The 144,179-nt window shown below is 35.5% G+C and overlaps 1 pseudogene; it reads right to left on the bottom strand.

The window, feature by feature from the left end:
- Nucleotides 1-137,309: 137,309 nt before the first annotated feature.
- On the bottom strand, nt 137,310-143,342 carry LOC131037905 (uncharacterized; annotated as a pseudogene).
- Between the last annotated feature and the right edge of the window lie 837 nt (nt 143,343-144,179).

Raw genomic sequence — 144,179 nt, 5'->3', positions numbered from 1 at the left:
TCAAAGCTCAAACCGCAAAATTAGGAACATAACATGACAACATGATCTAACCATCTCCTCCAAAGAGATAGCATGCTTTATATGAACATATCAAATAACGATAACATGTCATAACTCTAAACTAGTATCAAGAGTGTACCATGGCACAATATTATGAAAGGACAACATGTTAATTGAAAGCATAAACCACACCACAACCAATAACTTCATGAGTCCTCCAAGATTTCAACATCCTTAAATATCATGAAGATCACCATCTCCTACCAGTGTACCTGCAATTGTGAAATACCCTTATGCAACAATAGGATTTAAGGCATCCTCCAACATTTGCACACTAAGAAGATCATCCACCATCTAATAATGAATACACATCACTGCTACAAGCTCCCATTGAATTGTGATACCGATCTCTCCATAGAGTTGTGATAACCATCTCCTGAATGAATATCATCTAGGTCTACGTACATTCAACTAATAATAACATCAAGTAAACCAAGATCTCCAAGCCAAGAAGATACAAAAATGCCAACAAATAATCAATAACCAATCATAGACTGCCATATCATCACTATAAAAAGGTCCCATTGAAAGTGTAAACAATTTATACATGACATCATGATAAAACCATCCTATAACATGAGAATCAACCAAGCTATCTAACAATCAAAGAACTCAAAGTGCACATCATGATCTCCCAAAAGCAAAACTAACTATGATCCTCAAACAAGAAGATTATTGGAGTTGTTGGATATGATCATTCATTGTTGCTGCTAGGATATGTTCTTGTCATTGATGTCAACATATTCATATGGTTTATTACAGTGAGTTTGGGAAGATCTTCTGATCCGGTTTTGTAGTTTAGTTATGTTGATCATTGTTTTGCAGAATCTGGTATTTCCTCCGGTATATTTCGATGTGATCAGATCTTGTGCTGAGGTTTTGGGATATTGTTTGGGATGATCTGGTGTATCTTCTTTTCAGATGGTTCATGATTTGGTACCCTGCAAGTTATCTTTCTTTGTGGCAGTTGTTGATTGGCAGTGTTCTTGAGCTTTTTGATGTTGATCGATAAAGATTTGATAAGTGGTGTTGGTGCAGCTATTGGTGATGATTCTAATGTTCTTTTTGGTGTTTCCTAGTCATGTCCTATTTTTTTTTGTGATCCATATTGATCGTCGTGTGATTTTTTGGTGGTTTTTGTCAACCAGTATTGATTTTCATGTTATGCGGTATTTTTAGTGGTGTAGTGTGTTGTGGTTGATCTTGGTGTGATTTCCGATGGATGAGATCATTTGGAAATTTGAATTAGGTCCATTCTATGTAATATAAATCATTATATTGGTCTGGTGATTGATCTTCATAACGTGTAATGTATTTTTTGTAATTGTGAGTTGAGGGTTGAGGGTTTAGTTGGCCTTGTTATCAAGGTTGATAAATTGTATATATAGGTGAGTTATTCACTTAGTTTTGGTGTTGGTATTGTGTTTGCATTATCAAAGAGAGGTGAATGTGAAAACACAATATTTATCATTCAATGAAGTATTGAGGTGAGAATGGTATTGTAGAGCAGACAACTATGCTAACCGGAACTATCATCAGGCATTTGTAGAAGCTATCATTGCAGTTCATTTCTTTCGAAGTGTAGTCTAAATCATATTGTAAGTCAATGAGACTTCCTTGAGGATTGTAGCCTTTCGAATAAATATATTTTGAGCAGTGAGCCCTAGGCAGTGTGCCTAAATGCATATGCATTCCCCATTATAATATTTTCACATATTACTGCAGAGTATCATCTTACTGTGGGTAGGTTCCCACCGTGGTTTTTCCCTTAACCGGGTTTTCCACATCAAAAATCTTGGTGGTGTGTGTTGATTTGTTATTTTTATTATCTGTGTATTGTTGTAGTCTATCAATTTATGTTTCGGAGTTTAATTTTATGAGATTCGGTGAAGACTGATTCACCCCTCCCCCCTCTCAGTCTTCCTTTTTGATTGCTACTAACAAAGATACACTTCCATAACCAATTAGGAATCCAATAAAATCATCACCAATCAATGCACCTAAAAATACAATCATACCATACTAAAACCCTTAAATAGAAGGAACACCTATGACATCAAATCACTTCCATGAAAACAAGCATCGAACTCCTAGTGTGTCCAACCTATAAGCATCACATAGTCAACACCATAGGTCCTCCACCATGATTGTACCAAGTAGAAACATCATTGTACCAAGTAGAAACATCTCTTCTCCTTAATGTGACAACAAAATCAACAAACTATGTGACTAAACCAAGCCATCAATCTGAATATGCATCAACAATGAAAGGTCTATGGGTATAGACAACCCATATCCAAGTTATAAATACAATCCTGTTGTTAGGAAATAATTACTTAAACCCATATCCAAATAATCCATTTCCTACATAACCCATGAGATAAAAGCATGCATACAAGCTTACGGAATCACCATAATGCAAAGATCAAAATAGGCAAGCCACAAGATAACACAAGATATATCCTTGGAAAACCCTCATGAGGAAAAAAACTCAGCCTCTATAAGCATCTATACTCCATTGTATTAATTGTCCTAAAGAAACATAGAGATAATGAATATCTTCAAATCATCAAGCCCTCCTATGCATTCCCATGTGTCCAAGCATGAATCCACACATCTCATACCATGCTTGGCAAATGCAATCCTCTAAAGGACTCAATATGATGATAGCCCAAAACCACTAGCCAACCTTAACCACTAAACATGTGCTTGCTTATATAGATAAAATCTCACATAAAAATAACTAGTTGTAAAGTAAAACCATGTGCTCACAACTACCCTTGACCCCACATTTAATATTGGCTACTAAGTTTTCTCTTGTTAAATATCTTTCCAAAATATTAAATAAATACAATATAAAAATCCCAATGTTACAATACAACTCATCAAGTGGCCCTGATAATATTCCCAAGGAATCCCTACATGTTACACACCCATGTGCAATGTCAAATGAATAAATATTATATTACATGTCCATGGGAAACATAATAAATAAATATTAAAATTATAACATTATTATGCAAAGTGTACAACACCTATTTTTTCGACACCTATAAGTATAGACCACCTACAACACTACACAACTTGTTGACCTGACAATGAAACAAACATACTCAAACCAAAACTGATAAGCATGACAACATAAGAGAAATTTGAGATACATACTAAGTATACAATCAAATAAAATTCAAATCTCCAATATGTAACATGTCATAAACTCATAATGTCACCATAGCCAAAAGAACCCATAAATAGCTCAGATCATATATCAATAAATAAAACATCTCAAACCTTCTTCAAACCTAAACCAAAGTGTACTGCTCTCCAAGAACTTTTTGTTGACTATTTGAAGTCCAAAATCCGACTAAGTCGTATGCCCAAGTTATGACCTCTCAAAACCACAAAGGTAACTTTGATTTCCAACTAACATTTCACTGTCAAAACAGAAAAATCTATAAAAACTAATCATATAAACATGAATTATATTGAACCACCTTTCTAATGATTATAAAATGTCAAAAATCGGACATCATATGCCCAAGTTATGCTCCATAGAAGAAAACAACTAATTAGACTATGTTTGCAAGCATGGACTCCAAAAATTCACCAATATGCCATCAAAATATTTTTTCCATTTTTCTCCAATATGCCATCATAAATATATTTTAAAAGATATATAGTGATTGGCCCAAAGTCTTGGACCCCATCGAAATATAAAACATGACATATAAATTCAATGGCGACATTTTAATTTTTTAAATAGATCTATGGAAAATATAATTTATATTTTTTGTTTTTTTTTTATTGGTTTGTATGGGGGGGGGTAGATCCCATACCCAATGGTACAATAGGTGGTCCTCATGGGGTTACCCCACCCAGGGATCTTCCCATGGGATAGGGGGCATGCGGGGCCTATTGGCCACTATTGATTGGGCTTGGTAGTGTGGGCTAAAAGTTTTGCTTCTCAATCTTCTATTGCCAAAATAGGGAAAATTATATATCAAAATTTGTCTCTCATCCTCCCTGATCATAGCCATGGGGTCCATTTTTTCCCACTGGGTCAAATCTAAAACTTCACCCCTAAAACCCCTAAAATGCAAATCCATGGAAATCCATTTTGAAATAAATTTTTATAACACCATATTTGCGACAAATGTCCACAAAGTTGTAACCCCACAACCTACAACAAACCCTTATATCTTATCTTATGCTACATTCTTACATGCATTCATGGATTCAACACCTAGGGTTATAACACCATAAAACCATAGCTTTGATACCACTTGTAAGGAAACTTGTAGCCATACATATATGACAATTTCCACATAACCTATTTGAGATTTCAAAAAAATAATCACATAGAATCCACATGCAAAGAACAAAAAACATACCCATCAAATATGACACAAGATATACCCCAGAAAAACCATCATGAGGGAAAAACCTGGCCTCCAAAAGCATCCATCATCCATGTATTATTCAGCAATGCAACATTACAATACATCTATGAAAGCCTTTGAAACCCCAGCCATCAACAAGCACTCCATGTGAACAAGCATGCAACCACACATCTCATGCCATGCTTCCAACCTTCACAAATGTTAAACTTGGCTAACTATCTAACCTAAACAACTAGCCTTGTGGTTTCTTTTATAGATATAAGTTCTCACAAAACACCAAGTGGTATTACATCAAAACCATGCACTACAAAACCATGTGCAAATACCATGGGCTAGCTACCCCATTGACTCGACATCTAATATTGGGTACTTTATCAAATTACTTCCCTCAATATTAAATAAATATAATATAATATATCTCAATCTTACAATACAACTCATCAAGTGGTCCCGAGGATATTCCCATGAAATATCTACATGTTACACATCCATGTTTACATTACATGTCCATGGGAAACACACATAATAAAAAAATATTACAATTATAAACATTATTATGCAAGGTGTACAACACCTATTTTTCCAACACATACCCATGTATGATGGCTTGCAAATTGGTTTGCAAGCTAAGTGAGTTTAATCTTGGAGGAAACTTCTTGTTTAAGCACAGTTGAATTGGAGTAGTGCTAAGATGGGTGATCTCCCGGGAAGGCGCAATGCTTCACCTCTGAGAGCATCACCTAGATGCAATTAGTGCTAAGTGGACCATTCATTCTCATGAGGCATGGGTTTTTGTGAACCACTACTCATGAAACATGGGTCAATGAGTTTGACTCGAGAACCACATAGTTGAATCTTGATAGCAGTATCATAATTTGATTTGTTGTGGAAAATATCTCCTACGTATCAATCTTTGTTTGAATTTTAGATATCTCTCTATATGTAGGGCCATTTAGATTGTTTTAAGATTTTCTCTTCTTATAAAGAGTAGGAGGCATTTGGGATGTTGACGAATTGTTGCCTTCCTCTCAATTATACTTCTCTCGGGATGATTTGATTCTTCTTTATCAAAAAATATGTTGCTATTTACAAATGACACTACTCACAACTGATTGTGTTGATATATCAAGAGTCATCTCCTCTAAAACTCTATTTTTGTGTAGAAAAAATGAATCTGTCAATCAAAATTATTGTATGAGGTTGTAGGAAAGAATGCTTAGTTAGTGCTCTTTATCCCATTCTAGTTTGAAATTGTTTGCCATTCTCTATTTATCTCATTTCAAAAGTTTAGAAATTTCTTTGCCCTTCATGGTTGTATTTAAATTTAGCTAATATAATTTCAACATAATGCACATTTATATAGGATCATGACTTCATGCTTAATCATTGAAATGGATTGATGATGAAGTTTAAAATCTTACAGATTTCAACTTAACATCGCTTGCATATTCCTTTAATATTATTCTACCTTCAAAATATTTCATCAAAATATCCAAGTTTCAATAATTTTTGGGCTTTTCTAATTATGTTTTACATTCAATAGTGTTATTGTATTTAAAATGTTCCAAGACCTTACACGTTATATTTTGATTAAGCGATTTTGGCATATAGTTTATATTTTTTCTTCTTTCACTTTGATAATAAATAATGATATCCAATATAAGTATTTTTGTGAAGTTCAAACACAAAACAAAGTTGTGAATGGATTTTGATTGATTATTTTGATGTTTGTTATTTTTATTCAACACCCAAATGGTTGTATAAACATTACCACTAGTTGGTTATTACATTTAATTGAGTTTTTGTTACTTTTGTTTACAAAACTAAGGAAATGTTATTTTAATTTGAGAGTTGTAAACTTAATTTGTAACTATAAACCTGAACTTTGTGCACCAAAATGGACATTATGATGATGATGGCTTTTAACATCCTTTGGATCATTCTGGTCTATAGGACCTATCAAAGTGTAATCAATTTATCGATCCTAGAGCCAAGATATTACCAACCCATATAAAGGAATGAAAGGGAACAAGCAAATAAAAGGGGTGATGATAGACGGAATTGCAACATTTAAAGGGGCTTTCAACCAGCAAAAGATAACAAGGAAAAGGACAAGAGTAGAGGCAAAATCAAGGAAACCATTGGATAAGGAAATGACATGCGGGGAACCAGAGAATAAGAAACCCTAATCACAGAGGTAGCACGATGAACCACTAGTATGGATGGTTTTGGCAAAAAAGGAGGACTAACATTGACTCCTCATAGAACTAGAAGACCAAGGATCCACATGTCGCAGAAGGGAGAAGGAAAAGTAGGCTATGGAAAGGCAAAGAGGTGCTACATTTGGAGAAGGCTCTGTAACCAAACATGGTGCACCAAAAAGGTGAGTCTCATGCCCCAAACAAAACCCCCTGGGAAATGTATTACAGCCTTTTGGAGCGAAAAAGGGTAGAGAACTTTGTATCCAGACTAAAGGAAGTAGGGTTATTCATAAAATGGGAGGAGGATTGATAACATTTAGAAAAATGAGAGGATGGTGCAACAAACACAGAGGCACTAATGTCCAATTAAGAGCTCTACCAAATGGTTTCTTCCTTCTCCATATTAAACCATGGGTCATATATAATGGATGGAACAAGAATATATGTGAAAGAATGGAAACTCAACTTTTATCCATGGAAGCATGAGGTGAAAGCTAACGCAGTATGGATTTGGCTCTACAATTTACCAACAGAGTATTGGGAAGAAGAGATCTTGAAGGAGATCAGATAAAGCACTGGTCCTCTCATTCAAGTAGACAAAAAATTGAAAGATGGATGGTTCAACACCTATGAAAGAATATATCTCAATATAATTCCATTCCCACCAATCCCTAAGGAGATTGGAATTCACACGAGCTGAGGTATATGAAGAAAAAAGGTAGAAAGAGAGGATAATTTGATTTTATGCCCCAAGTATAAATACAAAGGCCATGGCTGTAGTGTCCCACCCTAACTCAAACTCCTCCTTGTACATTTATAGACTCTTTTTGACATATCTTAGTTTACTTCATGATAATATTTGATGGTAATATACTATGTGTTTACTCTAGTTATATTTCAGATGCTTAAGGTGATACTTGTTATTGATGATCATGACATGATGGATTTATATTAACGATCTCTAAATGCACTTGTTAGGTTAGATGGTTTATATGGATTATGAATTTGATAGCATTATGATTATGCTAACCCCACTTCCTGATTATATGTGAATGAATTGGTGTTATGATGTGTTTGAGTGTTTTATGACTATCTTCGTGATAGGGACGATGTCACTCACTCATTGCGAGCGAGATGTGTCATTGCTATTTTCTATCACTTGTCTATTATTATATATTTGTATTTTTATATGTTGTATCGTGGCCTTGTGGTTGCAAGGTTTGCAGGTACCAGACATCGACTCCACCTGGCTCCACAAGTTTAAGTGCATCTTTAATCCCAATGGTAAATCCGGTTCGAAGTGACATGAGTTCCCCTCACATACTCTAGGTCTAAGTTGTTCACTATGAGTCGTCGATGTCTTAGCATAATTCTCTATGTCAGTTAGTAAGCTTGTTCTTCTCAGTGTTGTGAGTATGTTAATAATTGGTGATTTATTTAAATTATGTTTAGATTAATTATTTGATCTTTGATGTGTGGTTCTATAGTTAATAATGTTTAATTTAATATTTTAAAATTATTGACTTTGAGCATTTAATTATTTGCTAATTAATGTTTATTTAGTTTATGATGTTTAATCATTTATTTAATATTTATTGTTTAATCTTTATTGGGGTTTGATCATTTATTTGATATTTAATTATTTATTTGGCATTTAATGTTTATTTATATATTATTAATTTATTGTTTAGTTGGTATTTATTTATTTATTATTTACTGTTTAATAGTGTGTTTACATTTTAATGTTGATTAATATTTATTGGTTGCTTTTAATTCATTTATTGAGCCTTGGTTATTTTATATTTATTTATTTAGTTGGTTTTTATTTTATTAGCCTTGGCAACTTGTATTTAATTATTTAATTGGTTTTATTTTTAAATGATCCTTAGATATTTAATAGGGCATGGTCATTATTGTTTGGGCTTTAGTAATCAATACTTTATAATATTTTACTACATTTCTCTTGTTACTTGGTAAGTAATATTTTATATAATTTTAGCTATTTATCTTGTTACTAGAGTAAATGAGTTTATTATATTTCCTACCAACCATTAATTACTATTGGCTCGATTATTTATGTGATTATATTTAATTAATAACCTATAGTTTATTTTGTATGGGCTTGATTCTATTTATACATTGGTAAATAATAATTACAATATTCTATTTATACATGTGAATAAGTTTTATATTATTCCCTACCTACCATTTATTCTTATTGGTTGTGAATGTATTGGGGAAATAAAATATAATATATGGTGAGTTGTTAAAATATATTCTAAAATGAAATATTTTGATTGGTTCATGTGGAGGCTAGGGTTTTGGCATTTTGAATGGCTTTTTATTTTGATTATCGAGTTGTTTTCGGGTTGCTTCTTCTGTGAAAGATTTTTGTTTTGGAGTTGCTGGAGCTTTGTGGTTTTGCTTCTTGGATTTGGATTGGAAGCTCTTCTCAACTTCATTCCATAACATGGGTTGCAAGTTGGAGTTCTATTTTCTTTACATTTTTGTTTTACTGGTTTTTTGTATGCATCATGTCTACATATTGTCTTCTGGGATGGGTTTAATAATTTATATTCCATAGTTTGTATATCTTGGAAATAGATGTTTGGGAATACTATGTTGTATATAGATTTTAATATATAGTTCTGGTAGAAAATATTGTTATGATTTCCCTATGTGATGTCATTCAGGACACTGCTTGTGTGTTGGAAATGTTTCTCTGGGATTGTTTTGTGGCAGAGGTTTGGTATTATTGTGCTTGTGTTTCATAATTGTGTAAATAAGATCATTGCATTGCTACTGGGGGTGTTTGTGTTGTCTGACGAGTTTCTGAGCATTTTCTTTGTTGTAAAGTCGTAAGCCATATTTGGCCATATCATTGTCTACATATTGTTATTAATTATTTTGTTTATACCTACTTATTCCTTTGTTCTAGGCGACTTCATAAATCTTTGTTTCGAGCCTTTTTATTAAGTGTTTTATTTAATATTAGTGTTGTAAGTTTTCTGGTTTTTTCCGTCCGATTTGTGCAAATGCACTAAATAAGTGTATGCGCTATTTCATGTTGTGAATGTGTTGTTTATTATAGCATATGTGCTATTTTATGTTGTGAATGCGCTGCCTATTGAGGTGTATGCACTATTTCCCTATAAATGTATTGTTAAAATTGTTGAAAGCACTATTTATAATGTTAAATGTGTTGTTTGATTTAATATATGCACTTCAGAGTTTTGTAAAAGCATTGTACTGCTAAACAAAAGCATTATTCTTCCCAAATTTGGTGTTGTATTTTTTAGTCAATCTGTCATATTTTTCTGATTTGATTTTATCCTAGAGGCTTGAGTTGGGTTTGTTGATGATTTCTAGATTTATACTTGATTTTTTTTTATGTATTTCATTGGTTTTATGCATATTTACCTTCCTATGACATTGTGGATGAAAAAGTTGAGAAAGTACAACTTCTGAGATCCCAAGAGCACCTGCAAGCAAAATACCTGTCATGAGATAAGATTGGAGATAGAAACACAATATAGGCTTTGAAGAAAAAGATTATCGTTTAGTGAGGGAATGAAAAAGAAAATTACAATACAATCCTTAAGAAAGGAGAATATGAAACCCTAAAGATGTGCAACCCTAAAGGGATAAAGAGTATTTAATAATTATTAAATACCTATAATATTATTAAATGCCTAAGTTTAGCTTAAGCGTAGAGTATAATAGACTAATAATTAAATAAATAATTATTAGCTAATACAAGATAACTCTTACACCCCCCTTAAGATGAACTTAGGGAGTAGCTAAAAAACTAAATGCAGGAAAGCAAAATGCAACTACATGAAGAAGGTAAAAATTTGGGTTCCGGCAAGAAAGCCTGATGAGGTACCCAATCACAGCCAAATCTCTATGAAATGGAGAAATAGAGAAAACCACATGGGAAAAAACTCTACTCCAAAAAGAGATGGGAAAAGCATGCAAAAAAAACATGAAGGAAGGAAGGCCTCAATGAGACCCCCCAAGGACAACTTCCTTCACCCCAAGCATAGAGCACAACTGGAGGTAGCACAAAGATGCAAAAGGTTTAGTGAAGATGTCAGCAACCTGCTCCTCTGTAGGAATGTAATCCAAGATGAGAAAGCCATCATGAATCAACTGTCTGATGAAGTGCATTTGAAGCTCAATGTGTTTAGACCTCTAGCGCTCCATTGGGTTTAGGGAAAGGTGAATGGCACTCTGATTGTCACACCCAAAAATAGTGGGACTATCGGGAGGGAACCCAAACTCAGTCATCAACTGTCGAAGCCATAAAACCTCCTGACTAGCTAACACCATGGCTCGGTACTCAGCCTTTGTAGATGATAATGCAATAGCAGACTGCTTCTTGCAAGACCATGTGATAGGACCAGAACCAAGGCAAAAAAATAAAGCCAGAAGTAGACTTCTGATCATGAGAATCACCAGCCCAATCTAAGTCAGTGAAGCCAACAATGTGAGGGGATCCTGAAGTATAGTGAATGCCAAACTGTGTAGTTCCCCGAATGTACCTCAAAATACATTTGGTTGCTTGCCAATGGCTCTCATGAGGATCATGGGAGAACTGAGAGACAAGACCAACCACAAAAGAAATATGTAGTGTTTGTGTCACGTACAACAAACTGCCAACCAACTGCCTATATAAGGTAGGATCCATGGAAGGTGTAGAACAAGTGGTAGACAAAACAACACCTGACTGAAATGGTGTGGATGCAGGCTTGCAAGTAAGCATGTCAAATTTGTGAAGCATATCAAGAGCATACTTTTGCTGAAGTATGGAAATCCCATCAGAAGACTGAATAACCTGTAGGCCCAAAAAATAGTGTAGAAGGAATAGCTCATGCTAAAAGAGCGTGTCCTTTCCCAATAGAAGAGGAAGATGAAGGCTGAGGAGTAGAAATATGATGTTGTTGCATGGCTTCCTCCAAAGCCTCTAATTGTTTCCAACAGTGAGAAACTGGATGACCTTCTTTGCCATAGAAACTACAAAGTTCATCTGATTTCTTCTTAGTCTTGGAGGAAGACTCGCCAAACGTAGAAGCGTGTTCATGTTTGGGATAGGACTTCGGTTTATAATCAGACTTAGGTGGTGGCCTGGAGGGACGCTCACTGCCAGCTGAATCCTTCTTAGGGTTTGGTTTCTGCTTCTTGTTCTCTTTATATGTCTGAGCAACCAATGATTTCAGCTTTGATCCTATGAGAGTGTCCAACTAAGATAAGTGAGCCTTCTCACGAGTCAAGCAATCACAGAACACATCAAAACTAGGCATGGTGAAGCGTGTACCCAAGGCATCCATAGTAGAGTAAAATATGGAAGCAAATATCTGATAGGGACCTTTAATCTTAGAGAGAATCGAGTAGATACACTCTATGTCTATCTTATTTTTACCACAATTGTGTAAGATAGATAAGGTGGTTTTAAACTTGTTCAGAAAGTCCTCAACATGAGAAAAGGACTCAGGTAAAAAGGAAGAGAGCTCTGCCTCTATCTGTAATGCTCTGAACTCATTTATGGTACCAAAGAGAGTTTCAAATTTGGACCACATAGCTCGAGGAGTGAGAAAACCATCAAGGTGAAAAAGCAAGTTGTTTGAAACATGTAAGGAGATGACACCCATAGCCTCATCCATCTTATTCCAGTGCTAAAGAATCTCAAAAGGATGATGCAACGGTGATTGATCCGCATCCAAACATGACCACAACCCTCTCGATCTGAGAAGCCTCATCGTACAAGCTTTCCAGAGGTGATAGTTCTAGGATGTAAGAAGCTCAACTAAAGAATCTGCCATGTGTACCTGAACCTGCTCTTGATTTTTTTAATTAAGTGATCTTTTAGACTACACAGAAGATGTAGAAGGGGTTTTTTTTTTTTTTTTAGTTTAGGTATGCTGATTTTCTAAAGTGAATTATAGAAAATAGTAAAAAATAACACCACCCACAAGATGTAAAACCAAACCCCAATACAATCTAAGAGCCAGAAAAAAAGACAAGAGCTGAAAATTGCGTCAGATAATATCTTGTGTACCTAGTAATTTTTTTGGAAAAAAAGAACCCCAAATATGAATAGGGCTCTCCAATACCTTTCCAACGTCTATTCGTCTTCCAAAAACAAAGTCCGTTTGCCCAAGTAATGGCTCCCTGAAGTGCAAAAAAAGAGATCTAACTTTGATGAAACAAAAATAGGTAAAAAATGAAAAAATCAACAAATATAACCTCCATATTTGAGTAGAGCTCGAAAAGACATTTCTAGTGCCTATTCATTTTTTAAAATCCAACTCTGTTTGCCCAAGTTATGACAAAAAAACCAGTTGCTTGTCAAAAACCCCTCCAAAGAACAAAATCCCTCCCTGCTGGTGGCAGGGAGGTGGTGCCTAGGCGGAGCGACAATGGAGGTGTGGAGCAGGCTGGGTGGTGGAGGTGTGGAGCAGGTCGGGCGGTGGAGGCATTGAGCAATTCGGGCGGTGTAGGTGTTGAGTAAGCCAGGCGGTTTAAGAAACTGCCTACGGTAACCGTCGACCGTAGAGCTGGCCGCAGCGTTTAATAAACTGCCAGCAATTGGAGATATTTTGAGTGGCCTGGGAACGTCATTAAAAGCCCCGAAAAAAAAAATTATTGTTTTTTTTTTTTATTTTTTTTATTTGTCTCAAAAAATGTGCCCTATAAGGGCCAAAAAAAAAAATCCAAAGCCAAAGTTGTCCAAATTGGATAATTTTTATATGAAAATGGGGGTTTTGGGGTGTTTTGAGTTCAATGGTGAGGTCCGTTTGAGCTCAAAGTGCCCAAAAACAAAGAGGTGCCCCAGATCCAAACTAAAAAACTTTGAAAAAAATTGAAACCCTTGCCTCTAAAGAAAATCTTCCAAAAAAAAATCAGAAACAAGCTCTAATACCATGAAGAAGTTGAGAAAGTACAACTTCTGAGATCCCAAGAGCACCTGCAAGCAAAATACCTGTCACAAGAGAAGATTGGAGACAAAAACACAATAAAGGCTCTGAAGAAAAAGATTATCATTCAGAGAGGGAATGAAAAAGAAAATTACAATGCAATCCTTATGAATGGAGAATATGAAACCCTAAAGATGTGCAACCCTAAAGGGATAAAGAGTATTTAATAATTAGAATAATTATTAAATACCTACAATATTATTAAATGCCTAAGTTTAGCTTAAGCGTAGAATATAATAGACTAATAATTAAAAAAATAATTATTAGCTAATATAAGATAACTCTAACAGTGGATGTACTAGTACTCTCTCCCATGTTGATGAGCCATGGTTGAAGAGGTGATGTCTTGTTGTTTTGGACCAGCAAGTGACTTGGCCTTGCTGTGGTTTTATTTTCATGCTGACAACAGATTTGATGGCTTTTTTATGGCCTTTGTATTTGTTGGCCAAGAGGCTCATTTTGTTATACTTGTTGTTGTTGTAGCCATTTGTACGTTGTAAGAAGTATGAATGGATATTGTTTGCTGCAAATAAATTTTTTGTTTTAGATTTTCGTTATGATTAGAGCCTCTTGTGATTTATTGTTTGGGCCATGTTAGGGGGAGTGGGCTTCCTTTTGATGATTAGGATCACAAGAGATAGACTTGCATGAGGTTCCTTGTAAGGATGCATGATGTCTAGACCGTCAGGGCACATTGGGAGTTTACAATGATGTTAAATAATTGATAACCTAATAATTAATGGGTTTGGGCAGTTAGATTCGTTAATAAATATAATAATTGATGTGAGCCCCATGACTTGATCCTAGGGAGGATTTTTTAGGATAAGTGTGGGAAGGCCATTGCTATGGCAAGTCAATCTCCCTTGATCTCTTGTAGGTTGAGATGGCTCCACATGTCCGTCAAGCTAGTTCCTATGTTATTATATGTGTTATGTTGAGGATGGCATGTGATGACACTCCACCCCTACATGTGTTCCCTTGATGATTCTTGTTTATGCCTTATTGATTTGTTCACCTCTGGGAGTTTATTCTTGTTGTGTTGGATTGGTTCTTGCATGAAAGTCCTCTTGTGGTTCAGTCTCTTTGGTTATAGGTGTCAGCTTAGGTTTAGAGTGTGTGTTGGGACGTTGTGTCATCTCCTAACACAAGGGGTGGATCCTTTCATTCCACATGGTCGGGTGGTTGGTGCTTTTTAGCCATTGGGATGTTCTCTTGGATTCTTCATGCATGGATGTGGATTCTTATTTGTGATGGATTATGGATGTACCTTGTAGTAGATGGATGTAATTTATATCATGGTTCATGTAATGTAGTTATCTTGTAGTAGTTGTAGATGAACTTATGTGTTAAAGAATTATGCTCTTCATATACTTGATTGGGATTTACGAAAGAAAACATTGAGATGTATTGTAATGTATCTTGTAGTTTATGGATTAGTAGTAGATTGAAGTCATTGTAATAATTTTATTGTAAATAAATATTTAATATGTAGGTAATGTTGATGATGGCATTAAATGAATGTTCTTAATAGATGGTTGTTATTCCTGATCTCAAATGTGAATGGGTAGTTTATAGGATGGATGGTTAACCTTAAGGAAATAATCTAGCTTGCATTAGTTGATGTGAGTTAAGTCAATGACTCTATTAAGAGAAAAATTATGGATGTATCTTATTGTGTCGTGTAATTGGATTTGAAAAGGAAACTATTGTTATTGGAATTATGGATTTGCTTTTGGTTCAGTGTGTATGCTATGATGTTAAGAAGGAATTATAAATGTGAATGGATCGTATTGTCAATAGGCAAACCATAATAGAGGATAACATATATTTTCATGTGGGAATTTGAATGTAAAAGAAATTAGGAATATTAGGTATTGGTGCTCTAGAATGAAGCCAATAGAAAATGATTAGATTTGTAAAGTAATGGAATGCATATCATGTTAGATAGATAGTAAATTATTTGTATATGATGTATGCCATGAACTTGTATTGAAAAGAAATGGATTTATATTGTTAGGTGTTTGTAAATAAAATCAAATAATTTATGATCGAAGGACTATTGGGATGTTGTGCATGCTCATGCTTAAGTAAAGAAATAAGGAAATTAGTTTATCATGTTGGTTAAAGAATGAATTACAGTTTATACATCATGAGTAGATAATCATGATAAATGGAATGAGATCATGTTAGTATAGGGAATGGTTAAGGAGTTTAGGAACATTTGGATTTGGTTGATAAATGAACTAAAGTAATGGATTGGGTTGCATTGGAAGAATATCATATCATGATTGGTATAGAAGAAAGTGAGATGCATATCATGGAAGTTAGGAAATAGTTTCTTTTACGTTGGTAATGTAAATCTTAAGAGTTGCAACAATTATGAGTAGCGGTGTCACTTAAGTTGGTAGTAATTAATGACATTGAGATACCCTAGGGAAATATTAGAGATGTTATGTTTAATTACGCTTGTGTAATTGATTATGAGTGTATGTAATATGTTTTCATGTTCATAGAGATTAAATTTTAATGGATGTACTTCTCAAATAATGTTATGTGTTGCATTAGATGTTATTTAAACAAAATTATATCCATTAGTATGTTAGATGCTTAATTTCTCTAGGGTATTTTGGCAAGCATTACAATAGCCAAATGGAATGTTGGATCTCATTCATAGCCAATAAAGAAAACAAATGTGGAGGTAGAAAAGCAGTTGCAAGAGAGAAAGAGACATACGATATCTATCAGGTACTCTTCATAAAAAAAGAGTCATGCAAATATAAAATATGAAGAGAAGGGGTAAACTTTGGTATTGGGAAAATAAACTAGTTTAGGGACTAGTGACAATATCCCATCCAACCCAAGAGCTGAAGAGAAAGAGGAAGAAGTAGCAGGGAACCACTAGAACTCTGAGGCAGAAATGAATCTAGTGACCATCACGCATAAATCTAACCAAAAAAAATCAACAAAGGAGACCATGGAGACAACAAAATATAATCAAAGGATTGCAAATAACATAAGAGATGTATTGGAGGAGAAGGTCGACCCACTAGATAGTAAGGAATTTGGAAATATGGAACAAGAGAAACAACCAAAAGACCCTATAAGCGATGAAACCCCAATAGAGATTGTAGTCGTAAATGTAGAGGATGAAGGTGAGGTTGAGTCAAATTCAGAGGAGGAATAAGGTTGTGAAGAAGAGGAGGGGGATATTATGGAGAAAAGGATACTTGAACAAACCAAATCAAAATTGAAAAAACCAAACATCAAGCAGAATGGAAAGAGAGGACTAAAATCCAATAAGGTAAAACTAAAGATTGTTTCCAATGCCTTTGGACAAAGAAAATTGATATGAAGGAAGGATATTACCCTTCCCAAGGGGAAATGAGAGCCCTGACATGGAATGTTAGGCGCATTAATGCCCCTAACAAATGGCACAGGGTCAAGTGCCAAATTGACCAAACAAAAGCAAATGCAGTTCTAATTATAAAAACCAAATGGAGAAATGAGGAAGGTTGGAAGAGGCTAAGAATGTAGAGACAATGAAAAGGACACTTTGTGGGCTTAATGGGGGCATCAGGTAGCCTAGGAGTTATATGGAACCCCCTCACAATTGAGGGCATGGTTGAAGGAGATAATCAAAATTGGATCTTGGTAAAATGTAAATACTACAAAAGAATGAGATTTTCTTCATTATAAATGTGTATGGACCAATTTCAATGATGGGAAAAAGAGAGGTATGTCAACAACCAATGAACATACTAAAAAAAATGCAAAGAGGAGAAAGGAATTCATTAGGGAAGATTTTAATGCCACACTGAACAATTTGGAAAAAAGAGGTGGGTTGATAAATATTGTACATATGTAGTAAGATTTATAAACATTTATAAACTAAATTCAAGTTAGAGACATACATGCCAAGAATTTGATTTCCACATGGACAAATAGAAGGAAGGGATTCACAAACATAGTTGAGAGACTGGATAGATTTTTGTTGGTGGGAGATTATAACAAACAAACATGTATGCAAGAAGCTATGAAATTGTCATACATGAGATTGGATCATTACCTTGTACAAATCATTGTAAGGCCAAAGGAATCCTCGACTGGTAACCCATTCAAATTTGAAAACATGTGGCTCAAGGAACCAAATCTAAAAAATTTAATCGCAAGTAGGTGGATAGAAGTTAATATAGGGAACCTTTCCAAATTATATCAGATGAGCAAGAAATTAAATTTTGTTAAAAAAAAGATAAAAGAGTAGAATAAGGAGAAATTCAAAGACATATTTATAGAAAAGGGGAGAGTTGAAAAAGAATTGGTGACTCTTAATGAAATCACAATAGAAAGAGTAATGACAATAGATGAGTATGAATCAAAGAAAGCATTGAAGGAGGAAATAGTTGAATTGTAGGCTACGGAAGAATGTTACTAAAAGAAAAAGTCGAGGGATATTTGGTTGGAGGGAGATATAAACACTAATTTCTTCCATAAGATGACACATAGGAAAATAATTGTGGAGATAAAGACAGAAAATGGAACAATGACACAATCCATGGAGGAAGTCAATAGAGAAGTTGTTAAATTATCTAAGGCAATACTAAATAGAGGAGTATAGGAGCATAGGGAAGAAAATTAAACCATCCTCAATGTCATCCCACCACTAGTGAATGAGGAATAGAATAGTGTGTTGTACAAAGAAATCACAAAGGATGAGGTAAAGATAACTACTTTTCAATTAAATCCAAATTAGGCCCCAGGACCAAATGGTTTCCTAACCAACTTCTTCCAAAAATTTTAGGAGATCATGGGAGATGACCTAACATGTGTTGTCGAGGATTCAAGAAGGAAAATGACTATGTTGGGGGCTTTGAACCACACATTCTTGGCCTTAATCCCCAAGAAGAAAGAGGTACAAATGATGAGTGATTTCAAGCCCATCACTCTCTACAACATGGTATACAAAATCTTCACCAAAATTATAGGAAACAAATTGGATTCTCACTGGGTAGATCAATAGAGGAAGGCATAATTGTTGCACACAAAGCTTTACACTTAGCAAGGAAAACTAGAATTGTGAGTTTGATTCTCAAACTAGACATGTTGAAGGCTTACGAATTGATAGATAGACAATTCTTGGTGGAGGTTCTTGAGAGGTTTGGATTTGATAGGGATCAAATGGCTCAAGAGCTACATATCCACACTAAAATCCCCAGTCTTATTGAATGAAGCTTCACATGGATTTTTTCCATGACGAGGGCCCTAAGATAGGGAGACCCGCTCTCTCTTTTCTTATTCATAATTATAGCAGAGGCATTAATCAACTCAAGAAGACTGGAAGATGGAAAGAAATGGCAGTTGTCAATGGGTAGGATCTAATCACCATAAAAAAATTGTTGATGACACAATTCTATTTGGCATAGCATGTCAAACTGAGGTGAAAGTCATCAAGTCCTTTCTAGACAAGTATTGCAAGGCTTTGGACCAAAATGTCAACTGGAGAAAGTTTAAGGTATTCTTCCTGAATGTATAACCTAGATTACAAATAGGCATAGTGAAAATTCTAGATCTAAGGGTTGCCAACTTCCTAGGGATATTTCTCAAAATGGCATTGTTTGTAGGCACAAAAAAGAAGTGTTATTGGGAGAATTCGATAAATAGTTGCAAAAGAAAATGGAGACTTAGAAGGGAAAATGCCTCACATTGATGGGAAGATTATTAATGCTTAAGGCGGTCCTTTCCATCATTCATGTGTACTCTATATCATGCCTTAGGATTCCTAAAACTGTGAAAGATATTATAAATAATATTTTGAACAGATTCTTCAAGAGTTGTATGGGACATGAACACAAATTCCAACTCATTGTATGGGATAATGTTTGTACCCCCTAGGGAAGTTAGGGGTAGGTATTAGGCAATTATTTGTTATGAACCTTGCTATGGGAGAAAAGTTGGTATGAAATATCAATGAAAAGGGAAATCAGAAGTGGATTGGGATTCTTGGAAGGAAATATTGGACTCAGATGAACCAACTTGAAAATTACTACAAGGGACCCTCCCAAAGGTTCAACTACTAGAACTACATAATGGAATGCAAAGATAGAATATCAAAACTTGTCACATGGGAAATCGAGAATGACCAAAGTGCATCATTTTAGACATTCATGGGAGGGAGACAAACAAATTGCTAGCCACACAAGTTTGGAAGCCATTACAGATGAGATTTTTAGGGTTTGAAGGAGAAAGGTGAGTACTTATAGGACCATAATTGAGGAGAATGGAGCGACCTAGTGGTGATGGCATTCTATATAGGATATTGATGCCCCCAATAAGGAAAAGAAAGCTTTGTATGTATTTCTAAAAGAAATAAATTTCTCTCCATCAAATGAGGCAAATACAATTAGATGGTGGGCTATTGTAATTTAGTTGTCTACAAAATCAAGATTAGATACAAGATGAAGGAGGTTGTAATAAATAAACAAGACTGGTCAAAAAATCTAATATGAAATAAGAGTTGCCTACCAAAAGTAGGGGTCTTTTTTAGGATGAAAATTCAAATGAATTTATTAATAGAAGACCATCTAGACAAAATGGAATACATGGACCAAGAAAATGTGTCCTATGCAAATTAGAAAATGAAATGGTTGATCACTTCCTTCTAAGCTACCCTTATGTAAAATCATGCTAGAAGTTCTTTATACATTGGAGATTGGTTTAAAATGTGGCTAAAAACTATAAGGAAGACACTCTTCAACAACTTGTGGATCATTCTCCCCTCAATAATAATTTGGGAATTATGGAAAGAAAAAAATTGAAGAATGCCATGGGAAAGACTATGTAGGAAATTGGAAGACCACATTAATAAATTAGTTAATAATGTAGCTAGAATATTATATACACTTGTTGGGATTGTGAAATGATCAAGGTGTTCCCTAGGTTTACAGTCACCCCCATTAATGGGGTCGGGAAGGTTGATCTTCATAGGGACAAAAGAGGGGGAATTAAATGGATCACCTCAGATAGAGGATAGGTTAAGGTCAACTTTGATGGTGCCTTAAAAGGAAATATAGGACCAAGCGGAGCTAGGCGTGTTGCACATGATCAATATGGGACAATACTCATAGAAAGATCAAAGCATTTAGGAAACTTGACAAATATTATGTAAAAATTTAGGATGGCATTGCTTGGTCTGCAAATGGGAATGGAGTTAGGAGGTAGACAAATTCATCTAGAAGGTGACTCACTAATAATGGTTAATTTTATTCAATAGAATCACACCCCCAATTTGAAGCTTTCCCACTAGCTAAGTGTGGCTAACAGATTGGTCAAGTTGGTAGCAGATAGAGGGAACTAGTATCAAATGATAGGTTGAGGTGGCATGATGATGTAATCATCTGGAAAGGGGATAATTGTGTGCTCTTTGATACCACCTTGTATCATATGAATATGATTAAGAATGGCACAAATATGATGTCTTCACACAAGCATCAACTATTCGACAAAAAAATTGGGGATTACATTCAAATGAATGAATGCACATTGAGGATATGTATGCAAGAGTGTGGTGGCAGAATGACACATGTCAACCTGAAATTGCATAGTCTAAATGAAAAGATAATGAGAGTTATTTTGATGTGTTTCATACAATTAATACCTAGACTACTTGCAAATATGGCAGATCAAAAATGACACAAGGTGACTGTGATAGCATCATAACATGACAAGCTGAAAAATGCCTAAATTGAGGAAGAGATACATTAAGGATTTCTATTTAAACCCTATGGAAGCTAGGAGTGACTCATTGTTTGGGCTCTGAGGTGTTGATGTGTCAAGAATAGATATGGAAACCCCAATTTGGTTGGTTTTGAGAAAACATCAAATGTTGTTTCTTGGAGAAGTCTCTGAGAAATAGTTCAAATCCATCCTCAATTCCTCTCATTACCTAGTATTACATGTGGTAGAAGTCATATTAGGAAATGAATTCATGAGGTATAATCATAGGTATAGAGTTAACATTGATGTTTTAACTATGTTTCTTGTAGTTTTGTTGGATAGGGGGAGCCAATGGTGGTGGCCAAGGTCTAGTGTGAGAAGTTGTTTGAGGCCCATTTCCTAGAAGATATTGATGATGTCTTGGCAAATGTCATGCAAAGAAAAGAGTTCCCCTTCATTGAGACTACTATATTGGGCAAAAGCATAATAGAATGTTGCCAAGGTTGCTTGTTGTCATGATTCTGGAGCTAGACGTGTATGAGATTAAAAAATTGGTTGTGTCATGAAACATAGTGTTTCTACAAAAGTTGATGGGGATGAAGTTGACTGAAGGAGGAGAGTGGATAAAGGACTACTTGAAGAAGATAGGGCTTAGTTGTGACCTGTAGGAGAACAACCATGGACATGTCTTCATGGAGGAGGTAACAACTAATGCTGAGGAGGATGTCATCGAGCATGAATTGGAAGTGATGGCACACAATGAATGTGCCTTGAGTGCCTGGTGAGGAAGAAATCTCAAATGACAAAAGTTTTCTTTCTATACAGTATATGTTATATGGTGTGATAAAGTGATTATGCTAGTAGGAATGAATAGAATAGAAGCTAAGAGTATATAATCTTGGACATCATTTTGTGGCAACGGTGGCATTTTGTATGTAGTGATATATTAGGTGTTGCTCTAGTAGTAAATAGGTGATAGGGTTTAAGATGTTTTCATGGCAAACACTGAGACAGAATGTAGAATGTAAACTTTTTTAATATCAATATAATGGGTATCGCTTCTTAGTAGCTATTAACTTACCAAAAAAAAAATCTACAAATATAATTACATATTACAAATGATATTAATATAAATTCAATATTAACAAATAAAAGATTATTATAAAATTGAGTTTAAATATAGTTAAATTCTTAAATAAATTAAATTTTAAAAATTAAAACTCACTTGTAATAAATTTTTACTTTTATATTGAAAGTTACAAGTAAGATAACACTTAAAAAGTTAAAAATACTATGAAGCCTATTAAAAGGTTAAAAGTGAGTATAAATGAATGATAATAATCATTAATATTGTTATTTGCTAAAAAATGTATTATATTTATTTTAAAAATAAAATAAAAAAATTGATAAGTCACAGCCGAAGCATTATTTTTTAGCTTTTCCTTGGAGCTAAGAACCAATTGAGTAGACTTGAACCCAAGACCTCCCATGTAGGAGGCTCGTAGCTAACCGCAGTGTTGTGGGGTCATCCCCTTATTAAAAAATATTATTATTTATCTATATGTATTTTTTTATCGAAAAATGGATTTATTTGTATTACTTTTCTAAAGGAATTCCAATATCAGTTTCAGCTCATATCATCTTCACAAACCCACTACTCAAAATAAATTCTATCAACAGTTTCATCAAAAAATCAATCTACTCAATTTCTACTACTAATAAAAACCAAAATTCTATCATCCTCCCAAAATTACATCATATACATCCTTCCTGTGTGTAATGCCCAGAAAGTACATGATTAATGGACACAGCACAACCTATTTATCCTACTCCAAACTTAACTAATCTATAATATTTTTTCTTTTAAACAATGACATACTAGATTACTTAAAGAAGCAAATTATGATCCTACTTGTTGTATCATTTAATTAGAATACAAGATGGAAATGAATCTACTTAAAACAATAGTTTATTATGATATTCAAACAATAAGCATAACATGTCATTGCATACTTGAGTTTCTCTTTCTTGTTTTTGTATTGTATTCTCCTAGTCCCCCAATAATTGTACCTGTATACATGCCCATGATATAAGATTTATTGAAAGTCGGGTGCATGTTCATATAGATAGGTCACATCAATACCTTAGCTAGATAAATCAACAAAAGTTAGTTTCATTCAAGAATTTGTAAAGAGGGACAAAGTACAAATAAAATAGGGTATTAAACTAATTTTATTTTAATTATTATAAAGACAAGTCCTAAGGGTCATATCTATGCCTTGAGGGCTCATCACTAATGGCCTTACTTGTGTTAAGAACTAAGACATCATAGTTTGATTATTCAATTTACAACCATTTCTTGTGAAAATTCAATAGTATGTATGCAACTCTTTCTATGGTCAAGTTCCCCAAATAGTTTTCTTCTTGGCTACCACCAACTTAGGTGAATGAGAGATGAAAACTTGGTTAAGGATATAATATGCCAACATAGTCCAAGGAAGTTTACTTAAGTATTAAGTTTGCATGTGAATAATTTCATACTCATTTATAAACTAAGTTTACTTCTAGCAAGTCTCCACATGGTGAAAGGATTACAAGTTATCATTGACCATGATCATGAAAAAAATTCTACAAGAATGGGACTAGAGAATAGTAAATTGTTCTCTAAGTTTGGGTATATAAACTCATAAGATGACAATAACTTGACCTAAGTTATTTTATTACGAGTTTCTAATTGTAGATTCTTAAAATGACCACCATACAGATTAATGGATATTGAGACAATAACCTAGTTAGTTTTAATGTATACCAATCAATAATTAATTGAAAACTAAGGAATTTTTACTTCCTATCTTTTTTAATTTATGTAGGACTAATCATCGCAACAACGATATGCTACAATTAAGATTGTATTGATCTAAAATATAATAAATATCATATAGATTATAATAAATTTAAATTTTTTTATAATGATCTCAAATTATAAAGCAATGTATCTCTAGTATTCGTATCAACATTTCATAAAACCAAATAGCAACACAATATCTATGATATCAACTAACATCTTTCAATTCATAGAAATCAATCATTAAATATTCCAAGAACTTATAATCCAACACAGTAAATGCTAGAAGGGTGTCTATCCTATTCAGATTGAGCACCAAATCAATCTCTCTAGTGTTAGTACATCATGATGTTGACACAATTACATAGATATAAGTAGTTATGGGGTGTGAAAAAACCTACACCTTTATCAATGTAATATATTAATAAAATAATGATATTTAAAATTAGAGTAAATCAATCTAATATTTGTAATTGTAAATATAACCTATTATAAGAATATTATACACTTTAGGACCTATGTTAAGACTATATTGTAGTGAGAACAAAAGTTTCACTACCGAGATAGGAATTCAATGGAGATAACATATATATACTGATAAAGGAATCTACAACATGAACCTTGAATCATAATTAAAGGTGAATGTAGAATAAGTTCCCTTAACACAAGGTGGAAACCTCCCTTCCTTAAGTAGATATTCCTTTGATAAGATTCTTCTCTTTTAGGTAAGTGGAATTTGTACAAGGTGTCAATTAGTAATAAGGTTAGTGTTTAATTAAATAGACAATACTTAAGTATTTATGAAATGTTACGTACAAGACAATAGTGCAAGTGATAAAGTAATCATATTCACCATACAATAACTCTATTTGAATTGAGAATAGGTGTTAATGTTGATACAACATATCTTAAAGCATAAGCCATAATGTTTATTTAATCAAAATCCCTAAGCGAGTCTACTAAAACAAAATATTATTATTATTACACTTATATCTTGCATTAAACCTTCCATACACACCAAAAAATCATTTAAAACAAAATAAAAAATAACATTCACTGTTATACTTACTAACAATTTGGATATATACACATGAAAATACACTTTTATACTTTTCTTAAAAGTTCAACATTAATTAGTGAGTTTGATGGGGAGGGGCTCTCAAAGAAAGTCACACTTTGCTCAAAATCTAGTTGAACGATGTTTTAGTCAGATCCTATCACTCTTCACTTGTCCATTAACAAGTCAACACTCAAGCTCTCTTGGAGTGCTCCCTATCAATTTGTGCTCTTTAGTTGCTCAAGCATGATTGAGATTCACAAGGGTAAATCCAACCACTAAACTATCCAACTCTCCAACATGTACTTGCAGGGGTTTTAGGGGGTGTATTATAGGCAATTGCAATCAAATGATTCTTCAACTAGTTTTTCACCATTTTCACATCGCTCCCTCTTTCTCCTATTTTCTAGGCCTAGTAGCCCTAGAGTCCCAATTAGCCCTACCTTATTGATTTTTGGGCAATTACTCAAAAATATCTCAAAGAACCTGCCAACACCTTTGGTGGTGCAAGTACCCTTTTGGACAAACTTTTGAATCCACTAGGGTAGACAATCTAATCAGTCCATACTGATACGGATCCCAAAAAATGGCACTTTTGAGGGGTTTTGAGTTAATAGACTTCTTCAAAAGGTTTTAATGCTTTCAGCACCCTATCACACCTCCACCTCTTTAATAAGACTCTTTCCTACATCACACTTCCATGCCAAACACTTGGAACATTCTCAACTATTCATCCCTGCAAGAAAATACAACGTTTTCAGTCATTTTCCTAACCTGGCTATGACTGAGCTCGCCTAGGAAATGATGGCAAGTTGCTTCCAAACAACTTCCAGGATATTACAAAAAATATTTACACTATACAAGGGTTCCATGACTTGAATCCCAAGGGTCATTGTGATGAATACTAAGAGGGGGGTGAATTAGTATACACAAAAACTTAAACAATCTCTTAAGCAGTTTAACTGTAGACCAGTGTAGTAGATTAAACAATAATCTGGTTAAAACATAAACAAGCCAAATAGAAAAAAAAGCATTCACCCACAGAAGCACAATCACCATAACACAAGATATTTTGATGTGGAAACCCAAATGGTAAAAAAAATAGTGAATAAAACTCACAAGTTAACTATTTGCATAATAGTAACTAGATTGATTAAGGTCAGACCGGTTAAGGCCTTACAATGTTCTTCACCAGAATAGATCCTATTAGGAATCTAGATCTCTATTAGGAGATAAGTCATGTTAAAGACTACACTGTTAGAGGATTTCAGATCCACAACTGTGAACCACCTTGTTAGAGAATTTACAATAGGCTTGGCTAGGCGTACCAGGTTAAGGGTTTCAGACTTATCAAAGATATTAGTAATCAACAAGTGAATGATCTAGATAGTAGCATAGAATGCTTGATTAGATCCTTGACAGCTCCTTGTTAATGCATTCCAGCATTACTTCAGTCTTCTATTATTTTGCACTCTCTATCTTTGTTGTGAGAGACCTTTTCTCGCACAGACCTATTCTTATTTCCAACGTTTGCACACAACAACTTGTTTAAAACCCTAGACATGATGTCCTCATATAGGAACCTGATTTCATGTTGACCCAATAATATTAGACCACAATTTCCTAGGTATAGTGCATCTAAACACATTTGGTAACATGCCACAAAAATACCGCCAAAGTGTCGGTGGATGATAACTCATCACACATTATAATTATACCGGTTTAATATAATATTCTGATTATCGGTTGACACATGAAGACAAGAAAATTGGAGTGTAGTGTTCTGATCAAAAGAGTAACTGTCGCTCAAGGTCTTCGTTCTTCTTGAGATCTCCATACCGCTTGGGGTCTTCGATCATGCTATGACCAGTAAGCATCTTCTGCAAAACACCAATAGTCTTCAACAATCAAAGACTATACATTTAATGACATACAATGCCAGTTGAGAATAACTCATACATCAAATAAGTGTGTGTCCATCAATGACAATCACAACTAATCATTATCAAAATACCAATGCATTGAGCAAAACAAGGGATTTCAAGTTGGAACCATGACTGGGCTCTTGAACCCTTGCTCAGGCCGAGAGCAATACAAATTCGTAAACACACTTCAAACATTCACTAAAAGAAATTACAAACACCTCCTGAGCAATAAGATAACATACACTAATTCACCATGAAAGAATAGTAGCAAGGTCAATCTATTTGGTACAGACTGTTGCTACAAAATGACAAAATTACAAGGTAAAATCTTAAAATTGTCTTCAAAATCTATTCCAAATTGCTCAAAGATTTTACAACCCCTGTACAATCATTCTCAAAGAATTTTATATGCTATCTTGGTCATAACCAACTCTTCATCGGTTGCCTAACCACCAATTTGCTCAAAAATGCAAAGTTGCACCAAAAATTTGCAAAAAGTTGTCAAGCAACATTAACAACTTTCACTCAAATGTGCATTTTTGTCTTTTATGCCTTTCTAATCAAACTAAACCTCCTAGGATGACTCCATAACACCAAAATGACATGAAAAAATGCCTGATGAGGCTTTACAAGATGTTTTACATCATAATGCAAATTTGTGCCATTTTAGGCTTACAAGGGCTCATAGGCCAAATTTGAGAAAACAAACAACCTAGATGACAATCACCCTTCAAATGACTATCAAAAACACATGTGGACCTCTAAGTAGTCCATTATTCAAACATTAATCCAAAATATAGACTATCACACCCAAATTTTGAAAAAGCACTAAACAATAGGTGCTCCTGCACCAGAGTTTAACTAAGCATTTGCAAAATGAATTAATAAATTACTAAAATGAAATGAATTTATTGTTGTTTATGATATGGTGTGAATAAAATTAGAGTCATTGGATTTTCTTATACTATTCCATGTTGATATCCCTATTTCACCTTGGCTCTCATTGTGCCTCCATACACCTTTTCCTCTCTAGGTAAAACAAGTGCAAACCTTACTACGTTTACTCTTTAAGCTCTTCATATTTATTTTGGAGTGGACAAAATTTAAGGTTTTTATTTTATAAATAACTAGATAGATGCTACTATTTTGAACTGGTGAAAAGGGAGCCAAGTTAACAACTAGTGGCCTCACGATGAGATCATTTGGAACATAACATATTAACCAAATTTCATAGCAAGGGAGAGGACTTCGTAGAAAAGGGGTTACCAGTAGAACCTGAAAAAAGATACATGAAAATTTATAAATATGATTCAAATCCCCTGCATCAAATATAAGGTTCCATACTCGTGAACATATTAATTATTGCACATACTAAATTTGCAAACAAGAGCTTGCATTCTTAATGAAGGTTCCCTTAAATGCTTACTCTTATTCAAAGAAAATAAACGAATATTAAAGTATATTTTATTATATTTAAAATCAATGAATTTATTCTTAGGAGACCACGGTTATGTTCATCATTAATGAGCTACTATACCTATGAATGCCCTTAAATTTTTTAAATTTTTTTGTCAAAAAGAATGTATATATAAACTACAAAAATATAATTGGGGTTTGAACCTGATCAAAGTTGAATATCTTAGAAATAAATGAATATTGAATTGTTTATGCTCTCGTACTTTTATAGACATGTCTTCTTATGATATTTTAACTTATAGATGAGGATATCTCTTATTGTTCAATTGTTCTATAATGCCCCTCTCGTCTAGTTTTCTACATTGCATGATTATTTATGTGGACTTAGCTTTGTGACATGGATTGCGTCTCTTGAATTTTGGATGTGGAACATTTTGTGGTGTTCAATATTTCTTTGGGTTCTTCATTGTTGTAGTGTATGCGATTTTGAGTGTATATTTTATCATTGATTTTGGTATATGCTTGTGATTGTTCTAGACCAATGATGTGGTGGATTGCTTCATGATGATTTGATTATGTTGTTGCATTAAGATGCATGTTTTCTTCTTGTACTTGGCTATGATAACCATTGCACGAATGATTTGGATACTTGACTCATTGGGTGGTTTCTATGGCATGAACTGGACCTATTGTGCTTGATGATTGAGATAGACCAATGTTGTGATTCAGAATTTTCATATGAGAGATGTGGATATAAATGTTGATTTCAGTAATGATAAGAATGAGATAAATGATGTTAACTGGATTAGTTGATTAAAAGATAAATCATATTTTATGTTATTTTGATTTGATGAGATATAATGTAACAAATGATGTTACGATGTTGACACTTGATTCGAGGAATATCTAGATGCTTGTAGATGTATAGGACTAATATTGATGATTTTATTTAATGTAGTTAATTAGATTAAATTATTATTATGAAGTTCAATTAATAATTAGATGTGAAAAAAGATGATATCGTATCATTTGATAAATGAGAATGCATACGATGTTAAAATCCCCTTTAACAAATTGAGTTAATTTTAGTACTTATATGTATATGCATGAGCGGGAACACTTGACATGTGAATATTTTAGTGACTACAGGTATAGGGCATTGACTCTGCCTAGCTCCATAGGTTTTAGTGTGCCCACATCCCTAACGGTGGTTAACAAGAGATAGAACACTAGCCAAATACCTTGAGCCAAACCTGTTCCCCTTGATTAGGGCAATTCCCTTGATTTTACTATTTTACTATTTTAATTATTTTATTATTTTGATCCTTGACTATCACAATTGGTAGGTTTAGGAAACCTAGTCATCATGTTGAGTTGGCCCTAATGATTGTTTGTGCATATTCAATCAGTTGATATATATTGTCATTTATGACATTCATCAATGGCAATTTAATATTGTTGAAGTAATTCAACATTTAAATATGGAATATGTCTTATTTGTGTTTGATTTAATGTGAATTAAATGATTAATCATGGGGATCTTTTAAGAGTTCAATTGGCATTTTAAGTTTAATTTGATTTTGATTATTATCAAACCCTCACTCAAAAAGAGTTTATATTTTGGAGTTGAGCTCATTTTCTCAACACCTAGTCAATTTTCTTCATCTTGCTCTCTCCAAAAATCCTACATGTTAAAAACTGGATTGCTAATTTGAGGAGATTCAATGGATAGATTTTTGTGCGAATTGGCTTGAAATATTGGTGTTGATAAGTTCTTTGGATTGCTCAAAGGATCTGACTTCTTCTAGTATATGTAGTTTGCATTTTATTCTCCTTTGAGTCTCAAGTTAAATGAGTTGAGTAAGTTGCATATGGTTTGTGATGAGATTTAAGCATTGTTTCTATTTTAATCTCTTTGTTTAATTGATTATATGGTTTGTATATTTTTTATTAAGTAAGAAAGGAGGTGCCCTAATCCCATACAATTAATAGCACACCAAATCCATAAAAAAAACAGTCACTAGCACAAAATAATTATAAGTACACAAAGACCAACCATCAACCACACATAATAAAAAACATAAATGAAAATTCCAACCGGTAAACAACATCCAAACTAAACAACTAGAGATAATATCTAGGTCCAACTAATCATATAATAGGTACATAGACCATTAAAGTTCATAATAAAGAGTCTGATTAAAACCATAACAAAGATATATAAACCTAAAATAAAACCCTCCGAAAAAACTAAGGTAACCCAAATCCATAGACTACTTTTTTTGGCTTTTAATGAGAGCCCAATTCTTTTCCACGATTTGTAGGTTAGTCCTCCAATCTACATCATTAGGACTACAACCATTGGGATCCTCCCCTTTTTGAGGGCTTGGTCCTGCATTCTTCTTATGTTACTTCCTCAATTTTCTCTAGCCATAGACCACCTACATAACCACCTTCCTCATGATCTCATATGTGATTAGAGTAAGGGAATTAACTACATGCATTACAAACTTTTTGTTTTCTCTAAGGTCCTTCGCTTCAGATTCAATGTCCTTCATTCTAACCTGCAAGTCAATAACTTGAGCTCTTAGGTTAGCTAACATTTCATTTTTAGCATTATAGGTATTTTTCATGGATTGAGTGTTCTCATTTGTCCCTTGCTCATCCATTATTCCATATCTTGCATCCTAAAATCAATATCCTTTTCATCTTCATCCTTCTGGACAACAATGTATTTTTAAATTCCTCCATTTCAATTTCATAGTCACTACCCTCTGACTCCTCACTATTATCATCATTCTCTAGGAGAGATTATTCTTCAGATGGGGAATCTAAAATCTCTCCCATATTTGGTTTTTCTTTAATCTTGATGTGCTTCCCTTTAATTCTAGTAGACCTTTTGCCTCCCTGACTAATTTCTTGTTTACTAATATCATGTTTGTAAACCTCTTTTGCAATAGGTTCGGTATCCATTTAATCCAAGTCAATTGTGAAATTTTTGGACTTAGAAGCTTTGTCTATCTTTCTAATTTTAGAACCCCTAGGTTTAGGGCCAGCAAAGTTCCTTTTCTTAGGGGTTGGTTGAAGAAGTTCATCATCCTCCTCAACCATACTAGGGTTATACACTTTTTTTACCTTTTTTCTTCTTTGATGAACTAGGATTCTCAAGGGAATGCACCTTACTTTTAATCAACTCAATAGTGACAAAGCTAAGAGGCTTATTAGGGCTTTCACCTTGAGTAAGGAGCTTACTACTCTTGGGGGTAAGACTAGACACATACCTATACAAGGTGAAAATGATTCCTTGGTGTACTGGAGAATTAATGCCTTTAACTTCAATATTAGCACACAGGGAAGTGTAAAGGAAGAACAAGATATTAATAAACTCCTTGTGTTTGATATGGTTCAGAATAGGAAAATGGTACCCATCTATGGTAGTGAAATGACCATCTAAGGTAAAACAACACATAACATGATAGCTTACAATGGATAAGGGGGAGGAAGAACCAACTTATAAAACCCATTCTATAGAACAACCACATTCTCTCCTTCAAAAAAATTATTCATGAAGAGCTTTTAATTACTACAACTTGACAAAATGTAATCCTTCACACTTCAAATACATCGATTTAACAATTAGCTTTGGCGAGACTTTAAATTTGATGCTACCAATTGAAACTTCCACATTCTTCTAGAAGTTGTAGAATTTGGTAGTAAGGCTTTTATTATACCTCCTCATGGATTCCATAAAAGGATTCAAGCTAGCCTCCAAAAAAATCCCATGACTGCTCATTCTGCTTTAATTCATTGTAATGTCTAGACTTTGAGCACTTCAATAGAATGAGGAAATTAGATTATTTGTAGACTTTAGGGACCTAAATAGAGCCTCCCTTAAGGACCATTATCCCCTTCCTTATATGGAACACATCTTAGCTAAAGTAAGTGGCTTAGAGAAATTTTCATTCCTGGATGGATATTCAAGATACAATCAGATCCTATTCGAAGAATCAGACCAATTTAAGACTACATTTACTACTAAATGGAGCACCTATGCTTATTGTAAAATGCCTTTTGGACTAACCAAAGCAGGTGCCACTTTCTAAAGAGCTATGGATATGGCCTTCAAAGGAGTATTAATAGAGTTTGTACTGGTATATAACACAATCATCCACAGGGGTGTTTAACACAATCACATAGACTAAGAACCAGAAAAAGGATGCATTCAAATAAGAGGTAAAACATATTACATAAATTATTTAAACTAAAAAGAAGCAAGACAGACAATATTATTGATGTAAAGGCAAGGCAAAGTTTATAGTTGTAGAAAATAGATTTCTATATGAGAAACATGGAGAGGATCAAAACAAGAACCAGTCCCAACTAGAGAATCAATATGGATATCAAATCATGCAACTCAGTTCAAACAAGCTACCCAAAGGATTAATCACCTTGTAAGGGATCTTCAACTTATATGATAAAATGAAAGGGAGGGTTATGAATTTAGTTGTAAGAAGAGGAGATTACAAGCCAATCTCATTGGTTGATGGGAAAGCTCTCACTTTGGGAAAGGTATGTTTCCAAATAGACTAGGAGGTCTTTCTCAATCTTTGTAAAGAATATAATGATGTATTTGCTTTTACTTACGAGGATTTGAAAGGGTTTGACCTTAGTTTAGCCCAAAATACCATAGGGTTAGATCCAAATGCAAAGTTTGTCAAGCAAAAGAAAAGACCCATAAACCCCAAGGTTGAGCCCTTAATGAGGAAGGATTTATCTAAGCTCATAGAATCCAATAAAAATTTTCCGATTAAACATTATTCTTGGGAAGCTAATCTTTCTCTGGTTAGGAAGAAGAATGGGGAAATCAGATTATGTGTAGACTTTAGGGACCTAAATAGAGCCTCCCTTAAGGACCATTATCCCCTTCCTTCTATGGAACATATCTTAGCTAAAGTAAGTGGCTCCGAGATATTTTTATTCCTAGATGGATATTCAGGATACAATAAGATCCGGATCCAAGAATCAAACCAATTTAAGACTACGTTTACTACTAAATGGGGCACATATGCTTATTATAAAATGCCTTTTGAACTAATCATTGCAATGTTTATGTCATGGCTTGAAGTGGTTGTAGCAACACAAATGGTCTTAAGTGGATGCAAATTCAAAATTAACATAGAATAAAAAAGGTTAGCTCTCATAATAATTTTTTGGGGGATATACAATCATATAAAATCCCAACTATCACACAAATGAAATGTCTTCTAATCACCCTTTCTTTTCTCCAAGATGTACCTTGACATATCTTGTCATCAATATACCTATTAATATTTAAATAATTAAGAGGAAGTCCATCATGGGAATGAAATCCTTACATCTCTATAATCAACGTGGCAAGGTTAATCATGTCGAAAAGACATCTGAGTAGGGCAGATGACCACAACAAATTAAAATCATGTAATAATTATCAATTATGGTTTGTTTGTTACATTTGTTGAAAACTTGAGTTAGATGGGAAATATTTTCCAAATATTTTAGGATGGGTGTAGTGGTATTTTGATATCATTTTTTGTGTTTTTGGGGTTTTACAAGATATTTCTCAAATAAGTTGGTCCCCAATTTAGCCTCACATGCTTTGTTTTTGTCAAAATTGATGCCCTAGATAGTTTTTCAGAGAAAAATCACTCAACTACACCTAGAATATAAAATTATTGATAGAATCACACAATTCCTAATGGAATCATGCAATTATTGAAAGAATCACATAGTTTCACTCAAAATCACAAAATTGCCTAGCAGTGAGCTGTTTTTGGGTCTTAGTCTTCTCCACTATGCTATTTGAGTTGTTTTTCCAATTTGCTTTGATTCTTGGGTTTGATTGGTCTTGAGTGAGATGAATTGTGATTTCATTGTATTCTTTTATAAGATTCCATAGAGAATTTCACTTGTACTTGTGGATTGAGATCAATCCGAGATTAAATTCATGATTTGGAGACCCTTAGATTGCTACTTGAGTAAATATATTGTTATGCATTATGTATATGATCACTTGAGATGTTTTTATGATGACTTGTATATGTATCTATATGTATTATTATCATTCATTTATGACCCTTGGATGTGGGCATTATAGTATGTTTGATTTGTATTGAAGTTCATATTGATACTTAACCTATGTCTTCTTAGGTGGAATTAATTAATAGCTCTTGATATCATAAATTGCTATGAATACTTGAGTGCTTATGGAAATCTTCAAATGGATGCCTTTTATCTTCATATGTGATTTAATTTCTTTGTGGGGTCAAGTGGATTTGTTCTCTTAGTAGTATGACCAATTGAGTATGTCATGTATATGGTTGATATGGCATTGTGTAACAAAGATATTTGATATTATTGAGATTATGGCAAGTGAATCATGGTATTTCATTTTATTTTGATTCCTCATTTGATTGAATGTGACGAGCCTAGGACTATGTACTAAAGTAGGTTTAGGGAGTAGCTCCCAATCATGTTCCTGATCTATAAGTGGTACACTCGACAATTTGATTGGGAGTTTTGTAATCTAATGATAACATAATAATAAACTGGGGATGTGATAAATTACTATTCAAGATAATTGGTCCCCCAAGAATTCCTTGGGTGCTAGTATGAGGCTAAGGATGACTTGGGAAGGCATGCTCGTATGTGGAGCGATTGGGACTTCTCTAGAGAAACATGCTCACACATGTAGACATTGAACTTGCATGATTGTCACTCTTATCCATATGAGAGAATGCTCATTTTTGTGTGGTGCATCATCATGAGCATGCATGATGACACTCCCTACATTAGCACTCTAGTATTTGGGTCCTAATAGTTGAGTAGCACCCTATGGATTTTTTGTTGATTGATCTTTGGTTATCTCATTGTGATATATGTTGTATGAAAAATTTGGTATTGCTCTTGTGGGTGCCTCCTTTTCTTTATTGTTGGTGACTAAGGGTTCTTCCTCACTCTTTTGGTATTTTACTAATTGATGCTTAGGTACCCTCTCTCTTACTTGATTGTTTCTCTTTGATGTGAATGATGCATTGTTAGCATTTCCATCTTGTTGTGGTTTTTTATTGTTTCTCTTTGATGTGAGTGATGAATTGTTGGCATTTCCATCTTGTTGTGGTTTTATGACTCTTGTTGGGTTGGTGTGTTTATGTTGAGTATTTGCTCCATGTTTGGATCTTGTGTAAGCCCATTACTCTCCCTTCTATACTTGTATGATTATTTGGGGCTTGTGACTATCTCCAAAAGTATGGTGGGGCAAACCTGAGGGTACAGTATGGTTAGATGGTATTTCCAAACACCATTGGGGATCAAAGGAATTAGTTTGTGACTAGCTTGATGGATTTTACTTCCTTCCTCAACATTGGATTCTTTCTCATTTTATCTCCTTGTAAGACATAATCATTTGTATATTGTAACATGTGATGTATCAATGATCATGTATTTATTAAATATGCTAATTGGGGATGGATGTAATAATTGTTATTAGACACATGGTATTTCTTTATGTGCACCAACATTGGGATCGAGTACAAAGTATGATCTCTTACGCTTCTATATTCTTGATGTATGATGATGTTATCACAAAAACATTTTTAATGGTGTTTTAAAATGAACTTAGTTGTGATTGGTTTATTGTCAGAGGTTGATTTAGTCATCTCCTAGTGGGTCATGACTTATTTACCTAATAATGGATGTGTTGCTAAGGTGGAAACATTAGGGAACCCTTAGAGGTGAGTTGAATTATCTCAGAAGGAGTTCCAAGAGTTTAGACTTTCACATGTGTATAGTTGGTTAACACATATTTGATCTTACCTTGAGGTTGAGTGTTATACTTGTATATGTAATGCATGTTGACACTTAATTAATTTAAAATATATATATTTCCATGCATTTATTGTATGCTTATCTCTTTTTCTTTAGGGTTCCTTGGTGGCATGTTACATGTTCATATTTAAAATGATACATAAGAAAAAATATGAATTGAAGATTTTGATGACCCAAATAGTTCCAGTAAAATACAATTTATTATTATCAAGCCATTTTGTGATAGGTTTATTATGGGAAAATATTTAGTCATTTTATTAAGAAATCAAAACCCTAATACTTTCCTAATGAAACCCTATTACTTTCTTAGTCTATGTAATGCTCAAGGGAAGGTGGTTTCATGATGTTTTCAAAATACAGCAATGGATTTGTAGAAAAGGATTTAGAAAATTACCAAAAAATATTGTTTTAGATCGCCCCTCTTATCTTCCTTTCCTTCATTTTAACACCAGTAGCATGAACAATGTCCATATTAGCTCTCTTGGTTTGGGCAATGATGATCTATGTGCTCTTTTTTTGTGCACTCAATCACACTCCTCCCCTCTACTAATCAACATGGGTTTGAGTGAAATATTACTCCCCCTTCTTACACCCTTAGTGGCCTACATGTCATCTAGAACTCTTTTTTAGTTCCTATCCTCCATTTTGACCTTCTCTTCCTTGTTAAGAAATCACACCATGTTGGAAGGCATGTGAAGTATTTGAAAAGATTTATCAAAGAGATGTGTCTCATGGAATAATGATGACTATAAGATATACACAAAATAGGTTTGTTACAAAAAAATCTTTTGAAACTTTCAAGAGAATGCAATCAGCAAATGTTGACAATCATTGTAGGAAGACCCCAAAAATGGATTTGTTGAAAAGGCTTAAGAAAATTTCACACAAATGAAATGGAATGGTCTGACATGAGATGATTCTAGGATGCACTATAATTATATATGTTGAGAGTAATTTTGAGACTTTTCAACCAAAAAAATCCAACTGGTTGTGTAAATCCCACTTCTACATTTCAAGACAATAGCCTACAATCAAATTCATTCTTTTCCTCAACAACACAATCTCAGGACAGAGACACCACCACTCATTAATTATATCAATCCCCATCTTATCTCCCATAACCATTTGATATTTCTCTAGTGTAAGGAATGATAGAGTATGGGCTTTGAAATTGCACTTTGTTGAATTAAGTGGCTTTTGTGCCTATGCAAGAGTTGGACTTCAATGGGTAGTTGAGAGATGGGATGACTGAAAATAATGCTAGGGCATATGGATTGTGTGGATAGTATGGTCTATGTTGAGAAACTTGGCACACATCAATAACTTACTTTGTCAACTTTAATTTCCATCAATTAAATCTACCCCTTGCATTTACCTTAAGTTCCTATAGTCTTATTGTCTCCAATAATATTTATTTGATTTCAACTACTAATCTACACCCTCTTATTAATGCCCTCTCATTTTATTTTATTTTAATTTTTCTTTTATTAATATTTCTAGTTTCATTTTGTTACCAAAGAGACACATTATAGTTTAACAATATCTTTCTAAGTATGTAGTGGGGAGGACCCAATGTTTGTGCACCCTAACTTCGTGCTTCTCAAAATTCTATGTGTAAATTTCAAATCACTCATATTTTTTTACAGCAGCTTACTTGGCAAGTCCCCTTCTTATAACTAAGGTTTTAGGGTCACATCATCAAATATGATGCCACATTAACATGCCTTTTGCCAAGGTGTCCAAAACAACCCCCGAAAAAAGGTGAGACCAATAGGTGTGCAAAATGTACCCCAATAGTTGTGCAACTAATGTGGCATCAAATGATTAGTTGCTTTTTACAACAAAGGGTATATTTCATTCAATTATTGGTACTCATCAGCAGCAATAACAACTTTAAAGTCACAACTATTGGTGCAATGTTGTACACAAATTAGACATTAAATCAGCAAGTATGGGGGTATTATATCAACAACTTCTATCACAACAATTGGAACACACTCAATTATTGGGTCCTCTCCCCTATAACATAATTACATTTTAGCGACATCTTTTGTTTTACTCATCTAATGGAGGTAAGAATGTAAATTCAATATTACCTTTGATTTTAGCTCTGCTAACGTACATTGAAGATAGTCATAATACTTTTGTTTTCAACTCTATTATTGTACATCAATAGAAAGTGTCCCTAAAAGAATGATTGCAAGGGAATGTGATAGAATAAAATGTATTTTAATTTCTCATCCACAAATCATTACTTCATGATTTACGAATTGATTATTATTTATATCATACTTTAAGAAATTAATATCTTAAATAAATACATTAAGATAATTACAATTTATAGTTAGTCATGCACGTATGTATTAGAGTAAAATTTAATAGAATGAGTTAAATATATTGATTACTTTCATTAGTGTAGAATTTTTTAATATTATTCTATTTATATTTTAAATATAAAAATACAAACTTAGAACAAATTATTATGGTTCTACCTCCCTTCACAAAGGCTCATTAATCATCATAACTCACCTAGAAATATTGGAGGTTTAGCTATCGTAATACTATAATTGAATTGCATACTTTACTTGATTAGTGAGATTTATTCCCAATAAATGAGAAGGGATTTCAGATCTTCCTACAATGAATGATCCTATCAACATATGTATACTTTATCTTTGTCCCATTGGATAAACGAGTCTTGTGCTTTCTTATTGGTGTATCATTGTTCCCAATTACTATTACTATATCACTAACATATCAACGAATTTGAAATAATTTCTTTGTTAGGACTCGGAGGCAACTAATAGGGGGGGGTGAATCATTTGTGTATTAATTTTAACCCAAATATAACTTAATCAAACTTGATACATAATACCGGTAAACCAAACTTGATGTTGGTTAACAGATTAACAATAAATATCAATACTGGTGAAACTTAATGTATGAAACACAAAGAGAAACAACATCCACAACACATAACACAGAGATTTGTATGTGGAAACCCTATAAGGGGGAAAACCATGGTAGGAAACCTTACCCACAATCAGATGATACTGTATGCAGGAAAAGCGGGTTGATAGAACTCAATATGTGGAAAATGGAGCTCAAAGAGGCTTTGCTCACACACCCACAGGACTTCTTGGTGCAAGCTATGGAGTCATGAAGTATGGCTCAGCTTCCCAAGGTTGGTTCCATGGTTCTCTATCTCACAAGGTCCCTCAAACCAATGTCTTTGCTCTCATATCACTGAGCAAAGTGGTTTAGGGATGACAAATGCAAGAATGAGGGATGCTTTGGTTGATTTTAAGATGAAATGCATCCTAAGTTATACATGATCCTATAAATGCAATAAACTAGTTTATAAGATGACAATATTAGTAACAAGACTATCCTAGCATGATATACTAGTCTATGATTAAGCTGAATGATAAAGAAAATACTCTAAACATGCATATTTAGATTAATTCCTATTTAAAAGAGAGGCTAAATGATGAGCATAAATGAGATATTAAAACTTGCATGGATTTGAGTATAAGTGTGATGCTAAAGACTTGGATGATCAAAATGGAGGAATGAGAGCTCTATTTATAACAAAAATAGGGCAATGGATGGCTAGGATTGAAAGATTTAATCAAGGGTTGAGTTTGAAAGTTGGGAATCCATGTTTGCAATTGTCACCAATGAAATGGTGACAAATGTCAACATAAGACTGGGTTGAGAAGAGAGATAGGAAGCATTAAATGCTTGAGAAGACTTCATGGTTATCTTAGGGGGTAAGGGTTATGGTTAAGCTAGGATTACCCATTGGATAAAGGTTTTACCCAAAGGATAAACTCTTGTGCAAAAGATTAAGGATAACCATGGTCAAAGCAATAAATGCTTGATGAGACCGTTGGGTTACATGTAGGTTGAGTTTAGGGAAATTCTTTAATCATGCTAGAGGGTTGAGTTAACCATTAATGGTTTGGGAGAGTTTCAAAGTTAAGTAGTTGAAGCCTTTAAGGGTTTTCAAAGACTTTGAGGGTTTGAGAAGTGACTTCCCTTTGTTTAGGGATGTGACAAAGTTTAGGAAATGGGTTAGGTTAATTTAGAAGTGATTAGAAGAGTCTAGAAGGGGTTAGGAATAGGGTTTAGGAAGCAAGTGGGAGATGTAGGATTTTGCAAGTGGATGAAGGGATAATAGGATTTAATTGAATAAAATGAATTTAATTCAATTTGGTTGCAATTTGGGGAAATCAAATAAATTAGATTTATTCAATTTAGGGTAAACTATTTAATTAAATTTGAATTTAATTAAAAGTGGATAGAAGGGATTTAATTGAATAAAATGATTTATTCATTAAATGTCAAAAGAGGCCTAGTGAATTTAATTTAAATAAATTGAGTAATTTACTTAATTTAAATAGAGGAATGTGGGTGATTTAATTAAATTGGATTTAATTAAATAGAGAAATGAACACAAAATATTCATTTAGGAATATGGTCATTTTTATATGTCTACATTTTGCCCCTCTTTGAAGTGACATGCATGCACATATTAATTCAAAGAAAATGATGTGTTATCGTGATTTATGATCAAATAAAAATTTTATGTCGTTTTGAGATATGTCATGCCCCAGTTTTGATAATTGATGTTGATAATACCCCGTCGGGAGATGAATCAAAAATTTGGAAAAATTTGATGTGATTTGATAATTATGTTTGCTTTGCAAAATTTTGGCTATGTAGAATACTTGAATTGATTCATCTCCCGATAATTGATGTGGGCGAGGGTATGAGGAAGACTACGAGTGAATTACATGCTCAATCCCCTAACCCTAATTTTATTTCACCCTATAAAAGGGGAAAAGTGCATTGTTTTGTCTCATTTGTGCTTGTTGACTTTAGAGAAAGAGACTTTTGGAGAGAAGACAAAATGTCTATTCCATATTCTACGCATCGATTCGAGCACGTTTGAAGGTATCGGAGGCCTACCGCGTATGGACCATCGGTAAGTCAACCTTTTTGACCCCTTTTTTATTTTTTATTTCGTCGTTTTGGGTACTTTTTTGGAATTTTGCACGCAGGTTTAACGTTTTAGCACATCTAGGTCCTCGGTCAACGCATACGAAAAATTTTGTAGCGCATAAGGTTGTTGATTTAGGTTGTGTCCGTAAAACGTAGGGTAGCACATAGGTTTTCTAGGTTAGCGCATAGGTTTTCTAGGTTAGCGCATAAATGCACATTAGCGCATTAGGGACACAAGGTAGCGTAGAAAGTGAAATAGGTAGCACATCAGGTAAACCTAGTGCATTGGGTAGATAGGTAGTTGCATGGGTAGGGGTAAGTAGTGTGTAGGTTAGACCTAGCGCATAGGGTTAGATAGGGAGTGCAGCCATAGGATAGGTTAGCGCATAAGTCAAGTTTTAGTGCTTAGGGTAGCTTAGATAGCGCATTGGAAGAAATAGGTAGTGCATAGAGTTAATCTAGCGCATGGGGAAGATAGGATAGCGCATGGAGAAAATAGGTTAGCGCATCGAGTCAATCTAGCGCGTAGCCAAATTTAGTTAGCGCATGTTGTTGGTTTTGCGAGATAGGATGATTTGTGAGTGAGGAAAATTGATAGGATAAGGTCAGTTTTGTTGGGATAGGTGTAAATGTTTCATTTTTGTGTTTACTATCATGGTTTTGATTGTTTTTCCAATATAAGTGCCGATATAACTTGGTTTTATTTGCAATTTTTCAAGTTATTCATAGATATCGATGTGGATTTGGTATAAACTTGATTTGATGTGCATTGTTTCAAGTTAATATATGTGGAGCCTGATTTGTGTTACAAGTTGATATGATTGTGGAACTTGAGTTGTTTTACAAGTTGATATGGGTTGGAAACTTGAGTTGTGTTACAAGTTGATGTGAAATGGGGACTTGAGTTGTGTTACAAGTTTGATATGGTTTTTGAAAACTTGAGTTGTGTTACAAGTTGATATGGATAGATATGACGTGATTTTGATTTTGATATCTATGTTTTGATGAGGAACTGATATTGAACTTTTTTTGTTGTTTGACAGGAGCGATTGGGAGTGGTTCAGTCACACGAGCGATTCCCGAGACCATGGGCATTGATACCACGGTTGGCACAGGCTGATCTGGACATTATTGAGAGATGCGGCCTGTCTTCCCTATTGGATATGCCTTGGTCTACTATGAACCGGGGTTTACTTACAATGCTTGCAGAGAGATGGCACAGTGATACGAACACCTTCCATTTTTCCATAGGGGAGATGACAGTGACCCCTAAGGATTGCTACCGGATCCTACGCATACCTATAGTAGGGGAACTACTACCTTATGAGCAGTCAAAGGAGGGCAAGACAGAGGCACTTCGTCGGATTTTTCACGATGATACAATGTGTGGATATGAGATTCCATGGTAGGAGTTTCTGGATTTGGATTATGCGCCTCTTCCATCAGTACTGGCAGGTTTTGTAGGTGGTTTTCTATGTCCCAACCACAGGTCGAAGGGATTGTTAGTGGGATGGGGACTGGTAATGGAGGAGATGGTTACACAGGGCCGCAGGTTCACATGGGGATCGACTATGCTAGCCCATTTGTACAGGGACTTGCACGAGGTAGTATACATGGGTTACGGTAGTTTGTTAGCTAGCGTTACACTCCTACAGGTATGGTGCTGGGAGCACATTCCTACAGCTAGGCCACTGGTGGACAGAGATAGGCCGGTTGGACGTGCCTATTCATATGGATACGGGGGGTTAGGTTTCCAGTGGAAGCTAGGCAAACTGGAGCATTGGAGGAGGGTATTGGATGATATCGATACGGTCATATGGCGACCATATATAGGTTGCGAGGTTTGGGCTGAGGATGGGCTGGAGATGCCATATGTCTTTATGACCTGATTTTTTATAGGGAGGACCCCTTTTGTGATTCAGAGATTTTTGGTTACGAGAGTTTTGCGGTAGTTTGGTCGGTAGCAGGGGATACCACAGGGGACCTGTTTGTATGCGCGTCGGAGGTAGGACATACCAAATTGGGGTCCAACTATTGATAGTGGGGTGGCCATGGAGGAGTTTGTGCAGCTAGCGGGCCAGATATGGGATTATGCCCCAGAGATTTTGGATGATGGGATGATAAATGAGTTTGCTAGACTGTTTGCAGCTCGTACCGTGGCGAGGATATCGGATCCAGCGGAGATGCGGCCCACTTTTGATGATGATGAGGATGAGGGAGGGGGAGATGGGGATGAGAGAGGAGGTGGAGGAGGTCGGGGTAGGAGAGGCGACAGAGGTAGAGATAGGGGTGATAGAGGAGTGGAGAGAGCAGTTTGACAAGCTGTGATGGATAGAGGTAGAGGAGGTTTGGCGATTGGAGTAGGGGGTGAGGGGATGGTGGGAGAGGTGATAGCAACAGTGGGAGAGACCGATGAGGTGAGACGGCCAGCACAAAGGAGGAGGACTGATGTGCTACCTCCACCAGCACCAAGGACAGGTAGAGGGACTGGGGGTACCCCTTCATAGGTGCCCCTCCGGGTCTGAATTCTGACTCATGTGGAGGATGCCCAGATTAGGACCTTACAGGTGACAGTGCAGCAGTTGCAGGCACAGCTATTAGTGCATCAGCATCAAATTACACAACTAACCATCGAACACGACACTGAGATAGAGCAACGGGGTCGAGTGGAGGAGCTCATAGCGAGCATGCAGAGAGCAGCAGCAGGTGGGCCAATGAGGGACACCTTGAGAGAGCTGGCTTTGAGAGCCCAGGAGGTGGAGTACTACCATCGACATTATGAGGCTGCGATGCCCAGGGAGCGTCGAGTGCAGAGTTTTACGCAGTCGAGATCAAGTCGATCTTGAGAGACAGGATCGCGGTCAGAGAGTAGAGGTGTGACAGGGCCACTGAGACATGATCCTCCTAGAGATCAGGGGCTGGGACTTCTGCAGCGAGACCGTCTCCTTTAGGAGATAGTCATATTTGAGAGACGTTGTCTCCATTGTATTTTTTATCATTATATTTGGCCGAGACATGACATATATTGTACATTTTGATCATTTTATATATATATATATATGACATCATTTTCTTTGATCATGTGATGTGTTATGGATGCATTTTATATATGCTTTTACTTTATTCTATGATGATGCAATGCTTAGATAGATGATATGATGAAGTGAAATGCATGATGTTATGAGATGTATCTTGAAAATGAGATGAATGATATGATATGTTGTGAGATGTATCTTAAAAATGAGATGAATGATATGATATGTAACTAATTTTAAAATGATATGCAACTAATTGTTTTTGGAGCACCCTCATTCTGCATTTGTCATCTAATATAACCACATGTTTATTTGCTTTCGATATATGTATCATCATTGAGCATGGATTGATTTTTGGATATGTTGTAAATTTATACAATCATAAAGGTATAATTGAACCATGATGACCTGAGGAAAATTTACATGATGTTTGATTTTGCAAGATAGCATAAGCATCAAGGTATAATTGAACCAGGATGACCAAAGTGCAAATTGCGTATAAACAGACAAGATTAAACCATTTGTATGCATAAAGTGGAATCATATCTTTAGTGACATTCATTGTATCACGTCTCGAGACAAGTATCTACATCGTACAAATGATCGCCTCATAGACAGAAGACTAAGAAAAATATTGGAGTTTCTCGATGTTCTCTAGCTTGGAAGCATTGTTGAGAAAATTTAGAGAATCCAATAATTCAAAAAGTTAAATGCAAAAATAGTCAAGACTTTATGCAAAATGCAACAGTTGGTTCTTCAGAAAATCATCCATCGTATTTCTCTTGTGAATCTGTTATCGATTAATGTTTTTATTTGGGTTTGCGTAAGTTTTTGCTTTGTTAGACATGATGCTCTAAGTTTTGCAATTAGTCTTGATGGTTTGAACATGCTTGTAAGTTCTGATGTTTATTGCCCCTAGCTAAGTGTGCCTCTTGATGTGGATATGTACAGTGATTACCAAGCCATGGTAACGTGTGGTGAAAGGATAGATGGATAAATTAGGATAGTGACTACGCTAAGTATGTCCTGAATGGATGTTTGCTAAGTGTCAGGCAATGGCCGATAGTGTTTTACTATGGAGATAAGGATATGGATATAGATAAAGGAGCTGTCATTTCACAATAGCGTCTATTACCAGGGTTTCACCAGTTGCTTTTATTGTACCTCTTTATTTGCTTTTTCTTGAGTTTTTGATTTTTTTTATTGTTTTTGACTTTTTCCGTGCATTAGACTACTCAAGTGTAGTATTTCTTCAGATGAATGTTGTTAGTTGGTTCGTCGAGCACATCTTCTTCTAAAGTTGTTAGCTGATAAGCACCGGATCCATAGACTGATATGATGACATAGGGACCTAACCAGTTAGGTTCAAATTTCCCTTTCTTTTCTCAATCTTGTTGATTTCTAGGATTTTCCTTAAGTACTAAGTCACCAACTTTGAAATTTCAAGGAATGACCTTGTGATTGTAGCTCTTGCACATGCGTTGCTGATATGCTTTGAGATGAGTGTAGGCATGTTGACATCTTTCATCTAGAAGCTTGAGCTCTTGTAGTCAGTTAACTCGATACTCTTCATCTGGGATTAAGTCTTTTAGAGAGACTCTGAGAGATGAAATTTCTACCTCCAAGGGTAAAATTGCTTCTGATCCATAGACCAATGAGAAAGGTGTTGCTCCTATAGGTGTGCGAATGCTAGTTCTGTATGCCCAAAGTGCTGGATTGAGTTGTACATGCCAATCTTTGCCTGCATCATTCACTGTTTTCTTTAGGATTTTTAGTATTGTCTTGTTGGATGCTTCTTCTTAACCATTCCCTTGGGGGTAGTATGGTGTAGAGAACCGATGTTGTATTTTGAATTGTTCACATAGTTCTCAGACATCTTAGTTTTTAAACGGTCCTCCATTATCGGTGATGAGAGCTTGGAATACCATATCTACAAATTAGATAGTTTAGGATAAAAGAGGCAATTTGTTTTCCAGTCACTGCGGTCATGGGGACTACTTCCATCCACTTGCTAAAGTATTTTGTTGCAGTTATAATGAACTTGTGTCCTTGTGAAGATGAAGGATGAATTTTGCCGACCAAGTCTAGTCCCCACTGACAAAAAGGGCCAGGATGTTGTGAATGGTTGCAGTTCCTGTGCTGGTGCATGTATAAGATTGCCATGGATCTGGCATTTAGGACACTTCTTGGCAAAGTGGTAAGAATCTTTTTCTATTGTAGGCCAGTAGTATCCCATCCTTAGAATCTTTTTAGCAAGAGTAGTCCCACTTGAATGTGTGCCACAAATACCTTCGTGAAGCTCGTGTAAAGCGGAATCAGATTCATTACAATCAAGGCAACAAAGAAGAGTACCATCTAGACCTCAACGGTACAAAGTATCAACAGTAAGGGTATAACGGGTGGCTTGTTGGATAAAGTTACGCTTTTGGTTTCGCGATTGGTCAATGGGTAGAGTATTGTTCTTTAGATAATCATATATTGGTCCATACAAAGGGGAATCCGAACCAGTCAATGCATAGACAACATGGGATTCAGAGTGGTCATAGGCTGGGGAGAATAGTTGCTCTACCAAAAACTCGTAATGACTCTGTTGCTCTGGAATCTATAGTAATGAAGCGATACTAGCCATTGCATCGGCTGCTTTGTTGTTCAACCTTCGTATTTGCTCGAAGGTGATGTGTACAAAATATTGTTTGAAGTCATCCACCATTCATTTGTAGGGTATTAGCTGTCATCTTTTGTCTGATAGTTGTTTTTGATTTGATTGACGACTAGTTGTGAGTCTCTGTGGACTTTTAACTCCATGATTTTCCATTCTATGGCCATTTTGATGCCTATAACCAATGCCTCATATTCAGCCACATTATTTGTGCATGGGAACATAAGCCGATATGATTTTGGTATAGTGTGTCCTTCAAGAGTGATGAAGAGAATTCCAGCACCTGAACCATGTTGTGTGTAGGATCCGTCAAAGTATAGGGTCCATTGCTTGGTAGAAATAGCAAGAACGTCTCTATTTAGAAATTCAATCTCCATAGTTTGTTTTCCTGGTAGTGGTGCTTCAGCTTGTTGATCTACAATTGCTTGTCCTTTGATAGCTCTTTGTTCTATGTATTGGATATCAAATTCACTGAGAATCATGACCCATTTAGCCAATCGGCCTGTAAGAGCTACCTTGCTGAGTAGATATTTGAGAGGATCAATTTTTGCCACTAGCTTAATTGTGTGTACTAGCATATAATGTCAGAACTTTTGAGAAGCGAAGACTATTGTTAGACAAGCCTTCTCAATGAATGTATAGTTGAGTTCATAGCCATTTAATGTCCTATTGATGTAGTATATGGCTCGTTCCTTTCCTTGTTGATCTTCTTGAGCTAGCAGTGCCCCCAGTGATATATCTATTGTTGAAATGTATAAAATGATTGGCTTTCCTGCTATTGGTGGTACTAGAACTGGTGAGTTTATTAGATATTGTTTGATTTGATAAAAAGATTCAGCACATTTGGCTTCCCATCTAAAACGTAAATTCTTATGTAGCAAGTGATTGAACGGAAAACTTTTATCAGCTAGTTGAGCGATGAATCACCTGATTGATTGAAGTCGTCCTTGTAGAGAGTGGAGCTGACTGATATTCTTTGGTGGTGGCATCTCCATAATGGCTTGTACCTTTGCTAGATCTACTTCAATACCTTTAGCTGAGACTATGTAGCCTAGTAACTTGCCTAATGTAACCCCGAAGACACACTTCTTAGGGTTGAGCCTGACTTGGAATTTTTCTAATCAATCAAAAATCTTTGTTAAGATGCTGAGGTGTTTTGCTCTAGTGAAGGATTTAGCTAGTAAATCATCCACATAGTCTTCCATGAAGGTATGCATCATGTCATGAAAGATTGTTGTCATTGCTCGTTGATAAGTAGCTCCTGCATTCTTTAAGCCAAAAGGCATAACATTCCAACAATACGTTCCCCAAGGACAGGTAAATGTTGTTTTATTTTGATCCTCTGGGGCTATTTTTATTTGATTATAGCCTGAAAAACCGTCCATTAGTGAGAGCATTGCATGGCCCGCTGTGAGGTCTACAATTATGTCGATACTGGGCAAAGGAAAGTTGTCCTTTGGACAGGTTTTGTTAACATCTCTGAAATCAGTGCAGATTCTGATACTACCGTCTGGTTTTGATACTGGTACTATGTTGGAAATCCATTCTGCATAGTCGATGGGTTGAATGAATCCAACATCTAATAGTTTCTTTAGTTCAGCCTTGACCATGAGTGCTACCTGTGGATTCATCTTTCGTAGTTTTTGCTTGACTGGCTTAACTCCTGGAGAGATGGACAAGTGATGCACGATTAAGTGTGGATCAATTATGGGCATATCTGTGTATGACCAAGCAAAGTTAATTTGCTTTTCTTTTAAAAAGATGATAAATGTTGATCTTTCCTCCTCTGTCAGAGATTCTGTAAGGTGTATGTTTCTGTAGTACCAATATTGATTGATTGAGTGGGCTCAGTCAATATGGGTGATCGCTCATGAAAATTTTTAGGAAGAGTGTCAAGTCTCCCATCTTTAGGTGCCTTAAAAAGGTTCTCACCCTTAGATGTGTCCTTTATTTTTACTTTTTTGTGATCTAGAGCTGTCATTGACTGGTTTTCAGCATCAAATCTTTTATTTGGTTCAATTTTGCAACTGAGAGACTTGGCACTCCCTTGATTGCAGACATCATTATCATGCTCACTAGTAGAGCCTGTTTCCGAGTTAACGGTGCATAGGTAGTGGATAATGGATTCATCGTCTGGGAAAATTGGTATATCATGTATTTCGGGTTCATCCCAGTCAATGAGGTTGGGAAAGACAAGTGGTAAGAAATCGTTTGTTGGATCAAGTTCTGCTACTGTAAGTGTCAAGATAGAGGTTTCATCATGATTGGTTCAGGTGCTAAAGAAGTTCAGGATTTCATCGAGGTCTTCGATGGTATCATCCTCCGTATAGACTTGTTCATAATGTTTTTACTCACTTTCCTTAGCGTCATAGATATTCTATGGTCTAAATTCAGGTAGTCTAATTTATGCGTTATGCTCTTCTTGAGAAAGGGATATGGAACTAGCATTTTCAGTGGTATCTTAAGTAGCATTTGAACAGCTACCCCATTCATATTCATTGGAATTAGTCTCAGAGGTATTATCCCAGATCTTTTCAGTGTTGTAAACAGGTATGTTGTATGGTGAAAAGAGATCTTTGAGAATTGATACCAGTTTGATAGTTTTCATTTATTCTATGTCGGATCTTGCTTCTACCTTTTGTATTTGCTCATATATTGTTCCTCCTTGGGGAGGAATAATGATATCAGGAGGTAGTTCTGCTTTTTTAGATATTGGTGCTTGAATATGAGCTACTGCTGCAGATATGGCCTTCTTGTGATTGAGGAGTTTCTCCTGATGTTGCTTATGTTCTTTACGTTCACGGTCCTTACTGATTGTTTCGGCTGACTCAAATAGTGTTTCCTGCTAGGATTCTTCTTTATACTTCTTTGCTTTCCATTGAGGTTTTGGAGTTATGCAGAGTATCTTTCTTAGTAGGAAAGTGAGTTTACAGCCCAATCCTGTTTTGTCTCTACTGAGCTGTGAAGGAAGGTCTATTGGTTCAGTGACTCCTTTGCATTTTCCAATAGGTCCTTTACCATCATATCCCATTTGTTGCATGATTAAGTAACCCTTTCCATATAGGTGTGTTGGTAGAACTATGTCCAAAGCAGCTGCTCAGTTATCTTCTTCCTCATCTTTGTATAACTAGCTAAGGATGTCCTTTTCCTCTGATTCATGTGCTAGAGTGCCGAGTTGGATGAAGGTACCATCAAATTTGGTGATGGGCTGAGTTACCTGATGTGTTGATGTTGTAGGTAATCGATGAGATCTGGGTGGTGCTGGTAAGTTGGCCAAACACATGGGTTCCAAAGAGTATTCCCCCATGCCTTGTTCTTTGATTTCTATTTTCTTCTTGAAATCTCCAGGCAATGATTCAGACTTTGCCTTCTATAGATCTAATGTTGAGGATTTATGTTTTTCCCTATTATGGGGAACCAAACTATCCTGGGCTACCCCCATTGCATTGCAATGTTGAAATGGATTGTGATCAGCAGATATAGAAATTTCTTGTCCATTGTAAGGGAATTTTACACACTAGTGATACGTAGAAGGCATTGCTTGCATTTCATGTATCCAGGGTCGACCTAATAAAATATTGTACGTGAGGTCTATGTCTAAGACCTGACACAGTATCTTTTTGTATGGGGCCAACTTGAATTGGTAACAATATTGTCCCTTTAGAGGATCTTTCCTCATCATCATATGCTTTTATGGTAATCTTTTTACATGGATCAATAGATTCCTCAGAGAAGCCTAATGCATGGATAAGTTTTAAGGTACATATATTAAGTCCAGCTCCTCCATCTATCAATACTCTTTTTACTTGGTGTTTATAGATGATGACTTCAATATGGAGAGGAGTGTTATGTGGATGACTTAAGGAAGTATTATCATGCTCTGAGAAGGTGAGATTATGAGGCCCTGTCATATGAGTGACCATGGCTTCGAATTTGTCAGCATCTAGATCTTGAGGTACATTGGTTTCCAATAGCGGTTGTTCCAATATGTCTTTGTGTTTTGGTGACAGTTTCAGCAATTCTAGTATAGATATTTGAGCAGGAGTTTTGCGTAGTTGGCTGACTAAATCATATTGGATTTTTGGTGTAGTGTTCATTGTTGTTGTGTGGCCCTTCAAGACATATTTCTAAGCTTTGGTTGTTATATTGATAGATTCATGATTATGCTGGTCTCAGATTGTGATGACGTTCACATGATTGTCTTCAGCTGATATGTGATTGATGGTGTTATTGTAGATGTGATTGATACGAGCTCCACGTGTATCATTCAAGGTTGAAGCTCCCTCTTTGTTGTAGTTTGGAAGAGGATTTTTAAAGGCTCCATGGTCACCATTTGTTTTGAGACCATCCACCGTTAAATCACCTCAATCAATCATGTCTTGAATAATGTTTTTCAATCTCATGCAATCGTTCGTTCGATGACCTTTGTTGCGATGAAAATCACAAAAGTGTGAGTCATTCCACCAAGGTAGTTTGATTTGGGGTTCATAGTTGCTGATTGCGGGCAAAGAGATAATCTTGTTAGCCAGGAGTTCTCTGAATGCTGACTCTAGGGATTGTCCTAGTGGTGTGAAGACACGTTTTTGGAAATTGTTGGTGTTGTCTCGTGAATTGTTATTAGGTCCTTGATTTGTGGTTTTGTTTTGAGTATCGTTGGTGTTGTTTGTGTTGGGTTGACTCTGATCAGTATTTGGTGTGTATGTGTTAGCATCTAGGTTAGCACCTTTAGGATTCTTTGTAGCTTGAGGATTTCCTGATAATGCGAGCACTGGCTGTTTAGATTTTGGATCATGTGATTCATTACCTCCTTCGTTTCCATTGTTTTTGTTTCGAGTCCAGAATCTAGATTTGTCTAAGTTGTTGTTATTTTGATTATTGTAGTTTGATGAACTTGTTCCTTCTTTGAAGAATTTGAGCTTTCCTTTCTTGACACATACTTCTTCTACTTGAATGTCATTTTCAATCAGTTTAGCGAAAGACGGTATGCATTGGAGTTTGAGCCTATAACTCGTCTCACTATTCAAGTTGTTGATGAAATTTTCCATTTTCTCCTTTTTAGGAATATCTCGAGGATATCATGAAACCATACGTCACCAACATTGAAGGAATACCATGAACGTTTCATTATTTTTCTATTTGGTGTTACAAACGTCTAGCATGGTTATAGCATGTTGAATGTTATAGGAATATTGTGTTATGAATTTGTTGACCAATTCATCAAATGATCTGACAGTAGGTGTGATCTTGGATAACCATTCCATTGTTTGTCCTCCCAAACTTCTTGGGAATAACCTCATCAGATAGGTGTCATCATCAGCAAATTCAAGACTCATGGTACAGAATTCTCTGACATGATCACGGGGATCGCTTTTCCCATCGTACTTGTCAAATTTAGGAACATCAAAGTTTGGAGGAAAAGGGATCATGTGCAATCTTCTATCAAAGGGTTAAGGACAAATTTCATTTAATAAGTACCGTATTGTCATCCCTTGTTGCATATCTTGCATTTGTCTTTGTAACATTTGCATTTGTTGAGTAAGGGCAACCAAAGGCGCATTGTTTTGCTGAGGGAAGATTTCTTCCCTTGCATTAATCCTGGGTTGAAATGGTGTATGGAACAGTATGTTTTGCTCAAGGATGTTGCTCAGGGATGTTTTGCCCTGGTGTATATTGTTCCGGTATGTTTTGTTCAGGAATATCTTGTTCAGGGTCACGTGCTTCCCCTTCTCATTGTTGTTCTTGATATTCGTAATGTTGAGATCTCATTCTAAACATGTATGTGTCAAAGTCTTCAGGGAGTTTAACCCCTTTGCTTGTGAGCATGAGCAAGTATTTTTCCTTGTCATTTTCCATGAGTATTTCCACAAGTTTTTGAAATGAAGCACTTTCTTGGCATTCCTGAAGAAGTTCTTCAGAAATTTCAGTATCCTCTAGATGTGGACCTTCAAAAGGATTTCATAACCTCTGATTCATACTAGATTTTGCTTGTGCCTTGCTTTGTTTGTTTTGTTGAGAGCGAGTAACAAGCATTTTAGTAGAAGATTTTTGTGACAAAGGGGACAAAATACTCTTCGATATGTTGCTCCGAAGTTGGTGGTTCAAATTAGGGTGTGTTGTAAGTGATGCACTCGTCGGGAAAGAATGTCGGATTGATCTTTCCTCCACGATTTATGATTTGACTGAATGCGGATTTTTGACAATATGCCCTAGTCTTCAAAGGCTCTTTGTCAAATTCTTTGGATTTGTTCTGGATATAAAGTTTGACGTGATGAAGGAATGTTTCATGAGATTTGAAGAGTTGACAATTGATGTATAAAAATTTATTTCTTTTGACAAATTTGGAAAAACTTGGTTGTTGTTTCTTCAATGTGGTGTTACGATAAATATTCTTTCTTCTCAGAATATGGGGATTAGTCATGCATAGGTGATTCAATGGTTTCCTTTGATTTGTTTTGGATTTATTTGATCTTGTTTCAAAAACTCAAGTTTTACTTTATCAAAGTGAAGGTTTAGATGCCCCCTCACGACAAAGCGTGTCAAATGATATGGATAAAGTCTCCCGATATGGAAACTTGATTTGACAACCTGAGATTTTGAACAAGTGTTTTTGAGATATAATTCGTGAGATAATAAAGAACCTATTCATCACTTGTGATGATGTTTCCCGATTTTGATAGGATAGATATGTTTATCATGCGATCAGTTTTTGATTCTGGACAACTTTTGTTTTGACACAAATTTTGCTCAAGAAATAGTTTTTAACGCTTTGTTTTTTATACTCTGGTTTGATGAAGATGAAGCTGATGAAAGGATGCTCTCAAAAATGCTTTCTAAATTTTTAAAATTTTCTACTATTTTGCCCCCTGTTTTTCTAGGTTTGAACATGCGCTAAAACAGAGACCAAATGCACTACGAAAATTTCTTGATGCGCTAGGGAAAAGACCCCACACGCTAGGCTGCCCCCGGTTACACATTAACTGGTTGAGACTATTAAAATTTGTTTTCTATTTTTCTTAAAATATCATGCGCTAGTATGGGCCTTCCACGCGCTAACTGATAAACCTGATGCGCTGATTTTTGACTCCTACGTGCTAAGTTGATGCTTCAATGCGCTAGGCTATTTTTCGGACATGCTAACTATCTCTGACTGTTTCTAAATTTTGATGAAGTGCTACTATGAATACTTTACATGCTAAAGGTAGGCTTTGATGCACTAAAGGATGGTTTCGAAGCGCTAAGAAGTTGCTCTTACGCGCTAAACTACCCTGTTTTGACTATTTTCTGTGATTTTGGTGTTTTGCCTTAGGTTTTCAATGTTGATGGATGATTTTCTAAAGTAACAAATGCAAACACAGCACATAATACATAACCATTTTTGCCTAATCTAAATAGTAAGTGTATATTCTATGAGGATGTGTTCAAATCCCCAATGTTTTAACAGGTTTGGTTACAATGAATACACTGCCAAAAAGACTCTTTATTCAAAGGTCATAAGTAATACCATAGCCCACTAGTCTCAATACTCCATCAGCTCAAACAGTCGTGTCACCCCCTAGAGGGCGCCTGTTTTTTTGTCTTTTGCTAGAAATTAACTCAAAGTGAATTGCTTCACAATTGAGTAGTTATCTTGGGAGATATATGGTGAGCGATCTTGGGAGCGGATTCTTCCCCACCCTTGCACTATGATATTACAAATGTCTGGTTACTAACTCGGCTCAAGGTTTCTAGTTCTAAGGTTCATAATCAGGCTTCCTGTTCAGCCGTCAGTGATAAACTCCCTCAGGAGGCTTCCCAACCTCTAGAACAAAGGCTTTACTTATCTCGAGGATACTGGGGGAAGGCTAATCGCTACGCGCAACCATTGAAAAGCACTTTCGTCACTTTCCACTTTTGATTATAGTGGGTTGGAACACTTGGCGTCAAAGTCATTTCCCACTTAGGTCATTCCCTTCACACCAGCCATAAATGGCTTTAAGAGTTGATTTCAACCCCTCGGGAAGGCAGGCCTGCTAAAGGGTTTTATTTACTTGAAATACTGAAAGCATAAGAGTAGTCTGGTTTTTTTATCACCCAGTTAAGGGGAGAGCATATACCTTCTACTTTCGAGACAAAGCAATCAAGTTGTTCTTTTTATCCTATCAATTCAGTGATTTTCTAAGATCTATATGGAGATGCGGCTCCACAAGAACATGGTGTTTATTTTATTTCCTCAAATCAGTGATTATCTTAATCTAGGAAAAGAACCTAGTCAAGAAAGCAAAACTTCAATTTGGTCAACAAAAGAAAATCGGCAAGAAAAAGGGGAATAACTTCCCTCTTTGATTGTAACCGATTTTTATTACTTGGTGTGATTCTTTACTTTGCCCAAATTTAAAGATGGATCCTTTTATGCACCAAAGGATGGTGAAATTCTTTTTAGGCCCTTTGCAAAAATGAAAATTTGTATTGTTCTTTTTAGAGCCCAACTTGAGAAATTTTCTCCTAGAAAAGCAAGAAAAATTTTGATTGGTGATTTGTTTTAGGTACCCAAATGAAATATGAGTTCAATTTTAATAAAAAGAAGTTCAAATTTTAAACTAACTTAACGAAGTTAGTAAAAACTCTAATTATCTTAATAGTCTTAAAACTAAGCTCCTATCTGCAATAAAATCGTTAGAATCCTGCAAAATAACAAGCCAAAAAAATGTTAGATGACTGGTGGACTTCAACAAGTCTAATCTTATCCTCGGTTACAGATTTTATTTTTCTTGTCTCTGTCTATCTATGATGCGCTACAGAACAAACTGTATGTGCTACAATATAATAGTGATGCGCTAAAACATGGCAGAAATGCACTATACTGTTTTCAGGATGCGCTAGGATCATTTCTGGATGTGTTGCTTTGTTTTTCTCTCACGCCGAGACCTACAAGAAAATGTTAGTGAGGACGATGCGCTAAGCTAAGGATGTCACGCGCTAGATGATGAACCCTGAACAAAAAATGGGATGCGCTATACTGTTAACCGGATGCGCTAGGAAATATTTCCCACGTGTTGATTCTTGTTTCCCGCGGACCTGCAAAAGTGGTTAAATTCAAAAACCGATTTGATATATGGGGTCAGGCCCCACGGTGGGCACCAGAAATGTATGCGGGAAAAGCGGGTCAATAGAACTCAATATATGGAAAACAGAGTTCAAAGAGGCTTTGCTCGCACACCCACAAGACTTCTTGGTGCAAGCTATGGAGTCATGAAGTATGGCTCAGCTTTCCAAGGTTGGTTCCATGGTTTTCTATCTCACAAGATCCCTCAAACTAATGTCTTTGCTCTCAAATCACTGAGCAAAGTGGTTTAGGGATGACAAATGCAAGAATGAGGGATGCTTTGGTTGATTTTAAGATGAAATAAATCCTAAGTTATGCATGATCCTATAAATGCAATAAACTAGTTTATAAGATGACAAGATTAGTAACAAGACTATCCTAGCATGATATACTAGTCTATGATTAAGCTGAATGATAAAGAAAATACTCTAAACATGCATATTTAGATTAATTTCTATTTAAAAGAGAGGCTAAATGATGAGCATAAATGAGATATTAAAACTTGCATGGATTTGAGTATAAGTGTGATGCTAAAGACTTGGATGATCAAAATGGAGGAATGAGAGCTCTATTTATAGCAAAAATAGGGCAATGGATGGCCAGGATTGAAAGATTTAATCAAGGGTTGAGTTTGAAAGTTGGGGATCCATGTTTACAATTATCACCAATGAAATGGTGACAAATGTCAACATAAGACTAGGTTGAGAAGAGAGGTAGGAAGCATTAAATGCTTGAGAAGACCTCATGGTTATCTTAGGGGGTAAGGGTTATGGTTAAGTTAGGATTATCTATTGGATAAAGGTTTTACCCAAAGGATAAACTCTTGTGCAAAAGATTAAGGATAACCATGGTCAAAGAAATAAATGCTTGATGAGACCATTGGGTTACATGGAGGTTGAGTTTAGGGAAATTCTTTAATTATACTAGAGGGTTGAGTTAACCATTAATGGTTTGGGAGAGTTTCAAAGTTAAGTGGTTGAAGCCTTTAAGGGTTTTCAAAGACTTTGAGGGTTTGAGAAGTGACTTCCCTTTGTTTAGGGATGTGACAAAGTTTAGGAAATGGGTTAGGTTAATTTAGAAGTGATTAGAAGAGTCTAGAAGGGGTTAGGAATAGGGTTTAGGAAGCAAGTGGGAGATGTAGGATTTTGCAAGTGGATGAAGGGATAAGAGGATTTAATTGAATAAAATGAATTTAATTCAATTTGGTTGCAATTTGGGGAAATCAAATAAATTAGATTTATTTGATTTAGGGTAAACTATTTAATTAAATTTGAATTTAATTAAAAGTGGATAGAAGGGATTTAATTGAATAAAATGATTTATTCATTAAATGTCAAAAGAGGCCTAGTGAATTTAATTTAAATAAATTGAGTAATTTACTTAATTTAAATAGAGGAATGTGGGTGATTTAATTAAATTGGATTTAAGTAAATAGAGAAATGAACATAAAATATTCATTTAGGAATATGGTCATTTTTATACGTTTACAGATACTACTGCAGATAGCATGTGTGTAAAAATGGGGTCTGTACATGCTGAAAGGCCAACCGCTTAGAGCTCATTGCTCAATCACAAAATAAGAGTCACACTGACTACAATTCGATGAATAAGTCCAATGATAATGTATTGCTCAAAGTAGCATCTCCAATGTTGGATTCAGAACCGATTATACTCTAATAATCACTTTCTCTATGGTCTTCTCATAAGATCTTCTATATTCGTACATACCATGTTACAATACCATAACCTTACTGATAGGGAGGTAGGGCAAGGGGGTTGCCCAAATTCGGCTTGTATTTTTACTAAGTGATAGGTCCTTTGCTAGTTTCAAGGTGTAGTCACCAAAATCAGAGTGTACAAAGCTTATAGGCAACCTAGCAACTCTCCTTGATCCACCTCCCTAAGTCAAACACTCCCTGGTTGCTCAAGGGCTTCAACTCCATTGTTTTAGGCTTTGTAGTCTAACACCTTACTCTCTCAATTGGAACTCATTTCCTCTATCCCTGACTTATTCTCTGACTGCACAAGGTCTCCTCTTGATGAATTATAAGTTTGTGACAAGCTCTACCCCCATGGGTGTCTTTGGTCTTCTATGGTTTGGAGCGTAGTAACCCTTCACAAGTGCTACAAACCGACTTTTGGAGTCTAACTCACCAAATGTGTTAAAAACATGCAATATCAACTTGTTTCAACTAGATTTGATGGGTTTTATGCTTTACAACCTTCCTTTGTGTACCCGATTTGACAAAAAAACCAAATTTTAGGCCTAAAACGGGCTACAAGGAATTAGCCCTCTTTTTGGGATTTTGTGCTCATCCAGCTCCAACGATGGACTTCCAGACAAAAATATATAGGATTTGAGAAATACAACCCCATAGTAGCCTGAAGATCTTCTGCAAGCCGAATAACCTGTTACAAGGAGAAGCAATGAAGCAAAATCTGAAGAACAAGAAAAACACAGGAAAAATATTCTCCAAAAAAGAGAGCTCCAATTCACCAGAAAATGTATATTGAAAAGATAATACAATGAAAATAAAAAGTAACCTCTAATAGGTCAAGAATCCCTAAAAAGGGAAAACCCTAGGCTTGCACATAATAATTAATTAAAATAATTAATTATATGCACCTAATGTTAGCTTAAGTGTAAAAAGATAATTGGAAACTTAAAGAATTAAACAAATAATGTTTAATTAATCAAGTAAAGACCCAATTACTCTAACACCCCCCCTTAAGCTAGACTTAGGGAGAAGCTAAAACCTAGAACAACTACTAAAAGCATGAAAGATGGGTCTCGACAACAAGGCCTAATCAGGTACCCAAATACAATGAAATCTCTATGAAACAGAGACAAAGGAGAAAACCCAGTGGAAAAAAACTCCTCTCCAAAAAGAGATAAAAGAACATGCTAAAAGAAGAAGAAGGAAGGAAGGCCTCATAAAGACCCCCCAAGGACAACTTCCTTCACCCCAAGCATAGAGCGCAACTGAAGATAGCGTGGTGATGCAAAAGGTTTCGTGAAGATGTCTGCAACCTGCTCAGAAGTGGGAATGTACTCTAGAATGAGAACACCATCCTGAATCAACTAACGGATGAAATGCATGTGAAGCTCAATGTGCTTCATCTGCTGATGCTCTATCAGGTTGTGGGAAATATGAATAGCACTCTGATTGTCACACCAAAGAACAGTGGGACTATCAGGAGGAAAACCAAACTCAGTCATCAACTGTCGAAGCCATAAGATCTCCTGACTAGTGAGCACAGCAGAGCGGTACTCAGCCTCTATAGATGATAATGCATGAGCAGTCTGCTTCTTGCAAGACCATGTGATAGGACCAGAGCCAAGACAGAAAACAAAGCCGGAAGTAGACTTCCGATCAGTGACATCACCAGCCCAATCTAAGTCAGTGTAGCCAACAATGTGAGGTTCGCCTGATGTATAATGAATGCCATGAGAACTAGTGCCCTAAAAGTACCTCAAAATACATTTGGCAGCTTGCCAATGACTCTCATGAGGATCATGGGAGAATCAAGAGACAAGACCAACCGCAAAGGAAATATCAAGACGGGTGTGAGTTAGGTACAACAAACTGCCAACCAACTGCCTATAAAGTGTAAAATCGACTGAAGGAATGGGACAAGTTGTGGTCAAAACAACCCCTGACTGAAATGGTGTGGGAGAAGGCTTGCAATCAAGCATGCCAAAGCATTGAAACATGTCAAGAGTATACTTCTACTGGTAGAGAGAGATCCAATCAGAATACTGAATCACCTGAAGACCAAGGAAATAGTGCAAGAGACCGAGATCTGTCATCTCAAACTGATCCATCAAGGCACACTGAATATGCTGAATCATAGAGGATGAGCTACCCGTGATAAGAAGATCATCAACATATAGCAAAAGAATCAAAATGTCACCCTCAAGAAGCTGAATGTAGATGGTGTGATCAGAATGACTGCGGGAGAACCCAATGGAGAGCAAGAAAGAGTCCATCTTCTCATACCAAGCCCGAGGGGCCTGTTTGAGACCATACAAGGAACGTCGAAGTCTACAAACCAAAGAACTATCCTGCACAAATCCCTGAGGTTGTTCCATGTAGATTTCCTCCTGTAGATCCCCGTGCAAGAAGGCACTCTTCACATCCATCTGAAAAACAGGCCAATGCCGAGAAGCTGCAAGAGAGAGTACAAAGTGAATGGAATTCATCTTGGTGACAGGGGCAAATGTCTCAGAGTAATCAATACCCTCAACCTATGAAAAACCCTTCGCAACAAGACGTGCCTTGTACTTATCAATGGAACCATCAGCAACATATTTAGTGTGATACAACCAGCGATACCTAACCATCTTTCTGCCCTTAGGAAGAGGATAGAGATCCCATGTATGATTCCTCATCAAAGAAGAATACTCCTCCTCCATAGCACAATCCCAGTCAGGGTGACCTGTCACCTCTAAAAACTTCTGAGGATCATCTGAAATAGCATGACTCAAAAGACTAGAACCCACTGTGTGAGAATGAGTGCAACGAGAATGTGAAGGGTCACCAGCCAGAGGATCTGCCGCTGCAACAGTAAGGCGAGCCCACTTGGGCATCTGAGGTGGAGCAAGTGGAGGTGGGGATGGTGGGGGTGGGGATGGTGGATCATCAGCACCATCATCAGAATCATCCTCAAAAAGATCTTGAAGTGGTGCAGTGGCCGGAGTAGGCAGAGGAGTAGACACTGGAGTCGGGGTATCCACTATGGGAAGACGCTCATCAAACTGAACATCCTGTCAAAACAGGACCTCTCTGGAATCAGGATCAAATAACCTATATGCCTTAACATCCTCATAGTAGCCAACAAAAATGAGTGGTTGGCTCTTCCGCTCCATGGCTTTCCTCTGAGCATCAGGAATAAAGGCCCATGCCTCACTACCAAATACCCGAAAAAAGGAAACATCAGGCTTGTCATGAAACCAAGCCTCCTCAGGAGTCATATGTTGAATAGCCTTGTGAGGCATCTGATTCTGAATATAGTTGGCACAATTGATTGCCTCAGCCCAAAAGGACAAATCCATGGACCTGGACTAAATCATACAATTCGCCATCTCCCGTAAAGTTCTATTCTTGCGTTCAGCGACACCATTCTGCTGAGGGGTGTAGGGAACAGTAAACTAATGCTGCAAACCATGCTCAGTGCAAAAATCTTCGAAAGCCTGATTCACATACTCCCCCCCATTATCTGTACGTATCCGTCGAATAGAACAGCCAAACTACTTCTCGACAAATGTCTTGAAGATTCAAAATGAATCAAAGACATCAGACATGTACTTAAGAAAGTACACCCATGTGCGTCTGGAAAAGTCATCAATAAACGTGAGTACATACTTGGCCCCTGAAAAAGGAGGAGTAGGAAATGACATGAGATCACTGTGAATCAACTCCAAGGGTGCCAAAGAATGAGAGGCTCTCCCCTTCAGAAAGGGATCTCTGTGATGCTTGCCAAGAACACAACCATGACAAACACCATCAGTGCAGGAAATCTGTGGGAGCCCAAGAACAAGTGCCTGTGTACTCATCTGTTGAAGATATCTGTAATTGACATGGCCCAATCGCTCATGCCAAAGCTTACTCACTGAATCTGCATGTGCTATGAGAGATGAACCTGTACCCGAAGAGGGCTCAAATTCGTCAAATCTGTAGAGACGAGATGCAGAATCCACACTACCAGAAGCCACAACCAAATCAGGGTCATGGAGGTCCCGAATAACCACATCATGTGGTGAGAGAATCAAATTTCAACCACATATCCCGAGGAGTAAGCAACTCATCAAGGTGAAACAGAAGACTGTCGGAGACATGCAAAGCAATCAAACCCATGGCCTCATCTAGCTTGTTCTAGTACATAAGAACCTCATAAGGACGGTGAAGGTCTGGCTGAACCTCATCCAAAGTAGTCCACAACCCTCATGACCTGAGAAGCCTTGTGATGCAGGGCTTCCAGGTGTGATAGTTGTGTGAAGTCAACAACTCAACTGAAGGATCTGCCATGAGAACAAAGAAAAAACTCTACACCTGCACTTGCTTGTTGGTTGTTTTTATTATGTGATCTTTCAGAATAGACAGAAGATGCAGAAGGGTTTGTTTGTTTTGAGAGTTTAGGTGTTCTTGATTTCTGATATAAATGACAGAAAGTGAGAAAAAAACACCCCCCCACAATGGAGAAACCCAAACCCTAGTACATAGTAAGGAGAAGGAAGTAGTGCATAAGCAAAAAAACTTCAAACTGATATCTCATGTACCTAGTAAAAATTCTAAGAAAAAAGATCACAAATCTGAATAAAGCATGCTGATATCTTTCCAACACGTATTCATTTTCAAAAAATGGAGTCCGTTTGCCCATTCTATGGCCCTGGAAGTGCAAAAAAGAAGCCTGACTTTGACTGGTAAAAAACATAGTCAAACAGCAGATCTAGAAAAAAAATCCACCACCACGAGGTCCGACTCGGAATCACCTTTCCAACACCTATTCGCTCGCCAAAAGCTGACTCTGGATGCATGATCTAGGCCCAAAAAACCAACACCCTCTCAAAAAGACTAGAGAGGAGGGGCTGGTGGTGCTCTCGGCGGAGGTGGGGCTCCGACCGGGCGGAGGTGGCGCTCAGGCCGGGCGGAGGTGGTGTTCGGGCTGGGTGCAGGAGGTTCTGGGGTGGAGCAAAGCTCAGCCCAATGGAGCGGAGCTCAGACGGTGGTGGTGGCTAGCCGGCGAGGCGGGAGCGACGGTCGGAGCGGCGGGAAAGGCACCGACGGGAGACGGAGCAGACGGCTGACGGCGAGGACTTCACGGGCGGCGAGGACTTCATGGACAGTGGCGAGCATTATCGACGACAAGCAAAAGCCGGCGGGAGCCTGAGCTGAAGCCTGAGCCGGAGGCCTGCGGCGCCAGTGGGGCCGGCCTGACAGGTCTGTACGGCGCCGGACTGTCAGGTCTGGTACCCTAAAAATTGGCTTTGTTAAAAAAAAAAAAATTTGAATGCCTTTTTTGATTTGTTTGATTTTTTTTTTGTAAATTTTTTTTGAAAATCAAAACAATTCAGCCAGCATGCCATAAAAAGGCAATTTTATTTTTTTTTCCAAAATTTTTTTCTCGATTTGCATGTCAAGGTCGTATGCCTTGGCTTGGAAAAAAATCACCCAGATGCTCAGGGGTCAAAAAAGGTCACATTTTATATGACCATAGGGGTTTTCAAGCCTTCTGAGCATGATGGTGAGGTCTGTTTAGGCCCAAAGTGCTCAGAAAAAAAAGGTCAAACCCTAGGTACACAAAAAAATTCCTAAAACCCCAGATCTGCTTCCAAAGCCAAAATCTCAAAACAAGAACAGGTAGCTATAGATCTGAAGCTCTGATACCATATAGGAGTTGAGAAATACAACCCCACAGTAGCCTGAAGATAGTCTGCAAGCTGAATAACCTGTTACAAGGAGAAGCAATGAAGTAAACTCTGAAGAACAAGAAAAACACAGGAAAAATATTCTCCAAAAAAGAGAGCTCCAATTCACCAGAAAATGTATATTGAAAATATAATACAATGAAAAGAAAGAGTAACCTCTAATAGGTCAAGAAACCCTAAAAAGGGAAAACCCTAGGCTTGCACATAATAATTAATTAAAATAATTAATTATATGCACCTAATGTTAGCTTAAGTGTAAAAAGATAATTGGAAACTTAAAGAATTAAACAAATAATGTTTAACTAATCAAGTAAAGACCCAATTACTCTAACAAAATAACCTTATATTCGAATACCCTTTTGGAAGATCTTGAGGATTTTCTAAGTCTTAGGGTCTATTAGGCCTCTTCCATGACTATCCCAAAAATGGGTGCAAAAAGAAGGGTTTGCTAGGGTTTTAATGGCAAGAATCAACATGCAAGCTAGAAACCTTCAATGTGAATCATGCAACCTTAGTTCTACCATGCCACATACTAATTAGGCCAAAATGAAGTAGTTTTACATCTTCAAAGGTTAGAGAACAAGGTTTTACAAAAGATGCTCATAAGGAGTGTGCAACAATTACAACTTTTCCTTTCTTGCTTTCCACAAACACATCATAGCATGAGTACCAATTACATTCAAAACATGAAAACATGAAAACATGTCCAATAATAGTAACAAAGGAGAACCAGATTAGCCCTGCACAAAAAGGCATTAGGCAATTTACAAACAAATAATTCATTCACTGTCAAAACTTATTGTCACTGCACTTTGCCTCCTTCACTGCATTTTCACTTCAACTTGCATTTACAACTGTCAAAAACTCCTTTTCAAAGGTCTATCTGATGTTTTTAATCAATGCTCTACCTTTTAATATTTGTTGACTTTCATACCTACTATTTGGAAGATGAAGATTACAAAAATAACTCAACTAAAATGCAAAAATCAATAATAATTTATTGTTGCTGCCAGCTGGGCATTACAACTTTGCCTAAGGGATCATTAACTGATCTTGGCAAACTCAAAACCCATGGGTAGGGTCAAAGACCACTCCTTTTTCTTGTTTTCAAGCAAATAAAATAAGATACAAGGTTTTACAAACACCAATATATGGTGGAGAGTAAGCAAATGAGTGGAAACCAACACCAAAACAATGACTCGCTATTTTTTTACACAATTTTCACAAACTGAAATATGCAACCCTCTTTATCATGGCTTAGGAAGCCTCTTTTCTTTCACATTTAACTTGAACAACAAGACAGGTCTTTCCACCTGATGAATACATTTTCTATAGAAGAACAAAGCATCAAACTTCTTCAAAGACCCTAGCCAAAAGGCACACTTGCCTAGGGCTCCATGGCCACAAAACTTCTTGCACCTGCATTTTTGAAATAGAAACTTGTATTTACATATCTTACAAGTTAACCAACTAGTTCTTGGGAAACCATGAACATTTAGGACTTCAAGAAGCCAAGTTGGTCAAGCATCCTTGCCAAATTCCTAGACAAGGTAGTGAAACTGACAAAACCAAATAATTTTGCTTAAAACTCAAAACTTAATGAAATTTGATGCCACCAAAGGGAAAAGCTTCAGGAAGCATAACAGAACTTGAAAATGTAAAAATAGTACGGCCACATACAGCAGGTGTACGGACTGCTGCTCACATGGAGCTAAAACATAGAGAAAAACAAGGTAAAATTAGTGCAAACTTTCAAAATGCTTCATATCTCCACGAAATCAACCCTTACAATGGTTAGAGAAGGAAAATAAATACCTCTACAAGTCACTTATCCTCCTATAGAGATAGGTACATGTCCAAGAGCACTCAAATTTGATATTTTCATGTCTAAAATGACAACTTTTAATGCCTAGATGATGCAAGGTTGACCTCAAAGACTACCAATCACCTAAGAACACTACTCACACCTAAAAACCAAACAAAAAGCATGTCCAAAAACTTTTCAAAACAAAAACACATTGAAAACTCACTTTTCCCAACATTTTGCCAGGCAACTCCAAACTGGCAACTTTGAGCAAAAAGATGAAAACAGGAAACATGACCACACAATGAGTTCAAAACTCATCCAAACAACTTAGAACAACTCAAAAACATCTTAGACAAACTCTCCAACTCAAGACTAACAAAAATCAAACCTGCTATCAAACCTGTGATGAAATGAAGCTAGGTGCTCCTGCACCATACTCCCCCGGTGACAAAGAAGTCATGTGACTCCTTTGGGCAGAAAGAGAGAGGAATACCAGCCTTGTGGAAGTCACTTTCAGGTATCCAAGTGGCTTTAGAGGCTGGTTGATCCTTCCACTTGATCAAATGTTCAAAGTAGTCATGCTTTCTAGTCCTCTTGATGATTCTGGAATCAAGTACCTGTTCAGGAATGGGAAAAGAAGAAGAGGGGAGAGATAGATCAAAAAGGGAATGTAAAATGTCTGAAGCTCTCTGAGTCTCTTCTGGAGGTTGCCCCTTGAAAGGTACCAAATCTGCAACATTAAAGATAGGAGACTAGGAAACATCAGCAGGTAAATCAATCTTATAAGCATTAGGACCATACTTAGCCAAAATCCTGCAAGGCCCTATTCTCCTCATCTGTAACTTGGTAGGAACTCCCTTTTGCAATCTGGACTTGTTGAGATGCACAATCACAAAATCTCCAACTAAGAATTGGACATCCCTCTTTGAAGCATCCACCCTTGCCTTGACTCTTGTTGTTATGTCCTGCAAAGACTGCTTAACCTGTTCATGGATCTCTTTTAGAGACTGTGCCATATCCTCTATTGTCTCACTAACATGTTGCAAGTTAGTCACATCATGTAACTCAAAAACACCTTTTGGATCCATACTATAAACAATCTGAAATGGACTCTTACCAGTGGATCTGTTTACACTATCATTATAGGCAAATTCTGCCTATGGAATGAGCTGATCCCAGCTTTGTCCGTACTCCTTGGTGAGACATCTGAGTAGATTAACCAATGTTCTATTCAGCACTTATGTTTGGCCATCTGTCTGTGGATGATAAGTTGAGCCAAAAGACAAGTTAGTACCCAATTTCTTCCACAAAGTCTTCCAAAAATGACCCAAAAACTTAACATCTCTATCTAACACAATGCTAGATGGCAAACCATGTATCCTGACAACTTCTTTAAAGAAAAGGAAAGCAATATGACTAGCATCATTAGTAGTTTTGCAAGGTATAAAGTGAGCCATTTTGCTAAATCTGTCAACAACCACAAAAATACTGTCATATCCTGCTTTTGTCTTTGGTAAACCTACAACAAAATCCATGTTGATGCACTCCCATGGCCTAGAAGGAATGGGAAGTGGCTGATATAAACCAGCATTAGTGTTATGACCTTTGGCCTTCTGACATACCATACACTGCTCAACATACCTTCTGACATCTCTCTGCATCTTTGGCCAGTAATAGAAGTGTTGAACCAACTCTAAGGTCTTATTGAGACCAAAATGGCCACTCAAACACCCATTGTGTTTCTCTTGGATAAGGTTTTCTCTCATGGAACCTTTAGGAACACACAGTTGTCCTCCCCTGAATAACAAACCATTCTGCAATGTATAGTCAGCATACTCACTATGGAAATTATTCTCAAAAGCATGACAAACTTTATAAGCAGCAGCAAAATCATCATCATTAGGATACAAATCTTGAAAGCAATCAATACCAATACTCTTAACTTGAATCTCCTAAATAGTCAACAATCTCCTACTCAAAGCATCAGCTACTTTGTTACATTGGCCTTTCTTGTGCTTAAGAGTAAAGGTATATGCTTGTAGGTATTCTACCCATTTCACATGTCTATGGTTGAGTTTATCCTGAGAATTTAAAAAACTGACTGCCTGGTTGTCTGTATACACAACAAACTCTTTAGGAAGCAAGTAATGCCTCCATTTCCTGAGTGCTTGCACTAATGCATATAACTCTAAATTATAAGATGAGTAATTTTTCTTTGCATCATTCAATTTTTCACTAAAGAAAGCAACTGGTTTGTTATCCTGACTCAAGACTGCACCTACTGCAAGATGACTGGCATCACATTCTATAGTAAAGAGCTTATCAAAACTAGGAAGGATTAACACTATTTGTGTAGCAACTCTAGTTTTGAGTAACTCAAACCCCTTATTGGCTGCTTCTGTCCATTGAAACTTAACCTTATGACCACCCTTTATTGTATCTAACATGGGTGCACAAATTTCACTGAACCCTCTGATAAACTTTCTGTAAAACTGGGCTAGACCATGAAAACTCCTAACTGCACTGGTTGATTATGGGGTTGGCCAACTTGTTATGGCTGCAACTTTAGATTGATCCATCTTAAGGTCTCCACTGGACACAACAAAACCAAGATAGACTAGCTCTTGCTTCATAAATTCACATTTCTCAAGATTTATGGTTAACTGCTCATCAAATAATCTTTGCAAAAAAATGGCTAAGTGTTTCAAATGCTCCTCTTTAGTCTTACTAAAAATGAGAATATCATCTAAGTAGACTACCACAAACTTACCAAGAAAATCTTGCAATACTTCATTCATTAACCTCATAAAGGTACTGGGAGCATTAAAGAGTCCAAAAGGCATAACCAACCATTCATAAAGACCCTAATTTGTTTTGAAAGCAGTTTTCCACTCATCACCCTCTTTTATTCTTATTTGATGTTAACCACTTTTTAAGTCTATTTTTGTGAAATACCTTGCACCCCCTAAACAATCCATCAAATCTTCTATCCTGGGAATAGGGAATTTGTACCTTATTGTGATTTTGTTGATGGCTCTAGAGTCTGTGCATAGTCTCCATGTTCCCCCTTTCTTAGGTGCTAACACTGTGGGTACGGCACACGGACTTATACTCTTTCTTATTAATCCTTGATCCAACAACTCTTGAATCTGCCTAGCTACCTCTTTGTTCTGTTCAGGAGTCATCTTATAGGCTGCTTTGTTTGGCAAAGAAGCTCCTGGTATAAAGTCAATCTGATGACTAATGGCTCTAGGAGGAGGTAATGTTGTTGGTTGTCCATCACTGATGATGTCCTTAAAGTTATCAAGAATTTGTTGCACTTCTTGTGGGATCTCAACTTGTTTTTCTTTCTTCTCCTCCTTAGGTTTCACTACTAGTGCATAACCAATCCCATCTCCCTCTTTCATGGTTTGGATGAACTCTCTTTCATTGACTAATAACACTTTAGGTGCCTGTGGTTTGTTTTTCTCTGTCTCTTCACTAAGGGACTGTATTTTGTAGACAATGCCATTCTTTTGAAAGGAATATGTGTTTTTTTCACCATCATGGTGTACCTTTCTGTCAAATTGCCAAGGTCTACCCAATAGTAGATGGCAAGCATCCATAGGAAGGATGTTACATAGTATCCTATCCTTATATTCACCAATGTTGAAGTCTATCCATGCTTGTTCATTAACTAGGACATATTGCCCCTTGTTTAACTAAGTTACCTTGTAGGGTTCGTTGTGCCTCATTCTAGGTAGGTTCAATTTGCTAACTGCCTCCTCTGAGATAATGTTATTTGTGGAGCCTGAATCTATAACCACCTTACATACCTTGCCCAAGATTTTGCACTTGATCCTGAACAATGCTCTTCTCTGAGACACTTCACACTTGTGAGGTTCTTGCATCAATACTCTCCTTATCATTAGACTCTCACCATCTTCGGGTGCTAGGTTCATTGTTGGAGTTCTTGTACTACTTCCTTCCTCCTGAACATAGTTCACTCTCTTTTCACCTCCATGGGAAGAACTAGGTTTTTCTAGACACCTATAAGTAGGATGACCCAATTTCTGACAGTTATAGCATTTCATGGTGGAGAAGTAAGACCCTCTACCTGGTCCACTAGATCTACCCCTTCCTGGGTTGCTTGATCCCCTACCCCTATAGTTGGGCTTGCTCCGAGAATCCCCACTTTGCTCTATAAGTTTAGATTCTCCCTGGGACCTTTGATCTATGTGTCTTCCCCCAAAACTGCCTCTATGGCCTCTACCATCTCTGCCTCTTCCTCTACCTCTGTTATGTTGCTCTTGCTTCTTCCTACTCCTTTCCTCTACCTTGAGTGCAAGTTGATAGCACTTCTGGATTGTTATAGGACACAACAAACTCAACTCTTCCTGAATGTTCCATCTCAAGCCATTGAGATACCTAGCAACCTTGACATTTTCATCCTCTTGGATCTTTGACCTAAGGCATAGCTTCTGAAACTCCTCAGTGTAACTACTAACATCTAACTCTTTTTGCCTAAGGTTTTGCCTTTTCCTATGAAGTTGTATTTCATAGTCCTCAGGAATGTAAGTCTCTCTGATCTTGGATAACATTCCCTTCCAAGTTGCTATGGGCTTTTTGTCCTCTTTCTCACGTTCATCCTGAATGAACTTCCACCATGTTAAGGTAGCTCCTCTCAACCTAGACTTAGCCTCCTTCACTTTCTGGGCCTCTGTCACACCATCACATTCAAAATGGTTCCCAAGACCCTCAATCCACTCCATGACCACATTTGGGTCCATTTTACCACTAAATAGCGGGACTCCTTCTAATGTTCTCCCACTCATAGCCTTCAAGACTTTCAAAAAGGGTTCATTCTCTATCACAGGGTCTGGTAGAAGGATTTCATCCTCTATAGCTAATAGCTTACCCCTATCTTCTGTTCCATCTATCTTATTGCTGGCCTCATCTGCCTTCACTTCTACTTCTCCCAATTTTTGCTCTAGGAGGTCTAGCTTCACTCTGAGTAACCTATTTTCTTCATCCTGATCTTCCATTTTCCTAGCTAACTTTGCATTTGTCACCATGGTTGCCAAATTGCTACTTCTTCCCAAGTGTAACTGTGCTCTGATACCACTATGATAGGGAGGTAGGGCAAGGGGGTTGCCCAAATTCGGCTTGTATTTTTACTAAGTGATAGGTCCTTTGCTAGTTTCAAGGTGTAGTCACCAAAATCAGAGTGCACAAAGCTTATAGGCAACCTAGCAACTCTCCTTGATCCACCTCCCTAAGTCAAACACTCCCTGGTTGCTCAAGGGCTTCAACTCCATTATTTTAGGCTTTGTAGTCTAACACCTTACTCTCTCAATTGGAACTCATTTCCTCTGTCCTTGACCTATTCTCTGACTACACAAGGTCTCCTCTTGATGAATTATAAGTTTGTGACAAGCTCTACCCCCATGGGTGTCTTTGGTCTTCTATGGTTTGGAGCGTAGTAATCCTTCACAAGTGCTACAAACCGACTTTTGGAGTCTAACTCACCAAATGTGTTAAAAACATGCAAGATCAACTTGTTTCAATTGGATTTGATGGGTTTTATGCTTTACAACCTTCCTTTGTGTACCCGATTTGACAAAAAAACCAAATTTTAGGCCTAAAACGGGCTACAAGGAATTAACCCTCTTTTTGGGGTTTTGTGCTCATCCTGCTCCAACGATGGACTTCTAGACAAAAAGAACCTTATATTTGGATACCCTTTTGGAAGATCTTGAGGATTTTCTAAGTCTTAGAGTCCATTAGGCCTCCTCCATGACTGTCCCAAAAATGGGTGCAAAAAGAAGGGTTTGCTAGGGTTTTAATGGCAAGAATCAACTTGCAAGCTAGAAACCTTCAATGTGAATCATGCAACCTTAGTTCTACCATGCCACATACTAATTAGGCCAAAATGAAGTAGTTTTACATCTTCAAAGGTTAGAGAACAAGGTTTTACAAAAGATGCTCATAAGGAGTGTGCAACAATTACAACTTTTCCTTTCTTGCTTTCCACAAACACATCATAGCATGAGTACCAATTACATTCAAAACATGAAAAAATGTCCAATAATAGTAACAAAGGAGAACCACATTAGCCCTACACAAAAAGGCATTAGGCAATCTACAAACAAATAATTCATTCACTGTCAAAACTTATTGTCACTGCACTTTGCCTCCTTCACTGCATTTTCACTTCAACCTGCATTTACCACTGTCAAAAACTCCTTTTCAAAGGTCTTTCTGATGCTTTTAATCAATGCTTTTCCTTTTAATATTTTTTGACCTTCATACCTGCTATTTGGAAGATGAAGATTACAAAAATCAGTCATAATTGATTGTTGCTGCCAACTGGGTGTTACAACTTTGCCTAAGGGATCATTAACTGATCTTGGCAAACTCAAAACCCATGGGCAGGGTCAAAGACCACTCCTTGTTCTTGTTTGCAAGAAAATAAAATAAGATACAAGGTTTTACAAACACCAATATATGGTGGAGAGTAAACAAATGAGTGGAAACCAACACCAAAACAGTGACTCACTATTTTTTTACACAATTTTCACAAACTGAAATATGCAACCCCCTTTATCATGGCTTAGAAATCCTCTTTGCTTTCACATTTAACTTGAACAACAAGACAGATCTGTCCACCTGATGATTGCATTTTCTATAGAAGAGCAAAGCATCAAACTTCTTCAAAGACCCTAGCCAAATGGCACACTTGCCTAGGGCTCAATGGCCAAAAAACTTCTTGCATCTGCATTTTTGAAATAAAAACTTGTATTTACATATCTTACAAGTTGACCAACTAGTTCTTGGGAAGCCATGAACATTTAGGACTTCAAGAAGCCAAGTTGGTCAAGCATCCTTGCCAAATTCCTAGACAAGGCAGTGAAACTGACAAAATCAAATGATTTTGCTTAAAACTCAAAACTTAATGAAATTTGATGCCACCAAAGGGAAAAGCTTCAGGAAGCATAACAGAACTTGAAAATGTAAAAATAGTACGGCCACGTACAGCAGGTGTACGGACTGCTGCTCACATGGAGCTAAAACATAGAGAAAAACAAGGTAAAATTAGTGCAAACTTTCAAAATGCTTCATATCTCCATGAAATCAACCATTACAATAGTTAGAGCAGGAGAATAAATACCTCTACAAGTCAGTTATCCTCCTGTACGGATAGGTACATGTCCAAGAGAACTCAAATTTGACATTTTCATGTCTAAAATGACAACTTTTAATGCCTAGATGATGCAAGGTTGACCTCAAAGACTACCAATTGCCTAAGAACACTACTCACACCTAAAAACCAAACACAAAGCATGTCCAAAAACTTTTTGAAACAAAAACACATTGAAAACTCACTTTTTCCAACATTTTGCCAGGCAACTCCAAACTGGCAACTTTGAGCAAAAAGATGAAAACAGGAAACATGACCACACAATGAGTTCAAAACTCATCCAAACAACTTAGAACAACTCAAAAACTTCTTAGACAAACTCTCCAACTCAAGACTAACAAAAATCAAACCTGCTATCAAACCTATGATGAAATGAAGCTAGGTGCTCCTGCACCACTTACATACCGTATCCTTACATCTCACAATTGAGATCTTACATATATACCAAACCCTAAGACCAAATGTGTAGGTCGGCTAATTAAGACTATTATAATAAAATCAATTACAAGTAATTCAAGATGTGATGCATCATGTCGGCTCAATTTAATTACAACAATACCAATTGATTAAATCATCTCCATCACGTGTTGTGCTGATCTGGAATAGATAATGCATGTCAGTCCATAACCTAGACTAAATTGTCAGTAACAACAAATATGTCAACCCGATTAGACCAATAATCAAAATACCAAAACCAAGTATCCAAACCATGTCTTTGACATAACCAAGTGATCTCCAGATGATAACAAGTCATCCTTAGTGCCGGTGAGCAATATAACCTGTCGATGAACCAAATACCGGTGATTGTGCATAAGTCACTGAACTTGTGAGTGAACATAACCAAGGATCTCTAGAAGGATAAGTGTTGATAAGTGTTGACATCAATGATAAAACCAATGCAACACATCCATAATACCAACAATCTCCCCCTTTGGCATTGATGGCAACACAAAGATCGAAAAACATCCAAGTGCCAAAATAGAATGCCAAAAAACAAAAACCAACAATCTCCCGAGTAGATCAATACTAGAAATCAAAATACTAATGTAGAGAGTATACATTTCTCTGCTAATGAATAATCTCTCCTTAGAGGATAATGTTGCTTTTCCATAAATATCTCTCCCCCTTTGACATCAAGTGCCAAAGCAATACAAATACCAGATACAACCAGTTCATAGAACCAATTACACATGCCAATTGTTATAACCAACTACTCCCCCTGAGAAGTATCTCTCCTCCATCAAAGCCGGAAAAAGGGTTTCTCTATAAATTCAGTCGGTTTGATGCCAAGCATCAACTATCTAGGTCTCTACTAGTGAGGGTATAACCCCAAGCTGCTCTCTGAGATATTCAAAAGTTCCCTTAGGCAAAGGCTTAGTAAAGATATCTACAATCTGCTCTTTAGTATTCACATAAACCAGTCTCACTTATTTTGCTTCAACATTCTCTTTCAGAAACTTGTATTTGATAGAAACATGTTTATTTTTAGAGTGAAATACCGAATTATTAGATATATCAATTGTTGTTGAATTATCACAATAGATTATTATAGGTTCTTTGCAATTTACCTTTATGTCCTTCAACATTTGCTTAATCCATAATAGCTAAGTACAATTAGTTGTTGTTGCAACATATTCTGATTTTGTTGTTGATAATGATGTACAACTCTATTTCTTGCTCAACCATGAAATCAATCTGCTACCAAGAAAGAATGCCCCACTGGTGGTTCTCTTTTTGTCATCTACATCTCCTACACAATTAGTATCGGTGTATGCACATAAATCAAAATTTTCATCTTTAGGATACCATAAATAAGGATTTGTTGTGACTTGTAAATACCAGAAAATCCTTTTCACTATTGATTCATGATTTTCTCTAGGATTACTCTGAAATCTTGAACAATACACACTGCATTCATTATATCAGGTCTTGTTTGTGTTAAATACAGTAAACCTCCAATCATAGATTTGTATCTTGTCGGATTAACAAGAGTTGAATCATCCTTCAATGATAGTTTATCAGTTGTAGTCATAGGAGTACTTATTGATTTAGAGTTTTCCATACCAAATTTCTTCAGTAGTTCCTTCAGGTACTTTGTTTGACATATGAATATACCTTTATTAGTTTGTGAAATCTACAATCCTAAAAATAATTTTATCTCTCCAATCATAGACATTTCAAATTATTCCTACATCTTATTAGAAAAGTCTTTACACAATCCATCTTCTCCTCCAAAAATGATGTCATCAACAAAAACTTCAATAACCAAGATGTCTTCACTAGTCACTTTGATCCTGCATCTTATTATAAAAGTCTTTACACAATCCATCTTCTCCACCAAAAATGATGTCATCAACAAAAACTTCAACAACCAAGATGTCTTGATTAGTCACTTTGAAATATAAGTTGTTGTCAACATTACCTTTAGTGTAACCAAGCTTCAAAAGATATTTGTCCAATCTAGCATACCAAGCTCTAGGAGCTTGCTTGAATCCATATAAAGCTTTCCTTAATCTGCAAAACATATCTTTATCATTTGTCAATGAAAATCCATTAAGTTGTTTAATGTAGACTTCCTCTTCAAGATCACCATTCAGAAATGCACATTTTATAACCATTTTATATACTTTATAGTTCTTGTGTGTTGCAAATGCAAGAAATAATCTGACTGCCTCAATTCTGGCTACCGGTGCAAAGGTTTCATTGTAATCAATTCCCTCTTTCTATGAATATCCTTTATACACTAATATTGCTTTGTTTCTTATTACCTTACCATCTTCATTAATTTTATTTCTGAATACCCACTTAGTTCCAATTACATTTTTATCTTTAGGTCGGGGAACCAATGTCCATGTATTGTTCTTTTTAATTTGTTCTAATTCATCTTCCATAGCTTTAATCCAATGTTTATCTTCACATGCCTCAATAACAGATGTTGGTTCAACTTGAGAAATTAAGCATACCTCTTCATTTCCCAGTCTTCCTCTTGTCATAACTCCTTGATACTTATTCCCAATTATCTGACTTTCAGAGTGATTCAATCTTACATACCTGGGTGTGTTCACTTGTTGTTCTTCAGTCACTGTGGAATTCTCTGATGAAGCCAGTGTGACTAGATCAACATTCTATACCGGTGCACTTTATATAGGTTCATTTGTGATCATCTCAACTATCAATTCAGAATCCATAGACCTTGAATTTCCTCTAAAGTGTTCATCTATCTTCACATTTGCACTCTCAATGATTTTCTGCAATCTTTTATTAAAACATCTATATGCTTTTCTCTTAGATGAATAACCAAGAAATATACCTTCATCACTTCTAGGATCAAATTTACCAATATACTCATCTCTCCTAATGTAACATTTGCTTCCAAATATTCTGAAGTACTTAAAAGTAGGAATATTACCGAACCATAATTCATAGGGTGTCTTATCTATTTCACCTTTGATGTGAACTCTATTGAAAGTATAAACTGTTGTATTCACCACTTCTCTCCAATACACATGAGGTAGATTTGCTTCTAATATCATGCTTCTAGCTGCATCCAAAATAGTTCTATTCTTCCTTTCCACAACTCCATTTTTTTGAGGTGTCTAGGGTGCTGATAGTTGTCTTCTAATTCCATTCACTTCACAAAATGTATTGAACTCCTTAGATGTAAATTCACCTCCTTGATCTGATCTTAAACATTTGATTTTCTTACCGGTTTTATTCTCTACAAGTGCCTTGAATAATTTGAATTTCCCAAAAGCTTCAGATTTCTCCTTGAGAAAAGTAACCCAACACATTCTAGAATAATCATCAATGATTAGCATAAAGTATCTATCTCCCTGTAGGCTTCTTGTTCTTGCCGGACCACCCAAGTCAGTATGAATTAAATCAAGAACATCATTGGTTTTCTCATAAATACTCTTAAAAGTTGTTCTAACTTGCTTTCCCATTTGACATTCCTTACATACCGATTTAAGAGGTTTTACAATCTTAGGTAAATCCCTTACTGTCTTAGATGAACTAATCTTTACAATGCAATCAAAATTCACATGACAGATTCTTTTATGCCATAGCCTACTTTCATCAATATGTGCAATCAAGCATGTCTTTTCATTGTTATTCAATGAAAGATATTACCTCTAGTCTGATTACCGGTTGCAATCTCTAAACCAGTTCTATTCATGATTTTGCATTTACCATTCTTGAATTGTAACTGAAATCCTTTTTCAACTAATTGACCAACACTCAAAAGATTATACTTCAAACCTTCAACATAATAAACGTTGTCAGTATTGTGCTTACCATCAAAAGATATAGTGCCTTTTCCTTTGATCAAACAAGCTTTGCCATCTCCAAATCTTACTAGACCTCCATTGTATTCCTGAAAAGATAAGAATTTACTTTTATCACTAGTCATATGATGTGAACATCTAGAATCTATAATCCATTCATCCTTTTCTTCAATTTTAGCTGTCAGGGCCTGCTCTATCGGTGGAACAGTAGGTGCAGGTTGACCTTCTGTTATTGCAACAAAAGCCAATCCATTGTCTGTTGGTTCTTCATCAGAATCATCAGTAACTCCTTCATCAGCATGATAACATGATTGTCTCTATTCTTCTTAAATCTGTATCTCTAACATTCAGGGTTAGGCTTTTATGTTCTTTTAGCTTCTTCTCAAAATCTTACATGTATGTCAGGACATCTAGATGCCATATGACCAACTTTATTGCAGTTAAAACATTTAAATGATGTTTTACCTTCATACTTACTTCCAATAGGACCTTTAGGAATTTTCCTTGCAAATAGTGCTTCAAGTTCTTCTAGTTCTTCATTTTTCCTCTGGATATCTTCAAGTTCTCTTGCATAAAGTGATTTCCAATTAGATTTATCAGATGATGATGATGATGATGATGATGATGTTTTGAAGGCTAAATCTGTTTTAATTGTAGTAACAGGACCAAATTCCTCAAGCTCAAATGTTGAAAGTTTTCCAACCAAGGTATCTCTAGATACCGATGTATTAGGCATAGTTCTCAACTCATTAATAGCACTTACTTTCATTTTGTATGTCGGTGGAAATACTCTCAAAACTTTAGAAACAATTTCATCTTCACTTAAGGAACCTCCACAACATTGTATTCCCAAAACAATTTCATTAACCCTTTCCATAAAAGCAAAAATTCTTTCATCTTCTTCCATTTTCAAATTTTCATACCTGACCTGGAAGCATTCTAGTTTTGCAATTGTGATAGTGGTATCTCCTTCATTCAATGTCTCCAATTTATCCCAAATAGCTTTAGTAGTAGATCGATTTGATAATCCCATGATTTGTTGATCTGGCAAGGTGCTCAAGAGTGCTTCTCTTGCTTTGCAATCATTCTCTTGATCCTTACCCAATGTTGGTGGATTAGGTTGATTCAATGTAGGACCAACATAGCCATTATTTGTAACATCCCATATGTATTTTCTAATGCAATTTAGATGTGTCTCCATTTTGATCTTCCATATACCATAGTTAGTTCCATCAAGTTTTGGACTGTCCTTCCTGAAAAAGTTAGTTGCCATAGAATCTCCTCAAGTTGTTAAACTTCTTGAAAAAGAGGACTAGGCTCTGATACCAATTGTTAGGACCCAGAGGCAAATGAGAGGGGGGGGGAGGGGTTGAATCAGTTGTCTATTAATTTCAACCCAAATATAACTTAATCAAACTTGATACATAATACCGATAAACCAAACTTGATGTCGGTTAACAGATTAATAGTAAATATCAATACCGGTGAAACTTAATGTATGAAACAAAAAGAGAAACAACATCCACAACACAAAACACATAGATTTGTATGTGGAAATCCTGTAAGGGGAAAAACCATAGTGGGAAACCTTACCCACAATAAGATGATACTACTGTAGATAGTATGTGTGTACAAATGGGGTCTGCACATGCAAAAAGGCCAACCACCTAGAGCATTGCTCAATCACAAAATAAGAGTCACAGTGACTACAATTGGATGAATAAATCCAATGATAATGTACTACTCAAAGTAGCATCTCCAATGTTGGATTCAGTACCGGTTAAGCTCTGATAATCACCTTCTCTATGGTTTTCTCATAAGATCTTCTATATTCGCACATACCATGTTACAATACCATAACCTTACATACCATGTCCTTACATCTCACAATTAAGATCTTACATATATACCAAAACCTAAGACCAAATGTGTAGGCCGGCTAATTAAGAATATTACAATAAAATCAATTACAAGTAAGTCAAGATGTGATGCATCATGTCAGCTCAATGTAATTACAACAATACCAATTGATTAAATCATCTCCATAATGTGTCATGTTGATCTGGAATAGATAATGCATGTCGGTCCATAACATAACCTAGACCAATTTGTCGGTGACAGCAAATATGTCAACCCAATTAGACCAATAACCAAAATACCAAAATCAAGTGTCCAAACCATGTCTTCGACGTAACCAAGTGATCTCCAGATGATACAAAGTCATCCTTAGTTCTGGTAAACAATATAACTTGTCGGTGAACCAAGTACCGGTGACTGTGCATAAGTCATTGAACTTGTTGGTGAACATAACCAAGGATCTCCAGAAGGATAAGTGTTGATAAGTGTTGACATCAATGAAAAAATCAATGCAACACATCCATAATACCAACATTCTATTCATATCAAGATAGATTAAGGACCCATCATGCCACATGCATCATAAGGTCAATAACGTGGCCATGGAAATTAGGTAAAGTAAACCAATCAAGTGAATCTATACCTTAAATATATCTTCCTACTATATAAAGATTGTTTCCACCCTCTTGATTCCTTTAAGCCTATGTTTGAATCACACTCAATCACAATAATTAGTTGAAATATAGCATACATAACTAGAGAAATATTGAATCATCTGAATCCTTGATTCATAGAGAAACACATTTTAAATCATTCAAATTATTTAACTCCAATAATCATCCTCATATTTGTCATAATTGTTGGCATTATAACAGACAAGGAGAGATTGTTGGCAGTTCAATAAGGATATTGAGAAGGTTGTTGATGATTATGGATATAACTGATTAAGGATGTTTACTGTCTTAATATTATTATTTTGTCATTGATGTCAAGAAATTAATTTTCTAATTCAGTATGATGTTGCCATATCTTGAGAAGTATGATTTGATAAGTATAAAGATGTCGATAAAAGACACAGAAAGAATATGATGAATAAGGGGAGAAATAAGTTATTCAATGGGAAACTATTACCGAGTTAGACAATGATGAGATCATGATGTTTAGATTGTTTTGACATCATACATATGTTATTGATTGTAAGGTTAATACTATACTATGTTACCGACCAAAGAACCTAGTCGGTAAACCCTAAGGTTATTGCTATCTGTTAATGAAGGCGGTGTGTCTACCGAGTGAAGTTTAGTATTTACCAAGTTGCAACCGAGCAATAACAAAATGCATTGAATAAATAAAAGCATTATTTAATGAAGGAAGCTGATGAGCTAGCTATGATTAAATGATTGGTATGTTGTGAATGAAGTTTGTTAAAGAATCTATGGCAAAGGAAAATTGGCAGGAAGATCTACGGCTCAAATTGAACCGCAATACCCTAGCACAAGTTCCAAGAAATGTATGCAAGTTCCAAGGCGGGGTAAAATGTTTTCAGATCAAAGGATACATTGAACCTGGTCAATTTTGAAGATTTGATGGCTACGATTGATCATGGGAAATGTGATCAAGGAGATTAAGAGGTTGGCAAATTGTTTATAAATAAGGAACTGATTGATAAACAATGTATGCGGTCAAGTGTATGCACAAGGATGCTACATAGTGATTACCGAGCATAAAAGCTTGAAGACCTGTTTGAATAATAGAGTATAGAGCCCAACAAATGGACAAGATAAGTCCTATATTGTATTGAGCAAATAAGAATCTACTTTAGCATTTTAGATGTGAAGTTGCAGATAGATATTTATTACTATTATTTTGTGAAGTGACAGAAAATCTCTTAACCGAGTGGACTTAACAATCTTATTTGTAAAACCCTCTAGCAAGGTGACATTCTGATTGAGTGTTTGAAATCCTTTAACAAGGTCACTTCTAACAAGGTGAAGATCCTAACAGATCTGAGGGAAATCCCTTAACCGGATCACATCTAGAAATGTGTTTGTAATCTTTAACAGGATTTGCTTTTAACCGAGCATACTCTAAAAGAGTATATTTCTTAGTGGGTCCGAAATCCCACAGTGGTTTTTCCTTATTTGGGTTTCCATGTTAAATCCGGTGTTATGAGTGTTATGATGTTTATATGCTTTTGAGTTTGCATGTTTAGCAGTTTTGGTTATATTACTGAAGTATAGGTTACCGAGGTTGAATCTGATGTTTTTATGGAAGACTAAGTTTGTATGATTCACCCCCCCTCTCATCTTATTAGTTTGGCATCTGTACTTAACATTAAGTATCAGAACTATCAATTGGTATCAGAGCATTGGACTCCAGAAAGAAAAGTTTAAAGGTACTTGAGGAAAAGATCCAAAGATGTATAAGAGGGATGCACCGAAGTTGAACAAGTCAAGTTTCTCTACATGGCAAAAAAGGATGAAGCTGCACCTATCAGGAGTTGGAGAATATGTTGTATATTATCTAGAGAATGATTTCATTACATCGAGCACCTATCCATTGACAATGGAAGAGATAAAGGCAAAGCAAGAACATATTCAACCAATGATTGAAATAACATCTGCATTGACCAATTCAGAGTTTAATGATCTAGAAGGCTGCAATGATGCAAAGGCAATGTGGGACAAGCTCATATCTATGTATGGTGGAGATGAACATGTTCAAAGAGCAAAAGTGGATAGTCTAAGAGGAAAACTTGAATCTATGAGGATGAATGAAGGTGAGAACATAACCCAGTACCTTACAAGACTAAAGGAGATTGTCAATCAAATCAAAAGAGCAAGTGGAACCATTGAAGAAAAGGATATAACAAGTAAGTTGTTAAGAACCCTTCTACCAGCTTATGCAATCCGAGTCTCTACAATCAATGAATTGAGGTTTGTACCCAATATGTCAGTTTCTTTAGATGCTACTATTGGTAAGCTACATGCATTTGAGTTAAGTAATTTTGATAACAGTGGGTCATCAGTAAATAAAGTTGAATCTGCATTTAGTTCTTTTCATATTGGTGAATCTGATGATTACAATGATAGAATGAGTAAGTACACTAAAGGGGATCACAGTGGAGCAAGTGAAAGATTTCACAAGAACATGGAGGAAGTACACAAACTGTATGAGGAAATCAGAAAGCAAGAAGAATTTGAAGCACTTTTAGCCAGAAGGTTACCAAGAGGCAAAGGTAAGTATAAAGGAAAACTACCTTTGAAATGTTTCAATTGTGATAAGATAGGACATATGGCTTCTAACTATCCTGACAAAGATTCTACTGAAAAGAGAGATTATCGAGATGATGGACAGAAAAATAATCATTACAGAGGACACCGAGACTTCAGAAGAAGAGATAGAAAGTCATGCTTAATAGCCGATGAGGAATCCAATGATGATAAATCAGATGAAACTGATACAAAGGAAGTAGTTTATGTGGCTATCAAAGATGGATTAGATGAAGAAAGGTATGAAGAAAAAGCCCTAATATCTCACATAAATACTAATGATTCTTGGATCATAGATAGTGGATGCTCACATCACATGATAGGTGATAAACACAAGTTTGTTATGCTAGAAGACTATGATGGAGGCTATGTAAGATTTGGTAACGATGCACCATGTCCAGTAAAAGGTAAAGGATCCATAACACTTCTTGACAATGCAAGATGCAATGATATTTATTGGATTGAAGGTTTGAAATACAATTTGTTGAGTGTAGCACAGCTAAACAATACAGGATACCGAATAGAATTTTAGAAAGGAATTGTCAAAGTTCATGACAAGCATGGAAAGTTAACTGCTATCGGGACACAAACAAAAGGTAACACATTTCACCTTGACTCAACTCGGAATAAATGTCTGTATGCAAAGATAGATGATACCTGGTTATGGCATAAAAGGTTTTGTCATGTAAATTTTGATAATCTGATCAAAATAAGCAAGAAGTGCTGAGTAAGAGGTCTACCGAGTCTTGAAAAACCTGAGAATGCTATATGCCAAGGATGCTAGATGGGTAAAATGACAAGATCAAGCTTTACAAGTAAGTCTTACACCTCTAAGGGAATTTTACATCTTGTGCACACTGATCTTTGTGGTCCTATGAAAGTTCAAAGTTATTATGGTGATAAATATTTCATATTATTTGTGGATGATTACTCAAGGATGATGTCAGTTATGTTTTTAAAAGAAAAATCAGAAGTTTTTCAAATGTTTAAATGGTACAAGGCAAGAGTTGAAAATGAAACAGGAAGACAACTGAAATGTCTTAGATTAGATAGAGGAGGAGAGTTCACATCTGATGAGTTCAACTTATTCTGCAATGATCATGGTATAAAAAGACAAGTCTCTGCACCAAGAACTCCACAACAAAATGGAATTGCTGAGAGAAGAAATGGATCTATTGTGGATTGTGCTAGAACCCTGATGATTGAAAAGAAAGTGCCACAAACATTTTGGAGAGAAGCAATAAGCACAGCAGTTTACACCGTGAACCGAGTACAACTGAAGAAAGGAACTTTGAAGACACCATATGAAATCTGGTATGACAAGAAACCTAATGTCAGTTATTTCAAAATCTTTGGAAGTAGATGCTATGTACACAAAGATGATAGAAATGACAAGTTTGATCAGAAAAGTGAAGAAGGAACATTTCTTGGTTATTCTTCTAGAATCAAAGCATTTAAATGTCTGATCAAATCATCTAACAAAATAGTAGAAAGTGCAAATGTGAAAATTGGTGAATTTGCATAAAGAAATGATGAAGGAAATTCCAAGGAACTAGAAGATTATGATGAATTTGTCTATGTTCAACCAACAAGTCCTACCGAGAAAACTGCAGAAGGAAATGAAGAAGATATTCAGTTACCGAGTAATGAAGAAGATCATACAGAGCCTACCAAGCCTGTATTAGCCAAGTATGTCAGAAGACATCATGCATCAAGTTAGATTATAGGAGATAAGGATGATCCAGTGATGACAAGGAACAAACTGAGATAGAACACATGTCTGATATCTGAAGTTCAACCGAGAATAGTGAAAGAGGAATTTAACAGTGAAGATTGGATAAATGCTATGACAGAAGAGATTGATCAAATCAAGAAGAATGACACATGGACACTAGTCCCAAGACTGAAGCACAAAAATGTAATCGGTACAAAGTGGATTTTCAGAAACAAGTTGAATGAAAAAGGTGAGGTCATTCAAAATAAAGCAAGACTAGCTTGCAAAGGTTATGCTCAAGAAGAAGGAATTGATTATGGTGAAACTTTTACACTTGTGGCTAGACTTGAAGGAGTAAGAACATTGTTGGCATATGCTGCTTTCAAAAATTTCAAGGTATATCAAATGGATGTCAAATCTACATTTCTGAATGGTATATTAGAAGAAGAATTTTTTATTGAACAACCTGAAGGATTTGTTGAAGACAAGAATAAAGATTAGGTATGTAAATTGAACAAAGCTTTATATGGTCTGAAACAAGCACCTAGAGCATGGTATGAAATATTACACTCTTATTTAATCAAGATTGGTTTTATAAGGACAAGTGAAAACAGTAACATGTACATGAAGAATGATGAAAATGGAATACTGATCTCAGCCATATTTGTTGATGATATTATCTTTTGTGGAAATGACTCTTTATGCAAGAACTTTGGAAATGAAATGAGCAAAGAATTTGAGATGTCATTAATCGGTGAGATAAAGTATTTTATAGGTTTACAGATACTGCAAATGAAAAATGAGATTTTCATTACTCAATCCAAGTACATAAAGGAAATCTTGAAGAAATTTGGAATGGAGGATTCAAAATAGTAAGTACTCCTATGACTACCAACTGTAAACTATCAAAGAATGATGAATCTGCATCTGTTGATGAGACACTTTACCGATCCATGATTGGAAAGTTGTAATATGTTGTTCACAGCATGCCAAACATAGCACATGCAGTAGGTATAGTTGCAAGATTCTCTGCAGATCCTAAGGAAACACACATGACAACAATCAAGAGAATTTTTAGATACTTGAAAGGCACTGAGGATTATGGCTTAGTATATCAGAAAGGAAATGACTTTGATTTAAAAGTTTATACTGATGTTGATTGGGCAGGCAACATTGATGACAGGAAAAGCACAAGTGGAGGAGCATTCTTTTTAGGAGAAAGACTAGTGATTTGGCTTAGCAAGAAACAAGGATGTGTTTCACAGTCAACAACAAAAGCTGAATACGTTGCTGCAGCATTGAATTGTACCAACATAGCATGGATCAAACAACTGTTGGAAGGTATAAATGAGAAAGTTACTTAGTCAATAACTATATTCTGTGACAATACTAGTGCCATTAACATTTCAAGGAATCCTGTTATGCACTCTAAGACAAAGCACATCTCTATCAAATATCATTATCTTAGAGAAGAAGCTCAAGAGAAGAAAGTGGTGTTGGAGTATGTTAGCACAAAGGAACAAATAGCAGATATCTTCACCAAGCCACTACCAAGGGACACTTTTGAGTATCTCAGAAGTAAGTTAGGGGTCCTACCCCTATCTTCTACTCACTAACCGAGTCCGGTGAAAGCATCAATTCGATGACTCTACAGAATATCTTTTAGGAGTTGATGCTGATTTACACACTTTAGGATGTTTTCTAAAGGTGTGCAGAAATTATACAGGGAACAAGAACTGAAGACAAAATGCTCTGACCAAGACTAAATTGACACACAACAGTAGGAAATCACTTCATACAGGACGAAACTATGTTCTTTAATTTTTGGCATTGTTGTCAAAGGGGGAGAAGACTGTAGAAAAGAGGAGAAGACTAATGTATGGGGGAGAATTCTGATGACAGGGGGAGAGCATTTCAGCATTTCAGAATCTCACAGCAATCCGAATCAATTAGGTCAAATCAATTGGTTTTGCCATCAATGCCAAAGGGGGAGATTGTTGGCATTATAACAGATAAGGAGAGATTGTTGGCATTTCAATAAGGATATTGAGAAGGTTGTTGATGATTATGGATATAACTGATTAAGGATGTTTAATGTCTTAATATTATTATTTTGTCATTGATGTCAAGAAATTGATTTTCTAATTCAGTATGATGTTGCCATATCTTGAGAAGTATGATTTGATGAGTATAAAGATGTCGGTAAAAGACATAGAAAGAATATGATGAATAACGGGAGAAATAAGTTATTCAATGGGCAACTATTACCGAGTTAGACAATGATGAGATCATGATGTTTAGATTGTTTTGACATCATACATATGTTATTGATTGTAAGGTTAATACTATACTATGTTACCGACCAAAGAACCTAGTCGGTAAACCCTAAGGAACCTAGTCGGTAAACCCTAAGGTTATCCCTATCGGCTAATGAAGGCGGTATGTCTACCGAGTGAAGTTTAGTATTTACCAAGTTGCAACCGAGCAATAATAGAATGCATTGAATGAATAAAAGCATTATTTAATGAAGGAAACTGATGAGATGGCTATGATTAAATGATTGGTTTACCATGAATGAAGTTTGTTAAAGAATCTATGGCAAAGGAAAATTGGCAGGAAGATCTACAACTCAGATTGAACCGCAATGCCCTAGCACAAGTTCCAAGAAATGTATGCAAGTTCCAAGGCGGGGTAAAACATTTTCAGATCGAAGGATACATTGAACCTGGTCAAGTTTGAAGATCTGATTGCTATGATTGATCATGGGAAATGTGATCAAGGAGATTAAGCGGTTGGCAAATTGTTTATAAATAAGGAACTGATTGATAAACAATGTATGCGGGCAAGTGTATGCACAGGGATGCTACATAGTGATTACCGAGCACAGAAGCTTGAAGACCTGTTTGAATAACAGAGTATAGAGCCCAGCAGATGGACAAGATAAGTCCTATATTGTATTAAGAAAATAAGAATCTGCTTTAGCATTTTAGATGTGAAGTTGCAGATAGATTTTTATTACTGTTACTTTGTGAAGTGATAGAAAATCTCTTAATCGAGTGGACTTAATAGTCTTATTTGTAAAACCCTCTAGCAAGGTGACATTCTAATTGAGTGTTTGAAATCCTTTAACAAGGTCACTTCTAACAAGGTGAAGATCCTAACAGATCTGAGGGAAATCCCTTAACCGGGTCACATCTAGCAATGTGTTTGTAATCTTTAACAGGATTTGCTTTTAACCGAGCATACTCTAGAAGAGTATATTTCTCAATGGGTCTGAAATCCCACGGTGGTTTTTCCCTATTTGGGTTTTCACGTTAAATTTGGTGTTATGAGTGTTATGATGTTTATATGCTTTTGAGTTTGCATGTTTAGCAGTTTTGGTTATATTACTGAAGTATAGGTTACCGAGGTTGAATCTGATGTTTTTATGGAAGATTAAGTTTGTATGATTCACCCCCCCCCCCTCTCATCTTATTAGTTTGGCATATGTACTTAACATTAAGTATCAGAACTATCAATAATGTCCTATCAATAATGTCCAATAACGAATAGTGCAACTAGGATCAAGCACAACTTCATATATATTATTCATTTGTAATATCTTTTTACCACATTATTTTGTCATAACTAAGAAGTAATTTACTCATTTGTATCATGAAAATATGAATATTTTCTAACAAGATCCTTTATCACCATGTTGGTAAGATCACCATACTTCATCTAATTGAAAAATTTGTTTACTCTAAGGTATTGTTGCATATCAACTAATATATATTACAATTTCAATCCAAACCTAAACCATATAAGGCTCTAGAAACCTAATTAAACTATTCTACACATGCAACATAACCTTAGTCAAGAACAAATCATAAACTAAATTTCCCCATCGTCATAATCAAGTAAAGTATCTTAACATATCATCAAATTATGCAGTATTAATGTCCAACTATAGGTGGGGCTTCACATCCTCCCTACCATTGATTAAACTTCCTCTTGAAATTAAGGAGGTAAAACACTCACCCCTCAAGCTAATCTATAAGAGGACAAATTCAAAATTCTCTTTTAGTAGGTAGTATATAAATCACAACGTTGCCAACTTGAAATGACATCACTAAATAAATACCCACAAAAGAATTTTACATTATTCAAAGCGACAACACATTCTTCTTAGATTGTTTTATACATCACACAAAAGGTGAAGTTATCAATACCCTAACATATCTTACAATTACTTAAATAATAGGAATAGAACAAGACATTTCCAAGAGGTTTCAACCATGATCATAATATTATCACTAAGTTGTTAAGAATTCCACAATATAAGCTCTACCATTAATGAGAAGCCTTGCATCAATCACGTCATATGCATCATAATTAAGTATCCATTTAACTTTACCTTCAATTGTTATTCTTTATCAATTCGTTTCTCATTTGTATATACATAATCAACATATTTAATGCATAGATAACCACAAAGGGACTCATTTGACTTATAAAGTGACTCACACAAAAAGGGATGAGGATGACTAGTGCCCAAAATTCTCCTTTGATAATTCCATATCAAATATATAATTACCATTAGGTCCTCCTTGAGGAGCCTGTGCATAAAAATATCAGTTAGGTCTAGGGGAAATGGATTGTAACCATCCCATACCAATCTCATTAACCCCTATATAATAGTTCCCCAAGCCATCTACTCCCCCCATACAACCTATCAAGGACCCCTCACAAGTATGAAAGCATACATATTTCACATCACTAGACACATGCCAACATCAAAAAACATTTGATAAAGCCTCAAAACTAGAAATTTTGAGCTTAAAAAAATCAAATAATGAAAATAAACAAAGGTCGTTATAATTTTAATGGTGGTAGAAAGGAAAAAATTTTAAAATTTAAAATTTCAAGTCATAATAACCAATCCTTGAGGCAAAAAGGACAATTCTAGAATTCATTTAATCAATAACTTAAAAAAAAATTGATCTATTGGCTTCATCAATAAATCAAAAATCATATAAATAATCAAAATGACTCCAAAATCACATAATTTTTTTCACATCACAATTACTTTGTGACTTCAATCGAGACACCTAAGGGGGGAGGGGAACAAATGGTCTCAAACCATATAAAACTCATGAATAAACGATGCCTCAAATTGTATCGATTTAGATAAAATGTGTTGTTTAGTCCTTGGTCATGCGACTACCTCATCGAGTGTGATTTGATATTGCTAGAGTAATATTATATTAGCTAATAATTATTTATTTAATTATTAGTCTATTATACTCTATGCTTAAGCTAAACTTAGGAATCTTGTGATTCTTTAGGGTTTTCTCATTTAGGGTTTCGAGTATCCTTTTATAAGGATTCTCTCTTTGTATTTTTATAACAACTGTAATTATTGAATTGCATTCTTGTTGCACAATCAATATGACTCCTCTTTTTTGGATCTCTAAATTCTAGCCTCCATAGCTATTTTGCTTCTCTCTTTCTATGACATGTTTGCATGCAGGTGATCTTTGGGAACTATAGAGTTGATTTTTCCTCAACTCCAATATAGTATCAAAGCTCCAGATCTGCATGCCCCTATTCTCTTCATGAGAGATTTTGGGCCTTGTTCTTCAGATCTGTGTATTTGGGGGTTTGTGCAGTTGCTTTTTTTCATTTCTGGGGGTAGCTGATTTTTTGGTACATTTTGGTGCCAAAAGGACCTCACAATTGGATTCGGAAGGATAATTCCATGAATTTTGATATATAATTTGCCTATTTTCAGTGATAGGGGCATGTAGGGCATGGTTTTTTAATGGCATATTTTTCAAGGCACAAAAATCCATACAGTTGTACCTGCAAATGCATCAAAAAAATTTCATCAAAAAAAAATTAAAAAGTAAAAAAAAATTGTTTTTACCTTCTTTATGCCCTACAAGAGGGTTTTTTTTTCTTTTGGCCGTAACTTGGTCATACGGAGGCACTTTTTCAAAAACCTTATATTGTCGGAAAGGTTTTTCTGAGCTCTATCCAGATCTGGAGGTTTGAACTTTTGATTTTTCTTTTTTGATAGCAATTTTTTCTGTCAAATTCAGAGGTTCCTTTTTACACTCCGAGAGACATCACTTAAGCATCTGAACTTCATTTTTTGAAAACTTTATATTGTTGGAAAGCTTGTTTTGTGTACTTTCCAGTCATATGAGTGTTCTTTATAGATTCTTCTCCAGGTATATTTTATTCATTTTTTTTCTTTTCAGCACTCTGGTGAATATCTTGGATGTTTCAGGTCTTGGGATCTCTTTCTTTGAGTAGGATGTCTCATCTTTGGCTTTTTGTTTCTAGTCTTTTGTCTCTTCTTATCATTGTAGCATTTTGTTTATGCAAACGCACTAAGATAAAGTGTCATCATGCATTGTATACTTGGGATCTTGCACATCTTGTGCCTTATTGTACATGCACTACTTATAAAGTGTCATTGGGGGGTTGATGTTTTCCTTTTGTTTGCCATCTACCTTTGTCAAGTGAGTGTTCCTTCCATGACATTAGCCTCATGATGTGTGTCAAGTGAATGTTCCTTCTATGACACTTTGTACTTTCTTTGCACCTTTGATGTTCCTGGTTCTTCGTCATGCAGTTCTTATTGGTCATTTTTTTTAGTGTACCCATCCCTCTCCCTTTTCAGCGTTATGGGGAGGTTTGTCTTGTTGGTTCTAATGCTTCCTTGGTTCGATTGATCAACTCTTCAGGCTTTGGTGTTTAATGCCATCCGTATTTTTGAGTTTAGTTGTTTGCCTTTGTTTTCCATTTGATTCGAGTAGTGTCATTTGAGGGCACTCATGCAGATTATAGTTTTCTCTACCTGGTCATGTTCTATTTTAGTAGACATTCTTCAGATCAACAGTTACTCTTCGATAGTGTTTCCAACTATTTCATTCTTCAGTGGTGGTGTTCATTCTCTTCTTTTTGTTCCTGTCTTCTGGAACACTCTTGTTTGGAGGCTTCTTAGTCCTTCGCTGGAGCTTTCATCTCTTCTTGGAGAGGAGTTTTGTTCCCATGGGATTTTCTCTTTTTTCTCCACTTTACAGAGATTTTTTTGTACTTGGGTACATCGTCAAGCCTAGTTGTCGGGACCCATTGTTGCTTTCATGCATTTTTTTACATGCTTTTTTAGTCCTTAGTTGTTTTTTAGCTACTCCCTAAGTTCATCTTAAGGGGGGGTGTTAGAGTAATCTTTTATTAGCTAATAATTATTTATTTAATTATTAGTCTATTATACTCTATACTTAAGCTAAACTTAGGAATCTTATAATTCTTTAGGGTTTCGAGTATCCTTTTATAAGGATTCTCTCTTTGTATTTTTATAACAATTGTAATTATTGAATTGCATTCTTGTTGCACAATCAATATGACTTCTCTTTTCTGGATCTCTGAATTCTAGCCTCCATAGCTATTTTGCTTCTCTCTTTCTGTGATAGGTTTGCATGCAAGTGATCTTTGGGAGTTGTAGAGTTGATTTTTCCTTAACTCCAATAGATATGTTTTACTAATCCAAATAGTTTGTAGTGTGAATAAAGATAAGGGATGTAAAATTAACATCACATACATTAGTAGGTGTCTATTTTTTTCCACCACCAACCTATACTTCTTCAACTTACATGCATCACTTGTATAGTACCTAGCAATATATATAATTAACATCGCATATATTTGTAGGTCTTCATTTTTTATTGCCACCAACCTATACTCCTTTGAATTAAATTCATCACTTGTTTATTAGTACCTAGCATTATATAAACAAGATCTTGGTAAAATAAGATTACATAATAAATGTTGTGGCCTTTGTATTAAGCTTAAAAGTTTACTTGAATCTTTTTTGGTTTCATATTATTGGTTTTGGATTGCTTGTTAAGATCTAATTATAATAAAATTTATCATATTACAAACATACAGATTAAATAAGTATATAATTACAGAAACATACCTTAAGTTGTTTGTTTTTTGTTGTATTTTGCATTTTAACAATAAAAATATATAATAATAAAACAAGGCACCGAGCAAAATTACAAACAAAAATTAAGATTTTGATCCACATTTAAGATGAGAGGGGAGAAATACAAGAGATAAAATGGGGACCACATACAATGGATGGCCTTAGGCGAGGAAATTTTTTGAAAATTTCCAATGGAACAATGATAGAGTACATCTCAGAGATCGACATCGGCCTACTTTGGGTGATCAATACAACTACGATAACACCAGAAAATGGCAAAATATTCATTATACCTCAGAAAGGAACATAAATCCACCTTATCAAAAATCCTCATGGCAGAACGCAAAACCCACCAAATATCTATTTGCTCATCCAAACTGGTTGCCTTTTCACCCTCACAAACGTATGAACAAAGATAGGCATGAGATTTTTGATATATGTGAGGAAATAGATGATTTCCTCCAGCCAAACTAAATAATCCCTAGATTTCTTGAAATTTTGATATGATATTACTATTAAGGATTTCAAATCTGTAAAGCGGAAAAATCGCTATCGAACCCTAGTTGCTCTCCCCTCTTCCGACTCCGAAGAGAGAGAAGGGAGGTTCGCTAGGATTCGATGGTTTTTCACTTAGGAGGGAGACTTTACATTCAAAAGAGGGGTTGAAACTCATAAGATCCAATCCCACACAATGTAAGATTGGATGCTAAATGAATTTCAAGGGTTAGGAAAGCAAGGCTACCCTCTTTTGTAAAGAATGTTGTTAAGGAAATTAAGCTAGGAATGCATAGAAAGTCATAAAGATTCGTTTATAAACTGAGTTTGGGTTATAGGATGAAGCTGCAGACCTGGAATCAGCAGTAGAATGTCGATACGGCGCTGTCCTGCAAATTTGAGCAAAAGTTGTCGGGACGATGGCGCCCGGCGCCACGATCCTCCGAAAAATCCACGAAATGAAGGGGGATCTGTTCGTCTCTGCACAAGGATTCCAGATCTTCAATTTCAGCCGCATACCTGCAACCTACACACAGAAAAGTGAAGACGATTGGGGGGTTAGGGATTAGGGGTTTGCCTTTAGGTCAAACCCCTGTTTTGGAATTAACCAAGAAATGAGCAAGTGCTGTAAATGTAAATGACTGTAATGTAAAACAAGTACTAATACCTTGTTCTAAGGATGTTTGTATCCTTATGTGCGAAGGTTTAGATGTTGTTGTTTGTTGTATGTTGTAGTAGCATGTAGTAAGTGATCTAATGGTTGAATCCTTGACTTGAATGCAACACTTAGCCTTGAATGGAGACTTAGAAGGAATGCTTGAATGCTTGAATGTTTGAATGCTTGAATGCTTGAGTATTGCTTTCGCCTTTTTTCCATCTACCCAAATGAGAGAGGAAAATTTAGTTTATATACTTGTCAATTAGGGTTGATAGACTGATTTTTCCGACCTTAGGCCGACCAAGAAATATAATTTCCAAATTGCAAACAAAAAGACCCGCAATCTCCTTAGGAGACCGGGCCCAAAATAGGACCCAGGGACCAGGGCGCTGGGCGCCCTGGTCTTGAGGGACCAGGGCGCTGGGCGCTCTGGTCCCACCTCCCGGGACAGCAGGGTGCAAGGAGGTTCAGGCCAGGGTGCTTGAAAAATGTAGTTTTTGGTGTCGTGAGCAAGTTTCGGGGTCTCCATTCAGGTTGCGTGTTGCATCGCCATCGTGAAGACCGAAATGCAGTCGAAATTGCAAGTGTCGCAATTTTAGGACGCTACATTTAGCCCCCACTTTAGCAGGAGTATGTATGCTCATACTTCCGGTAAAGTACAAGGAAACAACATTGAAAGACTTTCACCACGTCAAGGAGGCAAGACACACCAAGCCCCCAGTGGACTAAGGATCTTACGACTTCGATTGACAAAGTAAAAGGGAAGATCACGAGGGAGAACCATGACTGTCAGTAGTAAGGTTCCCTCACTATGAGTCATGCAAAAGAAATACCAAAAAATTTTCAAGGCAAAGCTAAGTTCGCCAAGAAATTTTCAAGTATCTTGAAAGGATAGACAGGGTGTATGCCCCCCTACGTTAAAGTGATCGCACACGCCTCAACGGGGGTGATTGTTTTAACGTAGTGATACACATAAGAAATGAGAAAGGAAAGGAGCACGTTATCGCAAAGATTTAGCCCCCAAGTGTGAGATAAACCCAAGGATAACAAACACAAACACAAAGCACGAGGTGACTTCGCTTTCCTCGGGGTCAGTATGCTGTATGATAAGTCATGTATATATATCATATGTATGTATGCATAATTATTCTTCATTCCCCAATCAAGGAAAGTCACCTAGAAGAAGGGAACACATGTGTCTTTTGAGTCAACATGAGAGAGACCAAAGAGATCTCAATGCTTTGCATCGTCCTCAAGTAGACAACACTAAGGACGACAAATAGAAGAATGAGAATAACATATAGAAGAAGTAACAAAAGAGAGGGGGAAAGAATCTGCTATGCTAATGTAACTAGTCTAGCACGTCATCTACCCCCCGATCTTGCTGATCAATGTTTCGGGAAGGCAGGGAACACGCTAGAGGAGGAACATCCAACACAGCAGATGGAGCTATCACAAGATCCAAACAAGGGCTATGTTCATGTTCCAAGCCACATTGTTCTTGTCTAGGAGCTAGGATAAGTGCTTTAGAAAATTCATTAGATAAATGGTTATCAACATCAACAAGTTCATATTCACTAAGTGGAGTAACATTTTCATCATGAATAACATTTTCATCTATATCATCATCAAGATTTATAAAAATAGGATCTTTAACTCGCACAGGATCAAGACCATCATGCATCTTATGTTTAGGAGATTTAGGCTCAATATCCGGCTGAGGAGAAAATGGAATAATGCTTGTTGAAGGTGTTTTTGGAGATTGCAAAGTTTGAGAAGTAGCTGCTTGAGCCCTAAGACGACGCTTTCGTCGGCGTTCACGTGCAGAACGATTACGTCTAGTCTTAGTAGGAAGTGGAGAAGATAGAGGAGGAGGAATGTTCTCATCCTTATCACTTGGGTGTTTAGGTTGTGGTCTCTTAGGCTGGATAATAGGAGAAGAAGAAGGTCTCTTCTCTCTATAAAAAGAAGGAGGAGGAACTGCTCCATATAAAGGAGGAATTTTTGGTTTAGGAAGAAGACCAAGTCCATCATGACGAGGAGGGATAGGTCTACTTTTACAAGATTTATCAGGCATAGACATAGTCACATCCATGGGGATGGGTTGAGAATCTTCTTGAGGAAAGACGTTAGTTTTATCTTTCAAAGGAAGAATTTCCTTCTCAAGAATGATAGGAATGTCAAGTTTAGGTGTTCTAGGTTCACTTAGAGATAGGATCATATCTGTTTTCCACTTTTGATAAGATTTAAAAAGATGATCACTTCGCGGAGGAAGAGACTGGAATTGTTTAGGCCAAAAGTAATCAATAGGAACGCTAGAGGTTCTTTCAGCTGGTTTAAAGAGACTATGATTGACAGTAACAACTTCACCATTATGGGGAAATTTTAAACACTTGTGAATAGGAGAAGCAATAGCCTTCATGGAAGATAGCCAAGGATAGCCAAGCTTAACACAAAATTGTTCGGAAGATGGGATAATAGCCAAGTTCACATCAAGAGATTTGTTATGGACCTCAATAGGCAATGTAATAGAACCAATCGCAGGAGAAGAAAATGCATCAAATAATTTCACAACCACATTTGTTTTGTCATAGATCACTTGATTCAATTGCAAAGTAAAAAGAAATTCCTCAGTAATAATATTAACCATGCATGAAGGGTCAATAAGCACTCCACGGAAAGGTGTATTCTTGACTTTTGCAACTATGTATAAAGGACCATCAGGTGCTCTAATGGTTTCACTAGAATCAAATGTGATGGAAGGTTCTTTAGGGATTTCTTGCTGCTCTACAAAGTTAATCACATTCGGAGTCATAGACACAAGACCATCAGATGAGAGAGAGGAATCATTAGCCTCAATCGCATTAGAAGTATGGGAAGGTAATGGATCAGTAAAAATCTGAAGATTTTGGTTAGGAGGAGCTACAGATGTGTTGCCTTTATCATTCACTCCAGAAACAGAAATAGTATTATTATCAATCAAATCTTGAATTTTACCCTTTAAAGAAAAACATTTTTCAGTATCATGACCAGGCTGACGATGAAAGTGACAGAAAGCTTTGTCATCAAAATAAGGTGAAGTAATCTTTGCAGGATCAATTTGTCTTATAGGAGGAAGAGTAAGCACATTTTGTTCCAATAACTTATTCATAATACCATGCAATGATTCATTCAAAGGAGTATACTTTCTTTCTTTCTTAAAAAATTTAGAAATAGGAGGCACACCTGATGCTGCATTCACATTGTTGTTGATGATGTTTTCATTGAATTTGATGGAATCTCTGTTTGGTTTAATCTTCCCAAATGGTTGTTGACTGCTATCACCCTTATCACTCAGAGCCATAGGATGTGATTGTTCCATTTGACTCACAGTCAGTTGATAATTGTGAAGAGTTGCACACAACTGTTGGAAAGAAGTAAACTTAGAAAACAGAAGTTTGTCTCGAATATCTTTTTGTAAATTAGAAATAAAGATTCTTTGAATATCATTATCAGGCACTAGAAAAGAAATTTGAGCATACAAATGCTTATATCTACTAATGAAATCAGTCACTTTTTCTTTAACACCTTGTTTACAATGCATTAAATCAATCAAAGTAACTTTAGGACTTATATTGTTTTGAAATTGTTGAATGAAAGCATTTGCAAGTTGTTCAAAAGAAGTAATAGAATAAGAAGGCAACGAGCAATACCATTGTAGGGCTTTGTATCTTAATGTTCTAGTAAACAGTTTTGCAAGCAACCTTTGGTCATAAGCAAAATCGATACAAATTGTTTGAAAAGTCTTAACATGTGTTAGAGGATCTCCTTTACCATTATAAAGTTCCAAATGCGGGATTTCAACATGTTTAGGAGGGATAGCTCGAACAATGTCAAGAGAAAGTGGGCTCGCAACATCAAATGTGGGCACACTAAACTTAGATTGATTCATAGAGGCAATTTGTTGTTGTAAAGAAGAGACAGTTTGTGCAAGATTATTAATGGTAGCTTCAGTCGAAGAGTTCATATTAGGTGTGTTAGATTGAGATGGAGGTGTTATGTTATTGAAAGAAGGTAGAGAGTAAGGTGGTGGGACCCTATGATAGTCAACCATAGGGGATGATTGGATAGGAGGAACACTACAAGGAGGAATGGAATGGTTAAATGAATTGCCCCCTTGCGTCATGTTCATTTGTGAAGATGTAATAGGAATACTCATTGAAGGAATGTATGAAGAAGTTGGATTGAATGAAGGAAGAGGATTAACTGAAGAAGAGGGATTGCCCCCATGACTGGTAATCACAGGAGGAATGTCTTGTATAGAAGTAGCCATGATGTTTGATGTAAAGGTAGGTATGCTAGCAATAGAAGTTGTCAAAGGAATAGAATGATTGACTTGTGTAGGAGGTTGTGTATAACCTAAAGTTTCAGCACAACTCTTCATAGGCATCACATTCAAATTCACAATGTGTGAAATACCATGCAAAATATCAATTCCATTCTTATCACTTTTAAGCATACGTTTTAGACCCTCAATTAAAGGAAGAGCTTGACTATCGGGATATTCATGAGACATCCATTGGTGAAAATCGTCAAATTGGTTATCCAATTTCGAAAGTTGTTCAACAGAAACCTCATGGAGAGCTTCTTCATCATTAGGAGGATTAGAGGGATTACCCATGTCCTCGTTAAAAAGGCTATTCAAATTAGGTTCCATCTCCTCGGTAATCAAACCTCGGAAAGACTTAATTCTACGGCTTCGTCTAACGGGAATAGTGTAGGTAGGGCTTATTGTTGTAAAACTCATGCACTAGAAAGAGAGAGAAGATTTTGAATTTAGAGGTAGCAATTTTCAGTAAAATCAGCCAATCTTCCAGATTTAGGCTGTTAAATGCAATCACGACAGTCTCCCGAAATTTCGGAAAAAATGTCCGGGACCGTGGCGCTCGGAGTGCAACACGGTCCTTGCAACTTTTTTCAAAATTTGCAGGGATGAAAGTTATGATGATTTTAGAGCTAATCTGAAAAAATTGAGTGATTATATGATCTGTAGATAGGCCAAATTAAAGTTGCAATCTCAAAATTGAACCCTACCCAGATTGTCGAAAAATGCAAAAATTTGAATTTTGAAAAAGAGAGGGAAACTGAAATTTTGAATTTTATGATTTTAGAGGGAATGTCAAAAGCAATGCAAATTTTGAAATTTAAAAATTGACTCAATTTCACGCAAAATTCAATTTTGAAGGCAGAAATCAAAGTTGTTGTAATTAAGCACTTAATTTCAAAAGTCACAAATTGCAAGAATCTGAATAAAGCACTGAAATTTCGAATGAATGCAAATACAATTTTCAGATTTAAGACAGTAAGAACACAATTTTGACACAAAATTTCAATTTCGATGATTTTTAAATGATTAGGAGCCCTAGACCAAGCAATCACAAGACCAACTTTGACTGTAAATTTGAAAGTGTTATAGTTGATAAAATCAGCCAAAATTCTGGATTTTAGCAGGAAAATACAGTAAGCTCTCGCTCCCGAAATTTCAGAAAAAATGTCAGGGACAATGGCGCTCGGCGCCACGGTCCTCGCAACTTTTTTCCAAATTTTCAGGGATGAAAGATATTATGATTTTATTGCGGAATCCAAAGTTACAGCTGATTTGGAGATGTTTTGATCAATGAAATTGTCGGACAAAGGTTGAATCAAGAGGGTTTCAAAAATTAGGGTTTTGACACTTAACCACTTAATTTTCAAAATCAAAGCACAAACATGAATTGATAATTTGTAATAGAAGGGCAGATCTGAAGTAAGCATTAACAATTAAATATTTCACAAGTTTAATTACTAAAAAGAAAATTTTAGGGTTTTTATGCAATCACCTCTAAAATCTTGCAAAAGATCAAACATGGAAATGTAATCAATTTTTTCAGATCTAAGCATGAAAAATCAGAAAGGATGTTCACGTCGGGTTCACCAAAATGTAAAGCGGAAAAATCGCGATCGAACCCTAGTTGCTCTCCCCTCTTCCGACTCCGAAGAGAGAGAAGGGAGGTTCGCTAGGATTCGATGGTTTTTCACTTAGGAGGGAGACTTTACATTCAAAAGAGGGGTTGAAACTCATAAGATCTAATCCCACACAATGTAAGATTGGATGCTAAATGAATTTCAAGGGTTAGGAAAGCAAGGCTACCCTCTTTTGTAAAGAATGTTGTTAAGGAAATTAAGCTAGGAATGCATAGAAAGTCATAAAGATTCGTTTATAAACTGAGTTTGGGTTATAGGATGAAGCTGCGGACCTGGAATCAGCAGTAGAATGTCGATACGGCACTGTCCTGCAAATTTGAGCAAAAGTTGTCGGGACGATGGCACCCGGCGCCACGGTCCTCCGAAAAATCCGCGAAACGAAGGGGGATCTGTTCGTCTCTGCACAAGGATTCCAGATCTTCAATTTCAGCCGTGTACCTGCAACCTACACACAAAAAAGTGAAGACGATTGGGGGGTTAGGGATTAGGGGTTTGCCTTTAGGTCAAACCCCTGTTTTGGAATTAACCAAGAAATGAGCAAGTGCTGTAAATGTAAATGACTGTAATGTAAAACAAGTACTAATACCTTGTTCTAAGGATGTTTGTATCCTTATGTGTGAAGGTTTAGATGTTGTTGTTTGTTGTATGTTGTAGTAGCATGTAGTAAGTGATCTCCTCTTCAATGGTTGAATCCTTGACTTGAATGCAACACTTAGCCTTGAATGGAGACTTAGAAGGAATGCTTGAATGCTTGAATGTTTGAATGCTTGAATGCTTGAGTATTGCTTTCGCCTTTTTTCCATCTACCCAAATGAGAGAGGAAAATGTAGTTTATATACTTGTCAATTAGGGCTGATAGACTGATTTTTCCGACCTTAGGCCGACCAAGAAATATAATTTCCAAATTGCAAACAAAAAGACCCGCAATCTCCTTAGGAGACCGGGCCCAAAATAGGACCCAGGGACCAGGGCACTGGGCGCTCTGGTCCCACCTCCCGGGACAGCAGGGTGCAAGGAGGTTCAGGCCAGGGTGCTTGAAAAATGCATTTTTTGGTGTCGTGAGCAAGTTTCGGGGTCTCCATTCAGGTTGCGTGTTGCGTCGCCATCGTGAAGACCGAAATGCAGTCGAAATTGCAAGTGTCGCAATTTTAGGACGCTACAAAATCAAATCAACATCAAAGACAAAGAGAGGTGAATAATGGGTTCTAGGCACGATTCAAGGCTCCTTCAAAAGATACCAAATCCATGCAAAATGGCTTCCAAGCTCAAGATGATTTCCATGCTCATCAACCTGAGCAAACCCAAGAGCTTTGGAAATATTACTATAATGATACAACAAAGGATTTCAAATCAAATCAGCATCAAAACTAGAGAAAGGCGAACAATGGGTTCAGGGCTCCTCTGAAGGATTCCAAACCCCTGCAATATGGCTACCAATCACAAGTCGATGGGAAACATAAAAGGAAAGCAATGATGACATGGGAACCAAGTGAAAAATCAATGCATTAACAAGCCCCCTTCATTCCAAAAAATCTCAATTACATAGATAGAACCATATGGCTGAACCAGCCTACCAAGGATTCCCAAGAAAGCTTGGGTACTCATACAACCCATCGTAAGAAACTATCAGACAATACCTATAGAAAATAATAATAATAATAATAATAATAAAGAGGGTAAAAGAGTAAAAATAGTTAGGCAATGGAAATGTAAACAAGAAAATTCTCTTGAAGCTAGTAAGGCTAGGAAACTAGAACTCAATCAAAAAAGTACGATCAATATCACCTTTTTTGAGGATATTATTCAAGCTCGGATACATGATCTATGCCAATGAGCCATTATCTGTAAGTTCTAGAACCTTTCATTAGAAGTTGAGCTTTAAAGGATTTATTACTTGAAGAATGGGCAAGGGTGTCTAGGTTATCTATTTAGATCACCAAAAGGGTATTTTATTTGTCCTCTTTCATTCTAGGGATGAGTGAGATGCTATTTTCAAAGTTAAATACTATATATTTGAAGGCTCTAGTTTCTGCATGCAACTGTGAACCCCTAATTTTAAACCAGAACATTTCGAGGCTAGATTTGTTCCTACCTGGGTTCAATACAATCCCTTGCCCTTGAATATAGAGAATTTAACCTAATTTAAATCATGGCAAATCATATTGGGATTTTTATCAAACATGACATGACATTGTTCAGGGATCCTTCTAAGCCTATTAGAGTTTGTGTTTTGTTAGATACGTCCAAACCTTTCCTTAATCAGATCCATATCAACTCCAAATTTGGTACATGGTTTTAGGATATCTTCATTGAAGATCCAAAAAATGTGTGTGCATCTTGTCATTCCTAGTTTCATAATAAAGCTACATGTGTTAGCCATCCTATTCTAAATGGGAGAGATGACAATAAGAAGCTTCATGAACTAGTTCTATAAACCAAAGACTTGTTGCATGACCTCAATGAGCAATTGGGACAAGAAAATGCATCTCAACAAGAGATCCATAATCCTAAAGAATTTACATACACTATGACCCCTTCTTTTTGTTGGCAACAATCAACAAACTAAGAGGGGGGTGAATCAGTTTGCTTGCAAACCCTACACAACTCAAACTTAAATTTAGATCTAATAATAAATAGTAAAAGCATAAACCATCACCACATCAATAACACATATAACACCAAGATTTTTGGTGCAGAAAACCTGGTTAAGGGAAAAACCATGGTGGGAACCTACCCACAATGAGATAATACCTTGTTAGGAGTAAGTATAAATATTAAAATGGGGAATGCACGTGCATACTGGCACACTGCCTAGAGCTCACTTCTCAAATCACAAAACAATAAGGGCTACAACCTTGAGGAAATCTCACTGCCTTACAAAAACATTTCAATTACATCTTAAGGATCATGAACTGATGAAATAACATCTTCTCATGCTTGGTTATAGTTCTGGTTAAGCACATATACTCAACATCTGCTCTTTCACACTTCTTCACACTTCTTCGCACTTCTCTGCTATTGAAAGATCCAATCGATTTCACACATGCAGATACATCTCTCACATGAATATTACATATATTTATACAAATCATAAACCTATATTTCAAGGTCAGTTCAACCCTCAATACAAATTAAAAAACAATAACCTCAAACACTACAACAATACATGCAAACCAAAACAATGTCGACTAAGACATAGTCTGAACCTAAATCAACACCGCATGCAAGAAATACTTCCAAGAATTATGCCTCGAACATTCGCAACATGCTACAATCATCATGAATATCATATACCACAAATAACACCACTAGATCAAGAAAATGATCAATAACACACACAATGATCAATGTGGACCATCAACGCAGATAAAATATGATCCAGAAATATCCACAAACAACATGAATCACAATAGAAACAATTGCAACATCACAACTTACTAGGATCTCCATCATGAACATATCGAACCTCAAGAACACATGTTGAATTGATTATTAAACTGAAAGATTCACTTACAGACTTCCAAATCATGAACCATCTAAATTGGGGATACATATTCAAACATCCCAAACACTGTGAAATCCACAAACCAAGATATTGCAATTTCAGAGCAACGTAGAGCACAATCCAGAATACCAAATAACACAAACAACTAAAAACCAACCTCAATACTAAATCACACAACTTGATCAAAACATCATGTGGAACACTAAAACTTATGTTAAATCATCTAGAGATAAGTATCTCTAAACCCATTAAACCATAACAGCTCAACCACAACACACTGGCCAAACCAACTCATTTAATCTGACTGAAACACTGGAACACACAGAAGAATATGTTGACATCAATGATAACACATCATTCCAACAAACTTCTCAGCAATATCCAGCAATCTCCCCCTTTGGCATTGATGGCAACATATGAATGTGAAAAACAATCAATGAAAAGAAAGAAATCAACAACCAATAGTCTCCCAATTACTCACAAAAATCTCCCCCTAAGATTAGCATAGGATATAGCAATATTTCACATGCTTCTCTCCCCCTTTAAAATCAATGCAAAAGTCTCTCACACTACAAGATAGTATCTCCCCCTTAAACAAACTACCAAACAATTCTGAACATCTGAACCACACACTGACTACTCCCCCTGAGTAGCAACCTCACTCATCAATCCAGATCACAAGATATCTCTATGAAATCCACTAGACTGATGCAAATTAATGCATCTTAGTTCTCATTAGGAGGGGAAATCACCCCTAGCTTCTCTCTAAGATACTCAAATGTATTGTTAGGCAAAGGGTTCATGAAGATATCTGCAATTTGTTCCTTTGTAGATACATACTCCAATCTGAATTCCTTCGCATTCACCTTCTCTCTCAAGAAATGAAACTTTATTGATATATGATTAGTCTTAGAATACAACACTGGATTCTTAGAAATATTGATAGCACTTGAGTTATCATAGTATATAAGAGTAGGCTCATAAAAAATAACTTTGATATCCTTCAGCATCTACTTCATCCATAGCACCCGAGTATAGTTTCTAGCAATGGTAATCTATTCAACTTCCGTATTTGACAAAGATATAGCATTATGCTTCTCACTCATCCATGAAACTAATCTCTTACCCAAGAAAAATGCACCACCACTAGTACCATTTCTATCATCAACATCACCTGCCCAATCAACATCTACAAAAGCACTCAAAGTGAAATCAACATCTCTAGGATTCCACAAACCAAAATCAATTGTCCCTTTCAAATATCTGAAAATTCTCTTCAAAGCAACAACATGAGATTCCTTAGGATCAGCTTGAAATCTAGCAACAAGTCAAACAACATTCATAGTAACTAGTCTAGTTTGAGTCAAATACAACAAACCACCAATCATAGGTTTGTATCTAGTCTAATTTTCTTTCGGAGAGTTATCATCCTTTCTCAACTTACATACAATCACCATAGGTGTACCGACAAGGTTTGAATGATTCAAACCAAACTTCTTCAACAATTCCTTCACATATGTAGATTGAGATATAAATATACCTTTATCCAACTGGGTAATTTGCAATCCCAAAAAGAATTTCATCTCACCTATCATAGACATTTCAAACTCATTCTACATATCATCAGCAAACTTCTTGCACAAACCATCATTTCCACCAAAAATAATATCATCAACAAAAACTTCAACAATTAAGATGTTATCATTATCAATCTTGAAGTATGAATCACTATCAGCAGTACCTTTATTGAACTCAAGCACCAAGCTCTTGGGGATTTCTTCAATCCATACAATGCTTTCTTCAATCTACAAACCATATCTTTCTAAATTGTCAAGTGAAAGCCATCTGGTTGCTCAATGTAGACTTCTTCTTCCATCTCACCATTAAGAAAGGTTGACTTGATATCCATCTGATACACTTTTAAATCTTTGTAAGTAGCATAAGAAATAAATAGTCTAACAGCTTCAATTCTAGCTACTGGAGAAAAAGTCTCCTCAAAATCAACACCTTCCATCTGAGAATAACCTTTACAAACAAGTCTTGCTTTATTCCTAACAACTTCACCTTGTTCATTCAATTTATTATGAAAAACACATTTGGTTCCAATTACATTTTTATCCTTAGGTCTGGGAACTAAAATCCATGTATTATTCTTTTCAATCTGATTCAACTCTTCTTCCATTGCTTTAACTCAATTTTCATCTTTGTGAGCTTCATCACCATCTTTAGGTTCAATCTTAGAAATCAAGCAATACTTTTCAACAATTATTGTCTTAGTCATCACACCTTTATTCTTATCACCTATGATCTGATTCTTTGAATGATTTAACCTTACATACCTAGGTGTCTCAAGATTTTCATGATTCTCAAACTCTTGACCTCTTTCTTCTACACTAGCACTTACATCTTCATTCTCAAGCTTTTCCAAAGCAATTTGCACTCGATTATGGGTCTACACTTTATTTCATTTATCTGCACTGACATCCTAATCATCTTAATCATATCCACAAGATCCGATTTGCTTCTCATTTGCTTCATCAACCTTCACATTAGCACTTACAACTATCTTCCTCAATCTCTTATTATAACACTGATAGGCCTTTCTCTTAGTAGAGTAACCAAGAAAGATTCATTTATCACATCTAGCATCAAACTTCCCTAAATCTTCATCTCTTCAGATATAGCATTTACTACCAAAAATTATAAAATATCTAACTGTAGGAACATGACCAAACCATAATTCATAAGGAGTCTTACCGGTATCACCTTTGATATGCACCCTGTTAAAGGTATATACTGCAGTACTGACAACTTCTCTTCAATAGGTATGTAGAACATTTCCTTCAATCATCACGGTTCTAGCAACTTCCTAAATTGTCTTGTTCTTCCTCTCCACAACACCATTCTATTGAGGGGTTCATGGAGAAGATAATTATCTATTCACCCCATGCTCTTCACGAAAAGAATTAAACTCATCAAAAGTAAATTCACCACCTCTGTCAGATCTCAGATACTTCAGCTTCAAACCAGCCTATGTCTCAACCATAGCTTTGAAAATCTTGAACTTCTCCAATGCTTCAGATTTCTCCCTTAAGAAAGTAACCCACGTCATCCTTGAATAGTCATCAATCAGCAACATGAAATACATGTCACCCTTCAAGCTTCTCACTCTAGAGGAACCACATAAATCAATATGCACAAGATCCAATATCCCATTAGAAGTATATGGTTTGCTTTTGAAAGAAACTCTTGTTTGCTTCCCTAACTGACATTCCTTACATACTAGATTAGAAGGCTTTACAATCTTAGGCAGATCTCTTACTGCTTGAGTGGAACTTATCTTAACCATGCAGTCAAAATTCACATGACACATCCTTCTATGCCATAACCAACTTTCATCAACTTGAGAAATCAAGCAACTTTTACCACCAGCATTCAAGTGAAAGATATTACCTTAATTCTTTGTACCTATGCAATCTATATTCCGAAGCTACTCAAGATCTTACATTTGTCATTCTTGAATTGCAAATCATATCCCTTATCAGCCATTCTTATCACCTATCATATGATGAGAGCAACCACTATCAATAACCCATTTATCTTTTTCTTCAACTTTAGTAGCTAAAGCTTTCTCTTCATTAATGCATCTAGTAGAATCAACAGTCACCAGATTGTCTTCCTTGATAGCAATGAACACCCATTCATCACCTGAATTTCCTTTCTCAAACTCATCATCTGTCACACCTTCATCAACAACAAAATAACACTTCTTCTAATATTTAGACTTATATGGCTTTAATGGCTTCTTAGAAACTCTTTCCTGACACCTTGAGGCAAAATGTCCTATCTTATTGCATGAAAAACATTTAAGAGGAAACTTTCCTTCATACTTACCTGCACCTTTAGGCAATCTTCTGGTAATTAGGACTTCAAGCTCTTCAAAATCTCTTTCTTCTTCTTCAAACTCTCTCATCTCCTTCTCACATCTGGATACCCTTGTATAACTTTCTCCTGGATCATATTTTTGCTTCCTAGATACAACAACTTTGAATGCAAATTCTGATTTAGGAGGGGCTTCACCAAATTCACTCAGCTCAAAAGCAGCAAACTTTCCAATCAGCATGTCTCTATTCACATCTGTCATAGTCTGGATCTCCTCAATAGAAGAAAATTTGTGCTTGTAAGCAAGAGGCAAGGATATCAACTCTTTAGCCACAATCTCAGATTCTTCCAACACTCCATTGACACATCTATGTTCAATACAATCTCATTCACTTTCTGCATAAAGGAGGTAATATTCTCATCTTCTCCCATCTTCAACATCTCATACTTTCCCTTCAATCTCTGCAGCTTAGCAACTTTCACATGGTTGTCACCTTCATACAAAGGCTCTAGCTCTTCTAGATTTCATGAGTAGTCTGCATATCCATCACATTAGTCATCTCAGATTCATACAAGGCACTCAACAATGCTTCCTTAGCTCTAATATTTAATTTAGCTTCCTTTATCTCATCCAAAGTACTAGGACCATTATCAAGAACATTATACACATTCTTAGTAATCTTCCAATAATCTTCACTGATGCATCTCAAATGACATTTCATCTGATTCTTCCAGAGAGTGTAATGTGTTCCATCAAATCTCAGACTATCCTTCTTAAAAGCAAAGGTTGCCATTGTGAATCTCCTCAAGCGGTCAAGCTTCTTCCGGAGGATCTAGTTCTTCTACCAATTATTGGCAACAATGCAACAAACTGAGGGGGGGGTGAATCAGTTTGCTCACAAACCCTACACAACTCAAACTTAAATTTAGATATGATAATAAACAGTAAAATCATAAACCATCGCCACATCAATAACACACATAACACCAAGATTTTTGACGTGGAAAATCTAGTTAAGGGAAAAAAACACGGTGAGAACCTACCCACAATGAGATAATATTGTGTTAGGAGCAAGTGTAAATATTACAATGGGGAATGTACATGCATTCAGGCACACTGCCTAGAGCTCACTGCTCAAATCATAAAACAAGAAGGGCTACAACCCTGAGGAAGACTCACTTCCTTACAAAAACATTCAGATTACATCCAGAGGATCATGAATTGATGAAATAGCATCTTCTCATGCCCGGTTATAGTTCTGGTTAAGCACATATACTCAAACTCTACTCTTTTACACTTCTTCGCACTTCCCCTTTGCTATTAAAAGATCCAATTGATGTTCACATACACAGATACATCTCTCACATGAATATTACATATATTTATACAAATCATCAACCTATATTTCAAGGTCGTCTCAACTCTCAATACAAATTACAAAACAATAACCTCACATGCTACAACAATACATGCAAACCAAAACAATGTCGACTAAGACATAGTCTGGACCTTAATCAACATGGCACCCAAGAAATGCTTCCAAGAATTATGCCTCGAACACCCACTGACATATACACATAAAATTGGCTATGAGCAATTAAATAAATATTTTATATTTATTTAATAATTATTCTTCTACTAAATAGTTAACTTAAAAAGATTAATTTATTTAATTCATTTCATGTCCTTCTATTAATTAATTTAATTGAAACGGTTTATTAATTAATTTGTTACATCCTTTTCTTCTAATCAATTAATTAAATATCTAATATTTAATTATTCCTCTATCTACTATCCTATAGTCTCATTAATTAAATAATTTCTTAATTATTTAATCCCTTTTTCCAACTCACCTTTCATTCTCCACATCACTTCTTCTTTGCCAACTCATCCATCATGTGGCTAAATTAATTCAACAAAATTAAATTAATTTAAATCATTTATTAGCCACTTATCTCCAACTTCCAAAATAAATGAAATATTGTGTACCTACACATATTTCCTAACTTTCTTCTATATTCTCTCCAACTTCCTTATATCTTAGGAGGACTTAAGTCCACTAGTCCTCACATTCCTACATCTTCTCCAACTATCATATATCCTCTCAAGTATTCAACTCAGTCAAGGTGAGATGAGTGACACTTGTCTTCTTCTTCCCCCTTTCTCTCAACCTTCAACTTCTTGCTCATAGCCATCCAATTTGCAAGATTTGATCATGACTGTTGATCTCTGCCACCTAAGCTCATGCACTCAAAAATCTATAAAAAGAGGTCTCCTAAGCCATTTTGAAACTAATAGCTAATCATATAGTCATTCTAGGAGTTTTTATCTTGCATCCGTGAGTTTAAGTTTGAAGCAACTAGCAATTTTAGAATTCTTATCATATCTTAATATCATGTTAGCTTAAATAATTGCATATGCATATCATAGTATGAGTTAACTATCAGTCCATTCTTCATATGCCATCTTGGAAGCTACCAGTGCTTGTCTTAGAGTAAATTATCTACAACTAGGAATAGTGGAGTTAAGACACAATGAGGTATAAATTATGGAAGTTCAACTTTAACCTCAACATTTTGGAGCCCACCGTGGGGTTGAGGCCTCACACATTTCCTTCTAATATCTTGTCTAATTCTCATAAAAATCAAATTAATGCATTTGTAATCGAGTTTCACGCCTGTGTGAAATTTGCTAGCGCATTCATCTAATAGTTTAGCGCTTTTGTAACGTAGGTTAGCACTTTTGTAACGCAAGTTAGTGCTTTTGAAGCATTTTTGTAAATGCAGGTTAGTGCTTTTGTAACACAGGTTAGCACTTTTTTAACATAGGTTAGCACTTTTGTAGCATAGGTAAGCGCTTTTGTTTTCAAGGTAGTGCTTTTATTATTCATTTAGGCATATGCTCTACCCTATCGAACATATGCTCTGACCTGTCTAGCATATGCTTTGTCAAATATATAATCTGTAAAGGTAAATTTTCACAACTTGTCAGCTAACATACTTTTGCAGTTTCGTCTGCCCAAGACCAAATTTTTGAAAAATTATTGACTTGTCTTCATGCAAGGCTGATTTGAGTAAAATTCATGCATTTCCTCACTTAGCTAAATCAAGGGGTTTTTTTTCAAGTAAAAGATCATTCTTGTTTCATCTAGCTTAACTAGGAGGATAATGAACAAAATGCAACTTGCATTTAAGTGTCTTCCTTAAAGTAGTTGCACATAGATTCTTAGAAGGCTTGTTGAAGTACTAGGCAATTATGCTCTCGCCCTCATATGGTGATCAGAAAACCAGACCTATTTTCTTCATGTGTAACCTTTAGAGGGCCTACTTTCCCGAGCTTCCTTGAGGGGGCTAGTGAGAGGGGAACAACCCAAGTGGAAACGAGCTAATACCAAGTCCTTCTGATCCACTCTAAATAAATCATGTTTGTGATGATAGTCATAGACAACATGTGTTGATTAGTTCATACCAACACTATGTTTCCCCATAAACCCTATGGAGCATAACCTCTATAGGCTGGGAACCTTTTGTATTTACAGAGTGTAAAGTGTCGCATGTATGGCTACATGACCAGAAGCCCTTACTAAAAATGATTTGTATCTAGCTGCCAAAATCCTTCCAGTTGTTGGCACAAGAGGTCAGACCTCTGAAGCGACTCTCACGCATAGAGTTCTTAGTAGAGATATGAAGTTTGCCATGGGAAGTTTTCATGGAAACTGGTGCTTGGCTTCCTTGAAAAAATGAGTGTCGAGGGTGGAGTCAGTGGAGTCAAGCACCTAAATATTCGCTCTGAATAGTGTATCCTCGAGGAAAACCCCATGTGAGATTCAACAATTATTTTTTTGGCCTACCATAGGATTCGTGCTTGCTTGTGCATTTTGTTTTTCAAAACATTGTGTCTTTTGTGTCTACAAAAAGGTTCTAAAAAATGGTCAAAAACTTGGAAAATTATTAGTCTGAATTGAGTAAAAAACTATCATAGGTCTTCAAACTAGTCAGATAATCAGGTTACCAATCCAATAGGATATTTCCAAAGGTTTTCATAAGCATAAAATATTCAACAAGTTAGTGATTCAACCATCTCAAGTGCAAAAATTAACATCATTATCAATTTCTCATTAGGATATATCAAATCCTTTTGAAACTTGATCATATCAACCTTTGTTCATTATCTTGGATATAGCAATCCTATTTGAACCTAGGTTATATCAAAATAAATATTAAACTCACATTGGAATCAAATAAACTTGTAAACCATCATATGCTTATATGACTTTTAAATATCATCTTAAGAAAAAAAATTCAGTTATAAGGCTACTCTGAAGAGGATAAGATTATTGTATATCAATCGCAAGATCTTGTTAAAACATAGGATATTCCTACACCATTTTCATCACTATTTACATGGTTATGGGACAAAATTTGATGGAGAAATTTTGCAAGCATGTGCCTTTCAACAACAAGATGCTTTATCACAATGCACCAATAACAATGGTAAAATCAACAAAGCTTATCTTCCTAAACCAATAATCACTTATTGAGTTGCATTTGGAAGGTCTTAACTTGGGAAGTTTTTAAATCAATCACATGTCAGTTTAGACTAGAGCTCAACACGAGCAATTTAGAAAACAACAAAAACAAATGGAAGAAGAAAATCCAATGTTTCATCAATTTGGATAAACAGATGTTGATGAAGAGGCAGTCGATAACACCATTAGAGACCTTGAACAAGATGATAAATTTGACAAACTAATGGAAAAGTTATTGGAGAAACAAAAGGAAAAATACCTTCTAATGTTGGCAAAATCAGGAGCTAAATTGCCTCAAGACTTTAACATAGAAAGTTTGAAACAAGATGCAGAGATGAGTAACAATCAAAACACTGATGATCCAAATAACAAGGATGTAAATCAAGTAAATCATGAGGAAACAAGAGCAAATAAAACAAGAAAAGACCATGATGATACAATAAGAGAGCGTGGTGATAGAAGAACTTATGAAGATACAAGGAGAACTCGTATTGATAATCCTTTGTTAACTCTTGCTCAAAAAATGCAAACCTTACAACGACAAATGTAGGATATGCAGAATGGAACGAGTTCCAAGAAATATTCTTTAGAGGACATCTGTCCATATCCTTTTGACAAAATTTTAAACATGATACCATTCCCACAACATTTTGAAATCCCTAAATATGATATGATAAATACAATGGGAAATCTGATCCTCAAGATCGGGTGAACTCACAATAATGGTTCCCACTTTTTTGCCACTTTTGACACTGAGATGAACAATTTTAAAATAATGTTCAACTTCCAACAATTATAGCTTTTAAACTATTAAGAATTTGAAGATGATGTAAATTAGTGATTTGTAGAATTTTGTCTGTAGATTCTATATATATTTTTTTCAAATTTTTTTGAAGGATTTTTTAAAATTTTTCCATCTCCCTCGAAAAGTAGTTTTTTACAACAAACTACATTTTTTAAGAGTGATGTGCCTCCTGAAACGCATAACTTTTTTTCTATAAATGATAAAAACTCAATTATTTTGAATTTTGGTTTGTAACATCAATATCCAAGGCTTGCAGTTGGTTTGATAGTGATATGTTCAATATTTTTCATTTTATTAAGTTTTGAAGTCCGACTAGTCATAATTCAGACATAGGTTTATGTTTGAACACATAACTTATTCTATATATATCGAAATTCAATTTTATTTTTTTTTGTTAGAAAGAAGACATCAATACCCAGAGCTTAGATATTTTTCAGAATTTTTTTGAATTAGTTTCCTATTTTTTCCAATGCATTGAACAAAGAAGTTCATGTTCTGTGAAAACCCTATATTTGGTAAAATTAAAAAAACAAGTTCAAAATAAACTCAATATGTAATAAAATTATATTCATTGGAAAGCTTTCTTCGAGGACTATAATACTACATTTTGGGTTGTCAAGATCATTCCATTTGAGCCTTCAACCAAAGGTTTCAAGGCAAAAAATTTGCAAAAAAATGTAGAAATCTTCAGAGAAGTGTTAAAAAAGGGGTTCGCGTGAACCCCCCTTTTTTAGGGGGGTTTGAATGAAGGGGGGTTCGATCGAACCCCCACACTATAATTGAAAAATGACATAAACGGGCATTAAAGGTGCTTCGCTCGAAAGATGGGGTTCAAGCGAAGTGGGGTCTTCGCTCGAACCCCAAAGGGTATTCCGTTCCAACACCCCCACTTCGCTCGAACCCCCCGTAAACAAAATTTTTCACTTTCGCCAATTTCCTTCGTTGGCAAAAGTGGGAACTAGCTTTGTGAGTTCACCCAATCACGTTAGGGAATTTTGTACTATGAGTATGGAATTTGCACACGATGAAACTTACTTGATGCATCTATTCCCTAGAAGCTTAAGTGAACAATCAATGGAATGGTTCTCAAGACTACCATCTGGAATTAAATCTTTTGAAGAACTTGTGAACAAATTTATCTCACAATACTCCTACAACGCAAGAAATGAGATAACAATGCTAGATTTATGTAATTTCAAGCAAAAGAATGGTGAATCTTTCATGGTCTTTTTACAATGATGGAAACGAATGTTCAATAGATATCCAAGAGATGTACCCAATCAAGAGAAAATGAACATATTCATTGACAACCTTATCAATGAAATGAGTTACCGTCTTAACATGCAATGTCCTACTTCTTTTGCTAAGATGATTGAAAATGGTCTAAAGATAGAAGATGCAATGGTAAAGAAAGGAGAGTTAAAATGTTACAACAATTCCTACAACAACAACAATCACAACAACAACAACAATCACAACAACAACAACAATCACAATGACAACAACAATAACAATGACAAACCTAAATTTTAGTCTAAGAATAGAAATGATGACAACAATGCTACCAAACAACAACCATGCTTCAACTTATGAAGTCAAGTACCAAACAACAACAATCAAGAGAACAATAAATCCCAGTCTTTTTTCTCCAATCCTCGTAGGAAATTCACAAACATTGGAGAACCCTTGGAATCGGCTTTGAAAACTCTTCTTGCAAATAAATTGATTACTTTACTAGAAGCAAGAAATTATGAACCTCAAGTCAAACCTAATTGGTGGAATGGAAATCATTTTTATAATTATCATAAAAAAAAAGGACACCAAACCAATGATTTCCAAAGATTGAAGCACCTTGTTCAAGATTTAATCGATAATGGAACTATTACAGTGGATGGCATAAGACTAATGAATTGCATCTAGCATTCAAAAATCCACTTCCAAACTATGGAAAGGATGAACAATCTAAATCAAAAGATGGCAAAGGCAAAGCTAAAGTAAACTACACTTACACATATGATGATGTGGTAAATGTCATCATTGTTAAAGATAACGCACCTTCAGAACCAATCAATGTTATTACAAGAAGCAAAGTGAAGGTTACATTTCTGGGTATAAAAAATGAATCATCATCCACTTTAAAACAATACAACTTAGTGGAACAATTGCAAAAGATACCCGCTCAAATATCAATTTTGGAGCTCCTAGAATTTTCACCTATGCATAAGGAAAAATTAGAGAAAGCTCTAATGGAAACAATTGATAGTTTTGATACTTTATGTTAAGTACAAATGCCAAACTAATAAGATGAGAGGGGGGGGTGAATCATACAAACTTAATCTTCCATAGAAACGTCAGATTCAACCTCGGTAACCTATACATCAGTAATATAACCAAAACTGCTAAACATGCAAACTCAAAAGCATATAAACATCATAACACTCATAACACCGGATTTAACGTGGAAACCCAAATAGGGAAAAACCACTATGGGATTTCGGACCCACTAAGAAATATACTCTTCTAGAGTATGCTCAGTTAAAAGCAAATTTTGTTAAAGATTACAAACACATTGCTAGATGCGACTCGGTTAAGGGATTTCCCTCAGATTTGTTAGGATCTTCACCTTGTTAGAAGTGACCTTGTTAAAGGATTTCAAACACTCAATCAGAATGTCACCTTGCTAGAGGGTTTTACAAATAAGACTGTTAAGTCCACTTGGTTAAGAGATTTTCTGTCACTTTACAAAATAACAGTAATAAAAATCTATCTGCAACTTCACATCTAAAATGCTAAAGTAGATTCTTATTTGCTCAATACAATATAGACATAGAACTAATCTTGTCCATCTGCTGGGCTCTATACTCTATTATTCAAAATAGGTCTTCAAGCTTTTGTGCTCGGTAATCACTATGTAGCATCCCTGTGCATACACTTGCCCGCATACATTGTTTATCAACCAGTTCCTTATTTATAAACAATTCACCAACCGCTTAATCTCCTTGATCACATTTCCCATGATCAATCATAGCCATCAGATCTTCAAACTTGACCAGGTTCAATGTATCCTTCGATCTGAAAACGTTTTACCCCGCCTAGGAACTTGCATACATTTCTTGGAACTTGTGCTAGGTTATTGCAGTTCAATATGAGTTGTTGATCTTCCTGTCGATTTTCCTTTGCCATAGATTCTTTAACAAACTTCATTCATGGCATACCAATCATTTAATCATAGCCATCTCATCAGCTTCCTTCATTAAATAATGCTTTTATTCATTCAATGCATTCTGTTATTACTCGGTTGCAACTCGGTAAATACTAAACTTCACTCGGTAGACATTTTGCCTTCATTAACCGATAGCGATAACCTTAGGGTTTACCGACTTGGTTCCTTAGGGTTTACCGACTAGGTTCCTTAGGGTTTACTGACTAGGTTCTTTGCTCGGTAACATAGTATAGTATTAACCTTACAATCAATAACATATGTATGATATCAAAACAATCTAAACATCATGATCTCATCATTGTCTAACTCGATAATAGTTGCCCATTGAATAAATTATTCCTCCCGTTATTCATCATATTCTTTCTGTGTCTTTTACCGACATCTTTATACTCATCAAATCATACTTCTCAAGATATGGCAACATCATACTGAATTAGAAAATCAATTTCTTGACTTCAATGACAAAATAATAATAATATTAAGATAGTAAAACATCCTTAATCATTTTTATCCATAATCATCAACAACATTCTCAATATCCTTATTGAAATGCCAACAATCTCTCCTTGTCTGTTATAATGCCAAATGCCAACAACAATAGTTTCAAAAGACCTATATGTGGATCAATTCCAAAATATGGTGGGACACTTCATAGCCCCTCATTGCGTATCCTTTTCTGAAAATGATGACGCATCCTTGCAGCACCCTCACAATGCTCCCTCACATGTTGAAGTCACCATTCATAAAACCCGTGTCAAACGCGTACTCATAGATGGTGGAGTTGGATTAAACATTTGTGCATTAAGTTTAATAAAGGCTTTGGGATATTCAGAAAATGCAGTAGATCCAAAGAAGAAAATAACTATCAAGGTGTATGATGAGGAAGAACGTTCTTCTAAAGGGACTGTGGTGTTACCAATCAAAATAGGACCTATGGAAAGAGATACATTGTGCCAAGTTCTGGACTTGAATTTATCTTATAATATTCTTCTGGGAAGACCATGGATTCATGACAAGCAAGTGGTTCCTTCTACATACCATCAGTGTGTTAAGTTTCCTTATAATGGACAAGAAGTCACTATAGTTGCAGACTCCCATCATTACTGTAATAATCTGAAACCAGTACAAGATGCAAGAGTTCCACATAATAGAGAATCAGTCTATCCTACCAAATAAATTCAAGAAAAATTATGGGAAACCTTTGAGAAAAAGCTCAAACTAAATAAATGATGAAGGAATGGGAAAGTATTATTTGCATAGCTTTCCACTTCCACCTAAATCATATGGAAATCCTATAAATGTTCAACTACGAATCTCTAGAGAAATAAGTTGAAATGTTTGATGGAGCATTTGTTAGAGCTGGAACACTTGCAAAAGAAACCGAAGACAAATACATACTTAGTTGGTTGTACAGAGATGAAAATGAAACTATAGCAACAACTACAGAAGTTAATATTCCCATAGAAAAATATGGCAATGGTTATAAGATCATGCAAAAAATGGGATATGAAGGAAAAGGACCAATTGGTAAACGACAAGAAGGTATTTCGGAACCTATTTGTCCTCACACATAATCTAAAGAAGATAAATTGGGACTTGGATATCCTAAATCAAAGCAAAAACAACATAATTATCAAAATCCAAGGTGGAGAAATAAAACATTCCCTAAAGAAGAATCGTGGCAAGAAAGGCTACACCAAGCAACATAAATAGTAGCTAACAAACATAAACAAAAAGAATATGAGAAACAACAGGAAGAACTTACAATCAAAAGAGAAGATGAATCTTGCAAACAAGTTCAATCAATACAAACAAGCGTGGAACCTGATCAAGATATTCCAGAAACAGTGAAAGAACATATACCAAAATTAGAGAACTCTTCTCACCATATAGCATTCTTGTTAGATATAGTGGTGTGATTCTAGACAATGGTTCAGAAATAGATTCAAACGAATATGAATGGGGTCCAGATCTATCATCTGACATATCAAGTGAAGAAAAGGATGAAGAACAAGTAGCTATTACAAATAAAGACTCATCTTTCACAAAACAAATAACGTAGTTGGAAAGAAGACAAGAAGAGATCATAATTCAGAGGAAAGATGCATATGAAAGACAACAAAATAAAGAGGATAAAAAAGAACAAGAAGTGACACCACAAGAAACACAAGCAGTTATTGATCAATCATCAGAATATCAACAAAAGATTATATCTACATCAAATTTTGAGCCAACAATATTAAGGTATGGAAGAAACATGGAAGAATTAATAGATAGTCAAGAAGGATTGACTATTAGTCTAGAAGAAGCTGAGTTCAAGAGAAGACAAAAGATAGCAAAAGAATCCTCTATGTCATGTGCACAAGTATGCCAACTTCAAGATACAAATGAATTTATTAAAATTGATAAAGAGGGAACATGTAGTATCAAAGATGTATGTGTTGATATAATCCATTCGTTTGAGGGACAAATGTCAGATGATGAGTCATTTGATAGTGAACCACAAAATACAAATCCCGATTTCATTAGAACTGATTGGAGAGCACTTGGGAGAGACTATCCTCAAGAGAGCTCTATCTGTGAAATTGCCTACTCTACACCAAACTATTACTATTACATCATGAACCTTGAAACATCCAACAATGAAGATGACTATGACTTACCCTTGCTTCATCCAAAACTGATTGATTGGGATAACTTAGAAAACCCTAAATTGGATGTCTTTTCCAATGATCATGATTTAGTCGTATATCTTAATGTCATAGAACCAATAACACCTAAGATATCTTCCACCGCGGAATCAAGTAACACTTCTTTCAGTCAAGAGAGTGCCGAACTTTCCAGTCGCAAAATTGAAATAAAACAAGGGAAAAGACCTAGTGTTGAAAACCATTTCATGGCAACACTAGATCAATCAAGAGAAAAAATAAAGAACATACCTGACGGTGAAAACCTCCTTGAGGAGCCAAAATATGGAAATTTTGACACCCTCCCTGCATATTTTCAGGAGAGATCTTTTATTTTAGTAGAGCCAACATAAGCAATTAATATTGGTACATCAAAGGACCCCAAAGTCCTTCATCCTACTGCATCATTATCAGATTAAGAGAGGAAAAAATACATAGAATTCTTCAAACAAAGACATGCCAGGACTTGATCCATATCTTATCATGCGTCGTCTCAATGTGGATCCAAAAGCAAAACTAGTTAAACAAAAGCTAAGGAAGATGCATCCACACATCACTCTCCTTGTAAAAGCGGAGCTAAAGAAACTATTGGATGTAGGTTGCATAATACCTATTGCCTATCCTGAATGGGTCTCAAGCATTGTGCTAGTGTCAAAGCCAGATAAAAGTAAAAGAGTCTACACCGATTTTAGAGATTTGAACAAGGCATGTCCTAAAGATGATTTCCCATTGCCCAACATTGATATAATTGTAGACTTATCACCAGGACATGAAATGTTTTCATTAATGGGTGGTTTATCGAGATAAAATCAAATAAAAATTACCCCTGAAGATCAAGAAAAGACAACATTCACCTGTGCATGGGGTACTTACTGGTGGAATGTTATGTCATTTGGGCTTAAGAATGCAAGAGAAACTTATCAGAGAGCCATGACAACAATTTTCCATGATATGATGCATACATTTATGGAATATTATGTAGATGACATACTTGCAAAATCTCATACAAGGAAAGAACATTTGAACATCTTGGGCAAGATATTTGACAAGCTTGAACAATATCAGTTGAGATTGAATCTAAAGAAATGTGCATTTGGAGTAACCTCTAGAAAACTTCTTGGGTACATTATATCAGCTCGTGGAATTGAAGTAGATCTAGAAAAGGTCAAATCTATCATGAAAATGGAGTCACCCAGGAACATAAGTCAATTGTGTTCTCTACAAGGGAGATTGCAATCAATCATAAGATTTGTCTCTCAATTAGCAGATAGATGTCATCCATTCACTCATCTTTTACACAAGAATGTTCCATTCAAATGGGATCAAAAGTGTGAAGAAGATTTTATGAAAATCAAAGAATATTCGATGAATCCTCGAGTACTTGTATCACCAATCAAAGGGAAATCATTGTTACTTTACATCTCAACAACAAATGTATCACTAGGAGCTGTCTTAGCACAACGTGATGAAGAAAGGAAATAAAGAGAAGTGTATTACATTAGTAGAAAACTCGTAGGCTATGAATTGAATTATACATCAGTTGAGAATACATGCCTAGCAGCTGTATTTGCAACTCAGAAATTGCGACATTATAGGTTGACTCATTTTGTAAACTGATAGCAAAAATAGATCCACTAAGTATTTGTTGAGCAAGTCAACTTTGACAAGTAGACTGGCAAACTGGGTTATGGTACTAAGTGAGTTTGATATAGAACATGTTGATCAAAAATATATCAAAGGATAGGTCATTACTGATTAATTGGATGAAGCACCCTTACAAGACGACACAATGTTGCACATCAAATTTCCTGATGCAGACATTTTGACAATAAGCACAAAATTTTGGGAGTTATACTTTGATGGCTCCTATACACAATATGGATCACGTGCTGGAATCTTGTTCATCACACCTCAGGGACATACAATTCCAAAATCATATAGACTGCGGTTTCCATGCACAAACAATACTGCAAAATATGAAGCATTAGTTATTGGGCTCAAGATGGATATTGAATGAAACATCATGGAATTGCATGTTTATGGTGATTCACAACTTATAATTAACCAAATAAATGACGATTATCAAACTAAGGATGACAAGATCATGCCTTACAAACATCTAGTTGAAAATTTTTAAGAGCATTTTGAAGAAATAACATTTACTCAGATCCCAAGAAATGAGAACAAAGCAGCAGATGCAATGGCTACAATACCATCTCTTTTGCAGAATCAAGAAAATTAACAACGTTACGAATTCATGGTGAAAGATATCTTGAATCCTACCACTGAATCCCAAAATAACCACATGATTTGCCATATATCTGAAACCGATCAATCCTTATACAACCAAACTTATTGATGCCTAAAGAAGAATATCCTTCCTCTTGACCTATCCCGCAATCAGAGAAGAAATTTTATCTGTCAGTCATCCCGCTATACTATCATTGCTTATATCTTATATAGATGAGGTTTAGATAGCACTCTACTAAGATATCTTGAACAAGAAGAATCTGATAAAGTTCTTAATGAAGTCCACGCAGGTATTTGTGGCACGCACTCAAGTGATTTAACGTTGGCTAAGAAACTTATTCACTTGGGTTACTATTGGCCTACCATGGAGAGAGATTCATTTACATATGCTAAGAGATGCAAACAATGTCAGATCCATGGGAATCTCATCCATGCACCAACACAAGAACTGCATCCTATGGCAGGTTCATGGTCATTCTCCCAATGGGGTCTTGATTTGGTAGGTAAGATAAACCCTTCATCTTCTAATGGACATAAGTTCATTTCAACTGCTATGGAATATTTCACTAAATGAATTGAAGCAGAGCCTTTGACAAAAGTGACATGAAAGAAAATATCATCATTCATCCTGAATTATATAATTTGTCACTATGGAGTCCCTATGACCATTATCACTTATAATAGAAGACCATTTAAGAATCAAGATGTGAAGGACTATGTGAGAAATTTCATATTCAACATAGGTTTTCTAACCCATATTATCCACAGGGAAATGGTCAAGTTGGGGCATCAAATAAAACAATCTTAAAGATCCTGAAGAAAACAATCAATGAAGCTGGTAAAGACTGGCATATTCAACTAAATCATGTTCTTTGGGCATATCTAACCAGCATTCGCACACCAACGGGGGCAACCACATATTGCTTAGTCTATGGATTAGAAGTCATATTACTAGTAGAAGTAGAGATACCTTCTCTACGAGTGTCCTTGAAAGGTCTTATACCAGAAGAAGAATAGCGAGTCTCTAGACTTCAAGAACTTGAGCTGATTTAGGAATGCCAAAATGCTACAAATCATTTGAAGGCATATCAACAGAGAATTGCGAGAAGTTATAATCACAGAGTTAAGTCATGCATTTTTTAGATTGGAGATCCAGTTCTAAGGGAGAAACCAAGGAATCAACAAGATCAAGAAAAGAAGGGAAAATTTGAACCAAACTGGTTAGGTGCTTTTGTTATAGTAGCAGTATATGGCTTAATAGAATACAAGTTATCTACACGTGAAGGTGATTGGTTTGATGAGCATCAATTCTATTCATCTCAAGAAGTTCTATGTTTGAGATATTAAAATCCTCGAAAAATCAGTTAAAAAAAAGGCATATAAAGTCTTGAAAAAATCTATAAAAATAAAAAAAGCAGAAAACAGAACAAAAAAAATCAAATATGGAAAAATGCAATAAATTTAGATAGTGAAATTTGGTAAACAAGCACTATCTAAAAGTGAGTTCTTCCATCTATGAGATCGCTTCACGCACCTATCCACTCCATCCAATTTGCATCTATCGTTGCCATCTATCTTAGCTTATCCATTTCATCTTTTGCATTCATTGCTCTGAACCATTAGCAGGATATATGCAGCTTACCAACAAGTATCAATCTTTCACATACTTAGTGTAGTCATTGTTTTGGATTTTATCAATCACATCTACATTATATCCTGCCATGGTTTGGATTTTGATCATTTTTCGTATGTCCGTAATAAAGTTTTGTTTCCGTTGGGGGAAAAATCCTAATTACTTTTGCTAAGGTGATCTTTTAAATCTTTGACATAATAATGATGTGATGAAATGAAAATGCATTTAATTTTTTATTTTGATGACAAAAGATCAAGGAGGACGTTTCGAGTCATGCATGAAAGGGGATAATCCTTGTCTGTTCTGCAAGAAATACTCAGGTCAGCTCGATTCATCATATTAAGTTGCTTGTATAAGCTTTCTATATCAAAATCCATGTAAGAAATACTCAAGTCAAGTTGAATTATTATGTCAAGATGCTTGTATTTTCTTACAACATTTTAAAAGCTCAATGATGAAATCAAGCACTATTATAAGACAACATATGAAGAATGGAAGTATCATTTTAGATTAGCTCATTATTCATCTACATTATAATCATTCATTGTCAGTTGCATTATAAGCATTTCATTCCAGTTATAGATCAACAATTATAAGTAAAGATTGAGTATACTTGGACAAACCAAAATAATTTGCATTTAGGTTCATTCATTTCATTAGGTTTGCATTTTGATCATAATCATTTTCATTGCATTAGTTTGCATTCCATTAATCATGTAGTATATCATCATTGTTATTTGCATTAGGATCATTATCATTGTAGTTCTTTTTATCCATTAAGGTCATTTAGTTTCATCTTTGCACTTAGATTCATTTATCATTATAATCATAAGCATTGCATATAAGCATCCATCACATAAGTTTGATCAAGCATAGCATTCATAATCATCATTTTCATTTAAAATAATCAAACTTGAAATCAAATACATTTTATGTAGATCATTTGCATTTCAAATCATTGTATGCATACACATTAAAAGTAAAAAAAATCAACATTCATTTGCATGTGTAATCATTAGAAGCATTCTCATATAGATCACTACATTTGCATCATTTAAGTAAAGCATTATAGAATTAATTTCATTTGCATCCATGATCATCAAAATAAAAAATTAAATGCATTTTCATTTCATCACATCATATTTTCACTATCATTATCAAGGCATATAGATCATCATGAAAATAAAAGAAAGAAAAGATCATCATTGCATCATCTATGTAGTCAGTGCATATAGATCACCATCATATAGAGTAACATGCATAATAAATCATGAATCATTAGTATCATATAGGGTCCATGTCTGCATATCATCATAAAATAATAAACAATCCAAGTATACAATGATATCAAATAAATAATCAATAAAATACAATGCCCCATGATACAAATCAATATCTCATATCAATATATCAACTAGGACAAAGAGAACCACTCTATTCAGATGTTGTAGCCCTCACTGATCCTTCTTCTCCCCTTGGATGAATCAATACATCTAGATCCTATTGCAACATGATATCAACAAAATGTCAGTTCTTGATCCAATCGATCACTTTGATCAATCAATTAGCTATCCTATTCACTCACTTGAGATTTCTATCAATCTCTTTGACCATATTTTAGTGATGCTCATTCATCACAAGGTTACACATCTAGCCTATCCAATCTTGAGTTTACATCATTGATGTTCATCAGTCATGAAGTCAATCAAATTCTATCCTATCAAATCATCAAAGCCTTGAGTTTATATCATTGACCCTCATCGATCATGAGGTCAATCAAACTCTATCAATCATCAAATTAAGAAAAATATCAAAGTAATCAAAGAGCAAACTTTTTCATCAACCAAAGTTGTAGAAATTTCAATCAATTATCATGAGATCAATCGCTCAATCCAAAATTTTCAATAATTTCACGATCAATCTCCTGAGGGGGCATACAATCAAGATTTTTATCTTCATCAGGTGCATTATCGAGACTTGATTTAATCTTTGAAACAATGTTGTCTCAACATCATTTCAAAGAGGGGCAAAATGTATACACATAAAATTGGCTATGAGCAATTAAATATATACTTAATAATTATTTTTCTATTAAATAGTTAATTTGAAAAAATTAATTAATTTAATTCATTTCATGTCCTTCTATTAATTAATTTAATTGAAACATTTTATTAATTAATTTGTTATATCTTTTTCTTCTAATCAATTAATTAAATATATAATATTTAATTATTCCTCTATCTACTATCCTATAGTCTCATTAATTAAATAATTTCTTAATTATTTAATCCCTTTTCCAACTCACCTTTCATTCTCCACATCACTTCTTCTTTGCCAAATCATCCATCACGTGGCTAAAATAATTCAACAAAATAAAATAAAATAAAATAATTTATTAGCCACTCATCTCCAACTTCCAAAATAAATGAAATATTGTGTACGTACACATATTTCCTAACTTTCTTCTATATTCTCTCCAACATCCCTATATCTTAGGAGGACTTGATTCCACTTGTCCTCTCATTCCTACATCTTCTCCAACTATCCTATATCCTCTCAAGTATTCAACTCAGTCAAGGTGAGATGAGTGACGCTTGTCTTCTCCTTCCCCCTTTCTCTCAACCTTCAACTTCTTACTCATAGCCATCCAATTTGCAAAATTTGATCATGACTGTTGATCTCTGCCACCTAAGATCATGCACTAAAAAACCTATAAAAAGAGGTCTCCTAAGCCATTTTGAAACTAATAGCTAGTCATATAGTCATTCTAGGAGTTTTTATCTTGCATCTGTGAGTTTAAGTTTGAAGCAACTAGAAATTTTAGAATTTTTATCATAGCTTAATATCATGTTAGCTTAAATCATTTGCATATGCATATCATGGTATCAGTTAACCATCAGTCCATTCTTCATATGCCATCTTGGAAGCTACTAGTGCTTGTCTGAGAGCAAATTATTTGCAACCAAGAACATTGGAGTTAGGACACAATGAGGTGTAAACCATGGAAGGTATAATCTTGTTTATTTCATGTAATTCCATTGGTTGAAGTTAAGTTTCCTATAGATTTCCCTTTTATATTATATGATGGATTAACAAGTTTCAGGTCAATTTTTTGGAGTTTAACTTTAGCCTCAACACATGTAACACGCTACAATCATCATGAATGTTGCATAACATGAAGAACACCACTAGATCAAGAAAATAATCAATAACGTGCACAAAAATTAATGCAGTCCATCAACATGGATAGAACACAATCTAGAAACATCCACAAGCAACGTGAATCACAATAGAAAAAACTACAACATCACAACTTACTAGGATCTCCATCATCAATATATCGAACCTCAAGAACACACACTAAACTGACTGGTAAACTGAAAGATTCACTTGTGGACTTCCAAATCATGACCATCTGAATTAAGGACACATATGAATTTCCCAAACACTCTGCCAAATCCGCAAACCAAGATATTTCAATTATGAAGAAATGTCGAGCACAATCCGAAATACCGAATGACACAAATAATTGAAAACCAACCTCAATACCAGATCACACAACTCAATCAAAACATCATGCAGACCACTGAAACTTTTGTTGAATCAACTAGTGATAAGTATCTCTAAACCCATTAAACTGCAACAACTCAACTGCAACACACTAGCCAAACCAACTTATTTAATCCAATTGCAACACTGGAACACATACAAGAATATGTTGACATCAATGACAACACATCATTCCAGCAAACTTCTCAACAATAACCAACACTTTTTCCACTGAAACTAATTTCTTGACTAGAGAAAAGAACATACCTCCTCTTCTACTAGATTTACCTTTGGGGTTTCTCAACAATATTGATTCATCCAACATTTTCTCTTCAGCTAACCCATTAGTTTCTCTTGTCTGTTAGTTGATGTTTGTCAAGTATCCTATCCAGATATCTCTTGACTTTCCTCATAATCAAGCTCTTCACTTATCTGAGCCCTTCTGCCATCATCATAAAGGTCTTCTGGATACACCATGTATTGAAAATAATTTGCCCCCTCCAAAGGATTTGGCTACCTCTGCTAAGCCAGAAAGCCCATCATAGGGAGATCATCTAGATGATAAGGAAGTACTTGCTGACAAAATTCTTATATCGGTAGGCTTATAGTTGTTAGATGAGATTGCAAAGGACTTTACTTGAAGAAGAAGACCCATTTCCTTCACAAGAAGCTCCCTTGCCTACATAAGAAGGACATCTTCAAACCTCATGTACTCAATAAATGCCCATAGAGTACACCTTGGAGGCTCAAACATTTTCATTTCCTAAATTTGATATTTCTCAAACCTTATCACTCTTTAGACACCCTTGTCCTCGATGTTAGCTAAGAAATCTCCAAGAAAAAGGGAAAAAATTAAATGTTGCAAAATTAAAAGAGGAGATTGATGCAAGATTACAAACAAATTTAGATGGTAAATTTTTTATTTCCAAGAGACTAAGGAGAGCTTTCTACTTTCCTCAACCACAATGAAGATTCTATTTTGGAATGTCAAAGGTATAAATGCCTCTGACAAACGGGCCCAAATCAAACATCAAATGGATGTTTTTCAGCAAGTGTCATCTTACTACAAGAGTGTAAGATGTCTCAACAAATGTATAAGGCTTCGATTTCAAAATGGGGTAAATGGAAATATCTTCATGTTATAGCTTAGGGTGCTTTAGGGGGTCTCATTACACTTTGGAACCCTAAAACAATGACCATTGAAATAATGGAGAAGCAAAACAACAAGAAACTTATGTCTGTGGTCAACTTTGACCTTAAATTCAGATTGTTCAACATATATGGCCCAACAACTACTTATGATAAGAAAAAACTATGGGAAACACTGATTGATCTCATTCAAAATCTTAGTGATGAAAAAGTTATCCTGGTTGGTGATTTTCATGCAATAGTGTCTTTGCAAGAAAAATAGGGAGGAATTTTTCCACCCCTTAAGTCGATGGAAGAATTTGGTTGTTTTATTTTAGATAATACTTTGAACGATGTTTTACTTGCTAAAGAGAAGTTCACGTGGACAAATCAAAGGAAAGATTTTGTATAAATTGTTGAATGCCTAGACAGATTCTTAGTAAAACATAACTGGTCACTGCAATATTTCAACCCCTTTTCAGAATTTTTGCCATTAGTTAGCTCAGACCACTATTCTATTTCATTACTAATCTCAGATCTTAGTAGCAGGGTTCAACATAAGCCTTCTTTCAAATTCGAGAAAATGTGGTTTAGGCATCCACACTTTCTCCCACTCCTCTGTCAATGGTGGATCAATGCACCTTTTCAAAGAGGCGGTAGAATGTTATAGTTTTATCACAAATTGCTTCATGTCAAAAGCCAAACAAAAACTTGGAATGTCCAAGTCTTTAAGAATATTTTTCACCAAAAAGAAGAGGTTGTAAAGGAGCTTGCAGAAGTGCACGAGCACATTATCCAAAATGGCCTAGACATGCCCACTTTTTTGAAACGAAAAGAGTTACAAAATCCATGGGAAGAATTAGGAAAGAGAGAGGAAATCTATTGGCAACAAAAATCTAGGGAACTTTGGTTTAGGGAAGGAGATTGCAACACAAAAAAATTTCATTCCTCAAATCAAATCAAAAGAGCATCTCATATTGTGTTTTCTAATCAAGATGACTTCTCAGGAAAGCAAATAACCAATGGAAAGGAAATTCAAGAGGAGGGGGTCAAATTCTATAAAAATATTCTAGCCCCAACGAAAGATAGATCAACTCAGTCAAATCGGCAAAGATCAAGTCTTATTGGTTATAATTCCTAACATTATTTCTCAAGATGATAATGACAGCTTAATGAAACCTTTCACTTTAGAGGAAGTAAGAAAAGTTGTATCCTCACTCTCTTTGGATAAATCACCTGGATCAGATGGTTTCACTCAAGCTTTGACCTACTCCTTACAATGGAAGAATCTCAAAAGAATGGTACAATGTTGAAGAACTTTGATGTTATCAATATTGTAATTCTCCCCAAAGAAAAATAACCTAAGACTTTTGTTGATTTTAGACCCATCTCACTTTGTAATACTATCTATAAAATCTTCACAAAGGCCATTTATTTAAGGTTGTAGCATTTCATTCCTAAACTAATCTCATAGGAACACGAAGGTTTTATACTAGGTAGAGATACTTCTAAAGGTGCTTTTCTTGCACATGAAGTGTTTCACTCTATCAAGACTAATAGCATTCCTTCTTTCATCCTAAAATTAGATATGATGAAAGATTACAATAAAGTGGATTGGACCTTTCTAAGGAAAATATTAGAGAAATTTGGATTTTTGTAGGAAATGGTTCAAATGGATTATGTCTTGTGTATTAGGAGCTAAATTTTCAATATTAATCAATGGAACACTCGCGGGATTTTTTAGTGAAACTCAAGGAGTTAGATAAGGGGATCCCCTGTCACCATTTCTCTTCATTATTATGGCTGAAGCATTTAGTAGATCAATTAAGGAGAGAAATAATCATAACTTATATCAAGGCATATAGATTCCCCACACATGTATTTCAATTACTCATACTATGTTTGTAGATGACACCTTACTATATGGTACGAATTCCCTCCTAGAAGAATAATTGATTAAAGAGACATTGGGCTTATATTCCTTAGCCTTAGGGCATATTATAAACACTCACAAGTCAAAGATTTATGTATTTAATTCCAAGGCAATGGTCAGAAGGAAGATTACTCATATTTTTAGCTTCCAATTGGTAGAATTACCAGGTACTTAATTGGGAATTCCATTCTTTATGGGTGCAAACAAGGTCTCTTATTGGGATAAGGTTATTGATAGGATAAAGTCTAGAACCCTGCTTGGAAAGCTAGATAGCTTTCATTTTCAAGTCGTATTTTGCTAGTTAAGATTGTTTAAGCAAAAATTCCTAATTACATCATAGTAATCCTCAAGGCTCCTGAATCAGTAGTCATTGAGATTGAAAAGATAATTAGGAATTTCCTATGGAAGGGAAACATGATTTATACCAAGAAAGTTCCTCTAATATCCCTTGAAGACATTTCATCTATCAAATCCAAAGGAGGAGTAGGTCTTCATAATTTTCCCAAGCACAACATGGCTTTTGGAGGGAAATTAATTTGGAAAATATACACCAAACCTAATATAATATGGTGTAAGCTAATGCAATCAAAATATCTAGCCTCTCAAGCCCCTTCTAGAGTTCTCACAATTTCTAACCCTCTAGATGGATCTGCTACGTGGAATTTTATGTTGTCATGTAGGAAAGTTGTTATAGACTTTATCTCATGGGAATTTCACAATGGTGAGGCTATCCAATTTTGGAATGACTCCAGGAATGGACACCTCCCCTTAAAAAATATTCAAGAATTGCAATCTGTCAATCCAATTTTCACTCAATCATGGGTCTCTAGACTAATTGATCATGTTTGCAAAGTAGAAATCGCTTCAGGTAGAGTTCATTGGAAATATTTTTCTAATATACAAATCTCATTACTCCAAAAAGAGGTCTTGCAACTTGCACTATCAGAGAGAGTGGTCTTCCTCTCTCGCAAACCAGAAAAAATTATCTGGGCCCCATCCAATGATGGTAATTATTCAGTTAAACAAGGATACATTGCAACTCTTCATCGAGATGGCCAACTACAACCCCAACTAGTCTATTCTTTCTGCTGGAATAACATGATCATGCCTAAAGCAGGGAGCTTTGCATGGTTAGTCTTGAGGAAAATAGATCTAACCGGTGATAGACTAACAAGATTGGGATTTGCAGTTCCTTTTAATTGCATTTTAGGTAATGAGGAGGTTGAAGATGTTGATCATTTATTCCTTCACTCTCCCTATACTAGACAATGATGGGATCACATATTGCATACGTTAAATTTATCCTCCCCTATGCCAAAGACAAAATGGGATCTCTTTCAAGCCTGACTAGTGTTATATAACACTTCAATTTTTGCATGCATTTGGCATATTGTTCTAGCCATAGTGATTTTGTCTATCTGGGGAGCGAAATAAATGGATTTTTAGGAAATCACCTTCCTCTCCCCAAACTATCCAAGAGGTCATTGAAAGAGGAATTGCAAAAGCCATCAACACATTTGTAAAAAACCCCCAAAATTACAATTCCCTCTTTACAATTTGGGATGATGGCACTCTTAAAATCTAGAAGGCTACAATCTTACCATTCAAAGGTGAAATCAAGCAACCCCTTAATCTAAGATTGACAAAAAAGAAATCAAGTGGCAACCTCCATTTGTTGGGTTTGTTAAACTTAATTTTGATGGAGCCTCAAAAGGGAATCTGAGAGTGTTAGGGGTAGGGGTATGCCTTAGAAATTCATGTGGAGTTCTAATAGAAGCCAAATCAATTGCACTACCTCTAGGCACAAACAACCTAGCAAAGTCATTGGCTCTCCTACATGGTTTACTTCTTGCCAAAATTTTAGGAGTAACAAACATTCACATTGAAGGAGATTCAATAATAATCATCAATGCATGCAAGGAAAGATCCTACCTCAATTGACATTTAAAATATGTTTTATGGAAAACTTGGGAGTTGCTAGATAATTTTGATTCTTTTCAACTTTCACATATCTATCGTGAAGGTAATATGCTAGCAGATCGATTAGTCAATTTGGGTTGTCAAAAGCATGAGATATTTATTTCAAGGAATGGTACCAAAGATGATGTCTTCCTTATTCTAGGGAATGGTACCAAAGATGACGACTTCCCTGATCTTGCAGATATTATTTCAAAGGAAATGACCCATGATGAAGTTGGCATTATTTTATAATCATTACGAGAATTAAGTGGGATAAAAATCTTATTACTCTGAGCTAGCTTTGTACACATTTCATGAGTGGCACATGTGAAACCCTGGTCTCAAAGCACAAACATCCTCAACAAACGTTTAAAGGATAAATTTTATATTGCTAACGTTTGCTTGGACTGATTGCAGGTACCTCAGGGTACACAATTATTCCTTCTTCTTTCCCATTTCTATCTTTCAGTGACAAGTGGTAAGGATTTAGCATGTGTGATTTGCACTTAACAGTACTACAACGAGGTATTTCTTTCACATGCCTTTCACCATTAATGCTATTCGTGCGAAGGATAGTTAAATCCTCTTGCCAAGCTCCTCATTTTTCCACACAACATTCTACAAATTCGAGAAGGTTTCAATTTCAGGGCCATGTTTTCCCAAGTTTCTTCAAAGGAAGAGGGTTAATTTCATTGCGTAGTCTAGTCCTATAGAGCTTTTTACAAAGCCTAGATGGAATACCTTCTATGAAACTATAGAATTTGGGTGCCTGTTGTAGAAGGGGAGCTTCCATTTTCAGGCACCATCAGAGATGATCAACTAAACCAAATGTTCAAAACCCACTGTTTCCAGTATAAAAGGAGCATCAAAAGAGTTATTGGGAATGAAATACTCTACCCTAATGCTAGAAAGGTAATATTTTCCTCCCAAGTCATCTCTATTTTTCTCTCCAATGCTTTTGATTTACTCTAGTCTCTGTTGCTTGTCCAATTAATTGCTGAGAAGGTAGTGAAGGATGAGTTTCATCATGACAACACACTCCTCAAAGCAGTATAAGCGTATAACTTGTGGAAAGGGTAAGGATACATTGGCGGTCTATTTCAACGTCACTTTCTGCTCAATGGTAGGGTCTACATTGTAGTATATGATGCCATCAAAACCTCATTGGAATTGCAGAATGTGAATGGTCTACTTCAAGTTCTCCAGAGGTATATCTCAGTGGTAGGATAAGACTCTGCAGACAACATTCGGTGCAAGACTAATACAATTTTGGTTCTGCTTGCCCATGTTCATAAGGAGCTTATACCATCAGATGCACTCATTCCTCCTCCTCTAGTTTCAATAGCTCAAGCCCTTGTTGTTCTAGAACCTTTTGAGTAGGATAATAGAAGTTCTTGTTGAGCTGCTCCTCATGTTGTTGGTCAAAACAACTTAGCAATTCTTTCTTCTAAGGGCATTGTTTTGAGCAATATTGTAGTCATTCCTCCTCCCTTGCTTGCTCAAATTCCCATTCTGAACAATCCTTGCTCTCTCCTTCTGCATTTGGTGAATTTGATGAACAACAAGGTGAAAATGATGTCCAGGTTGATGACATGGAGGAATAGAAAAATCTTTGTTTTATTTTGTTCCAATTTTTTTGTAATACAATCGACTATAAGGGCTACAATTTTCTTATCTTGCCCAAATGTTTGTATAGGGATCAATACTATGGGTCTTTGTAGGTCATGGATGTTATTTTTTGAATGCACAATTGTCATGTGCTCCTATCTACCTGTGAAGAGCTTTCTTCAGTTTAAATTTTGCACTTCCTAATCCTTTTTATACTTTAATATATATAGGCGCCTCGCCTTTTACTTAAAAATAAATAAATTATATTAGCTCTACAATTGTATTAAAGAATAATAAGACTGTAAATTATTTATGCATATTAAAGTACTTGTATATGGCAACTAACTTTTTTATACAATAATAGGGAATTGTTTTTTAAGATAATTGATTTGCTACACTCTAGAAAATAACAATACGATTAAAAAAAGCAAATTCAAATTTTAACAATCATTAGAGACAAAAAATTAAAAATAAAAAGTAACTATAAAATATTAATTTAAAGTCCATCCATGAGAAAATAGAATGCATTCAACACATACTATAGAGAACAGTTATTGATTTGAATCCTTGTCATTGATTTTCTATTTTTGAAGGGTATCTAAGCTTACCAATAAATATAAAAAAATCTCTATCACTAATTAATTAGATATGTAGTTTCCTAAAGGGCAACATTCCTTATAATTTTTAGTTGGTAATTTGTCTATGGTGCTTGTGGATATAAACACATTAATATGTAGATTCAAAAGTCTATTTGGGAATGTAGGAATGCAAGTCAATATACCAAAATAACATGTTTGTCTTTGCCTATATATACAATGTAAATACCATTAAGACTTGCTAAGGTATTTCCTAACATACTACTAGTTAAAACACTCCCAAGCCAAACTTTTTGGTGAAAGGTAATGTAGTGAATATATCAAGAATATAAATATTAAAAAAATATATTTCTAATTCAATTATTAAATATAATAACTTATCATGCTATCTATCAAATTTTAATTTTCAAATAATTTAACCACAAAATTTTTAATTTATACATATATACTTAATATTATAATTTATTAAAAATTAGAAATCTTTATCAAATATAATCTTTTATTTTCATTTAAAAAATAATTCAATAATAATAATAAAATTATTCTAAAATCAATTAAAAAAAGTACACGAAATATAAATAAAATTAATTATCTTTTCTTTTTCACAACCAACATAAAGAATGTGAATAAAATATATAGAAACAAAACCCACAACAAAAACATGAATAAAACTACTCCAACATCAATTAAAACCAAAATCAAAATACTTTAAAACCAATAAATATGTATATATTTTGTTATACATCAATAAAATCTAAAAAAAAATGAATAAAAATTATTCCATATAAAACTTATAGACCTAATATAAACAAAATATTACACATATTATTATTCTATAACAAAATATTTTCTAATCCACATAGTCAATATACTTATAGTATACATATTAATGTAAAAATGATCTAGGTATATAAAGAAAATTCAGACACAATAACTTATTTTTTCAATATTTTTTTCCACATTTCTCCTTCATTCAATGCTTATCATGAACATTACTAAAAATAGGATTTGTAGTGGCATTCATGATATCTATACAACCTCTAAAATGTACATGGGATTGTATTTATTAATTGAATAGAAATAAAAAATTATTAATTTTTTTATTTTTAATAAATTAATAAATAGTCATTAAAACTTATAATTCATTCAAATAGATTAAAAAAATTCAGTAATTGACCTTCCACACCTCTCCAGTTTACCTATTCCACACCATCATGCAATTTCTAGTATATAATAAGATCAAATATAATTTATGTATATTCTATACATTAAAAAATATAAGTAAATGTTTTACATACAATATAATAATACTCGGGGATAATAATAGGGGATAAATTTTATAAGAAATAATAAAAATTCATGGAAGGGATTTAGCCTCTGCAGGACAAGGGGATAAATTTTATAAGAAATAATAAAAAATTCATTGAAGAGATTAGGCGTGTGGAAAAGCTTTTTAAACCTTGCTGATAAATATTTTGAAACCCTATTTACAGAGCCTTGTCCAGCAATCAACTCCTTTAAATCTGCTCCAAACGAAATGCGCAGTTATTTGAAACGGCCCGAAAAAAACGCGAGTAGAGGCGAAAAAAACGTGAACAAAATTATCTGACGGATGGCCGCATTGCAATGTCTTTCCATGCATATGGTCCGTGGATTCAAACGCCCATCTGGGTTTGAAACTAACCTAGCCGTTGAGTGATCTAGAATGTTTCAAACGGAAGGAAAATTCGAATTTCAAACTTCATGGAGTGTGCAAAAGTATGATTATATAAAACCCTCGGCATTTGTAGGCCAGGTACAGATAACGTTTTTTCTTTTGATTTTCTCTTCAGCCAATACTTTGTCTTTTGTAATTTCTTTCATTATGTTTTTTTTTCACAATTCTTTGTTGTGCTTTTTTTATTTCTTGATTTTTCAATTTTCTGTAAGGGTTTGTCTACAGTGTGCACACTGGTCTGTCTTGTCCATGATTTTAATCTGTTATTGGTGAAACATTTTGGGTCTGTCATGTTTTTTATCTATTATTTGGATTTTGTTCACATTGTGTGTGGCAGAGGATGAAGATGCAAAGGAAAGGAAAAGGCAGGATCAGGAAATAGAAACTGAATGAGGGCAAAATTCTACTTACAGGTAATTCTTCTTATTGATTATCTTTATTCTTTATATTTTTTTTTATATTTATGCAGTAACAGAGTTGTCCTGCCAGAATTAATAGAAATCCCAGATCTTCCTATTTAAGTTATCTTTGTTTTAAAAACTAATAGATTGTTTGTTGCATGTGAATGAATAGGAACCACAGATTGTTTATATATGGACAATTGGTTATATTAAGAAAGATGATAATAATAAAAAATAGCCGTCTACCTTTAGAGCTGTCAGCCATGGTTTATTTATACTTAATATCATTATATTTTTTTGCTTTTGGTGTGGCTTGCCTACCCCCATGGTGTTATGATGACAGTGGTGGGCATTATATGTTAGATATTAGATATAATTTAATGTTATGATGTATTCAATATATTTTCATCTAATGTTCATTGGTTATTCTTTTATCTTGGTATAATTTTTTGTTTAGAATATAAATTTATAGATAAAACATTTTAGATTTGACCACTTCAAAGGAAGTTGTTCTCTTAATATTGAAGTTTTCGCACTATGTTTTATTTTTTTTGGTAATAAATGTTTAGGTTTGTTTTAATTTCTAATAGATTAGCTCATGTTTATTTTTATGTTCAGTTGGTCATGACACTGGCAATGGATTCATGGGTGGGTCCATTTCTAAGAGGAGGCCTTGCTAAACATTTCATGACTCTCTCTGAACCTGCTCACAGGTGAGCTGCATCATCAACTTAGGTTTTTCCTTTTTCCTTTATTATCTTTTTATAATTAAAAACTTAGGTATGGGGTTTTGACTTTTGCATGTATTTTTTATCCTTTGACAAAATAAACTGACATGATAAACTTTTGTTGACAAAGTCTACATTTAAAAATAATAGAAAACAAATATCAATTCAAAATATGCAAATGTATAAGCTCCACTAACTAATATCCATTAAATTCTAAATTGCATAGCTGGCGACGGAATAGCAACCCCAAAGGAAGTATACAAACCGAAATCAAGTACGCAAAATGTGGGATGATATATTTTGGCTTGTGGTTTTCATTTTCTTTTTAACGCTCTTCCTTTTTTCATTTTTAAGTTTTGGATATTTATTAGGTCGATGTCATTGTTTTACTCAGGGAAAAGATTTTTGGATTGCCCCGTCTTAATTTTAGGTAAATCGCAAATGTTTTATGTCATTATGTTCCAATATATTCTGTATTTTAAATTTTTTTCGGTCAAGTTTTAGTATGTTATGACTGACAATCAGCTATCAGGATTATCCGTGGGTTGTAGAAACACGAAGAAGCTGCAGTCATTGAAGTTGATGTGTTTGGTGAGGTTGACCTGATGATTACAAATGGGACTTGGTATGTACACATGCCTAATGTTTTAGATTGTTTTCATTATCATTTTGTGTGACTACCATGCCTTGTTCTATGCATTTCTTGAGTATACACTTCATTTTTCTATGATGAATTTTTAAAAATAATTTTATAGTTTTGGAGTCTTTAATCATTATTTTGTTGTGTTGAATATAAAAGAACTGCAATAAAACTTGAGATCAATAGTTTATGTCATTTGTGTAATAATTTGTTTACATTATAATATTCGTTCTCTTCTCTCTACAAAAATGTCCTCACATATCTATTTTGTCTAACAAACTGACTGATAACTCTTTAAAAGAACATTTCTCATATTGATTTTCCCAAATCTTTTTTATGATTTAATAATTTTATTTCTTTCTCATAATGACAGGAACTAGATTCCCAGTGATAAATAATATCTTTTCTTATAACCACCAATAGCAATTCTACTATCTTCTCCCTTTGTTTAGTGTACATTATCTACCTGAAGGCCATAGGTCTCTAGTTAGGAGCCGGCTGAGGATAAATGTAGTAGACAAGCAATAAAAATAGTTAAAAGAATGAAATATAGAACTGTTTAAAAATTTAAGCAAGCTCTTGAAAAAGAAAATGAAAATAGTTAAAAAGAATGAAATATAGAACTGTTTAACAATTTAAGCAAGCTCTTGAAGAAGAATAAGAAGCATAAAGGCTTTAACATTGTATTTCATTCAAATGCAATGAAGAAAAAATAAAAGACCTAAAATGAATGAAATAGACAGGCTAAAATCAGACTTGAATCATACCAACAATAAAAAAAATGGACCCAAATTGTTGACATAGACACTAGATTGAAATGGAAGACACTTGAGAATGAACCCACTAATCCAGATCCAACCCTGTGTATTTTCTGTTCTATAATGCAGGTCTACTATCAAAGCATGCATTGTGTTGATTTAATGATTCAAGACTTTTATATTGCACCTATAGTGGAACATTAAGCCTACCTAGTAGACCCTCTTGGTTGTGTTGAGCACCTATGTGAAGCCCATGAATTAATTGAATAGATGCTCTGCAACCTGCTTGCTTGGGGGGCTTTCATTAGTGCGTGTAGAGTTTGTAGTAACATAAAGCTGGACGAGCTTTATGTAGAGTGTGTACATTAGCACCTGAAACACCTGGGTATTATGTGTTGCTTTCAAATATTTATGCAGAAGTTAATAGTTAGGATGATGTCCTAATAATATGAAAGCTGATGAATGAGATGGGATTGAAAAGGAAATTACAATGCAGTGTGATTGAGTTAAAGAGTGGAGTGCATTTTTTTCTTATCGATGACAGATCCCACCCACAATTTGATGAAATCTTTGCAAAGTTGGATAGACCAAAGACTGACGAGGGAAGCATGTAATGTACCATGATTGGCATACATAAAGACCAAAGACTGACAAGGGAAGCAGGTTATTTACCATAATGGCCATAGATAAAAGCATTGCATACCTAAAAATTCACAATCCATGAAGAACAGGCTCGATGCTAACTACACAGATACACCCCCCTACCTTTCATCCCCCATCATTGACCTGCCAAAGTTTTCTGCACGGTGCACATATCATTTAATGATGGCTATTGTTACATCTGGATGGCTCAAAATGGTTCTTATGCTATGTTACTACCTAGAAGCCTAAATGCCCCCTCTGTTTCTCGTCTTATACAACTTTCCTTTGTTGTGCATCCATTCTCTGCTAGATTTTGTTTGCTTCCAACTGAAAAAGAAACCTTTCCAGGCTCTCTTGGACCATTTGCTAGGCTAGTTGTGGCATTTACAATATTTTGTTTGTAATGTCCCCATTTGGGATTTCCCTTAATTTAAACCTGAGACATCCATTCTAACCTCAAATTAGAATTGTAATATATTAATAAATATAATTTTATCAAAATTAGATATATTTTACTATAAAATTCGGAGATTAATTCGAATAATGGAACTTATCTTGATCAGTTTTCCGGATTTTGACAATTGAGGATATGTTATGACTGATAGAGTTGATGATGCCAGCAGTTCTGAAGGTGTCGTTCATTGATATGAGTATGCAATTTGTGTATGTGACTGATCTGAGATTATATGCAATCCCAGATACCCTCTTAATAACAAAAGCAAATTATATGCGGTTGGATCGGCCCAAACTGAATGCTTGTCTGATATACTAACTTTGTAATGGCAACTGTACTGTCGTGGTTTGTGTTATAGTACTTTGTCACTTATGCTAATTGCTATGTATATACAGTCATCCCTTACACCAGTCCCCGTATTCATACGATCTGGTTTACTGACTTTGTGCATGTAGAACCATCCAAACTGGGCAATGATGCTGGTGTTCTTCGGGTTTACTATCCATAAGTATTTACAACCAATTTATGCCAACATGTGAATGAGCAACTCCGCCCTACGCCTCTATTCTTGAAAGGTCGAGAATTTTCCTCTTTACTATCTCGAATTTTAATATATATATATCAATTCGTATTCTGAAAGTAGTCTGCATCCTTGATCACCGCTGTTAGAAGATCACTGCTTTAGTCATTATCATTCAACCATTATGGAAATCTGTATTTTCTTTTGTCTCTAATTGTTCTCTAATCTGTGCAACCCTGAACGTGCCAAAAGTAGATGCACTATTGGAGCAGATCCAAATATGGATATATGTAAAACCAACAATATTCCCCCCTTGTAGAATGTGTTCAACTTGCATCTTATACCCCTTCAAACTGAAAGGTGGCATCCTTTGGATTCGATGGGTCATCCCTATTCATAATTGACTTCTTTCATAATTATCAATTTGCTTGGCCAAAGAATCTTAATCGTTGTTATCACTAGTTCTTGTAATCACTCCCCCATAATACGTGTCTTTTCATAACATACTCTGTAATGCTCATGGTGCTATACCTTAACGATTCTTTGCTTTCTCAATCATTGCTATTCTTTAATTAATAAGAGTCTTCATCACTAATTGGGCTTGTCAAGATGGCATCAAATGAATACTTAGTGTGGGTAATAATATTTCTAAAGATTATTATTTCGGCAGCATAGGAAATGATATGCCTTAAAATTATGTTATTTGTGAATGAAAACAAGAAGTGATGTGGCTCATTGTGTGGTTCGTATGTTTGGGAAGGACTTTATACTGTTGCAAGGGAGACCATTCTGACATGCGTCAGATCTGGTCTGCTACAAAGATTTTTAAGTGATATGCTGGTCATTTATAAATAGCAGAGAAGTGGTGAGTTGATAAATTTTTATTTGTGTTTTCTTGGGTCCTGTTATCACCAGCCATTAAGAAGGGAGAAGTAGGGCCCGCAAGGACTTGGGCAAAGGCTCCAAAGGTAAATATCATCTCAAGGATTAAAACAGAAATAATATTGAAAAATTTATATCATTATTTGATAAATATGAAATTAATATTAATATTTGATAAATATAAATTATATATTAAATCTTATTATTATTATTATAAAGATTTTAATTAGTTCATTCTATTCATTTATTTGGTTATATATATATATAATTTAATATTAAATTCTTTTTCAAAGCGAGCATTATCATACTTTGATTATTTAGATGGGGACATCACATTGTTTTGCATGGATTGGACGGTCCATGAAGTGCTTATCATCTTTGTCACAACTACTTATTTCAAAAGAGACAGACCGAACAACTTCCCCTGCAATGCCCATACTTTGTTCTAAAGTATGACTTCCACCTTTGTCTCTGTTATCAACTATTTCATAACCTGCAGAAACAGAACCTTCACCATCGAAGTTGAAAGTTATGCATATCTTCTTTGGGAATCTCTGTGAATCCAATCTTCTAGAAATCCCCATCTCATTTTTTAAAAGAAGGTTATCTCCTTGACTTGATCCATGTGAGAAACTGTTACCAATTGGCTTATTGGGATCTTGGTCTACCTGTGATTTTCCATGGCCATTGTAAGAAGATTCTCTTGTATCAATTTCTCTAGACTTTTTGGATGTTGCTTCCTTAATATCATCCTACAATGGCTCGGTATTTCCTTTTAAACAAGAAGTTTGTGCATCAAAAACCAACTTAGTCTGACTAATATCTTGTGATACAAATGAAACTGCTGCATCAAATGACACTATTTCATTGTTCACACCAAAACTCTTCTTTTCTTCATCATAAATAGGACCATTTCTATAATCTTCCGTTGAAGACTTGGATATGGTTTCAATAGAAGATTTTTTATGTTTTGTTCTTTGAGAAAACCCATTGTGGAGCTGGCGCAAACCCAGATTGCTAGGACTCTTTCTGAAATTCTCTGTATTTAGGCCACTTGGACTTTCACCCAAGTCTATGCACATAGAATCCTCATTTCCTTCTTTGCTAAAGATGGGACTTTTCATAATCTCATCTACTGAGAGATTATCAATCTCCTCACAAGTTGTGCTAGCTCCATCCCTATCAGAATTGTTCTCATCTTCCATTTCACTTTCGAATTTATCCCTTACTTGGGCTGATGAGAATGCTAGAAGATGAGGTCGGATAGATAACTTGGAGCCATAACCATCATCTTCTTCTCCAATTTCATTAGTTCCATCGCTCTCCTGCACTTTGTCATCACATTGTTCTCCAGAATTACTCAAGTATTGAGGAGAATCAGGAATAATGCTTACCATTTCAGTTCCTGTATTTCCTTTATTTTGGAGACAGCCCAGAACAGAGTTTTTTATAAAAAGGCATCCAAAATCTGTTGGATCTGATCCAAACACCTTGTAAAAAGATGTGATGATAAAATTAGGCCTAAAGAGTGATAGTTCAAGGGAATCCATGTCTTTAGGACCCAAAGCACCTGCATCCGACAATACATGCCACCTGTTCTGTTGTGCAAGAGACATCCACTGGTAGGAATACTTGGCTCCGGTCACCCTGGACTGGGTAGGAGAAACAAAAAGACCTAGAGTAGAGTCCTTTTTTCTTCTTTTCTTGTGCTGAAGTTGTTTCCTAAGCTCAGAGCTACATAGTCTGAGTGTTGGCCACGTGAACCAAGCACTGTGTACTTTGGCACCCTTCTTCCTTGCAGTTTGTGCCATCCAATCAATTGATTCACTTTCATAGTCATACATAGTTAGCAGCCTCCTATTCTGATGAAATGGATAGGCTTCTGCAAGAATATTGAAAGCGGAGCCTCTACTAAAACTGAAAACCATGTTGTACTCATTCTGAGGAATTCTAAGATAATCGATTATCCTATTCCTGATATCATGCTCAGCAGTACTTTCCTCAAGCAACCCATTTAGTGCATGTGAGCTCAAGTTTGCAGATATTGCTGACAAACTAAATAAAGAAGCTTCCCAATGCTAGAACTGCTGCAGGTAAGAAAAAAGCCCAAATCCACAGTAATCCAAGCAGACTTTCAAAGTCTCTTCTAGATGCCCATATTCATCATTTCTGATCTCATCCACTTCCGTTGTACTATCGAATTTTGGATACATTTTCTTGAACTTGGCATAGGCCTTATCGAGCCCAAGAATACTCTCCTCACTATTGAAAAACCTCTCAGCAGCCTGTGCAGTGGATGTCAAGAAGTCTCTCTGAGCCTTCAAACGAACTAGGGCCCTGGAATGCAAGATCCCATACTTGATCCCCGGAGTCACAACATCGACTTCCCCGTCATCGCAACCTATGTGAAGCACATGAATCAATTGAATAGATGGCTCTGCAACCTACATGTTTGGGGGGCTTTCATTAGCGCATGTAGAGTTTGTTGTAACAGGAGCCATAGCCCCTGTATCGTGGTGGTGCAGTTTATCTAAAAGTAACCTAGATTGGATTTTGTATTGACGTATGTCTGAGAAATCAATCCCATAAAGACTGGCATGCCTGGCTCTCTACTTGCCTGCAGTTACATATTTTGAAAGACTGTGCTGTGAGTTTATTTGCCCTAGCACATGATTGGTGAGAGTGTCCATTTGGAGTCCCATGATTCGACCTTGGCCCTCAACATGTAGCTCAGGAGTCTATGTAACTTGGAGTTTTTTTGTAGGGAGCATAAATAGTGTCATTTGGATGGTAAGCATGTTGGAAACAACTTCCACCAACAAAGGACTACCCCGTTTTACATTTTGTAACAAGTCTGGCTCATCCCATGTCACCTATTTCACAATCATCCAAGCTATGAGAACCTAGAAGTATAAAAAGGTGGAGCTCAGAACTGTCAATTTGTTCTGCATCAACACTTCCCATTGCTACCTATTTTAATCTAAATTCCTAGGGAAGCCAAAAAAAAATTATAACAAGTTCTGAAAATGATGATTTTAGGCAGTCAACTATGCAGCACACAAATTCCAATTTCCATAATATCTTTTCCTGGCATCTAACTTGGTAAAACCTACAGCCGACGTTACACCAATTACAGATTAAATGAATTGTATTAGTTTACAATTACTCGTGTCATAATTGCTTTAGGTCAAAAATGCACTGATAAGAATAAATCAGAAGACCTTAGGGCTCATAAAAACCAGAAGTCATAAGAATTTTTATATGTGATTGGCTATAAAAGTAAATTTTGAAAATATTGTGCTTGTTGGGTTTTGCAATATTATCACTCAATTTGCCAAAGCCTAACTCAATTTGATATATATATATAAAGTTGTAAATTTTTCTAATGGCAAACTGATACAGAAGAAGGGTAGTATCAATAGGTACATTGTACCATACTCGAAAGTTGTAAGTTCTGCCTAAGGGGCCTCAAAAGCAGAATAGAATTAAAATATGCATTATATCATAGTCAGCAGTGTATATTATAGTATAATCAAAGATTTTTTGAGGGTTACTTGATTCATAAGCAGGGTAGAATCATAACAAAGTTGCGTTATGATGCAATGTTGTGTGTTTTTCCAAAGGGATCTTGATTGGAAGATAGAATAGAATCAAAATACTCATTGCTTATAATAACATTGAAAATTTGGCAAAGGGGCCATGATTCAACAACAGAGATCATAAATTAAGATAATCAAGTAAAGTTTGAATGTTAAATAGGACATATCAATTGATATTGACTATATATTTTTAACTGATTATTCCTATATATTCGAGAGTAAATTTGCTACCTTCCCAAAGTGAGTTGACTAATTTTTTTTTCAATAAATGATATTGGTATGACTGGAATCTTCTTGTCACATGTGGTGCCACTTCCTATGGAGTTGAAGTCATGCTCATATATTTTATCACATTCCTCCTAATACTCTATTATATTCTCGCTTTCCATTTTGAAACCCTATTTGTAAACTGTTATTCTCGATAATTGAAAAGCTCTAAAATTTTCCCATCTCACTTGTTGAACCTAAATCATTTATGCGACTTTTAAGAATAACTTAGTTATAATAGTCATTGCTTCAACCTGAAGTACAACCCGAGTGTGTCTAATGGTGAAGGTTGTGTGCTCCATAGAGAAACACGGTTAAATTTGAGGGTGTGTGAACTGTGAAGGATCTATGCCTTATTGAACAATGTATATGATAAATTGACAATCAGTCACCTTCCTTTGTGGGGTTGAACAACAAGGGTGTTGGACACCAAATTGGCATCTCTGTAAGAGGGAGAATTCAAACCAATTTGGTGTCTCTGTAAGCAGGAGAATTCACACCGTTGAATATGACAGTAGAGGAAGCCGACATGAATATTGTCTAGTAGTTCCGTAGCATCAAGAGAATGTACGTGCTAAATTCAAAGTTTGTAAATTTTTGAGGCCAAAAAGGAGATCAAATTTGCTATTTTTTAAGATGAAAAGAAAGAATCAGATCTTTTGGAAAGGAATTGTAATCTTTGAATAATGAGTGTCATTTTAATAAATTCATTACACCTAACCAACACCAATATATGCGTTATCTACAACCAGAACTCTCTATTTTAAACATTCTATTAAAACAAACTTGTAACGTTTCTTTAATTTGTAATAGGATATCTATTTAAAGTGCTACATGCAGAGCATATATATTTTCTCTCATAACCAAATTGGGTAAGATTAGCATTCCAGCTTATAAGTTTTCTCACTTTGATTAGTTAATTAAAGTATATTTGAACCTACTGTTTTAGATATATATGCATGTTAAATGTGCAGAAGCTACAATATTATCTGCCTCAGTTAATTGTACCCTTCATGAATAAAGCTCATGAACTTTGAGTTCATAGAATACCACATTTTAACAGCAACAGAATTTCAAAAAGGATTTTCTAATGATAGTATGCAGAACTGCAGTCTCAATTTTATTCACATTTTCCAATGAATTTTTTAAACAAAGCTCTATATACCTGTATATATTTGAACTATAAAATAGCAGTGTGAACTATGGATACCATTCTCACCTATATATATATAAATCCATCTGGTTGTTATTTTCTGCAATATCTATATGAGAATGGATATATATGCTATGCTACCTAATGGTTTGATTATCCTCTTTGTATTATCGTCCTTGAAGCTTTTGTCGTTTCTTGCTCTTGGAGATAATTTG

Source organism: Cryptomeria japonica, chromosome 8 (genome assembly GCF_030272615.1).
Source record: "Cryptomeria japonica chromosome 8, Sugi_1.0, whole genome shotgun sequence".
Classification (NCBI taxonomy): Eukaryota; Viridiplantae; Streptophyta; class Pinopsida; order Cupressales; family Cupressaceae; genus Cryptomeria; species Cryptomeria japonica.
Note: the sequence above shows the minus strand (reverse complement) of the source record. Positions and strands in the feature narration are given on the sequence as shown.